Source organism: Perca fluviatilis, chromosome 21 (assembly GCF_010015445.1).
Source record: "Perca fluviatilis chromosome 21, GENO_Pfluv_1.0, whole genome shotgun sequence".
In the NCBI taxonomy this organism is placed as follows: Eukaryota; Metazoa; Chordata; class Actinopteri; order Perciformes; family Percidae; genus Perca; species Perca fluviatilis.
The window spans coordinates 20592622-20719861 of NC_053132.1; the positions used below are offsets into that span (position 1 = coordinate 20592622).

Sequence of the window (127240 nt, forward strand, 5' to 3'; positions counted from 1 at the left end):
TTTGTTATGCAGAAGACCAAATACATCACACACCGGCAGCCACACACACGCACACATTCTCACACAACATCCATAGTTTCACACATGGTCAAAATAATGTAGTCATATATGTAGTGACTTTCAACAAAATGAATATATCCAGGCCTAAATAAGCAACTAAGGGGCGAAATAGTGAGCTTGTTTCTGACGCGTCCAGTGCGCTGTGTAACTTTGAATTCGGCGATCCATTTGCAGTATTCGCAGATCTGTAGCCTAGCCTATGTGCTTCAATGTAAGGTTCCATTCACGAGTCGGAGACAAAAGTAAAGTGCTCGCATTAATCGGTTTATTAAACAACTCAAAACAGTGCTGAGAAACCTTACAGATGTGTCACAATGTCTCACAGAAAACGGCAACAGAGATAAATAAACAAAAAATTACGCACGGTGCGTACAATATTACGGCTGGCGGCGCCACTGTGTATTCCGGGGCTTTTATATTTCCCAATAAAATGAATGTGTGTCTCTTTCTCTCTCTCTGTCTTTCTCTCTCTCTCTCTCTCTCTCTCTCTCTCCCCTCTCCCTCTCTCTCTCTCTCTCTCTCTCTCTCTCTCTTTCTCTCCAGCCCTCACAGTCTCACTCCCTACCCATGTTTTCCTCCTCCTCTCCTTTTGCGCACCAGACTCTCCCACCCTCGGCTCTTCTCTTCGCTCACAGCGCTCTCATACACTCGGTGCGGCTTGTGTCTCTGCCTACTCCTGTGCGTAAGAGCGCACCGATGGATATGTAAAGTGATGCGCTCCTGAAAAACGCCAAATCTGAGCCTGCATTAATGCCTTTCTGGGAAGACGTGGGTCTATAGATGCGCTGCAGAGCGCGCGCGTTGGAGAGCAGTTTGTTAGATTAAGTCAAGTTCATTTCACGGAGATTGTTTTTATTCTGCGCGCTCGTGTTGTTGCTTACGGACGATGATATGTTAGTAAAGATGTTCATCAGCACGGATGACGGTGCGTTGCTATTTGGATGTGTGTTTCTGGACTTTTCAGCATACCATGACCGCGCGCCCTTTTTCCTCTCTCCAAGTCTTTTCGTTTCTGCGTGAAGTTGAACGGAGGAGAAAGCACGATGAGAGGGAAATACTTTCTCCTCGGCTTCTTGTTGCTCAAACTTATGGCTCTTGTGTGCAAGGCTGACGGGGAGCCGGGACTGCTCGGAGGATTCGTAATGATCGCCACCTCCAACGGCTCCAGGGAGGAGGAGAGCGTGTCCGAGGAGACCCCGCACACGGAGGACAATTGTCGGGGTTACTACGACGTGATGGGCCAGTGGGACCCGCCGTTCATCTGCAAAACGGGCAATTATCTGTACTGCTGCGGCACCTGTGGCTTCCGCTTCTGCTGCTCCTACAAGCACTCGCGGCTGGACCAGAGCACCTGTAAAAATTATGACACCCCGGTGTGGCTGAAGACCGGACAGACTCCCAAAAAAATGAACAAGATCCACGACAGCACCAAAGACAAGACGAATTTAATTGTTTACATCATATGTGGAGTAGTGGCCATTATGGCTCTTGTGGGGATTTTCACCAAATTGGGGCTCGAAAAGGCGCACCGGCCTCAAAGAGAGAACATGTCCAGGTGAGTCTCTCTTTCTTTCTCTCTTCCCCTCTCCCTTTCTGCCTGACTGCTTCTCTCAGTGCGCTTGTTTACAAAGACAGTTGCAATAGTAGCCTACGCACGCAGCGATCTGGCGCGCGACGTACTGTCGTTCATTTCTCCATCTGTCTCTGTGCACATCACAAGGATATTATAATGCGAATCAATCACAGAAACGCAGCAACATAACAGCACTGCTTATGTTTCACACACAGGCTGTGGTTCCTTGGCAACCAGAGCAACTCATGTACTGAGACTCTTCACGGGAGAAAAAAAAAAAAGTGGATACTGCATGCTCACTCCACTCCAGTCTATCCATCCTTTATTATATTATAGCATCACCATACGTGAGCTACTCTTCTCCTATCAGGCGGGTAGTTGCTTTCACTCCATTGGGTGTGATTGTAGATAATTGAGAATGCCTCTAATAGGCAGGAGTGAATGTTCAGCAAAAAAAAAAAAAAAAAAACCCCAAATGAAACCAAATATTTTTCCAATTCATTAGGGATTTTTTTCCTCTTACCAGTTGGCTGCCCCTCACAGGTTCATGAAAAGATTCTGTGCAGCAGTAAAGCCCAAATGAATAATTAAATTAGCCATGTTATGCACAGTTCCTCATGTCTGCAGCCCTCATCCATCACTGCCTCTCTTGTCTCTCTCCTCTCCTCCCTCTGTCTGTGTGTGTGTGGCAGGGCCGTGGCCAGTGTGCTGCAGGGCGGCTGTCCAGGTGAGCAGTATCGTGGGGAGGAGGCCCTAGGGATGCATTCGCAGCACTTTGTTTCCAGGGCCACAAACCTCCGTGAGTGGTTTTTTTTTTTTTCTTCTAAATATATTTTGGACACCTCATTGCTGGGTTTTGTAGAGCAGCATAAAGAGGTGTGGGTGGGGTGTGTGTCAGCAAAAAAAAAGTTGGTGTCAGAGGCCCTTATGAAGTCATCTGGAGCGTTTTAAGAATGCAGGAGTTACTCATCCCAGCTGGGCTCTACTGTTTTAAAAACCACCGCTCATATCTGGCTGATGGTGCGTAGTCAGAACATCCAAAAATACAGTACAGTATACACACACGGGCAGAACGCACACATCCCTGCAGGCATGTTCCCATTTTGTTTCAAATGACAGCATTGGGTTTTGTTTCATCTGGGCTATCCATCCATTTCATAACGCGTTGGAAAGAGAATACCTGCCTGCCTTTTCTGCTGCTTTCCAAATGCAACCGTTATTCACCGTTTTATTTTTGTCCATGCCTACATGATATAATGAGGGAGAGAAAAAGGGAAGTGGGAGTGTGTGTGAGTCGGTGAGGAAGTAAGTGGTTGTGGTGATGGTAGTGTGTTTGTGTGTTTGTGTGTGTGTGTATGTGTGTGTGTAAGGGTGGTGGGGGGTAGAATACAGAGCTTATGAATGCCATCTATTTCTGTTGTGTCCCGTGGGATGCTACAGTACCAAGATTCTTTGTGTTTTAACACCGAAGATCAAACAGATGAATCCATTCCAAACAAAAAACACACACACACACACACACGCACACACACAAACAATATGTGCAGACCCAAGCGTACAGTACATACACATCATGAACACTGTCAGCACACAGCATTCAGATCCCCTCAAAGTTGCATCATATTTCTAGTGCCAAAACAAAAAGCAGATCTAAGATTGAGCATGTGTTTTAAGACCGTACTCACACTGGTCCTATTAGAGCACTGGCTTTCAGAAATCAGAACTCAGAAAAGGGTTTATTGCCAAGTAACACAAGTAATTTGCCTTGGAGGTTGGTGCGTACATAAACAAATACATAAAATCCCCCTATTTCTTGTGTTACTATCAATCTATACATGATTGGCACCCTGTATACAATTCCATCTGACGGCAGTTCAAATCTCAATTGAAATTGCATGTGAAGAAAAAGACTGCATATTGTCTTTTTGAATGCATTTCACCCCTTTGGTGCACAGCAAGGCAAAATAAATCCATTTCACACAGTAATTGCATCTTGTGTTGAGTTTGAAAGTTCTAGTTTCCCGGAAAAGTGAACAGATTTCCCAGTTGGATGAGATTATTTTGCAATTTTCCAATGCAAATAAAGCAGTGTCAAGAGTTCTGTTCACATTGCCGGCTTGCTTTCGCTTCGGTTGAGAAAAGAACGATTTCTTGCTCTAAACACAAGTTTAAAAAGCCCTTTCTTTTATGGCAATCTTGCCTCTTACAGGTACCCTTCCTAATTTTGTTAAAGCACCAATAGCATTCGCAAACTTTTCCGTGCAGGTTACAGTTCATGTTGGAAAGTTTACACACAGTAGAGTTTAAACCATCGACAGCAAGCTGGCAAAAAAAAAACAATTATGTGGTTTTGGGGCGCTGTTGATTGCTATAAATGACAGAAAGAGTTCATGTATGGAAGGGGTGGTGATATGGGGGTTTTGAGTAACTACTTATATCTGCGAGAATGAGAATAATCTGCAATCCTACAACAGCTCCTGCCAAGGTGACATAACCCTACTCAGCATGAAGCAGGACGCCCACAGGAACCATCAACATCATGGCGAGAGCACTATCTCATAGCAAAGGGGAAGGAAAGGTTGCATTCATTAAAATGGCTTGGTTTCAGAGGCGTGGGGGAGGAGGGGTCTTGTTTTTTTTATTAAAGTGCTACCAATAAAAGAGATGAATACCACTTCTAGTAGGTGTTGGGGTCCGCTCGAGTCTTTTTCTTCTCTGCCTCACTGTGGGAGAGATGAGATAGCGTGGTGGCCTTTCACCTGAGCGGCCAGGAGGACGCTGCTGTGAAATAGAGATTATTATTTGCAGGGTGGAATCTGCTCCCGTGGACCTTCCAATCCTCGGGGGTTGTAAGTAATCATGTGGAATGTTATTAACCTCTGCGATCTGGTGGGATCCTCCCCGATGACAGCCACCCGATTGGTTTACGGGTCCCTCCGCCAGACGAAGAAGACGATTCATCACTGGGGGCATGATGGTTGCAGGGGGAAGAGGAATTAGATATGGATTTGCTGGATATGGACATGTTATTCTTGTTTTAAGTGATAAGAAGAAGATAAATAGACCGAACAGGGCAAGATGATTTTTTTTTTTTATTTAACCCTTGTGTTGTCCTTCGGGTCCCAGTGACCCGAAGGACAACACAAGGATTATGTACTTCCGTTTACTTTGTTGAGAATTGCTCTCTAAACAAGGGTTAATACAGCACCTTAGTTCTTGTTTGTACAGCATTTTGGTCAGCTTAAACTGTGTTTAAATGTGTTCTAGAAATAAACTTTACTTACTTACTTTACAAGAAACAGGGTTTAGAGAGCAATTCTCAACAAAGTAAAGGGAAGTACATCATCCTTGTGTGGTCCTTCGGGTCACTGGGACCCGAAGGACCACACAAGGGTTAAAAAAAATGCAAAGGACAGACAGGGAAGGGAGAGAAGAGTCAAGAGAGAGGTGAATGTAAAGGTGAGTGCTTGGGTTGAAATGGGCCACTGGTGTGCGTGAGTGCGTGCTTGCGTGCGTACATATGTACAAGGGGAGTTTGTTCAAATACAGCGCATGATTGTACTGAAAAATCTATTTTAAGTACCAACTACATATTGATTATAAATTTATATTATGGCTGGATTGCCCTATTACTGACATTAAGGAATCTGGTCTGGCAGGTTCGAGCCGCTTACGTAGGAGGAGAAAATTCCTTTGTGTGCGATTCACAGTCAAGGAATCACTTTGAAATGAAATTGAATTGACCACTGATGACCACAGCTGCTTTATCATTTATACGCTTTCCCCCTCCAGCACTTTATTTATTGTCAACAGAGGTATGAAAAAACAAGCAAAGCCATATTCCCAGAATACGTGTCCTGATCGTTGGTAATGCTTATCACATGTACTGGACCACACAAGTGAGAAAGTTTCAATTTGTAATACAAAAGGCTGAGGCTTGTGTTTGTTAGGTTGTGGGCAGTGCCTGTTTGAATTGGACCATAAAAAGGTGTCATTACCCTAATTCAGCAGTTGCATGACATGATCAATGCATGTGTATTGGATATATTTATTTTTATATATCTCGTAGGGGTGACCCCAAATAGTCTACTATTCGATCTAATGGGCCTGATTCGACTACCATTCTCTTATTTGAAATGTCGCCTGCAAATGTGGTTGTAAAACAACGGATCATTCCATAAGTGCTATATGGAGGTGCTGCATGTCTGTTGTTACATATAATTGCTTGATTTCTCCCAATAAATCATGATTTAAAGCCTATTTTGGAATAGATATCAGCCATAGACTGCATATCAGCCTATTAGTACTGTTAATAACAATTAGAAGTAAGGGTCATCATGTGGACAAAAATCAGGAGTGCCGGTTTTCAGTACTGGCCCATTTCAGGCACTGGTTGTGGGCCCCTGTGCATATCCAAGAGGGAGCCCCCCGCAACATACTGCATATTAAGAATAGACACTTTGGTCTGCTTTGTGAACCAGAACCAGCCAGAACAACCAGTCCCTGGCCAGCCGGCAGATTTTCATGTCATCTTCGAACCCGGAGACTTTGTTTGAATCCTTAAAAAGGCTGAAAATCCCACGTCTCTTCACTTACAGCATCAAAGAGCGGAAAAGACAAAAAAAGGGAGGGAGGGATAAAGAGGGGAGAGCGCTGGAAGGAGAAGGAACGCTCAAGAGATCGTAGTGGCAACACCCAGATTGTTGGCAGCAACCATTTCTGAAGCTCTAGAAGGACGGGGCTTTGTCTCTGTCACGTGCTCCATATTACAGTTTTTCTTGATTGCTTTGACGCAGCAGCCAACTCAAACTCTACATTTTTCAAAACCGTTAACACACAGGCCGAAACAGTGGCACTCATGGTCAAAATGACAAAAGGCTCTAACCATGCCAAAACATTTAAAATATGCAACAAAAGCAAATTTTGCCATCAAACAACACAACTTGCAAACAAGTGTATGAGCTCTTCCAATCAACCATTACACCGTGGACAACAAAATACAAAATACAGCACTCAGTGCGAATCAGTGCACCATTGCTTGTCATGTTTTGCTAGCTTGCATGCATGGTCAATACACCATGCTGTCCTTTTGTCTGTATGGACAGTTTTCAACTTTACGTAACTTAAACTTTTCTTTAAAGTCTTTTACTAGTGTACGTAATGATTATTCTATTTTTGAAATATTGTGTTGCCTGTTGTACTTGAATAGATATAGAATTTGCACTGACGCTATCTTGCACTGTGATACCATTGCACCTTTCTGCATTTTTTCCACACCGCTCCTTTAAACATTTTACTGTAAGGGCACACTATTGATATCTTTCTTTGTATTTATGTAGTATGTGTGCTTGGATGTCATATGTCAGTGTGGATGTATGTTGTGTATAAGCTATTGGACACCTTAATTTCCTTCGGGATAAATAAAGTATCTATCTATCTATCTATCTATCTATCTATCTATCTATCTATCTATCTATCTATCTCTATTGTAGCCTATTACTGTATGTAGCTTTCATGCCAGTGCCATTTGTTTGCCTTCTTGCAAAGAATTGGATCCAGAATCAGAAATGCTTTGATGCAAATTTTATTGATTCCATTGATTCTTATTTTTTTTGACTTACAAACTGTGGTAAAGTACTAGTACAAATATATATCAAAAAATGTTCAAAATATCAAATCTATTAGTAGTATAAAAAAAAAAAATAAAATAAAAAAAATACTATTACAGTATAAAGCGTCATTATATTACTGTAGCTTAGTAAATAAATTATAAGCCACTATTGATATACTCAGTCTCTCCTGCCTTGACGATGGGGCCACATGGCCTAACCCTGCAGACTGAGTGCTAATTGAAGATTTGTGTGAAGGAGTGTCAAACAGGTGCTTCAGTGATTTCATACTGACGTAGGTAGTTTCTAATAGACCTTTTTCACAGCAGACATGTTGACATGTCATAGTAGGAAAAGCACAGGTGTGTTCAAAACCATCAATGATGGCTGCATTCCACTTAGGAGAGGTCCTGGTATTGGGCATGCTGAATCACTGAAATAGCTTACTGGGACACTTGATGGAATTGAGTCATCGATAAGGTTATCAATTTCAGCTGTGCTTTTTCTACTATGACAAGTCAACATGTCTGCTGTGAAAAAGGTTCATAGTTAGGAACAGATGCTTTCTGTTTGGTTACCATAGCTGAAACAACGGAGTTTGGACTGCTTGAATGACATCCGTGTTTACTGTTCTGCAAAAGGGTGGGGAACATGTGTCAATCCAATGAGAAAGGGTTAACACATTTGCAGGAGGTGTCTTCTGCTCTGCTGAGACAGTGATGATGAAAACCGAGTGGATCCCGAGTTTCTTTAAGCAGGTCAAAGCAATCAAGAAAAACTGTAAAGCCGCACTAAAGCTGGTGCTCTTGTTTGGGTTGCCATGAAAAAGTCAGACACCGTCTTGAGCCATTGCCACTGGATTCAGGGTGACTTTCACTGCAGTTTTTTGGCACCAGAAGTCTTGAGTGTCTCTGAAGTGTAATTGACAAGCAGCAGCAGCAGCAGCAGCAGCAGCAGCTAATCTCTTTGTCACGACGCTCACGGTATAATCTAATGAAGAAGTTAGTGGTGAAATTGAATTGGAAAACAGTATTTATCCCTGTGAATTATTGCACTTAATAATTCCTCCGGACCAATATTGTACTTCTTTAGTCCTGCTTTAGGTGGGCAACACTATTAGTTTTATTAAGACAAAACACACACACAGCCACACACACACACACACACACACACACACACACAGCCACACACACACACACACACACACACAGCACTCTGTATTCACGACTCAATTCAGCATTTGCAGGCTTAATTACCTCCCCAGCAGTTATAATCTTTCCCTAAACATTCTGAGATGGGAAGGATGAAATTTTAATAGGTAATTGCTTCTGAGATTGCACAGGCACGAGGAAAGGCCCTGTCTGCGAAATACTGACTGTGTGTACAAGTGTGTGTGTGTGTGTGTGTGTGGGGAAGTGAAGGTATCTGTGTGCGCACACAGAGCCAGCCTGTCAAAAGGAGCTGTGCATATCCTTCGTTAAAAGTAGGTGACTGTGTGACCTTGTCTTCTCGGCTGTCTTGTGAGCCTTCAGGGTGTCACATCTGATTGCAGAGTGTCAGAGCGGAAAGAGGAGCTTTCCGGCTAGTGAACCCACACACCGCTTCACAGGCCGTAGAAAACAAGCAAAGAGAGGCTGCGGGAGAGAAAATGACAGAGCTGGAGGTAGTTATCTAAGAGGCGTCACTCCGGCAATGGCTCCTTTTGAAGCTCAGCTTCTGTCCTCATGTTCAAACAGGCAAAAACAACACACAAAAAAGCTGGTGAAGTTAAGGTTCCAAGTTTCTTTCGGGCTCATAGTTCGTTGGAGCGACAATAAAGCGTCTGCCATTGAGGATAATGTTTGTTTTGTTCCATTTTTGGGGGATTTACTTTCGATCACACCATTTCTTTACGGAAAAAATGGCTTATCGCACACACAAAATTCACACAGACACTCTCGTAACATATTTACTGGCCATTTTCATACACTAAGGGAATAGTTTGACATTTATGGGATATTACACTTATTCCCGGTTTTGCCGAGAGTTACCTTGGAAGATTGATACGCCTTTCATATTTGGAGAGTAGTATTGATCTTCTCATCTAGTCTTGGCAAGAAAGCAAATAAACCAATTTTCAAAAACGTCAAACTTTTCCTTTACGTTTATTCAGGAGGCGACTTTTGTTCATTTTCAACAGGGATGAACAGGCGACTTGCGAACTGCCCCAAGTGTGACTCAAATAATACGACGAGATCCAAGAAGGAACTGACAGAAGGGCAAGACTCAGAGAAAAATTCACTATTACGAATCTGTCTGCTACTTCAGCACCACGGACAGCGTCATGGATACACAGCACAGTTAAGGCCGATTAATGCTTCTGCGTTAAATCTACGCCGGGGTTACATATGTAGGTACATGGAGGCACGGACCCTACGCCGACGCACGTCACACGTCGCTCAGCCGTGGCTTGGTAGCGTTGCATTTACCCTCCAGACTCATTTCCTGGTTCTCCTTCTCCATAAACAACATGCAATCAAGGAGAGGGTTCACTTTTCCTGCTACAGATTTCCCGAGTCGGTAATCACTACGAAGCTAATCACCGTCGCTCTCTCACTCGCTCTACCACATACTCCCCACGCAAACACACATGCCGGCCCTGCTATTCTCTTAAAGAGATCGGCGCAGTATCTCAGGACACTTATGTAGGCTACGGCGAAAGCTCTGCGTAGAGCCTCCGCTGCACCATAAATCAAGCTTTAGGTTACTGATATTTCATGCTCAGGGCCAAAGATTCTAACTTGAACAAACCAGGGCATTTTAAAGCCTGAATTTGGCTTTAGCAGTTTCCACCATCTTGACAAGTAGCCAGAAATGTCATATTTGGGCTACAAAGTGGAGAGTACAGGTAAAGCAAGCAAGCCACAACCACCCTGATTGAAAGTTATCATATCTGAGACACTTCAAGACAAACATGCCCCAAAAGATGCTTTGCTGTGAGTCTTAGAATATTTTTTGATATGGACTATAACTTTCAAAATTGCCACCAAACACATTAAAACAAGTTAAATTAGCTGTTGTAACCCTAATGCCCGGTACAATAGCCATTAGAGAAACGCTGATTAGTTTAAGAGACTAAACTAATCAGAATCCAGTACACATATTTTAACTTTAGCTACATACATTTGCCTGCACTCATTCACCTTTCCTGCTAGCTGTCAACATCTGTCGCCTCATAACACCTTGCATTAAAGGTGATTTAGTTTGTCTGAATAGCTTGTCGCTGCTGACAAATCACATTGCTTTTCCACATTTTCAGACATATTGGTGCAGTTATTTGGTGCCACGCCAAATGTTGTTCCTACCATAAAGATAGGCTAAAACCGCCAATCAGGTTACAGGGAGCAACAAGGCAAAAAGACAGAAAGTCACAGGGTCAGATTCTCAGAAAGTGCAGAAGTGTCTCCGCCTCCTCTCCAGGGCCTCATTCCTGCACCCTGTCTGCCTAATTATCTAAATGTGAAGTCCCTGAACAGCCAGGGACGCCATTAGATTCCTGTTTATTGTGACTCTGGGGCCGCACAGCCGACAGGCATCAACCAGCGGCAGACATCCCAGGAGTCTGGGATTGGAAGGAGAAAAGAACCAAAAAACGATTAAAAAAAGAAAAATAATTTTAAAAAAAACAGAAAAACTCAGAATTCACAGAAATTGGAACAAGCTATCATTTGGTAGACATTTAAAGAAATCAAAGAGTATTTTGACGGAAAGAGAAAGTGGCCGAATGCATGCTGTCCGTCCTTTTCTGTCCTTAGTGTTTTGCATCACCCAGTGTGTAATTTCCCATCTTGTCATTGTGGTGCTGTAATAAAAGAAGCAATAGGGACAGTGAATATCTTAACATCTAATCAGCAAAAAAAAAAAAACTCCTCACGAATATTAATCACTTCATTTACTCCCAGGAAGTCCCATCTTGCATTTGACAGGTAATTACGTCTGTATGTGTGTGTGTGTGTGTGTGTGTGTGTGTGTGTGTGTGTTACTGTGTACGTCTATGTGTCCAAGTCTATGTCCACTCACGTGCGCATGATACATGCCTGTGCACATAACCCGTGTTGAGCGTCCGTAATATCCTGTGTGTGGTGAGCGACATTACATCCATCTATCTTCATCTATTTTAAGACTCATTTACATTTGACTATCTGTAATAATACAGCATTCGCAGGCAGTCATGGGATAAGCAGACAGACTTCCCATCTGTATGTTTGAACAGGTGGTTATCACCACTGGTTTCTAATTAACTGCTACACTGACTCTCCTTAATCGACCATTCAAATTAATGAGTCAAGCCTTTTGCAAATATTAGGAATATTAATTCGCACGAAAATGCTATTATTAATGAAGATGACGCTTAGCACAGTTTCCAAGTCAAGGGTTTTGTTCTTAATTCTGGCTGTTAAATTTCGAGAGGCACTTGGCTTGATGCAAGCATCCTTATATTTGCTATTAAGCTGTTGAGAAAATCTATGTTCCTTTCAACAATAACAAGCTCAATGTCTGTCAGACATACATTGAAGCAAGCTAAATCTCAGCATTCTAAGTCTATTTAGGCCCCCTAACATGTGGCTGTTACACTGTGGGAAATCCTCTGTAATCTGCAACTATTGTCCAGAGTTTTCTTTTCATACCGTTTCTAATAGAAGAATAGAGCTCCAATCTTCTGTATGGCTGGCAGTAATAGAATATACATTCCTGCCACTTCCCAACAGTGTTCCAGCAGGGTTCTGATAGTATTCACAGTGGAAGCTCTTCTCCCATGGGGTATGTCACTGGTTCCCAAATACTGTAGCCCACGGGGTAATTCTGCATGTGCCAGGGAGTACGTGGAAAGATTGTGAAATAGCTCAACAAATTTGAAAAAAAAAATGATATATAGTTATGATTTGATTTAAATTCATACATAGGCTACAGTATGTCTGCATACTCATACAGTATTCTGTAACACCTAAGCATCACAGGTTGCGATTGACAGTGGAGTGCGCGAAAACTAGTTAGTAAAGCAAGCAGAAAAGTCTAAACAGTTGGTTGAAAGTAGGCTAATGGATACATGGTTTAAATAGTTAGCTAAAAGTAACATATACACAGTTGAAATAGTTAGCTATTGGATAAATGGTGTAAATAAATAAAAGCAAAACTTTAATTGAGAGTTAAAAGTAACACACAAGCGGTTGTAAAACTGTACGCTAAAAGTAATGGATATAGTTAGCAAAAAGTAACAGGTCAACAGTTGAAACAGATAAATGGTTTAAATAGTTAGAAGAGAGTAATAGACAAACAGTTAAAATAGTTACAAGCTACAAGTAACGAATAAATGGTTGGAAAAGTTAGCTTAAAGGGATGGATAAATAGCTAGCTTAAAGATAAACAGTTGATTAGTTAGCTAAAACGGTTTAAACGTCTGGCTTATGTCACCGGTAGTTGAAAGGCAACCTTGACCAAACCTAAAGGAAAACTAATGAAAAAATATGTAACATGTAGACCTATGTGTACATTTAGTTAGTCATTTTAATTATTTAGTTAGTAATAGTGGTAAAAAAAACAACCAAAAAACATAAAACAAGGTTGGGGAACACTGGAGGAAAGAACATCTTATTACAGCTACAGTATCAAATGAGCTAAGCTGTGTGTTGGCTGGTCATGTCTCCATGTGTGTTTATTTTGGAAGTTGTGGTTTTAAAAGAGAACAGTCTGTTTTGGACGAACAGGCCAAAGCAACAGATCACTTCCCATGTCCCTGAGGTGCTGAGGGCTCTTTTTTCTTGTCTCCTCCTTATGCACACACATGCATATGGACACCAAAAGTCACCCACACGTGTACAACCTCGACACACACACACACACACACACACACACAAGGCCTGGGTTTCACACGGCCCGGGGGCAGGCAGCAGATTTGCTTGGCAAGCTGACTGATGCCACCAGCGATGAAGTCAGAGGCAGGGAAAGCTCATGATGGGAGCACATTTATGAACCCCCCTCCCCCATCCATCGCTGTCCATGTCACCCCTCCACACACACACACACACACACACACACACACACACACACACACACACACACACACACACACACACACACACACACACACACACACACACACACACACACACACACACACACACACACACACACACACACACACACACACACACACACCACTAACTCCACCTCTTTCTCTCTCTTTGGCCTGCGGGCTTCAGTATGGCCTGGCTTGCTCACCACCCTGCCCCAAGGAGGTAGGGACACATTGGCAGCCTTTCCAGCGCTCACCCTCCCATCCTTAAATATATATGGACACACACAAACACTGAAAGACACAAAGCCGTGGACAGGCTTACATCCCCGGCCCCCCACCACCCCCCATCCTGCTGGGCACTGGCCCATGGATAGGGGACATGTGGCTGGGCGAAATGCGTCACGATGCTGGGCTCCGCTTTGACAGATCTTGTGCCTGTCCACAAATTACCAGCCTGGAACGACTCACAAAAACAGAGAAGGAGTTTTGTTTTCCACCTTTCTGGTTGCAGCAATCACCCTGCTCTCAGCTCCCCTCGGCTGCTGGCCACCGTTGCCTTTTCTCTTGGCATTTCTTGTCTCTTATGGCAGGAGTTGGTTGTTGAGTATTTTCTTCTTTCTTCTTGTTGTGTTGTTTTTGTTTCGGTTTCTATATAGATGACATTCCCACCATTTCCCCCAGAGAGAGGCAGAAGTGTGTTTCTGTCCAAAGCAATTTGCCGTATTTGTATGAAACAGGTTTAGAAGGCACCGATAAACAAGTTCAGATTGCTACATTGCATATACGGTATTTTGTGCCTTGAGAATGGGAGTGAGTCTAAAATTGAACAACAAATCTCCTTCCTTGGAGGATAAACCAGGAGATCAACTGTTGTTTTTTTTTGTTTCAGGAGCTTTTCCTTCAGGAAAAGGTCATGGTTCTTTTATTTATTTTGCCCACATATAACCGGACACTGTTAGTGGAAGCTTCACACAGCCAGAACCACCTCAGTGTCAAAGAAGAGAGTCAAGGAGAACACACAACTTGCAACTATTATTGAAAAAGTTAAAAGGATTTTTTTAGGGGGATACACAAAAAAAGGTTTTTTTTTGGGTGGGAAGGGGCCCGCTAGGGAGAAAGGAGGGCAGCTTGCTCTTTCTAAAAAAGGCAGAAAGGCAGCTGTAGTCAACTTGTAATTGGTCAATGGTCACCCACTTTCATACAGTAGCATTTAAGGACCAGTTTGACATGTTAAAAAAAACACGCTTATTTGCTTTGTGAGACAATCCACTCTGATGTCTGGTGTTAAACGTTGTCACCGTCGGGCAAAAACTTGTATGTCCAAAACTGTTACTTTTCAGGAAATGGAAAAATTCCCAAAATGATTTCAAAACATTATATTGAGCTATTTACCTTCGACAAAATCAGGTGAAATTGCCTCGTTTTAAATATTGGTAAAATCCACAGACAGACAAAAGGGTGTAAAGGGTGACCAATAGCATTGCTTTATGAAAAATGAAGTTTCTGCCAACCGAAAGAAGCTGGATAGCTTAGCTCAACATAGATACTGGAATCAGGGGTAAACAGCTACTGGTTGCCTGGTAACCTCACAATTTATGAAACAAGGTTTGAGAGAGCCAGTGCTCCCGGCCAAGAAATAGTCCCGCACAAAATCACAAATTGTTGTTTTTATACTTTGGTTTTGGTAAGAATTAAAACAATATAAAACATGTTAATTAGTGAAATTTAGTTTAGAGAAGTGCCGGTAGCTGGCTTCCCCTTGTTTCTAATCTTTATGCTAAGCTAACCGGCTCCAGCTTCATATTTAGCGTACAGATATGAGAGTGGCATAAATCTTTTCAGCTAACTCTTAGCAAATATTTCCCAAAATGTCAAATTATTCCTTTCATCAAAACATCCAAATAAACTAGTGCTGCGGTATAATCTACCGGTCATCTGTATGCCTAGTATGCTCCAAACATGTGGAACATACTTACTGTACATTTAATACGCCTAAATATAGCTAAATACACAGATTCCATTTGATGCTAACATTATCTGTTTGTTTCTCGCTGGCAACTATCGTTACATACGTTGGTCATGAGAGAAAGTAAAGCGATGGCCCAGAAGAAGTAAATGAGCTTATAACAAGTGTATGTGCTATCCAAAATCATTTGATTATTCACTTCATTAAAAGAAAAAAAAAGGTCTGGGAGGGGACAGTGATCAATCATTCCTGTTCGAATTGAAATTGAGCATGATACTAAATCACATTCAGCAGTTACAGGTGTGCCGGATTGGTCTCTGTCAAGATACAACCACGATGCGTTCCATCAATCCTGAAGAAATAAGTCTGACTTATTTACAATTCATGCACTTTCCAAGCCACGAAACTGCCAAAAGCACACTCTTGGTGCTTTGGTGAACCTGCTGACTCAATATGGAAATTTGAATTGCTTTCCTGCCCTTTCATTGGCCATCGTGTTTAGTCTCATGCATATATGCAAATGCACCATTTCAGTATCTCCTCATCAGATCACAGGCAGCAGCATGCCTCTGTCTGTGCACAAAGCAACTTAATGAGCTCCACAATCCCAACGGGCCTTACCTTATTGGAAAATCAGAGAGCACATTAATTGAGGTGGCTGCCCAGTAATATATGACATACAGTACTCTGCCTGTGATGATGCATTCAACTTTAATTCACATCTATCACGATGTAGAGCTCCCGTATGCAGATTTATTATTTCCCTTGAGTGTCTACACGCAGCCAATAATCATACAACTCTGTACGTCTTTGCACATATGATAAACATCTTCAATCCCACAAGAAAGGTACTTATTTTTACTATCGAGAGATAGCAATTACATCGAGTGCTGCAGCGAGTAGAGGAATAAGAATTCTAGAGAAGCACAAGAGACAGGCATCCAAAGGGAGGAGTACCTTTAGATGTCACTGTCAACCTCAGCAGCAGGCAGCGATTGAATCAGTCCCCCTCAGGAATCTTGGGAAATGGAAGCAGAGGGGATCTGAAAATGCCTTTCTCCCCCCCCCTCCTATTCTGATATACGGAGCCTGACGGAGAGTAGTCGTACATGCCAAGTCTGAAAGATAGAGGCTGAGTCAGGGAACAAAAATAAGACTGGTAGAGTGCAAGTGGAGAGCCAGAGATGAGAAAAGAAAAAAAGTGGAGCCCACAGAGAGGGGTGGGGGCTGAGAGTGTTTGGCGAAAGATGGAGTGAGGAGATCTATACTGAAACCATCGATATTTCAGGCCTCTCCTGATATGAAAGGGAGATTCAGGATTCAGACAAAGCTCCCTGTTGCGTCTCGCCTTTGAGCACATAAAGGCAACGTTCCACTGTTGTGGCGATGTGCTTTGACATTCATTTAGTCCTATATTGCTTAAAAGCTCCTCAGTGTACAAAGTCCCCGCTTTCTGTAGCATCGGCGAGCGTGTTAACATGTCAAGTGTGAACAAACAGTATTGCTGTGAATGTGGCAGGTACATCAGTCTTGCATAGTTTACGGGTAGAAAATGTGACACATTGATTTGTTTTTTTTTTGCTGGTAGACAATGAGAGGGAAGTAGCTAGGTAGATGGAGAACTGGAGGCGGCAGAGACAATGGGGTTTGGAGTGTGTATATTGTATGTTTTATGAATGTGAATCTACAGTATGAATGTGTGTATGCAGAGGTATTTGGTACTGTATTTTTCCTTCACATATCCAATTGGGGTTTCTGCAAGTATGTTTATAAGGTAATTCTGGTCTATTACTACCTCTGTATTGTTCGCATAGCTTTGGCCATCATTTTGTATGGTAATAATAACCAAGCGAACTGCTGAGATCTGGGAATATGGCAACGTAAGTCCGATGAGGCGAGAGTCCCGAGCAGGACACCCAGGTTGACTTAACTTATCCAGATAGTCAGTGTGCATCCTTCGGAAAAGTGTGCTTTTAAAAAGGTCCTATGACATGCTCCTTTTTGGATGCTTTTATATAGGCCTTAGTGGTCCCATAATACTGTATCTGAAGTCTCTTTGCCGAAATTCAGCCTTGGTGCAGAATTACAGCCACTAGAGACAGTCCCACAATGAGCTTTGCTTAGGACGTGCCATTTCTGTGTCTGTAGCTTTAAATGCTATTGAGGAGGAGAGAGGGGGGGCAAGATGGAGGGTGGGTGTGGCCTTGACCAGCTTGCGGCCACGGTTGTAGCTCTATTTCCTCATGGGCGGTCCAAATTCTCTGGGCAGCGGGCAAATCAGAGAAAGGGGAGGTAACCTTTCCCCTTATGACGACATAAAGGGAAGATTCCAGATCGGCCCATCTGAGCTTTCATTTTCTCAGAGGCAGAGCAGGATACCCAGGGCTCGGTTTAAACCTATCACCATTTCTAGCCACTGGGGGACTATAGGCAGGCTAAAAAAAAAAAAAAAAAAAAAACTCATAAAAGTGAAATTTTCATGCAATGGGACCTTTAATATAGGCTACACTTTTCTCCCACAATGCGCAAAGGAAATAAACTTACAGAACTCTACAGAATGCAATCCCCTATCTAGGAGTTAACATAACGTCCTTCCGACCTTATTTTGCACGTAGGAATAAATAACTTTTCTCGGATATCTGTATCTGCAACCGGAAGGGAGAGTCTGAGAAGAAAAAAAAAAAAAATGGATGAGCTGTATCCAGGCAGACCTTGTTTGGTCTGAACAATATTTCCTAGTTTGTCCCTGTGACCGATTTGTTGGCCCTTTCAGGAAGAGCTGCTAACAGCTGCAAAAAAACAAAAACAAAAACTCATTAATTTCGGATTGTGATGAAACCCACCACTTTACGAAAACAATAATTACACAACAAAATATTTTTGTTGTCTTTTTGTGACGTTTAACCTGCAGTGGCTTTCTAAGTCCCAATTATCGACTGCTACTGTGGTGAAACAATCCGATCAAGATCAAGTTTTGCGGCTCGTCTCCTGTCATCTACTGGCTTGTGAGCGGTGTCGCGCTCGGAGAACAAAGCGACACGGAGCAGGGTTCAGTTCACAATGTTCTAAAGGTTTAATGAGACACACAAGGATATTCCTTTTTTTTTTTTTTTTTTTTTTTTTAACAATCGCTCCATTCACTTGGATGACGTGAGAGTAGAGGGAATAAGAAAGAGGCCCTAGGAGAGGAGGAGTGGTTCAAGGTTGGTTCACACAGATGCATCTTCCAGAAGAAAAACAGTGTTACAATGTATGATCGGTTACACTTTACTTGAAGGTATCTACATAAGAGTGACATGACACTGTCATGAACGTGTCATAAAACAAGTCATAGACGTTTATGACATAACGCTTCTTTTAGTAAGCGTCATTTGGTTTTTGTCATGACAAGTTATGGTTAGGGTTCATGTGTCATGACAGTGTCATGTCACTCTTACGTAGATACCTTCAAGTGTTACCGTATGATCTCATAGAACAAATGAGAGAGGCTTTGTTCAGCGTTCTCACAGAATGGAATGTAACAGATTTACAACAACTATCATGTCGACTTCTTGTATACTGTCCAATCTGCAAAAACAGTAAACTAGAAAGATTACTATGTTCTGTAGTACATATACTGTGTACAGTTAGAATGTCTAAACTGGTGGTATATAACACGCCAGGGGTCCGTTTCAGAAAGCAGGTTTAGTGAAAACTCTGAGTTTATTAACCCTGAGATGAGGGAAACAGAAAGGGAGGTTATTTAAACCTGAGAGAGAGGGGGTAACTCCGGCCCATTTCAGAAAGAGAGGTAACTTAACCTCAGAGTCAGTTACTATGGTAACTGAGCCTGTGAACCTAACAACTCAGTAATCTTCAATAAACCTCAAATTTCTCTGTCTCCTCCCTCTGACACAGCGCTCTTTCATTTCCTCATTCAGTCAGACGCATTTTAGCGCAGTTTATCTGCATGAATAAAAATAACAGGGTTGGTTTATTAACAGTTTATTTTTTTCTCAAAATATGGCATTTCTTTTTGTCGACGATCCCGTTGATGAAGAAGCTGTATTACTTCGCAGGGAGTTAAACATACATCGGGAGATGATATTGAGGCCCCGACTATAGATGTATTTTCATTTTCCCCCCGGGTCTTCCTCCCTCCCCTTTTTTTTTTTTTTTTTTTTTTTTTTTTTTTTTTTTTTAATTTTTTTTTCCACCTTTTTACCTTTATTCAACACCCCGTCATTTTTTTTTTTTTTTTTTTTTTTTTTTTTTTTTTTTTTTTTTTTTTTTTTTTTTTTTTAAGGGACGCGAAGAATGTGACTCGCTCTGCAACATTTTTTTTTTTTTATGTTTTTGTAGCGTTCCCTGGACACAAACCAGTAAGAGCCATTCAAAAGGAGTCCCACAGTATTGCAGGTGAATGATGTAAGCCCTTTGAAATAAAAGATTATGAATTATAATTCTGTTTATGATGGTGCTGCAGCTTCAGAATGGGACTAGTAGATCTAGGACTTTTTCGCCTGCAGGATTGCACCTAAATGAAATAGATTGTAGGTTCAATACTATTTCACCAGTGATATTATACTTATGATTAAATATGAAATCAATACTCTATATTGGAACTTACGCATTTACTCTTCCAGCAATTTTTTTCTCCCACGGCAATTCTCTCTCTTTTGCAGCAGCCGCTGTGTTGCTTTTTTAACGAAATATATGTTCAAACTCGCTGTACGTGCGCTTGAGTATTTCCGTTTGTGGTCGTTACCATGGTGAATCGTAGTATCATGGCTCCATTCATGCTGCCTTTTTATAGTGGTGGTGCACGCGCTTAACTCTGAGTGAACCTACTCTGAGTTGATTGAACCAACTCAAATCAGCTGTTCTGGAACCGAAAACTCAAGAGTTTCCCATCTCAGGGTAAATCAACTCAGAGTTCAGGGTTAGACTCAGAGTTTGTTAAACCTCCTTCCTGAAACGGGCCCCTGGTCAAGTTAAATCTTTAGGCAGTCAAGTTTCAAATCCTCATTTTGTACCTGCATGTTCATGCTTGTATGCAAGGGTTTGATAATACTTACGTGTGTGCTTAAACGCGTCATTTTGCATGCATGGCCTTTAGTGCAAACTAGATGTACCGATAGACCGGCCGGTGACCGGAATTGGCCGGTTTTCACGTGGTCGGCCATGACCGGCGACCGGCAGGTCAGTCTGACATATGCCGATTTCATGCCGGTCAACGCTACAATTAACTGACAACATAAGTTATACGAGTTACAGTTCTCAAGGACGCACGCACACACGCGACAGCACAGTCTCTTTTTCCTTTCACTCAACTTTTCCACCGTGTGTCGCGCGTACCCGCTCGCGGTGTGAAGCGCGTGTCCGCGCTATTCTCGCACATGTAGGGAACCTCGTGAATTAACCTGCAACATGTCAGCTGTTTGGAAATTCGTCAGCGTGTGTGCAGAAGATAACAAGTTTGCAATATGCAGCACGTGCAAAAGAAAAAGTAGGGCGTGGAGGGACGACACCAAAAACCAAAATCACATTTTTTTTGTTGGATATAGGATGTGAAAAGAAGGAAGTGGTTCTAACATTGCACTTTAGATGTGTGTGAATTTCCCACACCAGGAGTAATTTATATAGTTCTATTTTATAGTGATCTATTCAAAAAATGTTCTATGTTGACAACCCCCAGGACCGAGGGACCAAAGAACTGTGTTGTGTTTTTGAGAGCTATGGACTGACTCAGCATGTGACACAGCCCACGCACAATAAAGGGGCACACTCTGGACTTGATTATCTCCAAGGGTCTGAACATTTCCAAGGTTGTGGTGACTGATGTTGCTCTCTCTGATCATTCCTATGTTTTCTTTAACGGCACTATTTCTGTACAAAAAAAGTGTTCAAACAAAGTTAATCAGAAAACGGTATATCACTGAAAACACCAGTGAATCATTCATTCAGCTTTTTTCCTCTATACCCACCCTCACTGGGGCCTCAGTCACTGAGCTTGTAGATAATTTCAACTGTAAAATTACGAATTTTATTGATGCTATTGCTCCCACTAAGGTCAAAGCTGTCTCTGTTAAGAAAAGATCTCCATGGAGAAATGTTATAGTTGTGAGAACAGAAAAAAGAGAGTGTCGAAAAGCTGAACGCAGTTGGCGAAAATCTAATCTCCAGGTCCATTATAACACTTATAAAGAGAGACTTTGCATTTATAATCTGGAACTAAGAAATGCAAGGCGGTCCTTCTTCTTTGACATTATTGCCAGAAACAATAATAATTTACATGCTTTGTTTGCTACTGTCGATAGATTAACTAACCCTCCAGTACCAGTAGCATCTGAACTGTTGTCTACCAAGGCTTGCAATGACTTTGCCTCCTTCTTCACAGACAAAATTCAGAAAATTAGACAAACAGTCAGTGCTTCCATATCAAGTACAGGATATGTGTTGTCACAGTGTGCACGCAAAACAAATTCCAACATAACACAATTTCATACTATCAACCTTAAAAACCTGGAGGACATTATACAACATCCGAAAACCTCCTGTTGCCTTGATATTCTACCGACGGGTGTTTTCAAAAATGTTTTGAATTGTTTGGCTTCTGATCTTCTACAGATTGTAAACACATCTCTGCTCTCAGGTATCTTCCCACAGTTTTTCAACAACTCAACCTTTTCTTATCGCTAAACAACAGTTTTGATGCCTTCCAGTCAGGTTTTCGACCACACCACAGCACTGAGACGGCTCTTGTTAAAGTCTTTAATGACATCCACTTAAACACAGATAGTGGCAAAATTTCAGTCTTAGTATTACTTGATCTCAGTGCAGCATTTGATACGGTAGACCATGACATATTGCTTGACCGATTGGAAAACTGGGTTGGTCTTTTTGGCTCAGTACTATAGTGGTTTGAAAATCCTATTTAAAGTATGGGGACTACTTTGTGTCTAGGTAATTATACATCTGAGCATACAAATATGACGTGCGGAGTTCCCCAAGGCTCAGTTCTGGGGCCTCTTCTGTTCAACATCTACATGCTTCCACTGGCTAAGATTATGGAAAACAACAAAATAAGTTACCATAGTTATGCGGATGACACCCAAATTTACATAACCTTATCGCCAGGGAACTATAGCCCAATACAACAATTAAATATGTGCATTGAACAGATTAATGATTGGATGTGCCAGAACTTTCTTAAATTAAATGAAGAAAAAACGTAGGTGGTTGTTTTTGGAGCAAAAGAGGAACGATTGAAAGTCAGCGCTCAGCTTCAAACGACAATGTTAAAAACAACAGACAAAGCCAGAAATCTTGGTGTAGTCATGGACTCAGACCTGAATTTTAAAAGCCACATTAACATAATTAAAAAATCAGCCTATTATCACCTTAAAAATATATCAAGGGTTAAAGGACTTATGTCTCAGCAGGATCTGGAAAAACTTGTCCATGCTTTTATCTTCAGTAGACTTGACTACTGTAACGGTGTCTTTACAGGTCTCCCCAAAAAATCAATCAGAATGCTGCAGCTGATTCAGAACGCTGCTGCTCGAGTCCTCACTAAAACCAAGAAAGTGGATCACATCACTCCAGTACTGAAGTCTCTACACTGGCTTCCAGTGCCTCAAAGAATTGATTTCAAAATACTTTTACTGATTTATAAATCACTAAACGGTTTAGGGCCAAAATACATTTCTGATCTGCTACTACATTATGACCCACCCAGACCTCTCAGGTCGTCTGGGACAGGTCTACTTGTTGTCCCCAGAGTCAGAACTAAACAGGGGGAAGCAGCGTTCAGTTTTTATGCTCCACATATTTGGAACAAACTCCCAGAAAACTGTAGGTCCGCTGCAACTCTGTTCTTTTAAATCTAAGCTAAAGACCTATCTTTTTGATGTTGCTTTTCTTTAAATAATCTATTAACTTAAATTTCTTAAACTGCACTGTAACCTTTATTCTTATACTGCACTATCAATTTTATTCTTGTCTTTTAGTGTTTTTAATTTGTTTATTAATGTTTTTAAATTGTTTTTAACTGCTCTTTAATGTTTTATGTAAAGCACTTTGAATTGCCCTGTTGCTGAAATGTGCTATACAAATAAAGCTGTCTTGCCTTGCCTATGTTCTGTGCAAAATGTTCTGTTAAAGAAAAGATAGAAAATAAATATTTGCGTGTGCTGTAAAGTGGTTAGAAAAAAAGAAATCGATATCAGCTAAAATCGGTATCGGCTGTCCTAACTCAATGAAAATCGGAATCGGCCTAGAAAGTTGTATCGGTGCATCTCTAGTGCAAACATTTCCCTTGTCCGCTCCCTTATGTTATTCCAGCATCATATTGAATTACATCTTGCTGTACCGAGACATTTAGTCCAGCCGTCTGTTTGAATTGATTTTAATCTGTACCCTCAATACATCCCAACCGTCAGCCAAGGCCACTTTGCCCATCCCATACTTCTTTCTCATTGCCTCCTCCTCTCCGTTTGTGTACATTGTTCCACCAGGCTCTGCCCTTAGATCAACAGTTACAAGCCATACATGATATATAATTCATTCCACGCAGCAATGCCTGCGCAACAGATTAGATTTGTGTGTGACTGTCTCCCCTAACCCCCAGTATCTATCACCAGGTACCTTGATAAATTCTAATGCATCCCACACCGTTCCGGATTATTTTGTGAATGTAAGATCAAGCTTCTTTACTCTCTTGTTGGTAAAACGTCTCTGTGCAGCCCTGTCTAGCTAAAGAATTCAAAGTGTGTGCTTTAATCAGTCGAATGGTTTGATTATCTATATATAGCACTTATCATTTTACAACATTTACAACAATATATCTGTTAAGTCAAATGTGATACCTTTATATTACTATTGTAAAACACTGACCGTTGACTAATCACTCTCCCAAACACAGATTGTCCAAACACAGCTTAATAACCGTCAACTATGAAGAAGTGGCCTAGGTCCAGACCTTTGAATTTGCCCACTCTATCGAGTTGACGTATGTGTCCGGCGTCATGTAATTTTAGAGCGGTTTCTCTGCTGAAAAAGCAATTGATCCAATGAGCGCCTTGGGGGGGGAGGGGACCAACGATTAGCCAAGTAACACCACGAGTGACACTTAGGCCATTGTCAAGCAGTCTTAATATTGCCCGACACGGTTTGTTTTTACTTCGCTCCAGTCTTAAAACCCTGGAAAACACAGTAGGCTACGTTGGCATGGCTATGCATCCGTGTCAACTCAGATTAGATTAGATTCAGGCGGATACGTTTGGTTAACAAATTTCACTTAAATACATAAATCTTAGTAATTGTGGCTCCTTTCAATTTCGCATTTAAAAGTACTATAGTAATAACTAAAAATACACCCTTGGAACAGAGCCTCTCTTAACAGTATGTCGTGGGGCCCGCTTCAAATGTCTACATAAAGACCGTATTTAGAGTTTTTTATTTTTTTATTTACGTTATTAGCAGCCTTTAACACTTTGGGAACTTCACACTTCACCAACCCTAACGCCTTACCAAGACAGGGCTACGTTCACCAGACGCATCAATAAGTCCTCATCATATAAAAGTAATGCATTTTTAAACAACTTATAGAGCTAACAGATAGCTCAAATAGCTAGCCAGCAACAGCTGATCAAATCTGCCAGCGACAGCGGTCATTTCAGCCTGCAAAATCGACGGTTGCGAAACATGAAATGAGAAGCTGCTTTTTGTCTACCTCTATCGGAAATCAAGGACCCATTGTTACAGAAATTACTCAAAGTCCTGAGTGGTAAATCTGCCTCGGTAAATCTGCCACATGTCACGTGATTGGCACTGTTAGCATTTTACAAAATTACTTTCCAGTCAACTCCGCTGCTTTCTAAAATCTTTGTATTTTCTGTTGGACTTTAACTCATTCTACATTTTAGCAATGCTATAAAAGCTTTTGTGTGGTAAAGCAATCACTCCCTGTCATAGATTAACACAGCACAATCTATAGTGTGTTAACTGATGATGAAGTGCAGCACCTTTAATAGCCTATTTGCCAGCAATAGCACATTTTGCAGCTTTGTTATAAGTCAGCGTGTTGGTAAGGAAGATCATCATCATCATCATCATCATCATCATCATCATCAGAGACAAATGTTTACAGTGCACATCCGCAACCTGCCAGACGTGTATCAATATCAATTCCGAAAGGAAAATCAAACGCATGCTAAAGTACCCTTCATCGGCTCCTACGCTACAGCTGCAGCAATCCTGGAGTGACGGTTTTAATATCAAGTGGTTGACTTCTGATTAAATTTGCAACACTTCTTAACGTTTTATAGAAAACTATTTGTTTGAATATCAGATGTTCAGTCATGAAGCTGCGGCACGAGCTTTGCTTCGCCAACCACCGCTCTGGCCAGAACCACCATTACCATCCCAGCATTAGCGCAGTCCCTAAGTTATTTATGGTTTTCTGATTGCTAACTGACATCTTAGATTTCCCCATCTCCCATGTCCACACTCCTACACTATCTGCCCAGTCTGTGGCTGATGGAATTCCAAGACTGCTTTATCTACGAGCATGCCTGCAACATTTGTTTATAGCGGCGCTTATTTATTTTCTGCCATGATTTGCTAACAGCAGGCACAGGGCACACAGGTTGTTGGAGGTAATAAGCAGGGGAGAGAGAGAGAGAGAGAAAGGAAGGAGAGAACAAGAGAGGAGAGGGAGAGGCAAAAGGGTGATGCTAGCTAAACCGTGTTTTTATGGAGAATCATTTTCCTCCCCCAGAAGGCAGTGATTGGCATTAATTACCTAACAGGTGCTAACAGGGATGAATCTCATAATTAACCAGTTTAGATTTAGTTCATTTAGGAAGACACGAGCATGAGGCGGCGGGCGCAGAAGTGTGTGTGAGGATGTGTTTGGTGTGTGCGTATGCAAAAAAAGAAAAACAGAAGTGAGAGACACAGATAATATGCATGCAAATGAGTGTGTTTCTCTGTATCTGTGCTGTACTTGTATCCTTGTGAGAACTACGATCAGGTGTAAATCTCCTGACTCCGGATCGTTTCCCGTCACAATGAGCTCTCTTATGGTCTCTGTCTCACAACTTGGACAACGTTATCAGCTATCAGAGTTCAGACTTTGGCAGTTTGTACTTGACTAAAATATGTGTTGAAGGTCCCATGGCATGGAAATTTCACTTTGAGGTTTTTAAACATTAATATGCGTTCCCCCAGCCTCCCTATGGTCCCCCAGTGGCTAGAAATGATTGGTGTAAACCGAGCCCTGGGTATCCTGCTCTGCCTTTGAGAAAATGAACGCTCAGATGGGCCGATCTGGAATCTTCTCCTTATGAGGTCATAAGGAGCAAGGTTACCTCCCGTTTCTCTGCTTTGCCCGCCCAGAGAATTTGGCCCACCCATGAGAGAGAGACCTCATGGCTTTCAAACGAGCAAAGTGGCAGTTGGTCAAGGCCACACCCCCACCCTCCATCTTGCCCCCCCCCCTTCTCTCCTCCTCAATAGCTACAGACAGAAATGGTGCATCCTAAGGAAAAGCTCATTGTGGGACTGGCTCTAGTGGCTGTAATTCTGCACCAAGGCTGAATTTCGGGAAAGAGACTTCAGATACAGTATTAGGGGACCACTAAGGTCTATGTAAAAGCATCCAAAGAGCACAATGTCATGGGACATTTAAGTAGGGTTAGACCAGTAACGTGGGTTTGCGGTGTGTGGAGATTTAGAGACTCATTTCTGAGGGGAAAAAGCTTCGCCCGTCAGTTGAAACCTAATGTGACGGCAGGAGCATTGGATCTGGACTGTTGCACCGCATTCGGCCTTTGAGAATGAAATCATCATGAGTCATTTAAGACGTTGGTTATAGCATGTAGAAATGGACCTTTCCACATCCCAGAGATGCAGAGAATGGGTTGATATCTGTGAGACTGTGCAGGCCAGCAGGAGATCCCTCCCGGAGCCAGTCGGTGACACGACAAGTGTTGTTCCATGGTGTGCTATCATGCCCGAGGGGTCCATCCAAGTGTGAATAAACTGTAGCGAAGAGGGAATAAACTTGGTCGGCAACGATAGCCAGATACGTCACACTGTTCAAAACTGCATCATGATGTTTGAGCCTGGATCCACTGAATTCTGAACCTGGATCCACATATTCAGGTCACTTTGTCCATCAGCATGAGAAACCATATGCTTTGGTTGTCGTTTGGCCAAGATACTTTGTTTGCACTGCTCAGTGGCCCACATTTGATGCGCCTTTCCCCGCTGGAGACATTTTGTTGTTGTTCTCTGCAGACAACATCGGCACCCAGCATGGTTTTTAGTCTTGATTGAGCTGCAACAGCCTAATTGCGTTAATTAGTGCACTCTGAGATGATCTTCTTAACACACATGGAGTTTGGATGGGATTCGTCTAGTTGTGGCCTGTCTGTTTTGCAGGATTCTTGCCATTCTCCTTCCACCCCTCAGATCCACACGCAAGCTGATCTGTGATCTCTAGTTTTTGCTCACACCATTCTCTGTAGATTATTGAAGCATCCCAAAAATAAATTTGGGTGATGGTACAGTAGAATCGGCAGGCGTATCAGCAAACAATCTTGCCTCATTTAAAACTATTACAAAATGCAGTGACAAGAACTGATTCAGGTACACTGGCTAACACTAGGTGATGCAAATAATGCTGTCTTTCTACGCGCATGTAGTTACGTGACGAGGCAGAGATGGTTTCTTATAAACTGGCAGCTCACTGTTTATGTAGCCAGGCGTATGTCTGCTCTGTGCACCTCGCTCTGGCCTAGATTTTGGAGGGCCACTGGCAGTGCCCAGCGGGGTAGGCTGTGGGGTTGTAGGGGGTCGTCCATATGGGGATTTCCCTTTGACCCACTTCTTACCCCCCATGCTGCCGCACAGAAGCCATCTCTCGCCTGCCTGCCTCCCCGCTCTGCAGCAGTCGTCAAGCAGAAGGAGGTGTCCTTGTCTGCTCGCGCTGGTTCCCTCACACTCCCTGTTGCCAAGACACGGAGCGGTGCAGAAGCTCTGACAGTAACACTGGCACTCTTGCAGAAACTATTGCCTTTGCATAAAGCTTCACATGAACGCTACCACATAGCTTTCCGTGCATGGAAACAATGGCACACAGAGAAACAAAAAAGGCATTCACACAGAAATCAGCTGTAAACTGCGCAAATGCTGGACACTGGGTGCAAACACCCAGAGAGAATGTGCACCCACATACAGTTCCATCTACTCCCATGCTACAGTTTCTGTTGTTCTTTGTACGATTTGTCCAGCCACAGTCTTACTCGCAAAGTGACAGCAACACACAGGCACATTCACACAAATAAAAACACAATGGCGCACAAACTGTATACTTTGCACCCTGCCAGTGCTTGTGTTCTTCCGCTTACAAATGGAGCGAGGCAGCCGGTCTTTCTTCAGTAACCTACTTTTTTCCTCTCCTTCGAGAGAGGAGCGCGGGCCATCAATAAGCGGAGGGTTTAGTTTACATCGCTAATAATAGAACGTCACCGAGGCATCTTTTTGTGGATGAATAGACAGGTCGTGCGGTAGAGTGTGGGATTCACTCACAGGGCTAATCTGTCCCTCTTAGAGCGGAGATCCCTCTGGGCCACTGGCGAGGGTTCCTGAAAGAATATTCCTCTCCCCCACCCAAATTTGACATCTTTCATAAGCTGGAGGGAAAGCAAGGGAAAGATATCAGATGCCGTTCTGTATGTGTGTTTGAGTGTACAATGCAGTGCAAGTACGCTGACCTGCTCCCTCTGCAGCTCGACAAGAAAGCAGAGAAACAGGCAGATAAATGCTCGGCTTTTTTGCCAACAGATGGACTGAGGGAGCACTGGATTTAGAGAGAGGAGGCGGCAAAGACAGAGAGAGAAGACGGATAAACAGGTACACAAATAACACACGGATAGGAGCGTGTTGCCTACCATGTGCTGATATCAGACGGGCATATGGCAACAACGCAGAGGCAGAGACAGAGGAGAGATCACTCTAAACACCAAGCCTCTCAATCTGGCCCCGCGGAAGCCTCTCTCTCCATTAGTAAACCCATGTCGCATCTACAATAAAGCACCTAATCATTTTCAATTAAAGCAAATTATACTTTCACAGCTCAGTCAGGAGCACTCGCACAAACGCACACTCCAGAACATAGCAAAGCAACACAGGCTGATACTGAGGATTACTACCAGCGAGCAAACAGTAGGCAAAATCTGTGTTTTCAGTTAGTTTCTAGAGGAGCGTGAGACGGATTATGTACCTCACAGATGGATACAAGGCTATTTTGCAGTCTCACTGGGGGGAGACATGAGAAAGACAAAAATAGAAAAACAGATTGTGGTTAGAATGTTGCTCTTGAGGAATCTTTTAAATGTCACGAAGTTGAGTCTGCGAACATTATGTCTGTAGATGATGATCAAGCATCATGTTATCGAGCTGTGGTGCTTGGAGCCAATTCTAGAAAGTATGTAACAAGGGCTTATTTGTACTGTGGCTCTCTAGACATCCACCTAGAAGCCCTTTCTTTGTTCCCCAAACAAAAATAAAGCTGGTTAATTGCAGTCTGGGATCGATTAGATTGTTCTGATGCCGTGTGAACTGCACGCAGCTTAAGCTGTTACCGCTCGCATTTAACTCGCCGATTCGCCTGAATTCAGCAATTATTGTCATGCATTTCTCATCCTGCTGCTGCTGGCTGGCTGGCAGCTGAGGGATGAGCGAGGGGAAATCTGCCTACTGCCGTGCCTTGTCTTCGCCGGCCAAGAAAAGCCCCTCACAGCTGTGCTCCAACACTTAAAACCTGCCCGGGATTCAGCCCAAGGGCCAGGTGCAGCAGACTAAAGCTTTTAAACATAAAAGGAGCCAAAGGAACAGACTGTGGGTCAAAGATGGCAGGGGAATAAATTCTAAGGTTAGGTTTGATTAAACACTATGAGAATCCTGCCTTCAGCACATCTACTCGGTTATAAAAGAGGCTGCTGGATCAAGGTGAGACTGATGTATCGGTTTAACCAATATCTGATAATGCCATTGTTGGTGCTATGAAAATGTTTTAAAACACAGAAAAAAAATTATTAAGAAAATATGCAACATTTGAATTAGTTATTGTTACAGGTGAGGTTAGGACCCAAATGCAGCACACCGGAAAAATGGCACAGTTGGTATTTTTTTGTCTGCAGAAAACAGACAACTTCTATGGGCATTCTCATGGGTTAAAAAGGGATCTGGCAGAGGGAGAACCCTAAGATCCAGGGGGACATTACAGTTTAAAAAGGTCCCATGGCATGAAAATTTCACTTTATGAGGTTTTTTAACATTAATATGCGTTCCCCCAGCCTGCCTATGGTCCCCCAGTGGCTAGAAATGGCGATTGGTGTAAACCGAGCCCTGGGTATCCTGCTCTGCCTTTGAGAAAATGAAAGCTCAGATGGGCCGATCTGGAATCTTCTCCTTATGAGGTCATAAGGAGAAAGGTTACCTCCCCTTTCTCTGCTTTGCCCGCCCAGAGAATTTGGCCCACCCCTGAGAGAGAGACATCATGGTTTCAAACGAGCAAAGTGGCAGTTGGTCAAGGCCACACCCCCACCCTCCATCTTGCCCCCCCCCCCTTCTCTCCTCCTCAATAGCTACAGACAGAAATGGTGCATCCTAAGGAAAAGCTCATTGTGGGACTGGCTCTAGTGGCTGTAATTCTGCGCCAAGGCTGAATTTTGGGAAAGAGACTTCAGATACAGTATTAGGGGACCACTAAGGTCTATATAAAAGCATCCAAAGAGCACCATGTCATGGGACCTTTAACCAAAACAGTGGTTAAGAACACAGAGCAATTGCCATGAGTTGAGTTTTTATTAAATCAAAAAATTGCCATATCAATCAGAGCACACAAGGCCAAATTGCAAGCTAGCGTTTTGCTAACAAACATTTAAAAGGCCTTTTTTTTTTTGTCCAATGCAGTCACTCGACCTAAAACACATCAGGGCTACATTCACTTCCAGCATCACCAATCTGTTTTAACAAAATATTCTCTGTCTATGCTAAAAACACCAGATCTGCAGTACATCTGCTGTTAGTAACCGGTAGACTACTGACAACGAGATCTTCACCTGTTCCAATGGACTTTACCAGATTGTACATCACAGACATGTGAACTAACCACAGCACTTACCTCGTTCATGGACTCACGGTGGTGCACTGCTGAGAATAAACAGGGGAAAACACCGGAATGGATATTTGGTGTTATTTTAAACAAATGGGAAACACTGATGAGTGGAACAGCCATTTAGATTAATTTACTTGTTAATCAATGGTATCGGAACACCGTTCCGGATTGTTCGGGCCCACTTCAACCCCTGGGCACTCTTGACTTGGATGCTGGGAATCAGAGTCTTTGATTGCAACAGTGAGGCACAGGGGCTCGAAGGCGTGCTCACGCTCACAGGCTGCGGTCGAATAGTCAAATTAGCTTAGGAAGGTTCCTAACGGAGTGAAATGACCCGGAAGCAGTTAAAGTGATGGTTCGGAGTAGTTTCACCCAAGGGTCCTTTGCACCATGACCTCGAGCCAAACACCCCCCCCAGAAGCTTTTTTCACCTGGGTCGAACATTGGGAGAGTTAGCGTAGAGTAGCGTTATCAGCTGAATAGCTTAGCGCAGGGGCTAATGGACCCGTTTGTATCTCGTAAGTTACCCCACTAATAATGCCCGAAATGATACCAAACGTCTACAAGTAGTACAAATAGGTTATGCTCTCATAAAACGATTGATTGGAAAGTTTGTAAGTACACCAGAAGTTTATGTAAATAACACTTGCCTGCTGGCTTCTGCTCTCTGCTGTTGTTGCTGCTGTAAGATGAGTGCTTAGGGACATCTACAAATTACAACACCGAAAAGAGATGCAACAAAAATATTTTTTAATTTAACTTTTTTTTTAAGTAAGTGCTGTAATATAACTAGCAGGAGACAAGTAATAATTGAGGTAAGTTTGGAGACATTACCTTATTTAATCATTAAATTAATAAATATTTTTGTTGTATCTCTTTTCGGTGTAGTAATTTGTAGACGGCCCTAAGCACTCGTCTAACTGCAGGTAGCAGCAGCAGCAGAGAGCAGAAGAGAGCAGGCAAGTTCTGTGTACTTACAAACTTTCCAATCCATCGTTTTATGAGTACATAACCTATTTGTACTACTTGTAGACGTTTGGTATCATTTCGGGTATTATTAGTGGGGTAACTTACGAGATACAAACGTGGGTCCATTAGCCCCTGCGCTACTCAACGCTAACTCTCCCAATGTTCGATCCAGGTGAAAAAAGCTTCTGGGGGGGTGTTTGGCTCGAGGTCATGGTGCAAAGGACCCTAGGGTGAAATTACTCCGAACAATCACTTTAAGTGGCTGCCACGATAAGAGCCGTGCGAAATGTCTAATGCTACGTTTACACGTGGCTGGCTATTTTCATAAACGGACATTTCAACCTCTCAGTTTTAAAAAATAACATTGGGCCTCATTCACCAATATCTTCCTAAGTTTTCTCTTAAATATGTTCTTAAGAAGGTTCCTAAGAAAAGTCTACGTCAGATTCATGACGTGTTCTTAAACAGCAGATTTGTTCGCACCTGTGTTCTTAGGATTAATGAATCCCACGTCTTCGTAACTGAAAGCGCGTGCCAGTTGTTCCTAATTAGCATAAGAAAACGCCCCGCAAATTCCCATATAAGGACATGACACTTCCTGTGCACCTCCTGGGAGACAGGTTTTCGGAGATTGTCGGAGCCGCGGTGGAGGAAGTACTGAATCTCAGTACTTAAATAAAAGTACAAATAACCAGAGACATATTTACTTTAGTAAAAGTAGAAGGTGTCCACTACCACAAACAAGGCCTGGCTTTTAAAAAAAAAGTTCCTATCCTAACCAGCATAAAACGGAAATGTGTTGTTAGAATCGGAATGCGGTTGGTTTTATTATATGTCAATGGTTTTATTCATGGATGTATTTTAAGACAGTTTTATTTTCTTTAACCATGCAAGTAAGCAAATAAAGTGTGTGAAGCAGCGCAGATGGGGAGATGTGAAGAGATCCAGCCAAATAAATAAATAAATAAGATATGAATGCGTCTTACGCAGCCTGGCGGAGGAGTAAACGACGCTGTGGAGAGAAATAGACGGCAACTATGATTTAAAAAGCCGGCTTGGATCGGCGGTGCCCCATATTTACAGTATCTACGGCAACAAAACTTCACTGGTGAGACAAACGCGTGACGGTCAGGAAGACGTTTTGGCAGGGGGAAACTGATCAGAAAATGTAACGGAACATAGTAGAAATGTAGTGGAGTAGAAAGTATAGATAATTGCTCCAAAATTTAACAAAGTAAAAGTCAAAAGTAGGCTATGCACTATTGAGTTCAATTAAAGTACAGATACGTGAAAAATGTACTTAAGTACAGTTACGAAGAATTTGTACTTTGTTACATTCTATCACTGCATTTTGGCCATATAAATAGCGACCAATCACCAAATAACGCAGGATTTAATCAGTTTAACTGCTAATGTAAATTGCAGTGTTTGTGTTTTTTTGCATAATATGATTTCTTTTTCAACAAATGATCAGAAATACATTACAGTACAATACTATCATTGTAAACGACTGTAGAATTAAATAAAATGCAGTAACCAATCATTTGGAGCAAATTGTCATCACTCAAATGTGCGTAAGAGTGCTTTTCAGTGTTCGTAGATTTTGTTCTTAGCTAAGAACAAATCCAAGTTAAGAAAACATTAGTGAATGCCAGAATCTTCGTAAAAAGTTCGTAAGAAGGGTTTAAGAACACATTTCTTCGTAAGAACGGTTGGTGAATGAGGCCCATTGTGCACAGCTGTCTGTTTTCAGAAAAGTGTTCGTTTACATAATACCCGTGTATATATGCCGTTAATGCCATCAAGAGCAGGCCAAACCTGTAGGTGGCAGTGTAACAAGAAGCTCAAGCCCACGTTAGCCAATCAGAATCCCGAAAATAGCAACAACAGCAACGAATCACTTCCTCTTTCTCTCTCTCGGCTGCCTAAACCTCCGTTTGTCTCAGTTTACATGCAAACGTGCAAACGAAGATCTCAAAAATATCCACCCTGGCTGGAGTTTTTAGAAAGACTCGTTTTCAGAGGTGAATTCTCCGTTTGCGTGTAAACGAAGGGCACAAACGAAGGGAAAGGTCTCCGGTTTTCAAAATAACCATGTACGTGTGTAAACAGGGCCTAAGTGATAAAGAAAGGTGCTTCATTGCTTCCTTTGTTACCTCCTTTAGCATAGGATACACTGGAACATCCTTTACGAAAGGAAAGGAGGTCGTAGGTCTAACGCGTTCTGCTTGTCTTGCATACGTGTAACAATTATTTCCATACAATCATCCTAATCCGGATTCATGTGGATAAAAATGAGTGGGAAGAGGGGTGAGCTGAGGAATCAATAATGAACATAAACGTTATTTGCTGAACACCTTTCATACAAGAAAAAGCCTACAGCTCAGTGCTTTATAATAACGAAATGACACGCAGGGGGTGCTTCACATGAAACGACATAATAATTGCAGAAAAAGATGGGAAATAAAATGGTGATGAAGTTATTTTTTCCACCGGGTTGTCCACGTTTATTAAGCCTGCATGAAACATCACGTTTAGAAGGCACAGGGCGAAGTCTCCGGATGCTCTGGCAGACCCACATCAACATCTGCCTTTGCACGATTACACCGAGTGTAAGGGCTGTCCAATTCCCCTCGCACCGCTGTTGTATTTACCTAATTCCTTTTGAATTCTCCTTCACACTTTTCCTTGACCTCATGCCGTTTACCATCGGGGTTAAGGAAAAGGACTTAGGAGGTAATTTTTTTGACTTTTCGACCGCAACCACACAGTTCACAGAATCCAGGTCTGACAGACAGGCGAAACTCACACGTAGCAAAAAAGCAGGAATCGCAGTCTGGGACGGAAGGCAGGACTGGTTTCCAGGCACACGGCAAGGCATGAGAATCAAGAACAGGCAGGGTCGTAACAGAGACACAAACTAGAGAGGCTGGCATGTGAATACGGTGAGCAATCTAGGAATGAGTGAGTGAACTGGGGAGGCCTAAGTAGCGACTTGATTGCAGATGAGGGGCAGCTGTGTGTCCAGGTGAGCAGAGCGGCTGATGAGGTGGGAGTGGCCAGGTGGCAGAGTGGAAAATGACCAGGTAGCAGGTAAATGACAGAGCAGGATGTGACAGTTCTTGTTGTAAATGTAGTATTTAACTAAAGCCCTATTCGCACAGGATTAGTATTACCTGGTGACCTCTAGTCATTTGTAATAATTACGTAGGTTGTCTGTGATCTTAATCCCGTGCGAGTCAGCCATGTCATGCAATTTGTCAAGGAAAAATTCCCCCGCAAATTACCTACCTATACTTGTCGAACACCGAGGTCCTGTGATAATATTAGTCCCGTGTGAATCAAGGTGGGGGTATGGCCTTGACCAGCTGCCACTTTGCTCGTTTGAAAGCCATGATGTCTCCCTCTCAAATTCTCTGGGTGGGCAAAGCAGAGAAAGGGGAGGTAACCTCGCTCCTTATGACCTCATAAGGAGAAGATTCCAGATCGGCCCATCTGAGCTTTCATTTTCTGAAAGGCAGAGCAGGATACCCAGGGCTCGGTTTACACCTATCGCCATTTCTAGCCACTGGGGGACCATAGGCAGGCTGGGGGAACGCATATTAATGTTAAAAAACCTCATAAAGTGAATTATTCATGCCATGGGACCTTTAACACAAAGTACATCTGAGCCAATGTCATTAGTTCTGCAGGAATATTCTAAAAAATATAAACTTTGCTTTTTTTTTTAATGGAAAAATACAATATAGTATATAATGTTTTTTTTATTTATACATCTTAATTATTTAAACATGTAACCAACCATTTCTTTAAAATAAACACTTTCTCGAGGGGAAAACTAAAGAATTAGTTGACATGGTTTTAAACATGCTTTTTAAATGACACAGGCTTAGAAACATTGTAAAAAAAAAAGGAAATGAAGTTGCCTGAGTTTGACCAATACACATTTTGAATATTTAAATAAGTGTGTTATTAGACTCAGTGTTGAAAAAAAGATTTAATTTTAAATGAAGTTCAGTGGAAGAGTTACAACAAACAAATGGCACCCTTTCGGCATAATGGTTCAAACTGAAGTATTGGATAAAGAGACATTTTGACCTGATGATGTCATTGGATAAAAAATCTAAATTAGTAACAGTGTACCAAATTCCATCCAACATTTGGTTAAAAGTCATAGGGTTCAATCGTCTGTCTGTACAAAATGTCAAGGCAATCCATCCGATATTTTATGAGATATTTTCAGTATGGATCAACTGACTGATCACGCGCCTAGCGTGGCTAAAAAGCGATTATCTATTCAATGAAGGCATTGAATATGTAAGATGGATCATAGTAGCTTAAAGAGATGCTAACTCTAAAATAATATAAGAGTTTTAAAGCTTTTCGTCCCTGATGCACAATACTGTATAATGGCCTTTTACAAAAAACAAAGTTAGCTGCGGCTTAATATCGCATTTCTTCTGTTGAAATCACATATGTTTTGTTTAACTTTTGTCATCATACAGTACATACCATAGTTACCTGACAGGCGCTCACAAGCAGCCACTGGAAAGCGCTGTCCTGCCTGTCTCTCTGCGGTGGTATCTGGGTCAGCCCTGCTGACATGTTGTCAGAGGTGTCAGCCCCCTAGGAGACACACATCATTATCATCACCATCTCCCACTGCCTCCTTCCTTATATGTCTGTCTTGCTTTGTCTGTAATAGCATGTTGCCCTCAGTTGATGGAGCGGCAGTCCCACTGCTGACTTATAACACTGGATTAAGGAGGGGAGACATAGTACTGTATATAGCCTAGTAAGTCAAGGTGGCACTGTAGTGGTAGCATCCTGTCAATCAGGAAGCCCAGAAACACTCTGACGAGCTTTTGAAAACTAGAGACTCGGGGCCTTTTCCCACCTGAAAGCCCACACCAAGGCTCATGCTTTTGTTACATTGTGTACATGTGATTCAGTTAGTTTTGGTTTCACACTGCAGTTATGTAAGCATACTAAAGAACTATACATGACATAACTACGTCCTGTCGTCATCACATACGTCCGCCGTGTCTCACGATACTTGTAATTGATTTTTTTTTTTTTTTTTTTTTTTTTTAGACTGGCTTCCCCGTCCTCTCGTGTCGGACTTTTTTTTGTTGAGTTTTTTCAACCGACTCCTGCTCTCCCCGTGCTACAGCACGTTCGTTGCGGCGTTGAGAAGCGAGACACGGGAACTCTCCTTGGGTTTTAAGCAGCTACAGCATTTATTTAAAACAAACTGAAACCTACACTGTACATTTACTACCATTTAACAAGTAAACTTCTAATTGATTCTCTGCTCTGAGAGCATTCACTCTCTCTCACGTACACACATACAAGGACACTTTTGGTACTTCTTCGGTAAAACATTCACAAAAAAACAGATCTTTGAAAAATGGTCTGTGAGAGAGACAGGAGATCGTTGAGAAAAACAATATGCCCAGATGGTATTGCGAATGCTGTGTTTCCTTGAGTGGTGCTTCATCATCATGATGAATAAGGGCTCCTCTTTGTAAGTCATGTGCTTTAGTGGAGCAGGTATTTATTTCTCTGTTTTCGCTGTCTGCCTGTCTTTCTTTCTGTGGCCCGGTGACTGATGAGCCCTGTCACAGGGAGGAACACCCAGTCTGTAGCCACCGGAGATGACTGCCTGAGGCACTTACCAGATAACGTCAGAAATGTGGCAGAAATCGGAGTTCGGATATTTTGAAATACCAAGAAAATGAAAATGATTTGACACCTTATTGGGGTCAGGGGTCTCTTACTTTGGCCGAAATGAAAATAATTTAGTGAGGAGAGATTGAATGTTTGTTTTAAGGGTTGAATCTGCTCTCTTTGTACACTTTGTAGACAGACATTCCCCATTGAAATGAACATAGCAGGATGGTCGGAGCGGCAGACATTTTTATGTGTACTGCTGCCATTGCAAAGAACTGTTACAGCAGGCAGGCTAACTCAATCTATTTCTATGATTAATGCACAGTGCTGAGCACCATTTTTCTTTTAAACTTGTCAAACGACCGTGGCAAACATTTCAGTGTCTGTTCTACTCTCATTCTATTTCTATGGTAGAGATGCACCAGTCCAACTTTTTCTCAGAGTATCTGCCGATACCAAGTAATGATCTGGTAGCGGGGCTGTCCTTTTCCCAACTTCTGGAACTTATTGGGATCATCTTTATGTGAGTTAACATGAGGGCAGGGATTGCTGTGGCACTAAAAACTAACCTGTACCCACTCACAGCTCGTCAAATATGGCAGCTTGGTCAGTGACCCTCAGCATCTGATACTGATACACCCTTCAGCATCTGTATGAAACACACCAGGCTTTCAACTGCTGGACCGTGGGGCAGTGAGATGACATAAAGAGAGATAAAGCGTAGGTCTGAGGTCGGAGTGTATGGATGGGTCAAACAAACACAGGACTTTCACCCAGGAGAACACCGTTTGTGTCCCGTGTGAAACCAAAAGTCAACGTATACTTATTTTGACTTACATACATAAGTTAAGTGGCATACGTAACTTACTGAAGTAACGTCACATATGTAAGTTATGTAACAAAGATACTTATTTTAACCCAAACCATGATATTTTCCTAAACCTAGCAAAGTAGTTGTGTTGCCTAAACCTAACTATGCCCTGCATGATGAAATATGACACAAAAGGGTTATCCAGAGCATTGAAAATGATGACAAAGAGGTATCCAGAGCATAAAAAAACATGCCGCCAAGGGGTCCTGACCAGGCGGCCGTATGTGTTGGGAGGGAGAATGCGTTGTCACATTGTACCTTGACTAAATACATGTAACTGATAGTGAACACACTTAATTTTATAATGACATAGACACAGAAACTGTATTTTAATGTGGATCGGTCACATCAGCCGGCCGATTCCCAAATCCTCTCAGGAAGGTTAAGGTTGGGGCAGATACCGATCCGTAAAATTAAATCAGCGCATTTCTAATTGTTTGTACTCTCCCAGTTTTTGTTGTTATACAAACTGTACATTAGATTGTAATAAAGACCTGATGTGCAAGATCGGTATTGGGGCCGATTCCTACCTTGTTAAGTGGATCGGGCTTTGGCCAGGTTCAACTAATCTACATTAAATGTGAGTTCTTTGTCAGTGTCATTCAATCGGTTACATACATTGCAGTTATTCAACAGCTGCACTCTACACAATGAGAGACATACAGTTCAGTGTGATTTATTGTTGATATGAAGCTGCAGTTATTACAAAGAATTCAGCAGCTTTCCAAACAACTTTTTGCACATTCTGTTTTCAACCTGGTGTTCTCCCACACATCTGTCAGCACTCAGCAGTGCAGAGGACATATGGTTTTAAGCGTTTGATAAACAGGTCTTGTTATCCGAAGGTGTTATTTGGCATTTCGTTTTGCTCGAACGCGCTTCACGTGTGAGTTGTTCCCATCCACTCGTGCAGTGTAGATGCCACAAGGTAGATTCTTTTTCCGTTTAAGTACGAGTGTGAAGTCAGCTGCAATGACACATTATGATGCCGTCACAAATGGATGCCCCCATCTGCTACGGTTTAGGAGTTGGACACAGATGAAAATCTAAGGCAACTGTCCTAGTATACAGTATGTGTCTGAAGCAGTGGGAAAGGAAAATAATGGAATATGTTCAAAGGACGCATCTCAAGGGACAGTGATGGTCATTGCCAGAATGGTTTTGACACTGATTCTGTATTTCTACACAGCTAAAACACGATTCCCTTGAAACGAGATATTCCTAGTTTTAACAGCTACCAGGTCTTTAGATATCAGAGAGATATCTCACTATTGACTCAGTCACTAGCTTTAACAATATGTCCTGTGAGACTCGAGTCACTGCATTGTCTTGTGACAAGACAACGCAAGAGGAAAATGGTTGTTCAATCCTGTTGCAAAGGTTCCTCTGTGAAATGGGAGAGGCAAAAAAAGAGGAACAATAGAAATGGATAGCACTTCAAAATGAGGAAGGTATGACGAAAGACTCTAATCATAAAAGGGTGCAACGGAAGTCATTGTGCTTTCAAAGGCTCAGGGAGGAACAATTAAAAGGAGATAAGCTATTCTCTCTGCTATCATTTCCCGCCGCCATTTTCCTGTGACAGACTTTTCAATAATACGGTTTCTCTGCATCAAACTCCTATCTGTTTAATGGTCAGCCCTCATGAGAATTACTCAGAGATATGAGATCGCTTTTGGAGTAAAGTTGGCTGCACATGTTTCTCTGTAGCCCATATTTCTGTATCTCTCAAGCATTTTCACGACACACTCTCCGTCGTGCCCCCCCTCTGAGCTCTCTCTCTCTCACTAGCTCTTACTAAATGGGAGTGCGCTGATGCGCTAATGAGCGAAGACAAAGCTAGCGGCATATGGTGATGATAATGAGATTAACAATGTTTGAGGATCAAGGCCATATATAAGGCTGAGGATCTGACACATTACTATGGAAAAGACAGGCAGTGTTGTGCACTGAATGCCATACAGCTGCCTTAAGGCTAATCTACATAAACATTATTCATGGCCATGCACGTCCAAGTCCTCAAGGCAATGTTTTTGGGCAAGTAAATGAATGCTGGTCCCAGTGACATGCCTTTAATAAAGTGAGATATTTTTTCATCATATCACAGATGCTTAGCTTTTGCCCCCAAGTTCTCATTTTGTGGCTCTGAAACTTACTGTGTTGCTAAAGGTCTTGTGAACTAAATCAGTGGTTCTGAACTTTCTTTTCAGACGTAGGCTACCCCCCAGAGCTGTCCCTTCAATTACACCATCCGATATGTTCCAAATGTGTTTAAAACTGGATGGTATTTAACATTAGCTACATAAAAGATGGATATTATTACAGTATTTTTTTTTACAATATGCAATTTAACTGTCTATGTGTTTGGCTTAACAATTGTCATAATTCTAGTGGCAGAAGCTCGATGTTATAACCATTTATCCATTACTTTTAGCTACCTATTTTAACCATTCAATTATCAATTTTACGCTAACTATTTTGACTGCTTATGCGTTACTTTTAGCTAACTATTTGAACCATTTATCCATTACTTTTAGCTTACTATTTAAACTGCTTATCTATTACTTTTAGATAACAATTTCAACCTTTTACTTTTAGCTATTTCAGCTGTTTACCCATTACTTTTAGCTAACTGTTTAGAACTTCTCTGCTTGCTTGCTAACTAGTTCCAGTGGCATCGGACTTGGGGGGGAAAGGGGACTGAGTACCCAGGGCCCTCATGTGAGGAGGGCCCAAAAAGATGCAAGAATGATTAGCTGTGGATGCGGGGAGGTGCCCATAGAAAATGCCTTTCTACAGGGCCCCGAATGTTGTGCTACGCCCCTGACTAGTTCACGTGCATTTGTCTAAATATTTTTTTTCTTTTTTATCAAAATGCATTTTTTTTTAAAAACAATCTTTAAAACCTACCCACTGGCAACTGCAGAATTACCCCCCGGGATACAACTACAACTGATCGGGAATCACTATTCTAAAGTAGGCTACTCAGTGACTTTTGAAGCACCTCTACAAGCTGTAGGCAGTATGCTCGGATTTCCTTCAGGCGGTAAGCATCGGTGTCAAATAGTTTCTATCTGTGAGCTTTTTGGCCCTTACACTTTAAACTTGCCCCCCGCTGCTGACAGTGCCAGCAGGCAGCAAGACCCATGGAGCCTGGGGCATCTGTTCTGTTACCGCTGTCTGTCTCTCTTTCATTCTAGCAAACTTTCTTGTTTAAAGCCTCGATGAATTTTCACCGCTGTGCCCACCAATCACAAAGGTGTGACACTCAGAGTCCAACCATGCCTTCTTTGCTCAAGCCTCCACATGAACTCCCTCACCTTACCACACACCATACAAAGGGGTTTTTACACCCGGCCTCTGGCTAAATTCCCATGAGCTCAGCGGTCACATAGCGGGGGCCTCTGCTCGCTCTGTGATCCTCGCTGTCCCCCGTGCTGCCGGAGAGAGATATGGGCCGAAGGGATGAGGTCATGACAGATGCGGTGCTTCTTATGTACTGTAAACAGACAGGAGGGCAAATAAAGAGGAAGCTCTCGACTCCAGCCTCGCACAGGCTCACACATAACCTGCTTACCATTTTCAGTGTGACTAAATATGCATATGCAGAAAAACGGAGAAGACCCCACACACTCCTACACATGGGATGTGTGCACACTGTCACATAAGGGTGAGTGATTTGGACGAGTCAAGAGCTCTCAAAGCTACATAATAAATAGAGCAAGTTTCACACATTAGAGAATGTCCGTTTGTGGTCTCAGGATGCATTTCCGGAGCGCGAATTTTCCTACAACCGTTCTGAGCTAATATCAGAAAGATGTTTACCGTCGCTCCCAGTTTCACAAAATAGTAGGCTACAGGCAGCAGCTTTCGACAACTGCGCACGTCTCATCTTTCATTTCGAGGCTCTATTTACACAGGTTTTTCATTGTCGGAGCAGACTTTTGTGTCAACATCTTTTCAACTTCGAAATGCTTTGCTCGGTTGTACCCAAATATGACTGTGACTATGATAAAACTGCCTTTTTTTACCAAACTAGAGCAAGTCTTTCAATAAAACATGTGTGCTTTTTTGACAATGCCTGACAAAGCCGTTAGGATGTGACCTAGAACAAGCTCAGAGGAGGCAAGCAGACACGTTGAAGAGAGATGGACAGACCAACAGAGCAGCAGGCAGCATAACATAGGTTGCATAACAATGACTTTTTCAGTACAGTACAGTACAGCCGGCCTGCCTGCCTGTTGATATGTGGGCGAGGGTGACTGCGGGACAATGAGAACTCGCCGTGTGCTGCAGAGCAAATACTACACGAGAGAATACTGTTGCCATGACAAGACAGAGGAAGAGGGAGATGGAGAGGGTTGAGTAATGACAGAGAGGCAGTTTTGCAGCTGAAGAAAAGAAGAGGGTTTATCCATTTGCAGAGTGAGGAGAAAGAGGGGAATAATAGATGAGTCAGCTGCTTACAATTTTCAGCGGCGAATCAAACAAGCAGTTAAATTACACTGTACAGCCTGTAGCGATGGAGTCAGGCCAAGCATGAGATAGAAGCACTCCTACATACATGTGCCCTGGCTCTCTCTTGATGTCTCTCTTGTGTTTTTGTTTTTTTTCTTCTTCATTTCCTTTTGCACACACACACACACACAACTTATATATTACACATCAAGGGACACAGTTAAACGGAATGGGACGTGAGAAAAGCACAGATACCATGTCCGCCCCGGGAGGATTGCCTCACTGCTTCACGCTGGATGTCTGGCTTCCCACGAGGGAGACAGCGCGGCTTTGAAATCCTTGCGCGTTGGTGCTGTGCGACTCGGCCTTTGCGGTGTTATGTACTGCAGTGCACGCTCATGTGGCGCGTTGCTGACTGCACTGTCTGTTACCTGGCGGTCATAAGCTCATCCTCCACACGCTGTCTCATCAGTGCAGTCACACGTACTGTAATCCTGAAATTCCCGCGCCTTCGCCCTGCAGGGTGAGCTCATGTAAATGTCTCTTTCTTCAATGGGTTCAATGATGGCATACATTTAAAACCACATGATGATCAAATCCACCTCTTTTACCCTGAATTCCTGAAGCAGTTCCCTATGACGACTTTATATAAATAAATTCCCAGCTCCCTCCTGTCAGTGATTGATGTAACATGGCAACGATTCAGCCCCTTTTACAAAATACTTTTACAAGCAGCCTGTTGTGAGAAAAAAAATTATATACAGGAAATGATAAATCTTTCATACTGGGAAGCACTAATCTTACAAAGCCAGACGTCCATCTTGTCAAGTACACAGAGGTTTGAGAAAAATCATAATAGCTGACCTTTTTAGAAGTCTTCTGACAGCCATTCAATGAGCTGGGAGATGAAAAAACACCCACCTGTCTATGGAAACCTGGTGTACCTGAACGGTTTCGATTAGAAGGTAGAACTGTGGATTTCCTTCTTCGGTGGGAAAATACAATAAAACAGTTATTTCATGAGCGTTTCTGCATGTTTTCTCAAAACTGACAGCTATTGCAGAAAATATAACTTTTTTTGTAGTTTGTGCGCTAGCCTAAACCCTATTTTCCACCGGGCATGTATGCTTCCAGATGCGCCGCAGGCTCCACGTGTAATCGCTGCCATTCAGGTCAATGCTTGATATTGCACCAGCCGCGCCACATACAGCGCATCCCAGAAGCGTGCATAAAGCAGATAAAGATACGCAACAGGTCTATTTTCACACGATCCGGAGGGAGTTTGGACAGCCAGAGAGTATCCAGGCAATTCACCAAAAGACACCCCCCCCAGTATCGCTTATGTCTTCTCTACAACACCATGGATAATGAGAGATTCATCTTGGAGCTGGAAAAACATAATAGACATCACAAATCCCTTTCATCAGGACAACGCAGTGCAGCTGCTGTTTAGTGGCCAGCAGATCAGACTGTGGTTATACTGGGCAGCAGTATGAATGTGTAACTGTGTAAATGTGATCAGGGTGTTCCTGCAAAAGAGAAGCTTCCTCTCAGTGAACCTTCCCTGAATAAATAAAGGTAAAAAAAGGCATTAAAGTGTTAAATTAGTTACATTTTTGTAGTTAAAAATCTGTTAAATTGCAGGAGTGCTTGGAGTGGAAGGTAGATACTAGCTTAAAAGGTGCCCTGCCACACCTATTTCATTACTTTGTGGCAATGTCTGAAGTTCTACCATGGACTCTGTAAATTTTTTTGTGGAAAAGATGCCTTCGTTACCTTGTTTAAAGCCATTCTAGCGTGGTATAGAAAGCCTGCAGGAAGACTCAGCTCGATTTCTGCCAGTTCTCATTAATATTCAACAAGCTAAGCTATTTGAATCTGATTGGCTAACAGCTAGCCAATGAGAGCCTGGCTATCAGCATCTTTTACCCATCGCAACTGGGCGAGCTCATGAATAGTAATGAGCTCAGGCAACACCACGTCAGACTGACCAGCTTTTGTAATTGGCCGGATTTCTCCGCTTATTTCTTTTCAGTGGCTAGAGCTGACAGAGGAGGTAGCAGTTCATTTTCACATTAACCACATAAAACAAACACATATGGACCTAACATATTTCAAAAAATACAAGTAAAAACGTTTTTGTGTGGCAGGGCACCTTTAACACTAGAAGTGCCGGAATTCCGTAACTACTAGAACTGCCGTGAGCGGTCATTTTGACCGCCAGATTCCAAACTCTATAATCTCTCATAATAAATACCTAATTGCAATATTGTATTATGTATTGTGTTAGGATATCTTTAGAAAAACTTAATAACACCGAAATGTACATTTTAACGAGTTTAATTATACATTTGAGTAGTAATACGTGTTTCAGTCATTCATATCATGGCATAGTAAACCATAATTATATTATATCCCGAAAAATATGGTGTGAAAATTCATTCAACTTAACTCATAACAGCCAAATAACAATTAAAAGTATCTTATTTGAACATTTAGCTATACCCTAACCTAGCACTCCGTTTTGGCGTCTGCTGCGGTGCGCAGAGCTGCCCTTTTTTCCTCCATAAACTCCACTCTCAGCTACTTTGCCAGTTGCTGCATGAACTTCCTCCGGACAATTTTACTGCTGGTGCACTCCTTGGAGAGGATGTGTGCAATGATTCCAGCCAGCTCGAGGATGTATAAAGTTATATAAACACGTAGACAGCCACCGGCCATCTACGTGTACCGCACCTTTCACAGAGCGAGCGCCCGGTGTTTGCATTCCGATTCAGAACAGAGTCCTTCCATGCCGTAGTAGCCTACGTTACCGACTCTATCTTTGCCTTCACCCCATCGGTGATGCCCACACACCCGTTACTCGAGACCGCTAGTTACGTTTCTCTGATAGAGACTATGGTAGTTACTAAGCAACCAAGATGCATCTTCAACCGCGCGAAAGATTAAAAACAATACCGCGAAAATCCGAGCGGTCAATATGACAGTCTATGGCTGAAATACAAAGTAAAAGTGATTGTATTTTCTTTGCCTTTTGTTTAATGTACGTAAAAACAATTTTAAATTCAAATACAGACTCTTTTAGGAAAAGTCAGGCAGCAGCAGGATTGTATTTTTTTATTCAGCACAGTTATTACACATATAAATTTCAAAACGGTCAAAATGACCGTCATGGCCATTCTAGTGTTAATAAACACGTGATTGTTCTTTAAAGTACTTGTAGAGACAATATAATCTGCGAGTCGAGCAGCAAGATGCTCCGCTTTTGAGATGCTCCGCTTCTGAGATGCTCCTGGTGTAGTATGGCGCGTGGCGGAGGACAGAACAAAACCGTGGCGCAGCCGCAACGCAGCACAGACGTGCCCAGTGGAGAATCGGTGTACACCTTTCACACCAGACACGCAAGCAAGGCGTGAGACAGCCATTGTTTGCGATGGCTACACATGGCTAAACAACTGCGTGAGCAAAAAAAAGGGCCTTGATATCCCATCTGGTGTGGCTCCAAAAGTTTAAATTAAACTCTGACCTTTACATATACTGAAAAAAGGTTTACACATATTACACAACAAGATACCTACTAAAGTGTTTAACGCCGGAGCAGTCTGCAACAAGACCCCCTGCTGCACCAATGCAGGATTATTGAAATGAATGGGGAAGCCTGCGTTGTTTGCCACTTTGTTATTGTTAAGGCTCATTTATGCTCAAAGTAAGATACGGATATGGACGAAGCCTTCTGTCCATCCATATGTGCAAGTTTTCTGAGAGCTTACGGATACGGTCGAAACGGAGCAGTACGAACAGAGAGCATGGGGGCAGTGTAGACAATAGTTCAAGTGAGACATGATGACCATAGGGCACGATGAAGAAATAGTAAAAATAGCGAACCCTTTGAGAAGAGGCTAGGTGAAACTTTAAATATCTAGCCTTTATGATGTTTCTTTGCCCGGGCACAGGTTCAAACAGTTACTACAAAAAGAGGGGATTGGTCAGGTACCAAAGGATAAGCCCTCTAATGGATGTATTGCTTAACATCCTTGCCAACGTAAAGGATGCAAAAAAGTATATGGGCAGTGATGGTTACATCATTTAAAAGGGACATAGGCCTATCTGTTTTTCTACATTTTCTACATTAAGGGGAGCATACATTAGTCTTTAGTATAACAGCCCTCTTACAGAAATACATCAGCAGTCAACTATAAATATTTTCAATAGCACCCAGAATGGCTACTTCGGAGAGCACGGACCAGTGTTTTCCAAATCCCCTCAGTTCGAGGATTGGACTGCCACTTCTAAGAATCCCAAGCATCCATCGTCAGTCTTCTACTTTGTAGGAACCGAGAGAGACCCAAGAGCATATTATAAAGATTGTATTAGGATTTTTAAAGGGCCTTTTCAAATTGAAAAGTCTTTATAATAATCGGACAAATGAATGAAGGAATTCAATATATATATGAAATTTGGTGAGTGCATTCAGGCTCTGCACCACCCCCTCTGTCCAATCTTTCAGTTTTCAGTTGAACACATCTTCTGGCCTTTGTCATGAACACACTATTTGCTGTACAATCAGGACTAAACCTATTGATTTTGTTGACCTGATGATCTCAAACTCAGTAACTGTATACAGCTGTCATCGATCCAGTACAGCTTGGCTGACAAAGTACCAAATAACTTGGGTGATTAGACTTTGGTGGAGGTTTCTATTGAGCTCTAATGAGCAATTTTCTCTTAAAATTAATTCCGTTTCTGGGATTTCTTAATTCAATACGTTGGCTTTTTTAATGAGCTCTGAACTGGCCATTTTGACTGCTACACATTTATTGTATTCAGTTGCCAGGACTGTTTGTATGTGCCAGTTACAGTGTTAAAGCTTTGTTGAAATGTTCAGTAAAACCATAGTAAGAGCCAGTGTCTTAGGAAGGCGTTTTGTGGATGAAAACGTCTTAAATGTGTATTATGATGTAGAGAATAGGGAGGGAATCACCAGAGGCCCCACAATACGATATTATCACAATACTTATGTCGCAATACGATATTATTGCAATTTCAGATATTCTGCGATATATTGCAATTTATTACCTTTTTTCCAACTTCAAAGGATGTCCCCAACAGTGTTGTTACTGTGTTGTTGTTACAGTAACGTAACTCCTTTTTATCGAAAAAAAGTAGTTACGTTACAGTAACAACAACTTACAGTAACGTAACAACTTTTTTTCAGGTAAAAAGTAGTGTAACGCAATACTACTGAAAATTTGGTAACGAAGCGTAGTTCCTTTTTCAATTCGGTGCAACGTTACTTTCCCCAGGGACAGATTTGACAGCGACACTGCCTTCTCACGCAAGGATTTCCAGAAAAGAGGCTGCATGTGTCTGTGACAATGCAAGGACCATCGTAGCTGCGCGACCGGTACAGACATTACCAGTGTTGTGCCTGAACGCGATTGAACGATACTTCATGAACTCGTTCATATTTTGGGCGAACGTGAACTGAACGTACTGTATTTCTGCCTGATGAACGTTACTGTAAGATTTCTATAGAGCCTTCCAGGCGAAAACCCGGCTAAAACACACCGTAAACAGGCCTTAATATGTAGCGGAAAAAACACCCAATCTGGCAACACCAGCCACCAGTGTCGCACCGCCGCATGAGTCATCAAAACAAAAAGCAGCAAGGAGGCGAAAATCTGCACTTCAGTCACATCCACAGTAAACCTGAAACGGCACGTTGAACTGATTGGATATGAAGATGAAATCTGACGCATAGTTTCAGTGTTAAAACGTGTTAAAAAGTGGTTCTATATGGGCTGTGGCAATAATTTTGAAAAATAATAGCTCGCAGCAATATATGGAAAAAAAGAACTATGAACTAGTTAGAGCTGGGCAATATATCGATATTATATCGATATCGTGATATGAGACTAGATATCGTCTCAGATTTTGGATATCGTAATATTGCATGTGTTGTCTTTTCCTGGTTTTAAAGGCTGCATTACCGTAAAGTGATGTCATTTTCTTACCAGACTGTTGTAACTGTTATATTTATTGCCTTTACCCATTTAGTTATTATATCCGCATTACTGATGATTATTTATCAAAAATCTCATTGGGTAAATATTTTGTGAAAGCACTAATAGTCGACACTACAATATCATTGCGGTATCGATATAGAGGTATTTGGTCAAAAATATCGTGATATTTGATTTTCTCCATATCGCCCAGCCCTAGAACTAGTTCATTATTGGAACTGTGAACTTAGTTCAAAATTTTGAAGTATGAACTATGAACTGAACTAGTTCATTTTAAAATTTGTGAACTGAACTTTGAACTAGTTCATGTAGAAAGTGAACTTTCCCAACACTGGACATTACATACACTAACACCGTGTAACGCTGATGTACTGCTGATGTGCATTCAACCCGCGCTGGACTAGTTCATAATGAATCAGCCGTCACTCTGTGAGTAGAGAATCCAGTCTTCAGTGTAGTTAAGACCCTTCACTGATAAACCAGAGATTGGCTTTATGGTCAAAGATAGCTTCTGTATAATTAACTTCAGTCTCTCCCAGAGACGCCTGCTTTTAAAAGTAACGTAAAAGTAACGAGTAAAGTAAAAAGTTACTTTCCATAGGGGGTAACTAAGTAAAGTAACAGATTCTTTTTTTTAAGAAGTAACGAGTAACGAGCAAACACTACTTTTTAAAAGTAACTTCCCCAACACTGGTCCCCAAAGGAAAACTTTGTCAACATCGGTTTTATCTAAAAAGATAAACCATCTAGTGGACTGAAAAAGCAATTGAGTTTGAGTAGCAAAAAGTTTAATTCTCATGTGCAGTTTCTATAATAAAAGACGGATTGGCATCCATGTATCGATACAGTATTGCCACGTAAAATACCACGATAGTGCTGAATCGATTTGTTTTCCCCCCAAGCCTAGAGAAGCATTGTTGTGGCATCTAAGTTTTGTCTTTAGTTTCCATTTTGTTTGGCCCACACACAATGGGCTTGTAATTGCTGCTGCTTGTCAACTGTATCCAATTTATTTTTCTTTCTTTGTAGTTTGCTGCAGCCCTAATCTTGGGAGAAATCTTCAAAAAGAAGGAATTAAATCTGTCTCTGAAGATAGTTAAAAGGCTGCGGTGACCTTAGAGAAGGAGTGTGTTTTGTTTTGTTTCTGTGTGGTCACAGTGTGCCTGGTGACACACTGTGACCACACCAGCAGACTCCCACTGCATCCTTTTCATCATCCAGATGGGCATCCTGGTGACACGTGTCAGTCATCCTGGCAAATGGGTTCATAATGTGATGATGTCATCAGGTTGCTGTGTTTCTGTGCGACCCTTTCACTCAGATCAAAACGCATTGGATGAGAGGTTTTTACAACGAGATCCTGGAGCAATAGCAGCAGAACATTTTTAAGATTGCATGAGGCGAGGTCGGCAATTATATGTATTTCGGCTCAAATCTCCATCCACTTTGTCATCCTTGTCAACTGAGAGTTAACACAGTGTTTCTATAAACATGAAATAATGATAGCACTTTATAAGCAAAGAGAACTGCAGGAGAAAAGACTGTGGACAGGGAGCAGCAGTGCACTGCATTAATCTATGTCGTGGCTCTAATGCATGAGGAATAGAGATACATTGGCAAATAATTCCTCTTATGGGACAATTAGCTTCTATTTATATTTATTTATGTGATCAGTTTCAGAAACTGTGTCCAATACATCCAAAACCACATTTGTTGTAACTCTAACAGCACTGCTACACTTTCTTGAATGTGTTGCTGCAAGCAGCAGATGATTATAATACATTAACAATTTACAGTGTAGAAGTGCAGTTTTGTATTTGAATGTGGTTCACTTTGCTTTTGTTTTGTTTGTCTTTTTTCGGGGTTTTAAAGCAAATCAAGGTGCTATATAAATACTTTGAAAGTATCAAAACGCTCAATCCACAGAGAAATGCACACAGCCCGTTTTCCAAAGCGCTGCCTTTAAATGAGCCATCAGAACTTCCGTACGGTTGTGATGTGAGAAATGGGGCGACGCCTGCGTGCTAGTTCAGGCAGTCAACACGAGCTGCACTGTGTACACACACATGACATGCCTCACTCTCCGTATCATTTACCAAACACACCCCCTCAATTTGGCAGTCTATTTAAGCTGCACAATTTCCCCATCTCTGCCTTGCCAATGCTGCTGCTGCCCTGCACCTGTATCGCTGCCTGCTGTTAGCCCCACCACCACCACCACCCCAGCATCCACCTGCAGGCTCCGGCCAGGGGAAAAGCTACTTTATCATCACTCCCAAATATCTCGTGTAAACCCATACTGCGGAGAGTGATGAGGTCGGAGTCCAGCCGCCAAACACAGTGTTCTGCTGTTATGTTAAACATTTCAAACGGGAGTCGTCTGACTGAACTACAGCCTACTGTATATAGGTAGAAAGTGCCGCTACAGTGCTGTCACAGTCATTCCCTGGCTGCAATGACAGTGCAGAGACTCAGAGAGCGCAGATCCGGAAGACCCGAAAAAGCCAAGGGTTGTTTTCATACTTTGTGCTAACCTAAGCTAGTGTGCAGCTGGCTCCAGCTACATATTTAATGCACTTGCGAGTGCCATCAATCCTCTCATCTAACTCTGCACCAAAGAAGTGAAAAGTGCGGGCGCCCAGATACCTCAGTTGGTAGAGCGGGCGCCCATATATATATAGAGGTTTACTCCTCGATGCAGCGGGCCCGGGTTCGACTTCGACCTGCGGCCCTTTGCTGCATGTCATTCCCCCCCTCCCTCTCTCTCCCCTTTCATGTCTACAGCTGTCCTGTCAAAATAAAGGCTGAAAATGCCCCCAAAAAAATAATCTTAAAAAAAAAAAAAAAAAAAGAAGTGAAAAGTATATTTCCCAAAATGTCCAGTTATTGCTTTAAGCCAAAATGCACCACAGTTACCAGATGTTTATCTGTGGCTCACTGAGGCCGTAATTTGAATCACCAGCTTGTCACATCCATAACAGCCAACTTGGCAGAGCAGACATGAGTCCAGTACATTGTGTTCATTGTCTCTCTAATGACATTTTTTTTTTTTAAATATTATCAGATTATCAATTATTAACAGATTTTGATTTATTATCAACATAAATCATTTGCAGACAATCACAATTTAGTATAAATACATGACTGTTCATGATTCACTGTGAGCCAGTCCATGGCAGAGTGCCTGCAAACAAGGAGGTGGACCAGTGCTTTGATATGATATTGCATTTTACAATTGTGCGCTACAACCAGGCAAAATCCATTACGAAATGAGAAAATTGGTGACCTCGTGCCAGCCATTTTGCCCACCTATGAACAATAAAGCAGAGAGACTGGCTTTCATCGCAACTGAAGCAAATGGTTTTTGGAGAGACTCTATTAGATGCATGAAAGGTGAAAGGTGAATCAGTGCCTTTTGTTTCCATTTACCTAAATCCACGTAGGCCTTTAGCAAGCCAGATGTCTATATGAACTCACACCACACCTTTCTTTTCCTTTTCATGAAGCACCATAGGACGTTTCATCACATTGGGGAATACTGTCTCTTATTCTTTCTTCTACACCTCATGCGTCACGCTGTCTCGCACTCTGATGCTCTTTATAATTGTCTCTACTTTCTCGCTACCTTGTCAGTCAGTGTATGTGTGTAGGTGTGTGTATGTGGGGTTTGTGAGTCAGTGCCAGGGCTAAGTAATTAATTAGTAACACAACACAACTTGCTTTGCTTGACAGTTGGACTGTGCAGGTTTAAGGCCTTTGAGCGCACCTCGTGGCTCAACAGTGCCCCTTCTGTTTGCCATGGAGCAACAAAAGGCCATCTGTATGAGCACCTATAAGAGGGCTGAAAGGAGAAGGAGGGGAGGAAGAGTCTGTATCACTGTTGAGATTGTCTACCTTTTACTGTCCGTCTATATTCTTGTGCTTTCTGCGCTCAATGGTGTTTTAAGCCCCCACCGTCGACTTCAAGGCAGCGCTGCGACCGTCGACTTTAAGGCACCTGACCCTATCCTTAACCCTAAACCTAGTGCCTTCCATGCAGTGCTGCTTGGAAGACGACGTTGTGGGCTTAAAACACCAAACACCGCTTTCTGCCTGACGGATTATGTTCAGCTCCCTCTGTGCTCCCCACACCTCCTATATTTCTCTAGCAGCCATTTTTCAAACTTTCTTTTCACTATCTTCATTTCTTTATGCATCCCCTCTCCCTTTCTCTCCATTTCACTTTTCTCCCTGTCGTTCCTTCCTCTTACTCTCCGTCTTTTAAGCTGTTCTTATGTCTCAAATTATCAAGTGGAAGTTTGGGGCTTTTAACAGAATGTATTCACTTAGCAAGGCTATACCTTTGCCTTCAGGAACAGGAATTTGCAATTATCTGTCAGACTCAGTGCAGCGAGAGAACAATGCTGAAGAGAGTGTCCTCTGAGTTCCCACACATATTTTGACATTAAGCTGTGCTTTAAAGTCAGACTGCTACACTTCCCCAACCGCTCTCGTACAACTCTGTCGAGCTGCCTGGCGCCGCCCTTCATATCCATCTGTACTGATGCCATCTGGTTCCCTGAAACTTCCAGAGGAGGTGCAGCTTTAGGTGCAGCGCTAGAAGAAAGCTGATCCATTCACTAATCAAATATGGCCATGGTTGAGAGGGCTACTTTGAGAATGTGCTCAGGCTTTGGAGGTCTGATTGGCTGCTAATCACAATCAGAACATACTGTAAAGCTTACTGAATTTCTTGTAAATCTTCAACATATGTTTTACTGATGATTTGATGTGATTTAGAGGCACCGGCTTATTTCTAGCTTTAAGTGCTGCAAAGATGTTGGATAGTACGCTCATACATTCAACACACGTTTTAAAATGTAATAATTGCTTTTTAAATAAGGGGAATGCATTAGCCAATTTTGCAACCAGGAGATTGTATTTAATATAAGACATCTGTTACTTCCTATAACATTTAGCAGGTGGCAAAAAAGAGTTAATTCCTTTTAAAGCCGAAACTCCTTTACATATTAATAGATAGTTATAGTAAAAGGAAACATGGAAAAAGATTGTGGAGTAGATCAACTAAATGCAAAAAAGGAACAAAATATATATATCCTCATATTGTGTCAGCTGGAAAACCTGAACACCACAGTTGCAATTAAGAGTGCATCAAAACTAGACAGCAAGGAAGCAAAGACATCTTTTAAAGTCAAACTTCTTTCATGGTGAGATATCTTGAGCATCTGTGGAAAACACAGTACCTCACACCAGGAATTAGGACGTGTCTATAAAGCACTTCAAATGAAGAGAGCTAAAGCTCTTCATTTATTGCAGTTCAATTCCACATTGAGGCTGTTGAGTCAAATGTTCATTAAAAAATGTCAGCTCAGCAATATATTGAAATCTCTCTGTCCTCTCCCTCTCTTGCTTTATACAATCTCACACACACACACACACACACACACACACACACACACACACACACACACACACACACACACACACACACACACACACACACACACACACACACACACACACACACACACACACACACACACACACACACACACACACACACACACTCTGTTGGACAGGAGCGTTCCAGCTCTAATACTGACATACATGTCAGTATTGGTAAAACGTCATGTAATAAACACCAGATGCAGCTTTTCAGTGTACATATATATATACTCTCTGGATTCTGTCCAAATGTGTTTAGGCAGCCTGACATATATGGTAAAAAGGCTGCAGCTGTAGAATGATGGCAAGAGTCCATCAGCTAATGATACTGGCATGAAGAGGTGTTAATGTGTCCTGAGAATTGTAGAGCATGGACATCATTTCTAAAGCGGCATATCAAGGCAGTATAAAAAAGGGGTGGGGGGTGTTATATAAGTGGATGCTTGTAACCATGGTGGAAGAAGTATTCAGATCTTTTACTTAAGTAAAAGTACTAATACGGCACTGTAAAATGACTCTGTTACAAGTAAATGTCCTGCATTGAAAATGTTACTTAAGTAAAAGTATGTATATACAATCAGGAAAATGCACTTCAAGTATTAAAAGTAAAAGTACTCAATGCAGAAAAATCCTCAAACTGGAACTAGAAACAATCAACAAAGTGTTTAATTGGCTAATCATTTCAGCTGTACTTGTAGGTCTATATATTGTTGGGTAGTTTAATTTATAATAAGACATCATATTTTATAAACTACATGCGTTTTGTCTGCAAACATTTTAATTTGTGAAGTAACTAGTAATTAAAGCTGCCAGATTAATTCAGTGGAGTAAAAAGTACAATATTTCTCTCTGGAATGTAGCGGAGTAGAAGTAGAAAGTGGCATGAAAAGAAAAGACTCAAGTCAAGTACAAGTACCTCAACTGTGTACTTAAGTACAGTACTTGAGTGAATGTACTTAGTTACATTCCACCACTCCTTGTAAGTGGAGCTTCAAATTGTCAACGCTCCCACATACCGTCCTAAACCTGAGTCTAACCTGGTCCTGTCATGTGTCTTTGAACCACAGAGGGCGGTCAGATGAACAACAGCGTGGGGCCGGGCTCCAACATGGGCCAGCAGCACCCTTACCCCGCCCTCAGCCAGCTGGCTCATGTCTACGAACAGCAGCAACAGCATCAGCATCATCAGCAGCAGCAGCATCAGCAGCAGCAGCAGCAACAGCAGCAACAGCAGCAGCAACAACAGCAACAGCAAAACAAGGATCTCAACAAGTACGCCTCCCTGAAGGCTGTGGGTAAGTGTCTGTAAAGTGATTTTATTATCTTTAAATTTGAAGACAAACTGAAGAACAGTTGTACTCTGTGAGGTAGGCAGTGTCCTTGATGTTGTGCTATTGGTTATGCATCTGGCTCTTGTTTGGGGAAGGTGCATCAGGCCTCCAGGAAGTGTGCCGGGCTTTGAAGCCAGTTTGACATGGCGGCCATAACATTGGAATTACAACTTCTGTGTCTCTCACGTGATGCCATGGGCCCCAAAAAGACTTATTTTTTTCAAGTTAGCGGAGCACTAAACTGGAAGTAGCCGGCTCGGCCGGCAGAGGTCTCTAGTGCTCATGGGCCCTGTAATGCGGAAGCACCGCGTTAATCTGGGTAATTTTACACAAGGAAGTAGAACTTCTTTTGGCTTCATGCGCCACCGGGCAACTCTCCTAGGAATGAATGGGGGCTCCGCCTCAAAAGCTGCATCCAGGTTTTCTTATACATCAATGAGGTGCATCGTCGTCGCAATCAATCTTGGGGCTTCTCTTATTCTTGTCAGCCGAGTCACCACCATCTGACGCATCCTGACTTGGCAGTGAGTCCTGAGTCTTTTATTAATTACTTGTTTGTTTTTTTTCATTATAGTTCACTGAACGTTTTGTGATCCAAACACAAAGAATATTTGTTTTCATCCCAGGGCTCTCCAGGAGCGATGTCCTGCAGGCAGATCTGACAGGTGTTATCGATTGCACTACCAAACTGGACGCGCTGTAAAAACAGAAACAGCCTGCTCGTCAAGCTGTTTGACAGCTTAATGCACGCCACCGAATTCAGTGAGCTCATTTGCCAGTGCAGCTGTTTTGAAGTCGCCTCGCCATGCCCGTATGCCATTGGCAGTGGCATCACTATTTCATAACCTAAATCCAATTGAGTTTAATTTTTCACTGCGTTTATGCTAGACAGGTACCCTGCCCTCACTTGAATTCAGCCCACTCACGCCAGATATCATCCACAATATCTGTATAAACAGCTGCAGACACTATTTGTCTGCGTTCATTAGAAAAAGAATTGTCTTTGAAAAGCCTTCCTCTGCATGCCAAGCAGCAGAAAGGAAAATATTTGATTCAGATGACAAATGTAGGTGTGAACTTTCTCTCTGTGTTGTAAATCTCAATGTTATTCCCTCCACCACGCTGCATGTGGAGGGCAATGACTCATCCCCAGACATGTTACGGTAATAGATTATCATGCCTGTTTATTATGATGAGCACTGCTTTGTGCCCTGGAAGCAAGAAGACGTTGGGTTATTATAGTAGCAGTTTAAATAACTGCCAGTGAAATTGAAAACAAAGAAGCAGATGAATAGTAAAGTGATAGGTGGACACATCATGTCTGAGCTTTAAGGAAAGCCACCCTGCAAGAACGTTAATCAAAATGGTGTTTAACACTGTCATCCTGAGTCCTGGACCCTGGCATCTGTTGTCATATTGTTTGGTTGTGTATTTTTGTCCCATTTCCAGATAACAGGCCAAATATAGACATCACACAACCGATATTTTCAGCTACAGCTGTGTTTGATTGCAGAAAATTGTTCCATTATATGAAATGCCAACGGAAGACGTCTTGGTGTTGGACCCCGAGGATCAGAGAACAAAGGGATTCTTTCTTTAGTCGATATTTTGCGCCAATATTCAACCAAGAGAGAATGAATCCATCATAGGAGAGAATGCCAATTTCTCCACTGACAGGAGCTTCAATAGACCAGAATGCAGTGCAGCTGCAATTCGAGGAAGGAACGCAGCCCCGCTGTTTCCCCAACTAAAAAACCTTTGGTTACAGATTTCCTTTCATCTCAACCACGCATAGAAACCAACAGATGGATGCAGAACACGGTCTGGGGATTGGGAAATCTGAACTGTAGGGAGAAAAAAAATGAGGCAGGTTGATGAAAAAAAGGTACAAGGAAAGGGCTAATTCTAGCAATCTTGCTGGAATTTGTTAAGTATTACAACTTAAAAATGTACTCTATGGGCCCTATTTAATCGATCTAAGCACACGGCGTGAAGCGCCTGGCGCAGGTGCGTTTAGGGCAACCACTTTTGCTAGTTTGATGGTGGAAAAAATGGTCCGTGCACCGGGCGCATGGTTCAAAAGGGTTGTACTTAGTGTCTTCATTAATTCATAGGTGTGTTTTGGGCGTAGCACGCAATAAACCAATCAGAGAAGCATAAGTGCACAAGCATAGTGTGCGCGCTGTGCACAAGCCTAATGCGCTGTTAAATTAACAATGAAATGCTGCATTATCGTCTTCAGAACAGGTTTTTGTTGGTCAATGACGCGATCACTTTCCGCTGCCTCAAGATAGCAATACTCCAAGAATTCACCTGAACACGCCTCCCTGTAAGACCAGCACGCCCATGGGCGCGCAGATGGGCGCAGGGGCATTTGCTGTTTAAACGACGCGGGCGCTGGACGGGAAATTGACAACAGCGTCGGTCTTAAACTAGCAAAGCGACCGGCTTTGCGCTGCGCCGGGTGCAAGATAGGACCCAATACAGTAACAGTATTTAAATGTACTTGTCCTTTGAAACACTGGATTCTGCTGCTTAAAAGAGCTAAAAACACAAGATACAGCTAGAAATAACAAGATCAAATCTGAAGAGACATGCATATTGTGAAAAATCTAATGTTATTTTTGCGTTCAAAATGTTCAAGATCTCTTTCAGAAATTCTTTTAAGCTATGTAAAAAAAAAAAAAAAATCAATTACCTGGTTAAAAACATTTTAAAATAACATCTACTCCTTCTCCCTTATTAAAAAAATCCAGAATCTATGAAAATGCAAATATATACGTAAATATTCCATTTAAAAAGTTGAACTACTGGACACAAGACGTCTACTACTCCACTGATAAAGCCATTTATGTAGTACTTCCTTAAGTGTAGTTTCCACATCACACTTAAGGAAGGTTGCTTTCACACTTTGGCAGTTTGGTCCGTTTTAACCAAACCCTGGGGCATTTTGTCGGATAGTCCGGTTAGTTTGGGATGGTGTGAAAGCTCATTCGAACTCTGGTGCGGACCAAACAACCAAATTCTGGTCGGATTCAGACATTTGGGTTCTCACATACAGCTCCTGCGGGTAATGTCAAGATAATTTCACATTTACAGTGGATGTGTGAAATGGACTTGAGGCTCGGCGGCCAGCTCGCTGGTCGGTTTTTCAGTATGTTTCACTCCAAAGACCTGAACCAGAAACTGCGTTCCCCAGTGCACCACTTTTCTTTACTTCATTACTCCAGAACACATTGAACAACTTCTGTTATGCAAAGGACATTAAAATTTGATTTCATTATTTTCATATAGACGGAAGACTGTGACATTCTTCCCAATTAATGCTAATTAGCTCTTTCAAATAAAGAAGCTGCGTACTCCCACACACTTTTCGCTACTTCTTTCCGCTGGGCACTGACCTTCATCAAGACCATTTTACTTAATAACTGCCAGCTAAGTCTCATATTGCATTTCAGCGGACTAAAAACACAAATAAATGGTTTGGCACACAGTGCACTGAAGTAGGAGCCTGAAACTACTACCCCCTTTTCTATTTATTGAATTAAGAATCGGATTTGAATGAAGAATTGATTGTAAATCAAATCGTGACACCAAGAATCGGAATCGAATCCTGACATTTCCAAATGTTCCCATCCCTTGTAACATTCACTATGTTTACATGCACATAGTATTACATTTTTTGCCCTTATATCGAAAAAGACGATATTCCGACTGAGCTGTTTACATGGCCAATGAATTTAAATATTCCTCTAATATTCCCGCTTACATGTACGTGCAAAATAAAAAAATTTCAAAGTTAACCAGCGGTGGTGGACTTGTTGGACCGTGCGAACACAGTGTCCTTCTTTCATTCCTTCAACCAGCTTCTTGAAAAGGTCGGCGTAGCGATGTGTATCCAAAAACCTGTTGATGTCCAAGTCTTTGATAATGTTTAAAAGTAGCTGTGTTTCTCCTTTTTATCGGGTCTGCAGCCTCGCAAACTGTTGGCTGGTTGGACTGTGTACAGCAACCATAGTGACGCACACAGCTGACCATAAGCCGTAAACAGGCAAGAGGCTGTAAACTGCGGTGACAACCCAGATTGAAACACATATTCCAAATGCGCTGTATAGATGTCCAAAGAATGCCTCTAAAACCTGAATAATACCGGAATATCCCACGTCTTAATCAGAAAATGCTATAATCGGAAAAAGGCCTTATTCTGAATATCCAAATGGAATATGCTGTTCACATGACCTGATTATTACTCTAAGGCAGTGTTAACTCCCTGCAAGTTGATCTTTATAATGTACTGATGTTCTTTAAGAGAGAGCAGCCTGGAGGGCATGAAATCAATCTAAAAAGCTGTGGTAGGCTCTCAATTGTTGGAAGGAATATAAAGTGTACAGGATTACAAATTAATGGGATCAAATGTGCAAAACTACTGTACCAGTGTGGTTAAAATTGGTACATGTAGGTTTACACAGGAGGACCCTCTTTGCGAAGACTGAATTGGGTGCAGGCAGCAATGTAGACATTCAAACCTTTAAGCACGTCTGACAATTTTCTTCCGTTCCTCCTCTTCACCTCCTTTCAAACCCACTTCTTCCTTTCTGCTTCTCTATATATCTAAAATGGCCCTCATCTTCCCTTCACCGCTTCTCCTGGAACATTTTCCTCCCGTTTGCTCTTCTAACCTTTAAATGTCCCGGCTCGTTTTTCTCTCTCCCTCACTATCCCCTTCATTCCCTCTCAACTTTTCTCCTGCTCCTTCCCTCCCACCTCTCTCTATTTCCCATCTTCTCTTCTTTCATATCGACACCTTTACCATCCGCCTCCTGCCCTCAACTCTGCATTCTCCCTCACCTTTTCTTTTTGCTTCTTTTGTCTCCCCCTCACACGCAATCCCTCCCCCTTCCCCTCCAACCCATCAAGCTCTGTATAGCTCCTTAAAGAATCATTGGGCCGCTGATCTCCATCCTCCCTTAAAGCGCTCATATCTGATTCTATTTCTGTAATTGAAGCCCCCCCCCCTCCCTTTCCTCAGGCTCACATTTGAATGACAGATTTCCATTCCACAAGTGGTATTCAAAAAGGCTTCTATGAAATGATTGGAAACCTGTCCAGAGATATACACCACATATACACCACAGGAGGCAAGCTGCCAGTCCAATGATGGGAACCGTGTGTGTGTGTGTGTGTGTGTGTGTGTGTGTGTGTGTGTGTGTGTGTGTGTGTGTGTGTGTGTGTGTGTGTGTGTGTGTGTGTGTGTGTGTGTGTGTGTGTAAAGTAAGAGAGGGAGAAAGACTAAATTACAGCAAACACAACAAAAATGCCAGCAGTGGCTCTTTCAGAAGCCACCTTTGTGTGAGCTTCGCTAATCTTAAGCAACATAAATGGACTTTTCTTTTCTTCTCCTTTGCTATACAGTCTGGTGTTCTCGCTGCCGGTTGACCCCTTGAGAAATAGAACTGATCTACTAAGATCAACACCATTTCCCCAACACTTCTTTTTTTGTTGCTTTTCTTTAATTGCCTCTGCCACTTTTCCCAATGGTCTACTGCCCAAGTGATAAGCCACACTTCTGTCAATCAATAGCCATCCCCACTGTCCCCCTGTGCATCTATATAAGGTCACTTTATCGAATTCTGACTGCAGCCAAGGCAAAAACCAACTACTAAAAGGTCCTTGGATGTAGACCTTCCAGAGGAGGATGTAGTCTTAAAAAGTACAAATGACCAATTATGGCCCACGTTTAGTACACACGCTAAATCTAACAACTGCCATCAACCCTGAAGATGACATGTTCCTCTTAATAAATTAGTCTTTCAGTAAAGTTTTATCTGTAAAGTGAATTCTCAGTATATGATGGGAGGGTTTAAGTACTGAAGGGAATTAAACTATTTACTAACAAGCCGCAAGCCACTTTAATAGACTTTAGGCTTCCACATACGTCACCTGCTGCGGTAGTATATATTGCACTGTTTTGTATGCAGGACTCAAATAGCAAAAGATCCTTATCAGTGTGAAATTATTAAAAAATTTAAAGTTTTTGGAGAAGATGTAGATTATAAACATATATCCTCACACTACAGCTGTCGTTTAATCTCCTATAATCCTCTTTACATGCAAATGAGTTTAAAAAATATTAACGAGGGACAAAGTTTCAACCTTTTTTGTTTAATGATTTGGTGCAACACGGGGGAAGTAATATCTTGAAAACATATTCATGTTTAGAAGCTGTAACGTTTTCCGTGTTCACCATCTTAGTTTGGTTTGTTAGGGTGCCACATTTGCTAATAAGCACCAGGCATAAAATCAGAGGATTGCCAAAGTCATCACATCGATTGGACACCATGGTACAAAAGTTCATGGCAATCCATCCAGTAGTTCCCCAGACTAAAAAACAAAAATGTCAACCTCCTGGGGGGGCCACTAAAAGAAAAGTTAAGGGTTCACGAAAGTCAGTAGGATTAATCATTTGTGCACTATTAATGTCTGTACAAAGCTCCTTGGCAATTGTTGAGATATTTCATGGTAGACCAAGACAGATTGATCCTAGACATTGATACTGTGTCATTGCCAAAATTGGCCATAATTTTCCTGACATTACTGTTTTTCCACAGCTCCTACAGAGAGCCGGTTCAGATAACATCCCACATCCTGTGTCCATTTTCAATATCTTTATATTGAGAGCATTTTCCTGCAAAATAATACAACCATTCAGATGTAAAGAGTTTTACCTTTCAGAGTGAAAAAGCCTCATAGACTAGCTTTTACTTTATCATAAGACAATAAAAGTCCCAGACTAATGGATGTTTCTGGGTAGGGTGGCAGCACTATGACAGGGGGATCCACCCACATACAGTTTATACTAAAACATCTCAGGAATATATTAGGTTTTGAATTTGGAAAAACAAATTTGTAAAATGTAAAAAGGGGTTCTGAAGACTAGACACTAGACCCGATTGGCTAATAAAACTCCTAATAAGGTCCTTGTGTTCTTGACACTCAGGGACTTCAGAGAAGTGGTGCTTGATTTTCTGATGTATAATGTGTGTTGGTCTCTGTTGGATGCTGGCCTTTCTCAGGCAGAGGCATGCAGAGCCCACACTGTGTAACAGCTGTGTTTTCCGTTTCCACTCACGTACGCCGCTGGATATGTGCACCGTTGAGCCGACTGCCACGGGATTGATTCACCTGTCCCCTAAGCAGGTTTGATCCCCAGGGGCGGTCTAGCGGCGTGGCGGCGGGTGAGACGCCGCTTTCCCTCCTTCTCCCCTCCCCCCCCTTCTCACAACACCTCTGCTATTCCTTCACTCGTTTCTCTCCCCGTTCACAGAGCGATAAAGTAGATTTATAGTTAGACGGCAAAGCAAACTCGCTGAGTGTGTTAACTTTATCTTCAAGGACGTGGAGGCAACAAGGGCTAAAGAGTAATGACTTGGCTGTGAACGGGAATTCGACAGGAAAAAAGGGTCACATTTCACACTGATAAGACAGACTGTTGCTTGGTGACAGTGACTGACAGAGGGAGGAATACATTTGAGGCATTAAACCTGACTGCTCCAAGGCTTAAGAGACCCCCCCCACACACACATACACACACACACACACACACACACACACACAAACACACAGAAGATATGGGAAGATGCTTACACCAACACATCGAGCACAGTGAGGCCTGGTAGATAGAAATGTGTCTATTGGGTGTGACTTTGGATGTGCGTGCATGTTTTTCCCATCATACTCTTTACCCCTTGGAAATAATTTGTCACAATAACTTTGGATTTTTTCTGCAACTTTCTGTGCTGTGTATGCAGCTTGATGTAGTTTAGGCAATCCCTTAACTCTGTGTTGTGTTGAGAAATGATGAAAAAGAGGCTTGTGTCTATTTCTGTGCTGCCATTTATTGTCTGCACAGGAACAGATTATATGTACTGGTCAGTCACACATTTGGCTTGGCACGCTCAGACCAGTACAAACAATCAAGAAGTTATTTTAGCTACTGTAGCTAATGGCAGCTAGCTGGAATACACTACTCATGTTATATGATCAATTTAGCACTGTAAATGCATTATAGCTACTTGTTATATCAGACAGACATTTGTCCTGCCATGCTTAGACCAAGCGTACTACAAATAATCAAGAAGTTATTTAAGCTACTGTAGCTAGTGACAGCTAGCTTGAAGGCACTACTTCACGTTATATGAACAATTTAGCACTGTGAATGCATTATATCCACTTGTTAATCACACATTTGGACCGCCATGCTCAGACCAAGCCTACTACAACTAATCAAGAAGCTATTTTAGCTACAGTAGCTAGTGGCTAGCTAGCTTGTTTACTGAATGCAGTTCTTCATGTTATATGATTGATTTAGCACTGTAAATACACTATATAAACTTGTTACACTTTTATTGTAAATTAAATAAGCTAGATTTTTATATGAAGTCTAACTGGCAAAATTAGCTGCTACTCGCAACATTTACCCACTGCCAGAGGGCACCTGTGAGCCAATAAGCCTACACTACTGGATATATGGCAAGTTAAGTCATACACCATACAAACCCTATTACACATTCACACAAAAATAGCACTACCCTTAATTTAAGCGGTCCACGTCTTCCTGAAATTTTCACTTGATTATATGTGGAAAGGGACGTCCTTTCACTCAATGTTTGGAGCTACAGACAGCTGCCATGTTGTAATAATCACCACTATAGCGCATGTTGTAATGTTTTGTTTTTTTATTGCAACTAGTCAGAAGCAAAAAATTTAAAATGCTGTGTACACAAAATCAGATATATAACTTTGTATGAGAAAGCATTCTAGCTCTGGAACTGCACTACCCTTCATTTCCTCCCTATAAAGGGCACTCAGCAAGATCTTTTTGAAATATTTTCTTTGTATGTCAAAAAGGGAAAAAAAACATGCACGCTTTGCTCTTTTTATCATAGTGAACTTCTTCCGACCACACAAAAATAAAATGTTTTCTTGGCTTCATAAGGGGGGAAGAGGCGAGGTGAAGACGACATTCTGAGCTTGCCTTTTCATTTCCCTCCCCCGGTGGCACAACGGGCCTCTTTATGCAGGCGTAGTAGCCCTGACACCCTGCTTGGTCAGTTACAGTAGATAAGGGTAGGCTGACTAACAAAGTTAAAATATATGGGGATTGTTATACGACCTTTTGAGATAGTGGGAGTGAAAAGGTATGGGATGTTTTCTATCCAAACTTCTGTGCCAGTGTGTTGTTGGCTCACATGTGCATGTCTTAGTTTGCAGCTGATCTGCAAACTGCTGAAAGTCTTATTTTATGAGTCACTCTATAGAACAGTTTTATTTTTCTTTCTGTTCCACAGTAGCAATTCAGACAAGCTGATTTTTTTTCCCACTTGACAGTCAAATTGAAGGAATTAAATTTTCAACATTTATCCCAAGATTTTAGCTGCTCTTTCATGTCCACTTAACATTTTCATTAACTTTCCATCCCTCTCTTTCCCTCTTCTGTTAGCTGCCAAGTACAACGGTGAAGTCTACAACAAGCGTCGGCTGATGGTGGAGCTGCCAACAAAGGGCGGGCTGCCTCTCCAGCCCATGGGCAACTCCAGACCCTCAATGGGCAACATGTCGTCGATGACTCCTCCGATGACTACCAACCCCATGGCTTCCAACCAAATGGTGTCCAATTCCATGAATCCTAACATGAGCCAGATGAGTTCCATGAACCCAATGACGTCTATGATGCCCATGACTTCTATGACACCCATGACTTCCCACAACCAGATGACCAACATGACTCCTATGACCAACATGACTCCTATGACCAACATGACTCCTATGACCAACATGACTCCTATGACCAACATGACTCCTATGACCTCCCTGGGTCCACTGACTCCTGAGCCGGTGGCCACCTATATCACCGAGATGCCCAGCATCTCTTCCGTCTCAACCCTCCCGACAGAACGGCACATAGCAGGTGTCGGAGGAGGGGGGGGACTCAAGCTGAATGGCCAGAAACCCAAAGGCAGCCATGGTCACATTGGCCACAGCTCTCACAGCTCTCACACTCACAGTCATGGTTACAGCCACAGTAGCAAGCCGCCAGGCCTTGGGGCTACCTCTCTGGCACACATGGCAGGGACCATGCCAGGTCGCACGTCCCTGGGTATCTCCAGGGCCGCCGAGACCCCCATTGGCTCCAGCTCAGCTACAATGGGCCGCCCAATGGCCTACAGCTCCAACACAATCGCGGCTGGGCATACGATGGGGCTGGGGCTGAAGGCCTGGGATGGGACTGAGACGGTGGGCCGGAGGAAGACCTACGGGCACAAGAAGCCTCAGTGTACTGTGCTGGAGCCCAACCAGCTTCACAGCACCAGAGTCCACAGCCACAGCCAACACTTCCTCCCCACACAGCCCTACTTTGTGACCAACAGCAAGACAGAGGTGACTGTGTGAGAGAGGAAGAAAGGGAGAAAAAGAGGGGCAAAGGATGCATGTGGTGTGGTGGCACAAGTAATCTCTGAGTGGAGACACCAACTCCTGCGTTGGTCAAAAGTGCAAATCTATGTGTGTGTTTGTGTGGCTCGTTGTGGTGGGACAGTGACACTGTGTCTGAGTTGCCCTCGTTTCACAAACAGAGTTTACCAATCAAATCACGGATGGCGTCCAAGTTGGTGGCATCTGTAACCTTGACTTCAAAGAGCCTACAGAGCAGGGATGTGTATATGTACACTTGGTGGTGATATTAGAGTGTTGTCTCACAGCTAATATCTACTCGGTAATGACAATATCTGAGCGTTACAGTGCAACAACACACAGATAATAAAGTGGGAAACTGTTGATAACAAAATGGATTGGCTTTATGAACCAAACCTGAGAAGCAATATAAGGGATTAAGTGTAAGGCACCGAAGCATCGTGGGAAAGAAGAAACACAGCAAGTTCACCCACAAACCTCGCAACAAGAATTCTGCTCAATCTGCCCAACAAAGCGTTGAAAGGTTTGGAAGAAATAACATTCCCTATTGATTCGTACCCCCCAAAATCTCCTGAGGGCTTTGAAACAGACACACGTGATGCAGGCGCTGGGCTTTGGACTGCAGACATGCAGAGCTTTGTACTGTGGCTATTCAGAAGCGCCTTCATAAGATCTGCAGCTGAAGGTGGCCCCTTTTCCGCAAGGCTCCAGCACAGAGAATGGAGGCTGTCACACTGGCATTGTTCTGTTCTGATCTCGTCTGTGTGGTGACAGCTGGCCCAAAGGAGGGATAAAGAGGCAGGGAGGCAGCATCTGGATGATGCTGGAGCTAGCAGAGGCTCCACACATATTCTCATACACACACACACACACACATATTCATGCAGACACATATTTTCACACAAAAGTATCCTGTAGAAATTCCCGCACACCAGGGTTTGACCAATATGTTTTTTTAAAAGGTACCAATCATTTTAGAATTCAGTTACAGAAGGCTGATATTAAGTTTAATTTGTACATATTTGTTTGTTTTTTTAATTAGTCGATTTGCATTTTTAAAAAAAACTCAGTTTAGTGCTTCCCCAAAAATACATTTTTATCAGTGAATTTACATTGGTGCAAAACTCTGGGATTGAACTTTTTCTGAGATAACTTTTTAGAAGTGACAGCTACAGTACGTCAGAATGACCCACCCCATCCATTCAATGACAGGGTACAGTTTTGGGAAATATTAAAGGAATTAAAGGAATAGTTTTGGGCAATATGTGCATTTTCTTTCTTTCTAAGAGTTAGATGAGAAGATTGCTACCACTTATGTCTGCATTTTAAATATGAAGCTAAAGCCAGTAGTCGGTTAGCTTAGCTTAGCACAAAGACTGGAAACGGGGGGAAACAGCTAGACTGGTTCTGTCCAATAGTACAATAACAAAATCTGCATACAAGCATCTCAAGAACTCCCTAATTTATGATATACCTAGCCTTTTTTTAAACCGAACAAAAGACAAACTGTAAAAAAGAGACTTTGTGGTATATGTGCCAGACTATTTCTTTTCTGGACACAGTAACTTATTCTTATTATCAGTGTAACGCAACAACATGTTGAACAATTTCTCTAAAAGAACAAATAAAATGTGCATAAAACAAAGCCGTTTTAGTGTAGCTGTGGTCAGGCTTGGCCTTCATCATACTAGAAGTGGACAAAATGACCTATTAAATGAAAAATATGTTCTATGTATGTATAAGTTAAAGCAATCACAGACATCACAGCAGGTCAACTGAGCAACTATATGCCTAACCTATTTTGTGGACCAAATGTAAGCTTTGGCTTCTCAACATTGTATTTCTGCCCAGAGTTTTGCATAGGATGTTATATTTTTCTAGTTTTAGACAAAAGCAAGCAACTACTGTTAAAAGTGGATGTAACAGGAGTAAAAATACCACATTTATTTTAGCTGGTAAAAGAAGACACTGCCACAAGAAACTAGGCTTGATTAGATCACTCACTGTACTCCAGCTCTAGCTGGAAAAAAAAACATCACAACCAGCAGGGGGAAAAAAAAAATCTGGGTTACATTTCTCATAAAAATAAATCCGTAAAATAAGTCTGACAAATAGGCCAAATCTTCTATGGGCTTCTCCGAGCCTATTTGCTTGTGTTGTAATGATGTGAGATTTATTAGCAGCTGCAGCCACAGATATCATTTTGACCTTGTTATCTAAAGTGCTACTTCCACCTCTAAGACCCTCTTTTCATTTGCGATAAAGATGCATTTTTGAGCGATCAGACTGTAATGAGACAATGCTTAACCACATTAAAATAGAAAGATCTGACCAAAGCACAAGCAAAAAAAATATATGAATTGTCCATTTTAAAGGTCCAATGTGTGGGAATTTCTCCCATCTAGCGTTGAGATCATATATCGCAATCAACTCTTTCGCAACACGCAGTTCAAAGTACGTATTACAGCTACGGTAGCCTTCATGCATCAAAAAAAAGGTCTCTTGCTCTTTTCAATATCCTTCTCTTTCTAAGACTCCTGTTCCTGAAATTTGGTTTTGAATACGTGTTGTCCTCCACGTTTCCTTCTTCAAACTTGCCGGGGCCGGGAAGCTACGATACCCATTAGCAGCATTAGCAGCACCTGTGAGTTTATCATGTGACAGCGAAAACACAAAAAGCGGAGCAGTATGTCCTGTATGTCCCTTACCGGCTAACGTATTTCAAGATGTTCGCATGAACCCCAGTTCATGCGAATGCAAATGTAAAATTTCAAGCCAAAAGGAATACTAGGAATTGATGGAGGTGGTAAATATTCATGAAAAATGACAAGTTTGTGAACGGGCAACACAGATTTTGATAATGAACAACTAAACACGTTACACACTGGACCTTTAAACCATGTACGTATAAGAGACAATCTGTTGAGGAAAAAAAAGAAACTATATTTCAGTGTGACACATTTTTATTGGAAGCTCTAGCAGCGGTATACTCCGTTTGGGCACACTGTGTATCCAGACTGTATGTAAATCTGAGGGGGGGGGTCTAATACTACAGCTCCTAAATCAAAAGATGAAACAGCTAAGCCAGTTGAGCGTTTAGATAAGGGGGTATGCAGGAGGGGGTGTTTTTTGCCTTCACACTGCGGAACCCCCTGCTGTTTCGAGGGTCATAAGACTGGAAACCTAAGACCAAATTGAAAGCAGGGAACAGGATTTAAGAAGTCATCAGAGCATTAAAAATATGTCACCTATACACCCACACCCACACCTAACACACGCACACACACACACACACACACACACACAGAATACATTACAGGGTGGACTCTGCTTTCCCTCTGTTCCCACAGTGCAGAGCGGCAGGCATCATCACAGTAGGGAGGAAAACGTGTCTGTACTGTTACTGCGCCTGTTGTACATGAAAGACTGTGAAACTCCAGACCTTGGCCCTTTGTAGCGATAACTGATATTATGCTTTATATATATATATATATATATATATATATACAAAGCCTTTTCTCTCTTAATCTATTTTCTTCTTCACTTCTTTTCATCCCCCTTTTTTTCTTCTTTGCTCCCTCCACGGTCTCAATCAGCGAGAAACAAAAAACGGGGGAATCTTTTCTGTGATAGTGGAGTACAGTCATGATGAGACAGTGAATAATAATAATTCACCCTCCCCCCCTCACCCCCCACCCCCTACCTTGAAAGGCATGATTGGTGGGCATTGTTCCAGCAGGAAATATAAGTGATTGATTATGTGTGCCAAAAAGTGTAATTCAGTTTGCAATTTTGTACCATTGTGTATCCTCTTGAACACTGCGCACATTTCATTCTTTATAACCTTTTTCTATGTCTGGCTTTGGGTGTGCGTGTGTGCGTGTGTGTGTGTGTGTGTGTGTGTGTGTGTGTGTGTATCCAACTTCGGCATATGAATATTGTCTCTTAAGGAGTCCAAACTCAAACAAACAAGTCAAACAAATGGATCGTATATAAATGGAGTTAACAATCCCATAAACCGGTTTACTTCTGATGAGAATCCTTTGCAATTCTTTTTTTTTGACTCCACCTTGTATTTATTTCTTCCTTTTCTTGACAGCTGGTGGTTTTGTTTGTGACCGAGTTGAGAGGAAGGTCAATGTTTGCTCAGGATGTGCATCTTCAGACCCAATTGTGTTAATCCAGCAAGGTGGAAATGTGGAAATATGAACCCTGCTCACCATCGCGTACTGCTCCAACCCTTAAAGCCCATTCAGCTCTGCAAAAGCAGCCACTGGAACAATTGGTAAGCAGGCAGGGCAGTGGAAACAGTTAGTAAACAAACCACCAACAAAAAAATCCCTCATCCCTCATGGTAACAGCCAAAATAAACCCGATAGAAAGCGGGGAAGTGGTTACGCTGGCTAGGTCGCTGTTGATAGGGTCAGGCCCTACAGATGACTGGGTTCAGGAGGCAGTCATGCCTGACACTTTTCATCAGACCAGTCAATCAGACAAAAAAAAATGCCATAGCAGAGACTAAAGGACAGCAGTAGTCTGCAGGCTCAAAACAGCCAGCTCAGTAACAGAGCCAGTAGGAGTTCTGGAACAGCGAGTGTTCATCATTAATCGTGACATTCTTGTTTTTCTACATTTTGACAACAGAATTTGGTGATACGATGTAGTATTTGTACTGGCTCAACATACTGTGATAATAAGTACATTCAGTGGCTAATAGACAACCGAAAACCTACCAGCACCACAGAAAAAAAAAAGAGTTAAATATTGATATTTCCTCATTATTCCTTCTCATTTTGGTGTGTTTTTCTGTTTTTCTGTCGATACAACTTAAGGTTCTGTTGCTTCTGTCTTTTTTTAAGATTCCCACTTCCCACTTTTTCCACTAATGTTTATGAGACACACAGAACCCAGAGCAGCATAAACTTATGAATTGGGTATAGAATGAATCACTTTTATATAGTATCATATATAAAGTATATGATACTATATGGAAGGGATTTTTGACAGATTTTTGAGCCGGTCACACCAGCATTTTAAACTGCAAAATCAATTATTTTTAATGGCAACAGTGGATTCGCTCATGAAGGCAAAGTAAATGCACGCACATTTATCGTGTTGAGTTCAAGTTTGGTGAACTTTGGAATGTGAATTTGCGCTGTTGACCAAGAGCAAGCCCTCTAACCGGAGAGAGTCCAAAATGGCAGCCTGGTATCACCAAATTTTCTTTCTTAAGTCATTTCACGTGCTATCACAACACATTATTGTCTCTCCGCGTGTCATTTCACGTCTAACGCCGCCTTCACACTGGCACTTGAAATCAGCTCCGTAATACGCAATGCGCCCTCAGTGGACGTCGTACTACACCGTTGAAAGCGTCGGAAGCGAGTAGAAAAAAAAAATGGCGGGGAGACTAGAACGACTCATTCTGTCAGTGTCCAAATGTCCAATTCTCTATGACCTCTCATCTGAGGGCTATAGAGATATAAACAGAAAGGCTGAGGCGTGGAGAAAAGTTGCCAAGGATGTTTATATGTCAGGTCGGTTAAATGTGATATAGCCGTGTAATGTCAATAGTTCGATGTCTGCTGCTAACCAACTTAGCAATAGAAGGTTTCCTATGCATTGTTTCTGCACGGAAGAACTTTTCTCATACTCCAAAATGAATTGATCTTATACCCCTTTCTATAATTACACACTAATGTTTTTTAGTAAAAGTTAAGAATTCAGATTTGTTTATCAGTACCATAGCGCTCGGATGGTCGGATAGGAACCGTGCTGCCTGTCGTACAAGTTCAACTTTTTTAACGCATCCGGATGACCAACGGACCTGTTTTTTTTTGCTCCGCACTCATTCACATGTGGTCTGCGAATCTCCATAGGAAATGATGCTGTTCATGTCCCGTGTGAAACTAAAAATCAATGTTGACTGTTTTTACTTTGACTACTGACGTATGTAACTTAACTTTACTTACGTAAGTAATTTACAGAACAAACTTATTTTTATCCTAAACCTAACAAAGTATTTTTGTTTTCGCACTCACAATGTTAACCACGTGTTTTAAACTGGCGAGTTTGAGAATGAGATTGGGGCGTTACATTGCATTACATGACACAGCTTAACATGCATTGACGTGACACTGGTACAAATCAAGTTAATTAAGTGACAAAGCTAGCAAGCTTGCTAGCTTCTTTTATTTTATTTTTTTTAAATAACTTTAAATCATGAGAACAAAACACTGGGGGGGGGGGGGCAGAGAAGCTTGGATAGCTATTGTGACCGCCTAGCGCTAGCATTCTCCTGGCTGGCTAGCTATGATAGTTTACCAACTAGCCCTGCGAAGAGTCATTACCAAACATCTAGAACCAAATATTTTGGGAAGACACGTCAATGATTTCCGCTGTGCCACTTTCTGGTGTGACCAGGCCTTTAGTCAAACTAGTCAATCAAAACTTTCCCTACCCAGCTGGCCACTCTGTAGTAACTGACATCTTGCATTATAAGCGTCAGTGATCACCTTTCACCTCTTAGTGTCTTACTACCTACCGTGACACTGCCAAATGGGTTCCAAAATTAGGGATGACCACTCAGTGTGAAATCATTTCTCCGAACCATTCAGGTTCCTGAAAGTTCTGTGGGTACACTGCCTGCCACAGCTTAAAGGTTTCGCTGTATTATTATTTTTCTTCCTGCTTGAATGGAAGTCAAATGAACAGTGGATGTGCAATTGGCCTAATTATAGGAATCAGACCCAAGTTAGAGGGTGCAGCGGTTCACCGGCACATTGATCAGCAACAGAGGCAGGAGCAAGAATCAGGCCAGTGAAGCATGCAGCCTGATGGTGTGTGGTGTTAACATTTCTGCTGGATGTGCTTTTATATGAATGTAGTATTTTGACTGAATTTACACCAATCTTTTTAATATCATTCAGGCAAGTAAAACCTATCTATTTAGTGGCTTTATTAAAATCAAAGTCTGATGTCTGGCGAGGACACTTTGCATTGGAAAGTAAATGACACATTGCAGTGTGTGTGCAGTGTTCAGCCTTGGATCTTTTGTGCCCTTGATTTACACTGAAGCATCGCACACCAGCTACCTTGGTAACACAACATGATTTCTTTTGACTACGTATTTTTCTGCATTTTCTACCTTTTCTTTGGCATGGTCCACACTGCTATCACTGTTACCACGCTGACCCCCACTGTTATACTGTGGACAGTCATATGTGTCCTTTGAAACACTTCTTTTTACCCACTCCCACTAGCCCACATAAGCTTCATTGAGAGGCAGAAAGTGGCAGGTGAGATATGAATGGGATATGAAAATTGAGATTGCGGTCCAAATTCTTCTCTCTTGCTTCAGCAGAGAGAGCAAGGCTTATTAATAAAAAAAAAAAAAAGCAACCCCATTAGACACGTTGTGCTGAAATCAAGCCTCTCTTGTTCAGCAGAGCAGCCAGCCGCTGGGAGAAAACCACACAGTGGAATATCTACAAGGAATATTCAATAAGACACAGAAAAAGGAGCTGCACTGGGACCAGTGGCCAGGGGGGCTTTACGAGTTCTCACTTTGGTCTTTAATCACTGAAACCCAGAGAAACGTGGAGAGCTTTGGTGCTGCGACAGAGGCTCAGTCCACAGTGGCACACAAAGACAGAAAAGGGACTTAATGTCAACACTTGATAGGGAGGAAGCTTTGAATTATTGATATCGCAAAATGATGGCGGTGCACAGCACGTGAGAGCTAACAGCTCCATTTGGAAAGCTGTGAATCAGAGATGACAGTTGGCGTGCGCGCACACGCACGCACACCCACACCCACACACACACACACACACACACACACACAGTATTGTTACAGACTCTCAGACTTGTTTTGATCATTAATGCAGATTCCCAAATCAATTACTGGTTCCTCAAGACAGATTGGCCATTACTAACATGCACTGGAACATGTCATTTTTCAGCTCCTGTTGGGTTCTTTACACTGTGCATCACATTTAAGCTACGTAAATATGTGAAGCATGGATTGTTCTTGATGTCAGTCTGAATCAGGACAATGCATTTGTCTGTAAATATTTATTTCTAGGTGGGGAGGTACTAAAGAAAGTATTTTTTTCCCCCTTAATCACAGCAGATAAAAAGCAGAATACTTTCTTCATTAAAGAAAAGAAAGAGCTGCTTTCTCATGATCAGAAAGGGGGTATGTACAGTACATTTGGGATGACACTAAAGGGCTTAAACACAAGTTTTTACCAGGTTTTCCTTCACTCTTTTCTATCCTTTGCCGTCGCCGTTTGCTGGACTTGATAGCGTTGTAAACATTACAGCCTATGAGGAGCAGTATCTGTATGATCAACAAAAAAAAAATCAATATATCAGTATTATCAAAAGGGGTTCTCATCAGCTATGTTTACGACTTTGTATAGCATCAGTCTTTATGCGCAATGTTTTCACCAGTCTGGGGCTTCTGCACATGGAGACAGAGGAGATAAAGTGTTTGTTGTCCAGTTATGCTCAACGTCTGTTTTAAAAGGGTTTTGCTCCTATGGTGTGCTTTATATGTATGATTTTTTTTTTTAATCATGAACCTATATGAAATATACTTGCTGTTAGAATTAACGTCAGGATATCAATCACAGCGGATGTGAATAAATACTTTGGTTATTGACCTCTGCTACCATGGTCCAGAGCCAAGGTATTTACCTTTGAAGAATCAATAAGCTATTTGCGATATAACTACTATCCATTAGTGAGCATATCCTTTTATAGAATAACTCATTGATTAACTCATTTTGGTGTTGATCATGCATAACATGCAAACTTATATGAGATCCAATTTTCTATTTTTGATGTCCAGACCAGTTTGTGGTATTTAGGCATATGTGTATATGGATACATATGGCCCCAACACTGCATTTATGCGTGACTAGTAAAGCATATTTTCTATCGTAGAGCCCATCTCCCACTATTTTTGTTTGCACAGTAGCTTATAATATGCACCGTGATGCCCCATTGTCCTTTTACTGTTTAGTGACTTTATAATTTGTGACATTAAGTTATGAAAAAGCTGTATTTTGGTACTATTCAAATATTGTTAGAAAAAGAGATATAGCAGACGTTTTGTCCCAGAAATATATTACCATAGTGTTTTTATGAATTTGTCTGTTTTCCTTATTTTGGAGAGGGATGACAGGGACATTTTTGTTCTTCTTTTGTTGATGATTTGCCATCGGACAGTATATCACCATTGTTCTATATACGACTTTCTTACGTGGCAATAAAGGATGACTTCTGTAAAAAAAACAAAAAGAAAACGCTCCTCTCTTTGCAGTCCTTTCTTGTCTCCTTTTATTCTCTGTTGTTTGTTTGTCCTAATGTCCTCAGAAAGAGTCCTTCAACTCCTCCTTTTTCTCTTCATATCTCCTCTCCCATTTCCCTCCTCTTCGTTTCCCTTGGCTCTCTACTTCCTAACAAACATTTGATGTTAAATTGATGATTCGACAGCAGATTGGACTAACTTTGGAAACACATTTATATATAGCAGCAAAACAAAAGTTGAAGCGACGTTCATAGTCAGCTGCTTTCTGCTTTGTTTTTTTGAAATTGACACCTAAGTGTCTCACAGATGTCATACAAATCAAAAGTTTTTCCTATTCCTGTCTGTTAAATGCTGCTACTGTATATTAGCGCCTCTTTCTACATTTTCTTCACAGTGCACAATTGACAGCTGGCAACGTGCATATTCCATCATTATGATTTCAGATTAATTTAAGATTTTAATGAAATAAAAACCCTGTTGTTGATACTATATATGGTCTGCATGTTTGCAGCATCAGCCATTTAATGTATTTACATTCAGTAATACCCCTCTATACAGTAGTCCCAATTGTTAGTGGCGGGGTCCGCCATTCCCACCAGGGATTTAAACTGCCTAACCTTGATGGCACATTCCAATTTACTGAAATTACCTCGTACAATTTTTATGTGACAATCAAAATTGATTGTATTAAGTTACTGCTAATGCTAACCCAACATTTCCGACTGCTGCTGCTTCACACTAAAAGCTTTGAACTGGCGAAACATGGGTTGGCTTTTATTGTGAAGCAGTCAGAGGAAATGCAATGTATTTGTGATCGTTCATCAAAAATGAGTCCACAAATTATGACATGGTTATTTCCTACATTTTCTGACTTCATCAGATGACATTTAAATATTGCATGAAGTTATAAAACAGGAATGGGCAGCCACAGTGATCTAGTGGGTGATGATGGAAACATGCCACTAATTGGCTTTCTTCTTTATTAAAACAATGCAAGTTTGTTTGCCTACGCTGTAAACAGATACACAATTTGCTCTTTTGTTGTATTTCTGACAAGGTACCTGCTCCAGGAGTGCAGAATTCTGGGACCTGTAGTAGCCTATAAAAACTTGATTTGCATATATACATAAACATTATTTTAGGGCTTAATTTACACTTCATATTTTTTTGCATGTAGTTGTATCAACATCACCTCTTGAAGTTTTAGAGATCATTTTTGGCGATATGCCTTTCATTAAAAATAACTTCAGAGATCCCAGGGAAGATGAAATGGGCCGCATTCTACAAAGTCCCTATATTGAAATCGACATCTATTCAACATAAAATATTTTCTGGGTACTCTTCTCTCATACCTCTCTCCTCAGCTGCTTCTCCTCATGCATGCAGAGTTGAAGCCAGAGAGTTAATGTGTCCTTGGGCTTCAAATGTAAAATCACTGCCAGACAAAATCAAACCTACTGTTTTGGTTGTAATTTGTTTGTTTTTTCACCTTCAAATGGACCGTGCATGCAAGGTAAAAAAAAGAAAAAAATAACTAACTAACTGCACACAAATGTTGCCTTCACACCCATCCGAATACAAACACACACCACAACAGACACACACACTCACACAACGTGAGTTTACACAAATTACTCAGGCTGCCAGTGCTATTGGCAGTGAGGAAACAGTCCAGGGAATTTAACTCAAAACAAAGCAAACCTGCATTTTCCTCCCGCTCCACTGCCAATCCCTCTCTACCTTCCCGAATCCTGTTCAGCAGAGCTGCACAACAAGAGCTTTCTGTGTGTTTTAAGCCATCTGGCACTGATCTCTACGTCTATCGTCAGGGGCATCATCACAATCACATCATCACCATCATCTTTTGGTAGTTGTTTTGGTTGTCACTTGTCTTTTTAATCTATTTTGCCAACAACATTGTCACCATCAACATATTATGATCACCACTGTCATTGTCATCTGTCAATCACTCTCATCTCGTCTTTATTTGTTAATCCAAAGTTATGCAAAACCAATGTTAAAATGTGTAGTGATTCCAATATATTCTCTATTTCTGGTTTTAGTTCAAAGTTTAGCAGCTGAATTTTGCACTAGTTGGAGCTAGTGGAGTGTTTTCTCATTTAATATCTTTTGATAGACCATTGCAGTGGTCCAGTTGCATGAAAACAAATGTAGGACAACTTGAAAACACAAAACTGATTGAATCTTGGTATTTTTAGATGTTAAAAACAAGACTGGACAAGCTTGCTTATATAATTGTCAATTTAGTCCGGAATAAAAAATATATCCAAGTATTTGTTCGATGGTGGGATTAGGTCTCAATTGCTGATTTCAAGTCTTCTTCAATACGTTGTCATCACTATGGTGTTGTACATGTTTTGTCTTTGAACTTTGACCCTTTCATAGAGGGTTTTCAGTTCATTAAAGTTAATTGTAACATTTTGGTTACCTAAAAATTTCTTGTTCAGCGTTCGGTTGTACTAAAAGACATCCTAAGGAGTTCATTTTTGCACCATGCTAGCCAAGCTAGCTAGCTAGCTAGCTAGTGCTAGCCACTATATCGGATAATTTAGCTCCACCCTCTTGTCCAAATATGGTCACTTCTGGCTCAAAAAAAACAAGATGGTGATGGCCAAAAACCAAGATGGCGACAGCCAAAATTCCAAATTCGATGCTTCAAAACGGTAGTCCACAAACCAATGTGTGACACCATGGTGGTTACATCCACTTCTTATATACAGTCTACCTCATTTTAGGTTTGGGGGGGAGCTAGTCTCGCATTGCCAGACCTTCCTCTACAGCGCTGTAGAGGAGGGTCTGGCTAGTCCACACAACATTCCAGGATAGGAGAAAAATGTGCTCTGGTTTATTGGCATTTCTTTAAACCAATCACAATCCTCTTGGGCGGCGCTACGCGCCGGACGGAGCAACAGTGCACCAGCTCTGTACCAGCTTGGGGGGTTAACGCCTTGGTATCTTATGGTGCGTGTGGAGGGAGGGATGGAATAGTTAATGTAATAGTTTAAGATTTTAGAGAATCTTGTGCATAGGTTTATGTTTTATATAAAGACACGTGTGGGTTCTGTAAGTAAAGTAAGATGTCATCTGCGTATACATTTAATGATTTATTCTGGTGGATTGCCGTTTTATGCTTGCTGTTCCTTATCAATCTGTTGCTGGGTTGAGAACTGTTGTTAAAATCCCCCCTGATGATAATTTTATAATTTAAATGTGAAATTATACAGGGATGTGAAGAATCTATGAAAGAAGGGAGGGTGGGGGTTGACTGAATTCTGGTGATTTTATTCGATGGTTGTTTGATATGGAGTTTGAAATGTGGGTTTCTTGAAGTAGGCATATGCCTAGATTTAATTTATTTACATAATGACATATTTAATTGCTTTTAGCTTGTGAGCCAGTCCCACATATATTCCATTTTAGGAAATTGAAACAGAACAATGATTTGAGGTCTGTAGACGAAGGTAAAGAATAAATCTTATATTTTACCATTTTAGTATTTTTGATAAGTCTGCTGAAAAATTCCATTTCACTGCACAGCACATCAATTATGTAGGGAAAACAGCACTCAGCTTTTCAGAAATTGCATATGTTATTCTCATTGCCCAAGGCAGCAAAAATCAGCGTCTGTGAAAATGAACCATTCCCTTCCTAAGCTTCAGACCAGGAGGAATCAGACTCTAATCTGTAAAGAGAAAGCAATGTACAGCCTGGAGGGATACCACTGACAGTGACGCTGGGACTCACTTTGTCTTACACTGTTTGTTTGAACCATAGTCTGTAGGTTTGAACATTGAGATCCAACCAAGCTTTGTTTTATAACATACTTTTTTCCCTTTTCCCTTTTTGCAGATTAGGACGCCTCTAAGAAAATTGTGAATGGAAGAAAGAGAAAATATTACGACCAAAAATAGGGTTTAAAGATTTTAGAGGTTCTGCAAATTTTTAGACGGTGACAAAAACTGGATAAAAAAAAAAAGACGAGAGATAAAGAATGATCTTAGCTCCATAAAAATGTAATTCTGTCTATCATGCATTGCAGATCCCTCTTAGCACAATCTGAATAAAAAGGAAAAAGAAATATTAAGAAAGAAAATGCATAAATAAGAAAAAAAGAAAGATTGGAAAAAAGAAAGAAAATAAATTGAGTAATAAATGCAGAAAACTTTAAATAAATACAAGAATACATAAAAATACACACATAAAATCTACAGTTCATCCTTTGGACATCTGACGCATACTTTTAACCTCATCACATATTATGGCAGTTCTAAATTACCCCAAGTCACTGCATCTCTGAACTTTAACCTTTGACTGTTCATGGCCAATATGAAGACATCTTATAGAAAGATATCAATGTCAGACATGTCAGCGTCATTGTAAAGCTGAACTTGAGCAGCGTAACTAAAGTCAGAGCCAGGCCTGTCATGGTGTGCATGCTGCACATCAAAGTGTTTTTGTCATGACCGCACTACAGCAAATTAACTTATGCACAATGCATTGTATTATGGGACTACCATCCACACAAAGTTCAATGAGTCATCGTGTCAAAAGGATTGAATGGCCGATCACCATGGAGACTGTTTCCTCTGTGTCTCTCTCTATGCCAAGATAATACAGAATTCAAACACACACAGAGAAACAGAGTGGGCTCTGGGCTCTCAGGGATAAACGTCACTTTGCTAAGCTGGACTCTTCTCCATGCTCTCTTGAAGGTATGGGGTACGTGAATAAATAGGTTCTTTTTATACCATTCTTTGTAAGTTCTCACACTTACAACAGTCATACGTCTTACTAGTGTAAATGAGAGGCAGTGTGCTGTTCTTGTGGAGTACATCTATCTTTGTGAGCAAAAACCTCAGATTTCCCAATGTTCTGAACGCTCCACTATCAACGCGTCTTTCTACTCTCGGCTCAGTGTCACCTAACACCGAGCCTGGTTTCTATGACCAGTCCAGGCAGGCTATTGCAGTTTTTTTAGGCTACTCCTGTGTTTACATAGGACTAGCTACATGCAAAATCAGGGAAAGCTGTAATCTTGGCTGCCATTGTTGTTAATTTCTCCCCAATTTCGGATCAAATTAGTGCTGAAACATATCCGGTTATATTTCATAAATTTCCAGTTGGGTAGTAATTGGTTCAGAAGCTTTTATCTGGGATTTTTTACGGTAGAAAGTGTAGCTTTTTCCATTACAATCCACTACTAACTACAAGTAGCTGCATGCTAACGCCAGGGAAACCTGTAATCTTGGCTGCTAATGTTAATTTATTTCCAATATCGGGTCAAATTACTGCTGAAACAAATCCAGTTTGGTAGTATTTGGTTTAGAAGACTTTATTGGTGATTTTTCATGGTACAAAGTCCTGCTCCGTTGCAGTCAGTCTCAGGTTCGCAGTGCAACATCAGTGGAGATTCCAGAGACTAGCGGGCATGCGGAAGCGCGCTGACCAATCAGAGCGGACTGGGCTTTTTCAGGAGGGGAGGGGGCCTTAAAGAGACAGGTGCTCTAACAGAGCATCTCAGACTGAGAGTGAATACAGGTGCAGCAGCCATGGGCAGTATGAGTAAAAAAAAGTGTTTTTTGAACATTAAAACATGTAAACATGTTCTAGTAGAATCACACAATACAAGTATGAACCTGAGAACAGTATATAATAGGTCTCCCTTAAATAAACATTAGCTTAGCATGCTAGTTAAAGCTGCAGCAGTTGATGTTTTTATGCCATAAATAATAAATACATATTACAGTATGTAACCATGAAATACACATGCTTTTAAAATCTCATGGTGAAATCATTGCATTGCAACAGGAAACGACTCTGTTCATGGTATACCATGGACTAACCGTGTAGAATTAATTTCCTGTGGAAGTGTTGCTGCTGTGCACAACATCACTCAGAGGAACTACAGTGCTACAAAGTGCAACCACATATTCCCCCCGGGTGTAGCATTGAGATCCACAGGTGAACACAGGAATGTCCTTGTCACACTATTCAGAAGCCTTTGATAGGAAGCCTACAAAATGACCGACATACGTAGCTACCACATCTGCATATTCTGCTTATTTCCAGTAGATGAAGCACTCTGTCTGTGGGTACAAAGAGGAATGATGCTGTCCAGAACAAAATGGACGGCAACAACAACCACACTTTAATCATCCCTCCTTGATTTTACGAAGGAGACGAGAGTGAGCGGCCACCAGAGGTCAAGCAGCTTCCCGGGGGTAAGATTGAGCGGGACGGAGGGAGAGAGAGAGAGAGAGAGAGAAAGAAAGAGAGAGAGATGCACCTGGACACCAGATGGTTCATCAGCAGGTCTCTCTCTGCCCTCACTGACAGGAAATGGATCGCTGAGGGCCAGACTGTTACCTAATTACTACAGAACCCACATAGTCGCATGCACGCACACGCACACGCACGCACACACACACACACACACACACACACACACACACACACACACACACACACACACACACACACACACACACCTGAGTCTACACACAGCAAAAACACATGCATGCTTCTCCCCCCCCACCACCACACACACACACACACCAGTGCGCCAGCTGTCAAATAGGCCACTCTCTTGCTTCCCTCTTTGCTTTTCCCAGAGTGCATTTCAGCACGGAGCTGTCAGATGGCTCTTTATTTCAACTGTCCCAGGATGCCCTGCCAGGTCTCCCCACAAACACACCATGACAGCGCCGTTTACTTACACACACACACACACACACACCTGCAAGATGAATTTTTGAAATTTCATACACAAACAAATGCACACATACCCAGATGCTCACAAACGTACCAATGTGCTTTTTCTGAACATCTGCAAACACACACTCACGTACAGTATACACTCACACACTACCATTTCTCCTCGCTTTCAGCATTGTATTGCTTTCATCCTTTTATTCCAGCTCTCTCTCTCTCTCTCTCTCTCTCACACACCACACACACCAAACAGCATCAGTAACATACCGCACCAGTTCATGTACCTCATGCATTTCACCTGTCAGCTGCTCACTGTGAAGAAAAGAGAGGAAGAGCTGCAAATGTAGCAACTTTTTCTATAGACAGAGAAAAACAGCTTTGGAATTTATTTTTGAATCGATTGAATTGACATCGGTGAAACATTTAGGTCTCAACCTCATAAGACAGCGCAGGAAGCAGCTGATGTACAGTATGAACTTTACCTTTGCTGCTATATATACAGTATATACATAAACGGGTTTCCAAAGTTAGTGCAAGACGTTCTATCAATACCTGACATCAAAAGTGTGCTGGAAGGCAAAGAGCCGAGGGAAACTGAGAGGTGGGAGGGGAGAGGAAGACACCGTACTATACTGTGCTTTTCAAGTCTGAGATGATTAAAGTGATGGTTCGGAGTAATTCACCTTACGGTCCTTTGCACCATGACCTCAAGCCAAACACCCCCCCAGAAGCTTTTTTCACCTGGGTCGAACATTGGGAGAGTCAGCTGAATAGCTTAGCGCAGGGGCTAATGGACCCACGTTTGTATAGTTACCCCACTAATAATGCCCGAAATGATACCAAACGTCTACAAGTAGTACAAATAGGTTATGCTCTCATAAAACGATGGATTGGAAAGTTTGTAATTACACCAGAATTTTATGTAAATAACACTTGCCTGCTTGCTTCTGCTCTCTGCTGTTGTTGTTGCTGCTGTAAGACGAGTGCTTAGGGCCGTCTACAAATTACAACACCGAAAAGAGATGCAACAAAAATATTTTTTTATTTAACTTTTTTTTTAAAGTAAGTGCTGTAGTATAACTAGCAGGAGACAAGTAATAATTGAGGTAAGTTTGGAGACATTACCTTATTTAATCATTAAATTAATAAATATTTTTGTTGTATGTCTTTTCGGTGTAGTAATTTGTAGACAACCCTAAGCACTCGTCTAACTGCAGGTAGCAGCAGCAGCAGCAGAGAGCAGAAGAGAGCAGGCAAGTGTTCATAAACTTCTGGTGTACTTACAAACTTTCCAATCCATCGTTTTATGAGTGCATAACCTATATATAGACGTTTGGTATCATTTCGGGCATTATTAGTGGGGTAACTTACAAGATACAAACGTGGGTCCATTAGCCCCTGCGCTAAGCTATTCAGCTGATAACGCTACTCTAGCTAACTCTCCCAATGTTAGACCCAGGTGAAAAAAGCTTCTGGGTGCGTGTTTGGCTCGAGGTCATGGTGCAAAGGACCCTAGGGTGAATTACTCCGAACCATCACTTTAACTGCACAAGAAGAGATAGTTCAACACGCTATAAAGGCATCCAGCTTTTTCATTACTTAACAAAGAGCATAGCAAAAGAAAGCAGAAAATGCAATAACACTGATTCCATTATCTTTAGTTTAGAAATTAAATGAGATTTTAGTAAAGAAATTGTCTCTGTTATTCCGCTATACTGGACTTGCCCTTTTTATGTTTACCAATACCAAAATTTGAAGGTAGATTTTTTTTGTATCACCTCGGTCGGTACATTACATCATACAATTTATGAAGTTTGGGCGTTCCTCTGTTTGGGTGCGGTTGACAGGATTCAGCAAGTGTCGCGTTGAGGATGATGTCACGGCAGTTTCATGTGGCGATCAGCTGAGAATCACACCTACACTGAGGCGATACTATCTGCAGTGGAAACGGAAAGACAAGAGAAAAGGTACTGGTACCAAAAAAGTGAGTCAAGTCGAGCAGAGCCATACCGTACATACAGTACAATGTTCGGATGGTGAATGAATGAACAACACACAGCACAGCAACACCATCCCTTTTTTTCCTTTTGACTCTGACCATCTCAGCGCCACCTTTCCTTTTTCTTTTTTGGCTTTCCATCATTAGACTCACACACTGTCTGTTAACGTAGACTTCTAAACATGGCAAAGAAAAAAAAGAGGTGTTCGATGGCTTTACGTCATAGCCGACCAGGGCTATGCCATTTGGGGAGGGGCCTGCTCACTGATCCCCCTATATTTCTGAAAATCCTAGACATGGTTATGACCATTGTTTGTATTGAAATAAGAGGCTGCTGCGTAATAACTATTATCGGACCGGCCCTCGAGGCCTCAAAACACTACCGGCCCACCGGGAAAAGTCCTGACTCTCCCGATTGCCACTCCACCACTGTGGAAACACAGCAATAGAACAGAAGGAGACACAACAAAGCAGAACAGGATACAAAAGAAAAGCAAACAATTGATGTCCCAAGTTCAACAGTTGGAGGCACATGGGAGAAGTTAGCCTTCAGGGCTTTCTGCCAGAAATGGTCTATTTTAACCCAAACCATGGGCTCTTCCTAAACCTAACCAAGTAGTTTTGTTGCCTAAACCTAAGCAGATTTCTGCCAGGGACAGCATACAGGAAAAAATAGCCCTGAAGGCTAAGTTCAGTGCCAGTTAGAATGGTGACTATACTGATTTCTGCCTTAAACAGGGTGACTTCAAACCAAAACCAGCATTTATATAAAAACAAAAAGAAATGTATCTTTGTTGGAGCCCCAGTGACACTGCCGCCTCCAGCTGAGTGTTCCGCTGTGTCACCGTTTCCTTAGCCAGCAGTCCCTGAACTGTGACAGGAGCGTCTCTTCTTAAAGCCTGGATTACATGGTGACGCAGCTACATTCTACTGTACATACAGTGCCTTGCGAAAGTATTCGGCCCCCTTGAACGTTTCGACCTTTTGCCACATTTCAGGCCTCAAACATAAAGATATAAAACTGTAATTTTTTGTGAAGAATCAACAACAAGTGGGTCCCAATTATGAAGTGGAACGAAATTCATTGGCTATTTCAAACTTTTTTAACAAATAAAAAACTGAAAAAGTGGGCAAAATTATTCAGCCCCTTTACTTTCAGTGCAGCAAACTCTCTCCAGAAGTTCAGTGAGGATCTCTGAATGATCCAATGTTGACCTAAATGACTAATGATGATAAATAGAATCCAGCTGTGTGTAATCAAGTCTCCGTATAAATGCACCTGCTCTGTGATAGTCTCAGAGGTCCGTGTAAAGCGCAGAGAGCATCATGAAGAACAAGGAACACACCAGGCAGGTCCGAGATACTGTTGTGGAGAAGTTTAAAGCCGGATTTGGATACAAAAAGATTTCCCAAGCTTTAAACATCCCAAGGAGCACTGTGCAAGCAATAATATTGAAATGGAAGGAGTATCAGACCACTACAAATCTACGAAGACCCGGCCGTCCCTCTAAACTTTCAGCTCATACAATGAGAAGACTGATCAGAGATGCAGCCAAGAGGCCCATGATCACTCTGGATGAACTGCAGAGATCTACAGCTGAGGTGGGAGACTCTGTCCATAGGACAACAATCAGTCGTATACTGCACAAATCTGGCCTTTATGGAAGAGTGGCAAGAAGAAAGCCATTTCTTAAAGATATCCATAAAAGTGTCGTTTAAAGTTTGCCAAAAGGCACCTGGGAGACACACCAAACATGTGGAAGAAGGTGCTGTGGTCAGATGAAACCAAAATCAAACTTTTTGGCAACAATGCAAAACGTTATGTTTGGCGTAAAAGCAACACAGCTCATCACCCTGAACACACCATCCCCACTGTCAAACATGGTGGTGGCAGCATCATGGTTTGGGCCTGCTTTTCTTCAGCAGGGACAGGGAAGATGGTTAAAATTGATGGGAAGATGGATGGAGCCAAATACAGGACCATTCTGGAAGAAAACCTGATGGAGTCTGCAAAAGACCTGAGACTGGGACGGAGATTTGTCTTCCAACAAGACAATGATCCAAAACATAAAGCAAAATCTACAATGGAATGGTTCACAAATAAACATATCCAGGTGTTAGAATGGCCAAGTCAAAGTCCAGACCTGAATCCAATCGAGAATCTGTGGAAAGAACTGAAAACTGCTGTTCACAAACGCGCTCTCCATCCAACCTCACTGAGCTCGAGCTGTTTTGCAAGGAGGAATGGGCAAAAATGTCAGTCTCCGATGTGCAAAACTGATAGAGACATACCCCAAGCGAATTTACAGCTGTAATCGCAGCAAAAGGTGGCGCTTACAAAGTATTAACTTAAGGGGGCTGAATAATTTTGCCGCTTCAATATTTCAGTTTTTATTTGTTTAAAAGGTTTGAAATAGCCAATGAATTTCGTTCCACTTCATGATTGTGTCCCACTTGTTGTTGATTCTTCACAAAAAATTACAGTTTTATATCTTTATGTTTGAGGCCTGAAATGTGGCAAAAGGTCGAAACGTTCAAGGGGGCCGAATACTTTCGCAAGGCACTGTATATATGTGTGTGTGTGTGTGTGTGTGTGTGTGTGTGGTGTAGGGGTGGGAGCTTGGAGGTTTGTCTCAATGTCTCTGTGGTAGAAATAGTCAACAAGCTGAGGTTAAAATCTTAGCAGCTTAACACCATCCTTGACAGATTCTCTCAAGTCTAAAAAATACAGCTGTCTGTTCTCATTAACCATTCGTACATATACTGTACATACATATCAGTCCTTCCAGAAAAATGCAGAGTTTTTTTGTGATTGTTGCCGGCAAAAGTCCTTGATTATGTGGCACGTTTTCTTAAAAAATGCGATGGAATATGCAGGATATTTATGCAATTTTATGCGATGAAATTGCGGGAACTTGCAAAAAAAAAAGTGATCCCCCCCCCCCCAACACCCTGCTTTTCAATGTTCAAGTCGCGTAATTACGTCACTTCATAATGTTCCCATGGCAACAGGGGAAAATGGCTGCTCTTGTGTGAAGTAAACGCAAACATTTTCAACGTTCTGCTAAGATATACGTGACTTTTTTGCAACGAAAATGCGGGGATTATGAAATCATGCAAGCCCCGCATATTTTGCGCGGAAATCTGCAATTTATGCTGCGAAAAATGCGGGCCCCGCTTAAATATGCGGACTTTGGCTGATTATGCATTGAATTATGCATATTGATCGCATAATCGCGTTTTTCTGGAGGGACTGACATATACATACTGTATGTACTGTACTGCTGCTGTAAAAGACCGCGAAGATCTGGGTAGGGAGGAGGAGGAGTAGGGATGGGTCCTAAAACACAGGGCTTTCAAGCGGGAGAGTGGAGTTAGGGGGAAAACACAAGACTCTCACCCAGGAAATAGATGTCCGTGTCCTGGGAGTACTAAGTCGTTTTGGTGCCTAAACTTAACTGCTGTTGCTGCACGACAGTCACCTTTTCTCAGCTAAACGTAACTGTAACGACTGCTAAACTTGTCACTGTCACGTGACTGGTCGGCAGTCGGCGTAATTTCGTAAGATATCATACGAATTGTTGGGGATACGTTTTTGTACGATATGACACGAACCCGTACGTGAGAATGCGTTGCAGACTGACATGTGGATGTCCAAGGGGATGTTACATGGTCAGTGCTGTAAGAGGTTTTAACTGTACTTACTGCTTTTTTTTTTTTTTTAAACCAATTGTATAGCTTAAATGTATAATTTTAGATCCAAAGCTCCCGATGTGAAAATGGACGTAAAATTGCTTCAGATTAATTATGTCAACTAATGATGACAGAGGCACCGAATGACAAGAAGTCCTTTACTGGAGACAAAATCAAGCAGTATTGACGCCTCTTAAATAAACCCATTGGTGGACCACCAATGGGTTTATTTAAGAGGCGTCAATACTTTATATGAATTAGCACTACCAGCACAAGGAACAAGGAAGAAGTTGGAAATGATGACATCATCAGGGTTTTTCTTCCTAACTTGGGAAGATTCCCTGCAGAGCCACAGAAAACATCATACAACTGTTCTCACAGGCTAGGAGTAATACTCCTTGTGATGAGTGTCCCTTTATTCTTGTCTAACAGTTTGGATATAGAACTTATTTTTTATTTTTTTTTATTCCATGCCTGAATTCAAGTGGTTTTGTTGTGACTGTGTGCTGCCAGTCACCATGACAATGAGGGTAGGGAGGAGAGTAATCTGTCGGTACCCAGAGAAATCTTTCTTTTCAATAGGCCTTGATGCAGAGACAAAGTTCCGCTGTATTTGAAAGAAAGGAAAGAAAGGGGGAAAAAAATGACACTCCGACAAAAGACGCCACAACAACAAAACACTGACACTCTTACCCAAGTGTAATCACTTGCCGGAGTGTTGATGCCAGGTTTTGGCCTGCTAAACGCAGAATTTCCCAAACCCTGTTAGAACCAGCCTGCCAAAACACAATCCCATTAGCGTGACATCTCTAAAGTGCATTTTACTCATTGGAACAATACATCCAAAATGTCATGTCTCCTGGTGCTGTTGTAATAAGCCCATTAGTTGCCAACTGGCTGCTGCACCTAGCGAGTGGCGCACAGTTTCAGCACCAGCTGTGCAGCATTAGCATTTGCAGCAATATCTGTGCTCCACCAGCAGGGGTGTGGCAAGCAATTATGGGCCTGTGCGGAGGAAAAGTGACTCTCAGCCACTTCTCTCTCCTCGACACTATCATAGTGGATCTTTCACAAGCTCAGTTATCAGACCTTACATTTTGGGCCAAACTATGTACTAATTTCTGTCCCAACTGCTGGTCTCCATAATGAACAAGGAAATGTCATTCTGAGCCATAGAAATGTCACAATATATATTAATAGTGAAAAATGAAAAAATTTGAAAATAGTTATTAATAGGTTTTGCCAGTCCTATTGTTTTTTCTGTTTCTTAGGCTAATTCTATTCTGGGGAAATCATGTTCTGGGTGTCTGGGTAGCTCACCTGGTAGAGCAGGTGCCCATATATATAGATTTACTCTTTGGCGCAGCGGTCGCGGGTTCAACTCCGGCCTGCGGCCCTTTGCTGCATGTGATTCCCCCCTCTCTCTCCCCTTTCACGTCTTCATCTGTCCCATAAAAATAAAGGCCTAAAATGCCCAAAAAGAAATCATGTTCTAAGCTAAGAACTACTAAACCAAGAACAGTTCTACAGTTCCCATAAAGCTGACTACACATGATCCGCGGTGAAACTGCTCTGCGCTGGCTGTACCATTGTTTTCCTATGAGGAGAGCGGTAGCGCAGCGCTCAAAGTACTAATTATTTTATCTTTGACCTATGCTGCCGCTGACCTTTCAAGGCACAACCAATTCCAGATTGTATACCTGCGCTGGGCTTTGTCTCTCTGCTCAGCGCCCTACCTCGCGGTTTTACCGCGGATCATGTGTCGGCGGTTTAATGCTTTTCTGTATGTAAGATAGAAGTATAGAGTTGTGAAGTGGGAAGGTCTGCTGCTTCCAGAAATGTTTTTCCACCCTCTGTATTTTCATTCTCACGTTGCCAGACCTCCACAGCGCTGGGTCAGCTCTGGAGAATGGTCCGGCACAGTTAGGATTCTGGGAGAAGGGGAAAAAAACGCTCTGGCTTATTTTTATGATTGTAAATTGTAAACCAATTACAATCATCCTGGGTGGCGCTAGGACCCGGATGCAAAGACAGTGCCCTTGCAAAATAAATAGCGGAGATAGCATAAGGGGAGGAGAATGCCTGCCTGCCTGCGCCGAATGGCAGGCATTATACCCACACTGTACATCCGGTAAACCAGACTAATCTAAAATTGACCAAGAATCAGCAAGTGAATTTATTGAAACAATGTACAACATAATCTTTAGCTTCCACCCTCCGTTAGTGGCATATCTAACAGAATTTGAAGCTTAGTTGCTGAAAGTCGTAGTTAACTTCCTGTTCCACAGTCCTTGTGGTACATTTTTTATCAAGGAAGGGATTTTCTAGTCTCGCTTTACAAGACCTTCCTCCACAGCGCAGTGAAGGAGGGTCTGGCTAGTCCACACAGCATTCCTGGATGGGAGAAAAACTATGGGCTGAAATATGTGCCACCAGAAACTGAATTTGAATCATTTATATTTGAATATGAATTGCTAAACTTGAATAATTGCATTGAAAAACTGAATTTGAATCACATAATTTGAAATTGTATTGTTTAATTTGAATCATTGCATTGAAAAATTGAATCTGAATAATATAATTTGAAATTGAATTTATTCGTTTGTAACTGAAGTCCAATAAATTTTGATCTTCACTGAAAATTCAACTCTCTATATATCCTCACATTCAGTTCTCACTATTCAGATTCAGATCAGCAAATTCAATTTCAAGTTACTGAGACAGACATCCGGGTACTTGGAGGATGAAGGAAGAGCAATCGAGCGCAGATCGATAGGTAGAGTTCAGTGGCGCAGATACACAGGACTCCTCTTCGGCCAGCACATACGTTTTGGAGCACAGCCTCGCCTTGACCCAGAGACTCATAGATAATATAATCTACCTGTTAACAATGTTCACAATGTAATGCCTGGTGTTAGTAGGCCTAGGTTTATTAGTCACATTCTTCCACTTAAGTAAACTTAAAATGAACTATCGCTACTTACCTTAGCCTAGCCTGCTGCATGCAAAATAGTGTGACTATCCATATTTGACAATACAAGTTAATTAATTTAAACATTTGAATTGCATTGGTTTACTTTGTACATCAGCAAGGCTGCAATACAATGTGATGTAAGAGCCAGTCCCCTGAGTTTATACAAGATGTTTCCACATTAAAACGCAAAATAGTAAATTATTTGAGTCTATTTTTAATCAACTCTAATATCTGATCGTGCGTCTCCTTCCTTAGAGCGTTTATATACATATTAAAGTTAGTTTTGTTTGTGATTTAAAAGTGTAGCTTTATCATCATGTGCAGTAACAAACAAAACAAAGAGACTAATTCATGTGTTTATAAAAAGAATATTTATTATAATCAGTTCACAGATCTGAGTCCAAACAGAAACTTCACCCTTCTGAACTAAGAGGTTCTGCTTCAAAGTGAAGTTTAAACAGACTGAAATGTCCAGGCTCACTCATCCACTATTCATTCATTTATTTCTGCATGTAGTTATTTATTTAACGAGACTTAAAATCAGGTTTCGTCGTCCACAGTCCGAGTCCCGCCAGACTCCCTTTAGGAAACCTCTGATTTAAACTTCAGGCTGTGACAGTCCGCTCCGCTGAGTCCTGGTTCTAGTTCTCCCGGGCTTCCCTTCCCTCCAGCCGTCCCAGCAGTACGGCCCGGGCCTCCAGCAGCGTGGTGTCGGTTTTGGCTTCCAGGAAGCGGGCAGTGAGCTCCAGATCCTGCAGCCGCAAACGGACTCTGCTGCCCCGTTTTAGCTTCTCTCCGTCCGCCGGCCGCCGGCAAACGCAGTGGAACTTCCAGCCGAAATCTACATACAGGTCGTCCTGGACTACGTGATAGATCCTGCCGATCACCACTCTGTCTTTGGCCGGTCCGATCTGGATCAGCGGGGACCGGCGCAGCAGCGAGACGAAGCGGTGTTCCTGCCCGGGGAAAGAGACGCTGCCGCCGGCCATGGAACTCTCCACCTCCCGCTGCCGCCGGAGCTCAGATTGCAGGTCCAAGGCGGCATATATATCATAAAACACATTCTCACCTGTGAACTGTTATCCCTTGCAGTTTGGTTTTTGTCATTTCTTTCGTTCCAACATCCAAAAACAGTTTGGCATCTTTAGTGCTAATCCTGCGCCACTGAACTCTACCTATCGATCTGCGCTCGATTGCTCTTCCTTCATCCTCCAAGTACCCGGATGTCTGTCTCAGTAACTTGAAATTGAATTTGCTGATCTGAATCTGAATAGTGAGAACTAAATGTGAAGATATAGAGAGTTTAATTTTCAGTGAAGATCAAATTTTATTGGATTTCAGTTACAAATGAATAAATTCAATTTCAAATTATACTATTAAGATTAAATTTTTCAATGCAATGATTCAAATTAAACAATACAATTTCAAATTATGTGATTCAAATTCAGTTTTTCAATGCAATTATTCAAGTTTAGCAATTCAAATTCAAATATAAATGATTCAAATTCAGTTTCTGGTGGCACATATTTCAGCCCATAAAAAACGTGCTCTGGTTTATTGGCATTTTTTTAAAACAATCACAAACACCTTGGAGGGGGCTAAGCGCCGGTCAGAGCCACGGTGCTGCTGCGAAATAGCCTCGGGAAGGAACTTGTTTTGGTGGAACGTGTGTAAGTTCAAAGGTTGTTTTTAGTTGTGCAACAAAAGCTGACATTGAACAGACATGCTGGATTTACCCTGCAGAGATCTGAGGAGCAGTTATTTCTGATTTCTGAGCAGTCCTCAGAAATCCACCGGAGTTTAAAATACCAACACAAAGAAAGTGGAAGGTTACGTTAGGTGTCCGTTACGGACATCCGGCCAAAAAGAGTGACATCTGGCAAAATTTCTGGCAGCACCGGAGCAATACCCGGAGGTGGAAGGTCGTGCATATAGACTAACTATTTTCTAATGCAGTCAAACTCATGATTCAAGCAGGAGAGTTCCATGTCCATCCAAGCCGTAGAAGTGCACATAAAGTTGTCTATGGGAAAAATGAATAGGACTTTTATTTCTGAAACCAGGGTAGGGAACAGCTCCCCATGCAACTCTATATTGTTGTTGTGGAGTCAATGAGTTATCCGTGGGCTACGCCTTGAGCTAATCTTTCATTTATTTTTAGCATATTTCTTTACATGTTGGCAGGTTTGCATCAGTAAAAGTATGCCGGATTACCTTTTAGCAGTTGCTGTTTTCACTTGAACCATGAATGCACAGGCAACAATCACCCAAATATAATTTGAAAATGTCAAAACATGATCATAATGAGGCAAGATCTAAAGTTAGGAGGAGGCTCTATGATGGTGTCTAAACACATTAACGTGTATCCACTGACGCTGAGAAGGAGTGTGATTTTGATGCAATCAAACCAAAACCAGAGCGAAACAACACCAGGAAATAACTCTAAAAGATAGTAAATCCATTCCAAGCCAAACACTTTACATCATTACCACAGCCACAATCAAAACACAAATCTCCAGCAGGTTCACCTCCATAGACCCTCCATCTTGGAGTATTTACATCTCGTCCAGAGCACACAGAGGCATCAGCGCTCGAGCGGTTTCCAGCCAACGGATGGCCTCGATCCGACGGTGGTCAGTACAAGCCGGCTGGAGCGGGCCGGAGGGCGGCGCGCTTCCAACAACGGCCTGGAGGAAAGCCAAGCGTTGCCACGGTGACAGAGCTGCAAAGAAAAATCTCTTTGTATTGTTACCAAGGCAACAACTGTGGATAGGTGGGGAGGGAGATGGACTGATGGAGAGAGAGAGAGAGGGGAGAGTTGGGGAGAGGGGGAAGAGAAAAAGATGGAAGGGGAGAGATTGGGAAGAAGAGGGTGTGAGTGAAAACGAGGAAGGCGAAGGGACGAGGAGTCGTTTGCGGCAAAAAGGATATGAGCTCAAGCTTTTATTATTCCCTCCATCCCTGCCTTGTTTATGCTGGATGATTCTCGACTGCGTGGGAGAATTTACAGTTTGCTGTAACCTCATCCCAAACAAAGTTACTCAGCAGATTCTTTTGAGTCAGATAGATACAGAAGCGCTTCTGTGTGAAGGCAGCTCAAACAGGACACAATAAGTCAGTGTCTCCTTTACCAGGCTGTACGTCTCCAGGGTGGCCAGCGTAGTGAGCTCTGCTATAGCAAACCCACTCTCTATTTTTTTCCTTTGTGCCTCTATTTCTCATGTATTACACCCTTTTCCCCTCCGTTGTCTGTCTCCCCCCCCTCTTTTTCCTCTGGAAACAACATTACAACATTGTTTCGAGTTTGAAATTGCGACTTCAGAACGTTTATTGGAGTCATTTTGATAACTTTTGTACTGCTCTGCTCGGGGGCTTCACTAATTAAAGTGTTTGAATTGATTGCATACATCTTGCTGGGAAGATTAACACCGCAGAAGTGTTTCTTCTCAGCATTTCTGGATTTAGCATATGCAAGTGTGAATCTGTGCGAGACGAAGAGAGAGAAAAAAAAAATAAAATCACTCTTCTAAAATGGCTCCGCCGCAGCTCTATCTACATGATAATAAATATAATGAATAATGTAGTCGTTTGACTTTCTTTGGAGGCCAGAGACGTGTAAGTTGACAGAAGGACTTGACAAAGGGAGGATGAATGACTTCATTTCAATATGCTCTTGGTCACATTTGGGTTATGTATGCAGATTTATGCAACCCTCCAATTTTTTAGGGCTGCTCGTTACTCAAAGCAACTGGAAATTTCTCATCAGTCCCACGTCCCCCCCCCCCCCACAAATTCTGCACTTCACACGCAGCTCCACACATTCTAATGTGGACGAGGCGAGCGAGATTAGAGGGAAATTGAATCAAATCAAATCCCCTGAAATTGCACGGAGCTCGGCGGAAAGAGGACAGATCAAAAGGAAAGGTATCTGTTATCTAACGCCAGCATCGCATCTCATCTCTCCTGATTGCCTGGAGACAATCAGCCACTCGGTGAAGGGAGAGACAAGTTTTGAGCTCAGCACAAAGTCTCCGAAACCTCCCGTGGTGTTGCAAATCTGTTAGTGTCCACGTGAAGTGTTTTGTGTATTGTTTTTTTTTTTCTCTCAACACGATCAGGCCGCTGGAGTGACAGGAGAAACAAGCACAGCAGGATAGAAGAGAAAAAGAAACCTAAGACCTAGGCAACCGCTGTGGTCTTTATTGATATTCCAGCAGAGTAGTCGGAATATTCAAATGTCAGTAAGCTCTTATCTCATTTAGGAGTCGGCAGAGATTAGGGGATAGGTGAACGAAGGGCGCCGGGAGGTGTCACACTGCTTAAACTCCTCGCATGCAAACAACACACACTTATTTGCACACGTGCACTCATGCGTACTCCATCCCAAAAATACACACACACACACACACACACACACACACACACACACATACACTCCACCTCACTCCCACAGAGACCTCCCTCTCACAAACACCTTTCTGCACTCAAAAACAGATGCACACACACACACACACTTTGTCTCTCACACACTTCACCTCTGTGCTCTCATTGCATGTTCTTTGCTTGCAGGGATGTCGGTGAGTGAAGGCTATTAGCTCAGTGGAGTCTCTCCTGCTGTCTGCTTAGGTTCAACTACAAAGACGGATCACTGTTTCAAATCAATATTGCTTCGGCCAGATCCTGGCTGTTACACAGAGAATAGTGTGTATTAACCCTCAGCTAATATCAAATCCTATTAGCTTCTTCCTGCTCCCTCCTATACGCACTTGTTCTATCTGACCCTCTATCTACAGTGTCGGCCTCACACGGTGTACATTTGTCATATTACACGTAATTCCTATAACTCTAGAAGAAAGGTTTTGGTTTTTGTTCTACTCTCCTCATTTCTTTTGCCAAAATGACCTTGCTCTGGAGACCTAAAACTGAAAGCGGCTCTCATCAACACACTCTCTCAAACGCACGCACGCATACTGGTCTACCACTGCCTCAATCGGTTAGTTAGTTTGTGTTATTGTGTGACTTTGGTCAATCCGAACTAACCCTTGAAAACCCCACAGTCTCAAAAAAAGGTCCGTCTGAAGGTTAGGAGCAGCCAAAATGTCCTCACCTTATGAAAATGTCCTCACTCTCATGCTCTGAAACTCCAATTGGTTCTCACAAAAATAGTTGTACAAGTACTCATACACGCACACGGGCAGAGGCCATTGGAGGCCCACCTTCTTCTGCAGGCCATGGAACTGATCCAAAAGGGCAACTTCGCTCCATTCGCATGGTTTTCAACTTATTGGGAAAACAATTAAGGCAAAAATACATACACACACACACACACACACAATTAGATACCGTATATATATATATATAGATAAATGCAAGGAGAGACAAGAAATGTATAGAGGGCTAATTTTATGAAAGCATGCAAATTTCCATTCTGCTTCTAGTTATTAAATGCACACCAGGAGCTACAATAGTATGGGGAAAATCCATGTATGTGTAGTAGTATTGGTGGTTTCTGCATATCTAAAAATAAAATTTTAAATAAAAAACATAATAAATGAAATACGTTGTCAGTCAACATTAAGCAAATACATTCTCAGTGAACTTTTTACAACTGCAGAGACCTTCTTTTAAAACATTTTCTCAAACCTATCTGCATGACATGTATATAAACCACGAGGGTGAGAGGAAAAATACATGTTTTTTTTACATTTGGGTAAACTGCCTATATATTTCATTTTTGTAATGAGTGTTCAATTTATGGCAGAAGTCAAATAAAAGTGCTGACACTGTACATATCGCACTGTGTAGTTTTTCAACAAGATATTTCTGGTGCATGGATTCAAAACAGTCACAGTTAGTCCTAAGGCTAAATAATAATAAATAATAATAAAAATAATAATAACTAGAAAATTCCACAGCAAATTTTGACAGTTTGCCTACTACTTGGTGCACATCTGAATAACACTGGCTAACCGTAAATCTGCTGTTTGACATGTCCTGAAAAGAGAGGACAACACGGCCTACAGTAAAGAGTCTCCATGATAGGAGGAGGAGTTTGTGTTTGGTTATTCAAACTTCAAAATGTTAGGGTAGTATTCAACTTTCAAATCACATTAATACTTTTTGAAATATTCAACCTTCTTTGAGACTTTTTAAAAAAGCCCTTAAGACATTTTTACATTAGTGTGTTTTGGATAGAATGCACAGAATCAGAGTGGGGATCCAACTGACTAAATTTGCAGCAGATGCAAATTTATTTTTACCTTGCTATACTATCCACAGTTTTAACGCTCATACATTTATTTGAAATCAAAATGTAGGGAATGTTGTGTCCTTTCTAACGATACGAACAGAGCCAAAAGTTTAAGTCCGGTGAACTCCATGGTTACATGTCTGCGACCGGCACAAATATTCCTACATTTTGGTCAAACAAAATGTAGGGAGAAAAATGTACAGTGTTGTGCCTTTCTAACAATGTACTTAGGGAGGCAAACAGACTTTCACATGAGGCACAGTTAGCTTCCAAGTGAAGCGGTGTCCACCATGCTGTGGTCTCACAGCATCTGATATTCCAGCCGAGGAGCATCTGTAATCAACTATTTGACTGAATTTCATAGGGAATGCAAAATGGTCCTGAAAAAGACCAAGCAAAAGGGGATGATCAGTGGGGAGTTGTGTTTCTTGTTAAAAAGGTGTGAGGACTGGATCACCAAGTGGCAGTTCCAAATTACCTCCTCCCATGACAGCTCCAACTACTTATACATGAATCTAAAAAATAAAATAATATATATATATATATATATATATATATATATAAAAACATGGCTGTGAAGTTCCACACCGAGTCTGACAGAGAAAATTCAGAGTTCAAAATGTGACTCCATTGTTGGCCTGTTTTAATGAGCTTTGCCAGTAGCCCGTGGTAAAAGTGCACTTGGATCCAGTGATAATGAGAAGCATAATGCTGCTCCCACTGCCTCTTCATGCCCTCCGTTAAAATAGGACCTGAGAGTTCTCTTCACTTGAAATTAGAGTTAAAAGAAAGTCCTGGGCTCGCAACAGTTTGGTGAGGGGGAAGGAATTAAAAAATGCCACAACAACAGGGTAAGATGGTATGTCCTGGTTTTTATATGCCACAGCTCGTTTTGATAACTTTGCTTCCAAGTGTCAGTCTCACCTGCCTGCCTCGTGGAAAGCCATTCGACACAATCTTCATCTTTTTCATCAACGTCATCATCATGGCCGATTTTATTTTTTGAACAAAGAATTCAAACGTCTAGAAATCTAGACGCACCCTAGCGGCAGCAAATTTAATTTGCAGCCAGGGGGGGTCTAGGCACTCTCCATTGGCTTGCGAGCTGGAAAAACCAAACTCTGGTCAGGCCAATCACATCGTGTATAGAGTCGGTGGGCGGGCTAATGGCTGCTGCTGCTGCTGCTGGGAACAGCGGTCTTCTGGAAGACTTGGAGTTAAGCTTTTCTTTGAGAAAAGAACAAAGAACGCCACTGAAGTCATTCTTAAAAAAGAAAGATGTGTTCGGAGTCTTGCCGACCGGATACGGCAAAAGTTTAAAGTTTAATCTATCAACTAGCTTCGCTACCTTCTTCGTTGCTCTGCCTTGTTGTAGCGCTATCCTATTACGTGCAGAGGGAATTTGACCCAACATCTTGATGTGAGTCTGGCTTGTGAGGCTATTCAAACGTATCACTAATTCAATAATTAACCGACTGTTTGAAGAGATTTTTCTCTGTGTCGTGAGTCTACTGTCCTACCTATAGGCCTTTACACGAAATGTACGTTTCAGTGACACGGGGGACACGAACGGGACACGAATCCTGGTCTCCTGGGTGAAAGGCCTGTGTTTTTGACCCATCCACCACCCCAACCAACCTTGGCATTCTATACAGTCTAGGTTTCGGACGGCAGCCTCCTGTTGTTGTTTTATGATCCTTATAAGTGAACAACACAGCGTGATAGGTTGATGTCTTTGTTTGCGTTGCAAAAGCTCAGAAAAATCGACCTTCTTCCAAAACAAAAATGAGGTTGATTTATCGCTGCGTAATGTGCGTATATGTGTACTGTGTGAAAGCACCTGTGACAAAAACAACAATTTGAAAAAAATATATCGACGTGCAAATTAATCGCACGAACAAAACATCTTTGTCAAAGACACTGGACAAAAACACAGTAAAGTTGCGCCGTAAAACCAAGACAATTAACTGAAAGACGCTAAAACGCTCCATAGAGCTGCAGAGTCTGGCGATAATTATCTGTGGGTTAATCACTACGAGTGCTTTGATGCCTTGTTAATATTAAAACAAATTTGGTGCAGCTTTAAAAAGGCACAAAATGCGACACAGTTTAGAGACGCAGAAAGGAGGAAACTTGGGCAAAAATAAGATGCAAATCACATTAACCAGTAAGTAGATTCTTTGGTTTGATAGGTGGAGGAGTTGCTTTTTTTTGCTTTTGGTTGTTTTATGTTCACACTGTCAAACTAAGTGAATCAGGGCTCGTAAACAAAAGTCAAAAGTACAGGCACATATAGGTCTTCTGGACAGAAATTTAATGACTTGACATCCCACTAAAATCAGAGATGATTGACTGACTGCAGTCTTTGCTGCGATTTACGTTTTTTAATGAGCATCTTAACTTAACAGGTGTCTCCACGCTCAAGAGTGGAGCGTCATAAATCGGGTATGAATCTTCAGAACAAAAGCTGGCTGCAATGTAAAAAAACCTGGACTACGTGCTGTAGATGGCCCGGAGGTCAGCGAGTGGCAACAGTTCATTATATGAACTGAGACTAATAAGTAATGGAGAGCAGCTGGGTAGGCAGGTAATGAGGTCAGATGAGAGGCAGGTGTGATGCTCAGTGGTGACTAGTGGACAGGTAAGGAATGACAGGATGGTAATGAAAGACACTAAATATAGGAAATGGATGCATATGAAGGAGAAGGGAAGGATGGAGCTGATTCAACCATGATAGGTGACCATGGTGGAAGAAATATTCAGGCCCCGTTTACACGAAGGGAAGACGCAGATATTTTCCTGCGGTCTGGCCTCTCATTTACACGAAAACCCCGTTTTTATCACAGAAAACGATTATTTCTTAAAACTCCGGCCAAAGTAGAGATTTTGGAAATCTTCGTTTGCACGTTTGCATGTAAACTGAGACAAACGGAGGTTTAGGCAGCCGAGAGACAGAAAGAGGACGTGATTGGTTGTTGTTTTTGCTATTGTCGGGATTCTGATTGGCTAACGTGGGCTTGAGCTTCTCGTTACACTGCCACCTACAGGTCTGGCGTGCTCTTGACGGCATTGACGGCATATATACACGGGTACATGTAAACGAACACTTTTCTGAAAACGGAGAGGTTGAAATGTCCGTTTATGAAAATAGCCGGCCACGTGTAAACGTAGCATCAGATCCTTTACTTAAGTAAAAGTACTAATACCATACTGTGAAAAATACTCCGTTACAAGTAAGATTCCTGCATAGAAAACGTTACTTAAGTAACAGTATGTATGTATCATTAGAAAAATGTACTTAAAGTGTTAAAATTAAAAGTACTCAATGCAGAAAAATCCTCACATTTTAGAAACTAGAAACGTCAATCAAATAAGTGTTTAATCGCCTAATCATTTCACCTGTACTTGTAGGCCTTTATACATTGTTAGGTTGTTGAATTTATAATAAAACATCGTATCTTATAACCTACATTGGTTTTGCGTGCAAATATCCAAATTTGTAAAGTAACTAAAGCTGTCAGATCAATGTAGTGGAGTAAAAAGTACAATATTTCTCTCTCAAAATGTATTGGAGTAGAAGTAGAAAGTGGAATGAAAAGAAAAGACTCATGTTAAGTAAGTACCTCAAACTTGTACTTAAGTACAGTACTTGAGTAAATGTACTTCGTTACATTCCACCACTGTAGGTGACCATGCATGAGGTCCAGACTGCATTTTTTCTCCTCCGTTTATTTTGTTCTACTCAGCTTTCCAATTATGAGGAAGCTGCCGGCCAAGAAATGTCAACATCTCTCCCTGGCTCACAGCAGTAAACTCATGCATTTTGCAGTTATTTCCCGTGGATGGTTTGGAATACATTCTCTGCTCCCAACAAACTGCACAACAGTTTGCATGGAAGAGCAAAATGGCTGTTATTTGGTGCCACCTGAGCTAAAAACACAAAAATGCAAATGCTGTAATATATGAACATGGACTGGATTAGCTCAACTCACTTACCTGCTTACTAATTTTATCAGCCATGCACTCATTCTCACTCTTCATCACACACACACACACACACACACAAACACAGGACCCCTTAACGCTCGTCCATCCTGCTCTGGGCAAGGTGCCAGTGCTTGCAGATGGCATTAGTGGAAGATGAAGTGCAGCCAGTGAAATATGAATGCCAGTGAGTACCCTAACAGCTATCTGATCGGCCTCACTGAGCATCAAAGACTTGTTGACTTGAAGCAAAAAGAGCTACAGGTGCCCTGTGGTGCTCGGGCTTAAAGCTTTAGTATTAACTTTTTAATATTAAGGAACGTCCGTTACATTCATTGCCAAATGAGTTGATACAAAGCTAATTAAGACTATCAGCTCCAAACAACTCTCTCTGTATTTCTCAGTATGGCTATTTTCAGAAAATTGTGTCGTCCGGCGACTTTCGCACGTAAAAGCTTGAGTGAAGATAATTACCTCTTCTGAAGAGTCCATGATGTTTTTTTTTTATCCTCCGTGTCCTCCTTGGCTACGAGCTTCTGCGTGGAGGAGGGGTGGGGGTGTTGCGCGATCACTGAAGGCTTGTATCATGTGTACGTGCCCACAGTTTTGTTGTCATTACTTAGAATTCCTCATAGGGGAGACAAGAACTACGCACTATAGCTTTACGTAATAACAGAATACATGGAAAGGTGATAAATGATTTAGGATACATGGGGCCGCCTCTAGCTCACCCAGTAAGAGCATTCGCCCCATGTTGGCTGAGTCCTTCAGCGGTGCGGGTTCGAATCCGACCTGCTGCCCTTTGCTGCGTGTTAACTCCCATCTCCCTCCCCCTTTCACTGTCACTACTTAATAAAAGGGAAAAGCCCCCAAAAAAAATGTCTTTAAAAAAAAAAAAAAGTTAGTCAAAATAGGGATTATTAGCAGGATATTATAACAATATACTACCATGCACATGCACATATTACAACACAACATCTCACACAACACCACTCCAGTGTCGAGTAAAACCATAGCTAACAATTGCCAGTATTTTATCATGGACTTTAATGTTAATGGGGAAAAAGCTTTCACTGGGTAGAAATTTTGCCATTTCTTAAGGGGAACAACATCACAGTACGGTGCAAGTTATGCACCATATTTGGTATTGCGGTAATCCAAAAATAATTAATATTGGGATACTTGGATTAGGTCACTGACTACATTTTTAAACAGGTAATTAGTAATTATCGGACTACATTTTGAAAGTCGCCAATCCCAAACCCTGGTGTTACTTGTGCAAAAGAGTATTTCTTGTTTGTATTTTCCCAATATTTTACTGTATTGTTTTACCCAAATCCCTGAAAAACAACTGTATGGACAACTCATATTAGCACAATCTTCTAAATGCTTATAACTAGACAAAATATACAGATCACTAAATCAATTTTGTGTTTGTTTACACTTCAACATAACTGTAATCTTAGGCCTGCTTAAGTACAGTTGCTTTGTCGACCGTGAGATGGGCTCATCAGAAACACTTGTGGTCCTCACTGTAATGTACAATATCGTAGCGCTCGCGGCTCTGCCGCACGGCTTGCTAGCTGGCTGAAAGATAATGACCCGGGGGCTGAAGTTTAACACGAGAACCGGGTTTTATTACCCTAGCATAAAGGCTAATAACAGGGTTGAAAGAGTGCCCCGAAACAACAAAGAGGCTGGTAGCCGAAACTAGCGAGTTAGCTTATAGCTGGGGGTAACACTGGGGGTGTCTCTCCCAGGCTTTTCTTTCTCACTCTCTATTCCCTTCAACTTTTCACCCCCTTCTTCTCCCCCCTCCCCCTGAACCTGACCTATCAGCTGAACTAGGGGCAACATCTTGCCCCCCATGAACTCCCCAAGAGTCTCTCCCATGTTAGTCCTGCAGGGTCGCTACAGTATACAGCATTTGATATATCGTACACCACACTGCCACTGTTTATTTTCATTTTTATATATTTATTGACCTGATGCTATGATAAACATGCATGATTCACTACTTCATTTTGTGTGCTTTATGAGTTTTGAGCATTTTTCTGATTTTGCACAGTTGCACACTGCTGTGAAAAGTGAGTCAAGGCAATTGGAGATGACAGTAACTGCCAGGCAAAACCGCTAATCAGCGCTAGGCGGTCCTTGCAGATGAGAAGTGGGCTGTTTGTGGCTGCAGTGATTGGCTACTTCTCCTTTATTCCTTCCATCTTTGCCTTGTTTATGCCCAATTATGCGTGACTGCGTGGGTGAATTTACAGTTTGCTGTAACCTCATCCAAAACAAAGTTACTCAGCAGAATACTGAATCAGAAAGATGCAGAAGCAGTGCGTCATTGAGGCAGAAGCTTGAACAGAAAAAAATATGAGTCTGTGCCTTTTTTTTTCTTTGATCTTATTCAGCGTTATGTTTCCAGGCAGAAGATAATATGACATGTTTGTTGACGTGGGTTATTAGTTGTGGCGGAATTAGTTTACTTTGAGGACGATGTGTGTTTTTACAGTGCGAGAGACATTCAGATTAAGAAATTCATTGCAGACACCCAGGATTGCCAAATAACAGAGGCCTGATTCAACAACTCAAATTCAGCAGAATACAGCAGAGGATGGATCCTATCGCTCTACATTACATGTCGCATGGCAAACGCACAACCCCCACACCAACAAACACTGATAATTTTAGGGGCTTGGAAAGGCCCCCCCGATATCGTTAGAAATGAGTAGGTAAGTGTGCGGGCCACAGAGCCAATCAAGATGGCCATATGCACATCTCCAGTGCATGCACCGGAACAGTGAGCTACCCATTAGGATTACTTATTCCTAATCATGGCCTATTTCCTATTCCAACCTCTTGACGTGATTAGCTTTTAAGAGAAAAATCTGACATTATCCTTGTTGAAAAAGTACTAAAAAGAATATCTCTTTTATTCCTGGATTCGTTATTGATCCCTCACAGCACTGTTAGGGTTGGGAGGTGATTGGTCATCTAACAGCCAGAGAGATGAGTTGGCTTTTTTTTGTTGTTGGAGGAAATGGAGCGGAAATTAGTCTTTTGAACTTTGGTCCGACTGCAGTTCTTCTGCTGCTCGGCTTTCCTGCTGGCTCTGCACAGCCTCAAATTCGGCACTGATTGAAAACAGAGGTCGTCTAGTGGCACACCATTGAATCCATCGGTCTGTCTAAAAATGGTCTCTGGTATGCTACAGAGGCATCAGTCATAATACCTTTTTTTTTTTTTTATTTAACATGCAATTTAAATCAGCTGCCAGTAAAAACATCGCAAGTCATGGACGAGAACGTCAGACTTCTGGTAACTTCTGATTGGCCAACATCTTCTTCTACTTTGCATGGTTATATCAACGGCTTTTGGCTTGGCATGCTTTAAAAAAATATATATGTTTTTAATAGGAGCACAAAACGACAGTCAGCGGCATTTAAGAACGGTTTGTTTATCGCTAAGGCCATATAGCAAAAATTAAATGATTTATTAAAAATGTAATAATAACTTACAACAATAACTTTTTCACCAGTAAATTGCTGGTAAACGACCAAAACAACCACTAGATGGGAAAAGTGTGTTTTACAATAACTTTGAATGCCCCACGAGGCTGGCGAGGCGAGTTTCAAGTAAACGCACCATCTGTGTTGTTTTTCCGACAGCAGCTGCAGACTGTTACGTCTCGGTGCTGGAATCCTCTACACTGAAATACAGTCACACTTTACACCGTTTAGCTGTCAGCATTTTGTTGGTTTAATCCAGCTGCTAGCTAACGGTAGGCTAACGTTACCTGCTGCCAGGTGTTATGTTAACTAGCGTCACATGCAGCGATGTTTCTGTTGCCTCTAACGTCAGTTTCGGAGGACGAGAGCAGCGCAGGCATTTAAGTGGCATTGAAATGAGGTACCGAAATCCACATTGCTATTCGGTCCGGTAGATACCGGTCGTTAAAGTGCTCATATTATGCTTTTTGGCTTTTCCTCTTTCCTTTATTGTGTTATATATCTTTTTGTGCATGTTATAAGTTTACAAAGTGAAAAAGCTCAAAGTCCACCCCAAAGGGACTTACGATCTCCAACAGAAACAGAAGAAAATGAGCATAATATGAGCACTTTAAGGCACCGGTGCCGTATTAGCACCGGGTTACTATCGGATACCCAACCCTAGGCATGCTCTTGACAGTGTTTTAATTGTGTTTTTGCGTTTCCTGTGGATTACGTTTTTTTTGAGACAGTGCATGTGTGAACAGGATTTTTTCCGAGAACGAACGAAGGAAAAATCCAGTTTTTAACATTCCCTTTGTACGTGTGGACTAGGCCTAAGCAGGTTAAAGAGCCCCTATTATACTCCTTTTCAGCATCATATTTGTGCTTTTGGGGTCTCCTAGAATAGGTTTACATGCTTTGATGTTCAAAAAAACATTGCTGCAGTGGCACCATCTGAAACACAAGGCTCGTTCAAGATGAAGTGCGCCTCGCCTGTAAAGTAGACGAGAGCAGGCGGCAGCAGCAGGGGGCGGTGACAAAAGTCCGCTCTCAAATCGGACAGTTTTCCAGCTGATTCCAGCAGCTGACAGCAGCCTTCAGGCTCAACAGGAAGTGACACAAACACTGTGGTCCGAATTCCGATTTAATAAAATGTTATCAGACCCATATATCAGCTCCTACACAGTCTCCAGTTGATTTTATTATGACAGAGTAGCTGTCAGAATGCTCTACATGCGATCTGTTGCTGATTTTAATTAACAACAGACTGTAGATGATCCGTAACCTGAACAGATTTAGTCTCTGTGACTTCACGCGTACCACACGTTACAGCACCCGCACAACAGGTGTTTTTTTTATAACCATTTAAATAAAACGTTGTCAGTTAGAGTCGTTCTGATACCAATCGGCTGTTCTGTTATCAGCTGAGAGTCCGGCCGTTGCTGCCGCTGCGTCCGCCCGGGCTCTTGCAGTTGGTGAAAAGCAACTGCGCTACCTCCGTGCAAAACTGCGTCGCCTTTGGTCTTGTGGGAATTATCGTTGCCGTCTGTCCGACCAAGTTCATAGGATCAAACTAACCGCATGCAACGGCGAGCGGATGACGCGGTTCGATTCTGCCGCGATCTTGGCGCAGTCCTGGCTCTTTAGCGTCCGTTCGCCATGTCTGGCCCACCGTTGAAAGAGCGCCATCTTGTGCTGTCCATCTGTTCACGACGTCTACAAAGCCCTATGGTCGGCACATTTGTCTGTGGCTGGCTTTCTCAGTGACATCACTAATTGCGGAATTTCAAACAGCATGTGGGCAAGATGTTTTCAGGCAGTTGAGAAAAATTGCTGTCTGTGGGAGAGAAAGCTCCATTTGGAGTGAAATGTGTTTTTTGTAGTTTATATGTCTATTACATACACAAAAAACTACATAACACACTAAAAGATGGGAAAAATCCAAAAAGCGTAATAGGGGCTCTTTAAGTGTTTTGTTCTGGCAAAGCACTCACTACCTTACTTGGTTACAGCTTGTTTTCTTCACATAATTGTTTCAGTGTAATGAGCAAACAATTCAACAAGTAAACTCCACCATATCATAATTCTTGAAAGAATTCAAACCTGTTATCCTTTTGCTCTTTTTTGCTATTCATGTTATTCAGAATACTGGGAATGTATTTAGCTGAATGGGTGCTATGCAAAGCACTTTGTTCTATCAAAGACAAAAGGTGTTGCTCTTTTCGAACACCAACCCACGCTGCTTATGAGTCTGTTGCTCCATACACATTGACAAGTGTGTGTCCCCATAGTAGCTCTATTACTGATGTAATTCGTAGCATTACTGTTAATGCTTTGTTTTGAGCTGTCAAAATGCTTACCATTGCAGTATTTGTTCCTTATTTCTGCAATGCCCAAAAGAGGATTTTACACATTTACTCAAGGGGAATATTACCTGCAGAAACAGAGCACCAGCCTGGGAAAACGGATGAATAATGTCCTCTATGGCTTTGGAGGAGCTTTGTAAATAACATAAACATGTCTGTACCACATTTCATGGCAATCTATCCTATAGGTAGTTATTTCACCAAAAAAAAAAAAAGTCAACCTCATGATAGTGCTAAAAAAAGGGCGATCAACAAAGTCAACAGACCATCATTGCCATCACTAGAGCAGCACCACTAGCACCACTAAAGGTAAAGGCTAAATGTATAAAAGCATCTTTAGCTAGCAATTCTGCAAAACATTTAAATCAGTCTAAACTGGTCAGTTGTTGGTACCATGTAGTATAACAAGATTATTCTCAATTTACACAACTTTGTGAATTGAAACAAAACTACTTTGTTAGGTTTAGAAAAACATGATGGGTTAGGATTAAAATAAGTGTGTTTGTTACGCAAGTTACATATGTAATTTACGTATGTTACGTACATAGGTTAAGTATGTTACGTAAAGAAGTCAACGTCGACTTTTGGACACGAACAGCGGCCTCCTGGGTGAAAGTCCAGACCCACCCATCCACCCTGACGTCCTTCGCGCAACCTTTCGCGGACCACTCTCGCACACTTTGACTAGAAATGTAATTGTGTTACGTCAAAGTTTCCCGCGAAACGTTGTGGATTCTGTAGTTTAGTTGTATGGGAACATCCTTTTTTTTTTATGAGACAGGGCTGCCAATATTCAAACAATACATTCACACTTACCAGCATTTAATGTCTGAAATTCACCTGAGTGGACGTGTCCACTGTGGGAGCAGTGTGGGTTGTCTCACATTTACACATTGATTTATACAGTAACATCATCAATGTCCCACAAAGCTTCTGTTTAGGCCTGATGTTTTTTTACGATGTTTTATTCATCACATGCACCTTTTTTTGCCACTTACTGAATTATAGCCTTAAAAAGCTGTCTGTGTGCATTTACATTTGCGTCACAAGTCCATATAACACTGAATGGCATCAGTATTAACTAAGTAGCTGCAGGAGATTACTATGCATCTTGTCACACTTTTTCAGTCAAATGCTTTAATAAGGACTGGATTTATTCTGAGAAATTAGTGGCAATATTCCAGTGACACGCACACACACATGCACTGCCCTAGAAATGGGTGTAAGTCTTCAAAAGCATAACATCTGTTTCAGCAGTGACAGATTATCCCTCCTTTTTCAGAATTTATGAATTACAGCCAATAATGCTTTGATCGATTAAAAGAGGGGGAAAAAAAAAACATTTTCCAGGCTGTGAAAAACAGCAGCATATGTCAGTGTCATGGTGCATTTTGGAATTCTGTGGCTGTGAAAACAGGGAGGAGAAAACATTTGTTTGGTGTTGTCTTATGAGCCGGTTAAATCACATATACATAAAAGGGTTGTGGAGGAGGTTTTGAATTCATCAAACTGAAATGGGGAGAAACTTGTGTCAGGCCAAGTATGCAGATATGCAGATTGGCCAAGGTACACATGTTTTTTAAAAATTATTTTTATGGCATTTTTGCCTTTTTTGACAGTGGACAGTGTAGAAATGGGGGAGAGAGTGGTCTGACATGCAAGGAAGGTCCCCAGACCAGAATCAAATGTGAGAAATTGCAGATATTAGTCATGCACTGTACCACTCAGCTACCAAGGTACTCCGGCACATACATTACTTTATATATATACACACACACACACACACAACCACACACACACACACACCCCATGATTATTTACCAATTCTTAGATCTAGCTATGGCACTTAAGGCACTGGAAACTATGCTAACACGCCATAACTGCTAACGTTACCGGAGGATCAGGCAAGCGGGCCAAAGCTGTTTACAACATGTAGCCTGTTCAGTGCCCATAGCTGACAAACGGTGAGTAATTTTAAGCCAAGGAAGGGTGGCTGTAAATTGGGTAGAGAGGACGGCAAGTAGCATTTTTTGCCATAATTTTAAGCCAAGAAAATGTGGCTGTCAGTCGGGTGGAGAGGACGGCAAGGTAGTGGTGTTTTTAGCGGTTGTTGCCGTATTTTTAAGTCGAGAAAGTGTGTCTCAGTCGGGTAGAGAGGATGGTGAGGTGATGATGTTTAAGTAGTTGTTGCAGTCATTTTAAGCAGAGATAGGGTGGTTGTCAGTCGGGTACAGAGCTCCCCGTGAGCACGGGCTTTTATGACTGTCACCATAGCCAGCATCTAACGTTAGCTGCTTCGCTGCGCTGCGGAGTAATGTCTGGCTATGTGAGACTAGCATCTAGCAACATTGATGTGGATGCTGCGGCCAGGACAGACAAGGTTACTAAAATTTTGCTGAACAGGATCCTGAGTGCTTAGCAGTTGATAGTGAATTGACTAAATCTCCTGTTACCATCAGATGTTTTTATAGGCATAAGTAAAGTTATTAAGAAGTAATCAAGAAATAATAGCACGGTGCCTCCACTGTGGAACTACATAACTCACACGCTATGAGCTCAACCCGGTCTCACGGCAGGTTGTGAAATAGTCACATTATTTTGATTTATTAATTTGTGTACAGGTCACGATTTTGACGTTTATTTCGTATACACGCCACGAATTTTGAACGTGTACAGGTCACGATTTTCGAACCTGCTCTGGGGGACGCAACAACGGGGAAATGAGGCGCCATACGCCGGCCACAACAACGGGACGGGCCACCACTCGCGGGACGCAATCCCCGGGCGCAGGGGCACACAACAACGGGGAAATGAAACACCACAACAACGGGACGGTTGTGGTTAGGAAAAGAAGAAAGGGGAAAGGAACCGTCACACGCGGGACACAATCCCTGGTCTCCGGGGTGAAAGTCCTGGTTTTTTTTTTTACCCATCCACAACCCCGACCAACCTTCCTGCACAGACTTTCCCCTTATCAATACTACTCGCTACCGTCATCGTTCTATGATCACGAAATATGCTTCCCATTGAAATACATTGCTTTAAAATTCGTAATCGCCACACGAAAAAAACAACATTTACGTGTCCTGTCCACGACTTAATAGATTCAATAACGTGACCATATTACAAACTGCCATGAGACTGGGCAGATGAGCTATATTGGTATTTCCCCAGAAACAAATGTAAAGTATCTTAAATGTCTACAAACCTTAGTCAAATTAAATATTCAGGACAGCCTACATGTATAGTATAGTACATGTATACAAAAATAAATGTATTTTACTACTCTGGTTTCTCTTAATGTGTTTCTCTTCAAGGTATCACTTATGTTAAACATACAGTACAGGCCAAAAGTTTGGACACACCTTCTCATTCAATGTGTTTCTTTATTTTCATGACAATTTACATTGTAGATTCTCACTGAAGGCATCAAAACTATGAATGAACACATATGGAATTAGGTACTTAACAAAAAAGTGTGAAATAACTGAAAACATGTCTTATATTTTAGATCCTTCAAAAGTAGCCACCCTTTGCTTTTTTCGATAACTCTGCAAACCCTTGGTGTTCTCTCAATGAGCTTCATGAGGTAGTCACCTGAAATGGTTTTCACTTCACAGGTGTGCTTTGTCAGGGTTAATTAGTGGAATTTTTTCCCTTATTAATAAAAAAGCAAAGGGTGGCTACTTTGAGGAATCTAAAATATAAGACATGTTTTCAGTTATTTCACACTTTTTTGTTAAGTACATAATTCCATATGTGTTCATTCATAGTTTTGATGCCTTCAGTGAGAATCTACAATGTAAATAGTCATGAAAATAAAAAGGAAACGGATTGAATGAGAAGGTGTGTCCAAACTTTTGGCCTGTACTGTATGTGGTTCACTCAAACCAGTCAGCGTGCAGCTCATCTAAATATTCATGAGCATACCATATTTGGAAGAAAAGCTCTTGTTACAAATAGGGCCATATTCACAGGGTAGTTAAGGGCCCATAAAATAGCATTCAGGCAATTTTCAGCCCAACCAATGTTACATACCATATTAGGAGACCTTAAGGAACAGTGTGAAATACCCTATATAAGCAGGCCCGTATTAAGACAATGTGGTGCCCCTGGGCACTATACCTCAAAGTGCCCCCATCCAAATATTTGGGGGGTTAAACTGCCCTCCCCTCTCCCCCTTCCCCTAGCGATACATTTGCACGTACTTGTGGACCAACTCAACTCTGACAGATTGGTGATAGTGGTCATGTAATATTGATTTATTTATAATTTATTATTATTATTATTGTGAAATTAGTGTTCATAAATGAGTAATGTATGGTCTATCAACAATTTCAAGTGAATAATATAACAATTTACGGAAAATATCGTTAATGCTTGTGTCATGTGGTGCCCCCCCACTGGTTGTGAATGGTTGGTGCCCCTGGGCACTGGCCAAAGTGCCCTTATGGATAATTTGGGCATGTATATAAGCATTATATCACCCCTTTAATGGTCAAAATATTACCAAGCGCTTGTGTTTTTGTTTTTTTAACCATTAACACTCTGGGCCCTATTTTAACGATCTAAGCGCTCAGCGTGAAGCACCTGGCGCAGGTGCATTTAGGGTGTGTACAAATCCACTTTGGCTGGTTTAACAGTGGATGCCGCACAGACCCTTTTTTCCAGGTTCCTTGAATGTTATGGGCTTGAAAGACATGGTTAAAAGGAAAGCACATTGTTAAAAGGAAAGCACTTTTTTTGTTTTATAAATGGCAAAAATATCATTGTTTTTACGAGAGACTCATTCTTCTGAAGCTGATGCAGCTTTTTGGACTCATCAGTGGGGAGACAAAATTCTATTTAGTCATTGTTCTAAATGATCTGGAGGTGTGGCGATATGCTTCAACAAGTTCCCTGGAGAAATAATGACTAATGGAGCCGATGGAGACGGACATTATTTGACTGTGGTAATGAAGGTGGAAAGTTTATTCTTGAGTGTGAGGTTAAAGAGATTCATAGTGAAGGTTAAATGGGGATTTATTTTTCACCAACCTCATGGTTATTCCAACTAGTGGATACCCTTCACTGTCACAGACTATCAAAAGTGCTCCTGATCAGTCTTCCACACGTAACTCTTTGATACGAAAGACGCGCTGCGGGTCAAACACACAGCTGAATGATGATGACGATGACATGAGCCACTTCAAAAGACACCAGCGGAAATCACATTAACTTTTTGACAGTCTTTTTACACATGGCTGGGATGTGCCTCATGCAGGCATTGGGTGAACATGAACAAACACACACAGGCAGACACGCATACCCAAAGAAAGCAAACAACAGACAGGCATTCATCAATCTCTTTCCTTTCAGCGCTATATTCTCTCTCTCCGCCTTGTCTTTCCCTCTCTTGCTTTCACATACAAACACAGCCACTCAGGTGGGGTAATTGAATGTGACAGCAAATCCCGAGAGGGTTGTTGGCAGGTTATCAGGTTAACCTGTGAAATGTAACCCACCTGACACCAGCAGGTTGGCTCTGACACCTACAGCAGACACGGTTGAATCACTCCAGAAAAGACTGGAGGCTAAATACAGTAGCTTCCTCTTCCTCAGCAGAGGTATTTTCACTTTTTCATGAGTAGTGTACGGTAACGGCAGAGTAACAAAATAATTGCATTGCAAATCGCACTTTATCAGATCTGACATAAGACTGTACAAAACTCCATCTTTGTCAGAAAAGTGCTAACAAAAAGGAATCCTCCATATTTTAAAGGCTCTTTGGTCGTAGAAACATGGGGCCTCATTTATAAAGACTTAGCAGAGAATCCACACTACGTTTGCGTAATGTTTTGTAAAGATAAGAACAGTATTGTCTGAAATTTGCACCACTTTTAAAGAACTTCTGAACGTTCCAAAGATACGGATGGATGGAGAAGACTCAAATGCAACACACATATTTTTATTTTTTTTAAGAATATTTTGTCAGATGGAGTGACATGGCAGAGGTGGGGGGATCCCCCCCTAGCGACGGGCCCGCCTGAATATGCTACACTCCAGTCTCATACATATAAAAAAATTTTTATGATGATCAGTGCACTTCAATAAAAAAGCACATGCAGAGAGAAGACGATAAACTTCCACACTGTAAAAAAAAAAAAAAAAAAAAAAAAAGAGATCGTCAGGATATTAAGTTACAGCCAATATCGTACATGCCTCAGCTGTGTAACGTCCTAAAATCCCTCTCATATTTACAGCACATCTCCTCCTTAGAGATAGAACTAAGTACAGAAAGGAATGAGGGTTTTTAGACCTGGATTTACATTGTCAAAAACATAAATGAAATGCTTTGTGAGAAAAAGCACCCAGCAATTAGACTGCACTCCTCTGGCAGCAAAATATTGAAGCAGTGAAAATGGGATTGCAGTCAATAAACAGAGTGTGATGATCTCCAGCTCGAGTCACCCGTTCTGAGTCGGAGACGACCGCCAGGCTTCGTTTATTGACAGCTCAAAAATCTCCAACGTACCCATAACCAATCAGTCAACGGCTCTCATTTCAAATGTTAAAATCCATCTGCAAGTCTTCGGCAGTTTGGCTGACACCAACAAAGCACAAGCATGATGAAATGGAGCGCAATCACTGGGGCGCTATGTGTCGTTGCTGTCAACCCCTTCTTCCACACAATGAGGGAGTTTTAACTCCGCGAGGGCCACAAACATCAGTCGCTGGTCTCCAGTTACTGATGGCAGCTTTGATCTGCAGGATAAAGGTGACTTTGAGGCAGAATCTGCATGCAACCATCGCTTGATAACCCGATGATGACATGAAAATGTAATGATGGAGACAGATATGAAGAGATAGAGGGGAAAGAGATGGAGGATCAGAAGGAGATAAGTTTGCTGTTGATAATATCAATACTGATGGCGATAATGAGGAGGATAAAGCAAAATGGAGGGTATGTGAGCTTTTGATGATGGTGGTTCTGATTGAAATGGCAATGAATACTTTAGATTCCAAATGTGGAGAAAGGCCTCTAAACAGTTTCAGTTGCCCAGGTTAGTTTTGCAGATGATGTCGTCTATTGCTTAGTTTATCTACCTTATCTTTAGTTTATCAACTATTGGATGGACATTCATGGTCCCTGGAGGATGAATCCTACTGACGTTGCCCGATCCCCTGACTTTTCCTCAAGCACCACTAGCAAGTTGACAGGTTAAGTGAAATGTCTAGAACAAATGGATGTGTGGGCATGAGATCTGGTACATATATTCATGGTGCCCAGAGAATAAACAACATTGGTGATCCTTTGACTTTTCATCTGGTGGATGGCTGTTGTTCTAGCGCCACCATGACTTTGACATTTGTAGATTTGAGTGAAATGTCACAACTATTGGATAGATTGAATGAAATTTGGTAGAGACATTCATGTTCCATTCATGTAGAGAAGAATGCCTAACACCGAACCAGCTGGAGAAAGTTCATGAATGACCTATGCTTCCCAAAGAGCAAAATAGGTTAAATGATGATGAATTCATGTTCCGCTCAGCATGAATCGTATTCATGTTGGTGATCCCTTGACTTTACATCTAGAACCACAAGATTGTCCAATACTTTACCAAATATCTGTAAAACTAGTGACTTTTCAATCAGCCTCAGTACTTTGAGTGCATGGCATGCCAACATGCTAAACTAAAATGGAGAACATTATAAACGTTATACAGCAAAACATCCGCCTCAGAAGACCGCTAGCATGGCTGTAGACGCATGTTCTGTTCTCTGCTTTTTATTCATTGCATTCAGTTGAACTCATAAGCTGCTGGTGTGCTTCAACCCAAAGTGAAACAATTTGCTTTTAAGGAAATTGAAATCTAGGGGGGAAACGAATATTGTTGCATTCTAATATTTATTGGGTAAGTTAAAGTCTGATGGAGAAATTGGATCCCCAAAATGTAAGGGGAACTTGAGACTTGTCCTCTGATCTGTGGGAAACTCATTACTCACTAATCAACGTCACGTTAGTTCTTCAAGTGTGCTGTTGGAAACCCTTGTACTCCTGCAGTTAGTATTCTGGCTCCATAACCTTGCTGTGAAACCCTTCCCTAATCACGTCTTTCTGTATGGAAGGTGAATAATGGCTGGTCATGACCCCTGAATTATATTCTAGAGTTTACCTGGCTTTGATCTCATTAATCGAGCTGTACATATTGTCCTTAATCCATCTTCACAAATCAATATGTGCATTGTGACGCTGTGGAATTATTCCTGCGGTGCATCAAACATGCTCGTGTGCGATTGTCGACTGAGCTGCAAAACTCAAAGAGAAGATCGCAAACTTTGAGGGGAGGAGGTAAGAGAATGGATCACAGGTGTGTGAGAAATAGATATGGCTTTTTTATGCACTTCACATACTTGCACATGCACACACATTAATCTGTAGCCAAAGGCAACAGCTGGATCCATTCCCATTCCAGGAAAGCGGTGGCTTTGGAGAGCCATGTGGCGATTGCATATGCATATGTAAACATGCACTCACAGTGCAATGATGGTAAATTGTATCCGCTATCGGCCTCAACAGTCGCTTGGAAAAATGTAGCCGCCTTGCATGGAGCACTGTGTAAATATGCTCAAATCCCATCCCTCGCTCTATTTGAAATTGCAGGTCAACTGTTTTTGATATTGCAATTTGCCGCAACAATGATATCTGAACCAGGGTGACTGTTATCAGTTATTGTGTCTTTTGTGCATTTGTGGCCATTTGGTGTGCATTTGTAGCTATTTACGTGTAACCGGACACTGAAGAGGTGGTGGCTAAATTATATTACAGGTCAAATGTCGACAAGACCACCTGTGGACTTTCCCCAAAAAGTACCATACCCTGGGGTTCAAACCCAATTTATTACTTTTAATTACTTACTTATTCTCTAAACCAGGGGTTCCCTCAACTGCAGGCAAGTCCACAATTTAAACTCTGAGACGTAAGCAAAGAAGCCGTGGCAGTCTATGGGCGGTATGCAACGCTCCTGATCATAAGAAAACTCTCGGCACCAAGCAGACCTTCACCGGACTATGGCGTGGGAGCAGCTCACGGCCACATCAACCTCAACCAGGAAGTCCATGCAGAGCGCAAGAGGAAGAACGGGGTTTACTACTGGTATTTATTTCCGAGGGACTGATGTGGGAACTCACTGCATTGGATTATTGTGTGGGTACGCTAACTGGAGTGGGCGTGATAAAGGTAGACTTAACCTGCCAGTTACCTATGTTTTGTGCTCTTTGTCTTTTGAAGTTAAATGTCACGACTGATCATGCCTAAAACTATGAATTCTAAATTACATCAGTTGAATTTTGTGCAAAATAATATTTTCCTGTCTCTTTTCCTGTGTGCATTGTTTTCATCACTTTCTTACTCCCAACTTGTCACATATGGTTGGTCAGGACCCTTGGCATCACGTTTTTAATGCCCTAGGTATCCCTTTGGAGTCATTTTTCAACATGCAGGGTATGGTTAGGTTTAAGCAACAAAACTACTGTGTTAGTTTTAGGAAAAGATTGTTGTTTGGGTTAAAGTAAGTACATTTGAACTGCTTGGTTAGGTTTAGGCAACAAAAATGCTAGACTAATAGTCTCGCATTGCCAGATCTATCTCCACAGTGCCGAGTTGGAGCATGGTGTGGCTACACCGCTTTTCTAGGATAGGTGAAAAAATGCTCTGGCTTTTTTGTACTTCTTTAAACCAATCATAACCGCCCTGGGCAGCGGCAATCCCCAGATACAGTGACAGTACCCTTGCAAAATTGATAGCGTAAGGAGATGGCCATCCGGCAAGAGACAAGGCAAGTTCAAATAAGTCAATGTTGAATTTTGGTTTCAAACGGGACACGGCAGACACAACACTCTTCTTGGTGAAAGTCCTGGGTTTGTTTGACCCAACCCTGACTTTGTCGCTCTTTGTACTACGTAATTTCACTGAGCCGCGGTCAACCAGTTGAACACCTGATGCATCTCATACAGAAGCTAAAGGGTGCCTTGTGTATTAGTATCAGATGCTGAGGGACACTGACCAAGCTGCCGTATTTGACCGGTTGGTGAAAAGGGGTTGGACGAGTGAGAACGGGGTTGCATTTTCACAGGCAAATACCATTTTCAGCTAAAAGAGACATTCGTGTTGGCCTTGTGCACTATAGGCACCTGATCCTGATCAAAGTACAACATGTATCTTGTTCCTTGATCCTGCAGAAAAACAAGCAATAATGCAGGATTCACCTGATTATTGCAGTTAGCTCTGTGGGATGCTCACATGGGAACATCTGGTTCCATATTACCGCATGTAATAGACACATATTGACAAACAGCAGCCTGCCTGGATGCCAATCTATTTATTAAGGCTTTGATGTGCGTGCGAGGCAGCACTCCCGCAGGATGCCCTGCGCTCGCTCCGGTGTGGATTGGCATTACTGGCATTATAACACACAGAATTTTGATTTAGATTTCCTCAGAGTCAAAGGGAAATGCTGGTGGGTGTGTGTATATGGGTGGATGGGTTTTGTGATTGTTTGTGCATGTGTAAAGTGTGTTTGAGTGTGCATGCACAGTTTGCATGTGTTCAGACATATGGAAAGACAGAGAAGCGCAAGACTCCGAAGAGATCCTCTGCAGGCCACAGCATGACGAGACACGCCCCCACACGCATAATGCAAACGAGTGCAGGGAACGTGCATATGGAGTATTGCACGTTTCCTTTGGGATCGATGCATGACGCTGAGTAGATGTGAAAGGCAAAACATAAAAACGTACTGTACGGAGTCCAACATGCAACATCGTGGAAAGGCTCTAATGCAATGTGCAGCACGAGGAGTAAGAAGATTCATAAGACAGTTCTTCAGAGCCTTGTGAAAGACAACTTGAAGAGCAACACTTTGTCAGCCAAAGACAATTTCAGAGAGTTCATGCATTGATCACACATTACAGTAGCTCGTGTTCTGGGTCGAAATTAGATGGGTACAAGATTTCATGATTTCTCTTATGACTAAATGACATACAGTACATACATGAAAATAGAAGCTTTTGGAGGTCCAAATACAGTAAAGGGGTACTCCAGCAATTCAGTATCACACTTCCTTACAAATGGCGAATTTTTACCCGTTTCTTTTATTTGTTATTAGTTGTTATTTGTTCTTTTCTTGTATGGGAATTTTCTTTCTACTCATTTAAAGTGACTATATGTAACTTTTAAATGTTTCTGAAACTGTGTAATTTCCCATCTGATGATCATAAATGACCTGTAACAGCAAACGAGACTAACATTGAAAAGATCACTATTTCTAAATAGTTTTTATTGGTGCCTTTTCCCGGGTCTGATTTTTTTCCGCGAAGTCCCAAAATGATTTACGGCAGGTAGACGGCGCTATCAGGCACACATTCTGACGGGTTACAGGTTACTTTGTAACACCGGAAAAGCCTGTGTTAGTGAGTAGAAGGGGGAGATTTCTTTATATAGGCCTAATTGTATTTGAATGTTATTTTAGAAGTTATCTGTTGTAGTTATGGCTGATACTGGGGCAGGACCATCACAGAAAAAAAGAAAATAAACTAACAACAACTAAAAGCTAAATGGGAAAGTGAAAGACAACAGGCAAAACCTGAGTCATACTCGGCCGGCAATTACTGGATTGTAAAGAATTCAAAACTGACCGTAAATTTGCCTTGTATGTAATATGTCTATTTCATTCATAAAATAACGTTACAATGCGCGATGTGGTTGTACGTCAGTAGCAGACATTAAATTACGTCCTTCCATTTAGCGTGGACGTGTTATTCCTTGTGTTATTCCTTTTAGTCTGTGTTGACCTACTATTTTAATTTCTCTTGTCCCCCTGTAGTTGAGTAAAGCATCCGTGGGTTTCATGAAATGCGTTATATTAATCTAAGTTATTATTACGTTGGTTGCTACAACAAACTCTTAATGCTTTGGCTCTTGACACAGTGACCGTGACATTACCCGGTTTAGCTCATACATCTAGGCTAAGTTACCGTATGCAGCACTTGAAATGCAACCATGCATTTGCAACGTATTCTCTTATTGTAAATTAATGATTTTCTGTCTGAGCAAAACATTCATCGCAACTATATGACCTCCTGGTAACGCTAACTCAGTATTACAGTGGGCAATACAGCACCGTAAAGAAAAGACCTTTAGGACAGCACAAGCAGGTGTGGTAAAAACAATAGCGCTTTTGTCCAAAGGGGCCGCTGGAATCAACACAAACTGAAAGTTACATAAAGCCACTTTAAGTGACACTCCCACCGTCGTATAACCCTGTGGCGAATTGCCAGATCATTTTTTAATAGTCTGAATGGGCCATTTTTGTTCCTATGGGCTCAAGCCCCAACAATGCTGGATCGAACATTTTCCGTAATGCAACTAAAAGCAGCTTTTTGTTGGAACTTCCCTGCCTGGTCCAGACCTCCAGTTTATAGGGTTTGTTTTTTAAAGAAAATTGTAGTCTCTTGTAGATGACCCCCTGATGACATCATCAGGGTTATTTTGTCAGACTTAAAGATTCCTCCAGAGCCACCTATGACAGTACAGTTACCATTACCGTTTTCACAGCTCAGTGTTGCCCATACCTACAAACACAACATATTTATGTGTGAAATTGGTGGAATGTCTCTTTAACTTTAAGTCCATTCTACATATGGAATAGATCCTCCAGCTTTGTGCAAACCCAGCAACTTACTCGTGTTTCTGTGTGTATTGGAGTACTACAGTGTAATACAGTACATTTATCTAGTGTTCAAACATGCAACAGGAGTATAAGGACTGGGCTCCAAAATGCCAAAGTGCAGCAGTTCACACACAGTTTGTAGAAACAAAAGGAAGCACTTGCCCTGCCCCTGTTCAGAGATGAGATCTGTCACAGTGATGTATTGCTCTATAAAGAGTGAACTTGTGATGCTGGAAAAGGATATGCCTCGTGATGGTGCAGATGGGTTCTGGTTGGGAACTTACAACTCCTTAAATGGTTAAAGCAGACCAAAGGTTTTCTGGAGTTACATTTGAGTTGGTCTTAAATGAATATTATTCTTATATAAGTGCCTACTAGTGGGTGGTTGTTGATGTTGTTTATTTAGACATCCAAATGAGTAAAAATAGCATCCATTTGGAGACCATTCAACTCACAGTACATCATTGGCAATCTAAGTCCATTAAATATAATGTCAACACTGAATATTCCTGTTAGTTTCAGTTAATGTTCAGTTCAGCATCTCAGTTCAATTAGCTCAACACCGACACTGAGGAAAAGTCAAACTGTATGCAGGTGATCATTTTAATGCTTACAGATAGATACAAATTCCCCTGGCGTCTGTGTCCTGTGCAATGTTGGCTGTCTCCCACTGCTTCTGGAAAACTCTCCAGTCGTGGACAGGGTGCAATTTGTGAAAAAAGCAGAGGGGGTAGGTTTGTATATTTTGTGCCCACCAGGGAAGAAATTATTCAGCAAAGGCAGGGATATATAGACCAAAAATGGGGGGGAAATCCTGGCAAATCGCACCCTTGCTACAAAGAACCTGATGAAGAAATAGTCTTTTTTTATCAACGGTCCTTGTAAAACTTAATAAATAAGAGAAAAACTGTTTTACTCCACAAAAGTTAACTAAAATGTAGCTTAAATATTCAAAAATGCCATCTGTGAAGTCAAAACAATGAGCTGAAAAAAGCTAAATGCTCCATTTATACCCTGTTTACACGTACATGGTTATTTTGAAAAACTGAGACGTTTCTCTTCGTTTGTGCCCTTCATTTACATGCAACGGAGAATTCGCTTCTGTATATAATAGAGTGTCTATTTGCACCCCCGGTACGAATAGCCTCGGCCACACAGCTGAGCTATTCACACCCTGTAACGTAACAACAAAAACACGTTCATCGCGTGCACCGAAATCATGGCGGACGTTCATCTTCCATGGCCGCAAAAACTGGCAAAGTTTTGTCTCTAAAGTTTATAACAATTGAATTTCTAGCGGAAAATGGATACTACAGTTGCGCTTTCTGTCTTCAGTGAAAGCATACAACCGTTAGTTTGTTAGGTAGTACCTATTTTTTGTATACAGTACCGTTACCTAGCTACCGAGGCTTGAAGAAACCAAGTGGTAAACAGTTATACCACATTCCGTAAGAACTGCTAGGTGAGTGGTTAGTATGCTTACCTTTGGTATGGGAGTTTGATTCCCCTGTGAGGCGATCTTATTTTTTTCATTTTGGATTGGATAATTTGCATGCAATTGCGCAAGTCAGGGCCCGCGAACGCAATTTTTTTTTTTGCAGGGTGGTAGGGGAAGACTCATGAATATGCCTGCTCTGGTTGTGTTGGTTAGGTTTAGGCAAGAGGAGTGGGATTGGTTATGGTTAGGGTAAGAATGTCAGGGCGATAATATTCCAAAAAGGTGTAATACATGAGTAGTATGGATAACTGTGTGTAACTATATGCCAAGGTACTGTAAATGCACAGGGGTGCAAATAGCATACATTGATATTTGTACCAGACGGGGTATTAATAGAACACATTGCTGTGTGCACCGGCGGGGTACAAATAGCATACACTGCTAATTGTACCAGGGGTGCAAATAGCCTCACCCTAAAATAAAATAAAGGATTACCATACCTTTGATGATTGTGACCGCACAAAAAAAATGTCAGTCTGTCAGTATGATGTCTGTCTATTTGAGTCGAGACTCAGCATTTCATATTAACATTCAAAGATCGTACAGGGAAAATCCATTGCTGAAGAGGCGAGGTTGCCAATTTTGTACACAAGCTGTCGCTTCAATAGACCAGAATGCAATGCAATCACAAGACAGACAAGTTCCTTTTGAATAAGGGGTTGGACAGGTAATCTTCATGCAAACATTGGCTGCGTGGTTGTTAAAGCAATTATGGAAAATGCAGTTCACTAACCAATCCCTAATCAAAGTTAAAAATGAAGCAGCCTGAGTCAAAGCGGGTTAAACAAAAGAGTTAATTATAACACCACATCAGAAAAATACCTTTAAAGAAATTGAACATCACCGATAATCTACTGTATGTATAAGTGTAGAAGCTGCAGAGTGTATGCATACTATACACTACAAACATACACCGAGCTAATGCGTTTTAGAAGCGCAGTATCAGCAAATTAAATAAGCTTGGACAGAAGCTCAACAGTTAACTAACCTGTGGTTAATTACATACACAGATGTTAAAGCACAGATGTAATTATTTCCTTTGGCCCGACCAGCTTATAAACAATAAAAGCTACCACATGATAAAGCTCTTAATCCAAGATACTGAGAGCAGCTTTAGAAATGACTTTAATGAATCTGTAATATTAAAATTGCGGTGGATATAGTGTAGATAGATATAGATGGAAAATTACTGCTGGCTGGTTTTGTTGGAGGGACAGAGCGTCTTGTCTCCACTTGACCCCGATTTCATACATCTGAATGAATTTCTTTCACTTGCTGCTCACTGGGCAGAGAGAAGAGAAAAACTTAGCATTATGTATTGCATTATGCGTAATTCAGTTTGCATTAGGAGTTAACATTTTGTGCGTGTTTGCAAAGATTTGTGTGTGTGTGTGTGTGCGCAGAGTGGATTGAAACAGTGAATTTCTTGCAATCCTCTGCCATCAGTGATTATGTCTGAACGGACAGAAACCTCTAACTAGCTATCACGAGCTCATCTCCAAACAAGATATCGACGCCCTCTGGATCCAAATTCTTATTCTGGTCGGGTGTTCCCCAGAGCTGTGGTCTGAAAAGGTTATTTCCATATTTATTGCACGGCTTCAGTCCCCGCTGAATAAATCAAAGGCGTAGCTAATGGCCTTCTACAGATTCCATAATAAATCTCTGCTTTAATCCGCATCATTAAGTACTCGCTTGTGTGTGAGGTGGCTCAAAATGCCACTTTGTTTTCATTTACTTAACAGTCATTTTAAACTCTGTCAGTGTGGGGAGTCCCTCGCTTTCTCTCGTCGTCTTTCTCTCCCTCGGCTTTCTAGTCGTGTCTAAGCTTTGTGGAGGCAGTCTTGGGGTCTTAATCGTGGTACTCTCCCTAATTAAAACCAGTGTACTAAGCCAATTAGGATGCCCACAGGTGGGCAATTAGGAGAGTGAATGTGCAGCGCAGAGCTGAAGTGGGTCAGACAAGGCTACAGGTCGGGGACACATTCGGCTTTGATTGGGAGACACTGCTCCGACATCAGCTCCAACTTCGCTGTAACAGTCATTAACAGAGCTCCAGTAGTTTGTTTCCCCTTCTTAGTGAAAAACAACTAAATGAGAAGTTTTCAACTTTTTGTCATGATACCCTTGAGTACTCTTTGGTCATCTACAGTGGTAATCGCTTATTTTCTTCAGACATCCTCTATTGGTCCCATCAGTTGAAATCTAATTTATTATTTCACCTCTTTTGACAAGGCAGCGTCTTATCACTGTGATCAAATCAATGCAAACATTTCAAATATAATAAGTATGATTATGAGAGGAACCAATTACATAAAGCAAGCTGATCTCCCTCGAAAAACATGACACCCTTCCCGAGTATTCATGGAAACATAAGGTCTACCTTTCAATAAAAGTTACATTCCAATTTCTGTACTACAGTTCTATTACCGAAGAATCTGTGTGAGTCCAGCAAAAGACCTCCGCCAGCTCAGTTCAGAATTTCGAGCAGAAGAAAATCATTTTAAATAATCACTCTCTAATGAAATGTATCAATGTTTAGCCTTGCTAGCAGCATGACTCAGGGGCTGCCAATGTCATGAGCAAATAATAATTTATGAGCAAATACCTGCAAAACTAATGGCATTCCCATCATCTTCAGCAGTGTCATGACCTAGTGCTAATTTGCAACCGTTACCATGGTAACACACTTACTGTAAGTAAGGGGAAGATGGTTAAAGTGATGGTTCGGAGTAATTTCACCCTAGGGTCCTTTGCACCATGACCTCGAGCCAAACACCCCCCCAGAAGCTTTTTTCACCTGGGTCGAACATTGGGAGAGTTAGCGTAGCGTTATCAGCTGAATAGCTTAGCGCAGGGGCTAATGGAGCCGAAGTGTCTCTTAACATTACCCCACTAATAATGCTCGAAATGATACCAAACGTCTACACTAGTACAAATAGGTTATGCTCTCATAAAACGATGGATTGTAAAGTTTGTAAGTACACCAGAAGTTTATGTAAATAACACTTGCCTGCTGGCTTCTGCTCTCTGCTGTTGTTGTTGCTGCTGTAAGACGAGTGCTTAGGGCCGTCTACAAATTACAACACCGAAAAGAGATGCAACAAAAATATTTTTTAATTTAACTTATTTTTTAAAGTAAGTGCTGTAGAATAACTAGCAGGAGTCAAGTTATAATTGAGGTAAGTTTGGAGACATTACCTTATTTAATCATTAAATTAATAAATATTTGTGTTGCATCTCTTTTCGGTGTTGTAATTTGTAGACTGCCCTAAGCCCTCTTACTGCCCGGTAGTAACAGCAGCAGCAGCAGCAGCGAGCAGAAGCCAGCAGGCAAGTGTTCATAAACTTCTGGTGTACTTACAAACTTTCCAATCCATCGTTTTATGACTGCATAACCTATATATACTACTGTAGACGTTTGGTATCATTTCGGGCATTATTAGTGGGGTAATGTTAAGAGACACTTCGGATCCATTAGCCCCTGCGCTAAGCTATTCAGCTGATAACGCTACTCTAAGCTAACTCTCCCAATGTTCGACCCAGCTGAAAAAAGCTTCTGGGGGGGTGTTTGGCTCGAGGTCATGGTGCAAAGGACCCTAGGGTGAAATTACTCCGAACCATCACTTTAATATTGCACCAGTTAAACATCAGCACTGGGTTGCGCCAGCTATGCGTAAGTTCTAAGTTAGAGTGTGAAGTCGACAGAGGCTTAGTAAGTACTAGTTAGTTTGTAACTAAATCGGCTACTAAAATTGGTTGCACCACGACTACTTGGGGCATAACCTGACTAGTTTGGACATAAAGACATAACTAAGGGAAGTGGCCAATCAACAATCAAAGAGTTCCATCATAAACATTAGCTTTTCGGCTGGCACAAGCATGGGTGTATAAATAAAACTGAATACAGCGTTGGAGGCGGGGGTTCGTTCATTCCTATTAACGTTGTGTGGTGGCAAATTTTATTTTAACCATTTTTTTTTAATAACATTGACCATTTGTTTAAAGATTGTTTTAAACCTCCACATAATCCTGTTCCTTCCTGTAGACTTAAAGGCACCAGTGAGAGAGCTGGCCTTGTAGACTGTGAGCAATAGCATAAGTTATTTTCGCTAAAGAAATTGCAGCTCCTCATTTGGTTATTTATCGCAGATAAAGTGAAGAAGGCTATAACACTGTCTGAACCGTATCTCTTTCTGTCTCCTGAGATAAGCAGGTGTTTAGTCTAATGTAGGAGACACAGGAGCAGAATGGAAGGTTGTAAAATCATCTGACCGTCTATGGTATTTTTTAGAAAAGTGGCAGCATGCTAAAGATATTTGAAGAGGGGTGGCTTAACGGGGTTTCTTCACTATAAGATGTTTTGACTTTTAGGTTTCTAGTTAGGAAAAACATTTTCAGTTGTGCTGCATTTACCTTTGAAACTGTGTTTTCTCCATTTGCAAATGTAAATAAATACTCAAAGACCAAACTTTGGTTTAAACTTTTGGTCGTTATTCGTTTTGATTTTATCATGAATATCACTAACTCTGCTGCTTCAAGGAAAACTTCCACGACAGTTGCTCAGTGGCACATGAAGCCCAAAAAGTTAGACTTCCACGTATAAAATTATGGTATAAATTCAGCACTGCTTTTTCACTATGGGGCTCATAGAGAAAGCGCACTAGATACTTCTGCTGACTGAACCAGCTAGCTTCGGGTTTAGCCTTTCGCTAACTTGGATGTGGATGAAATAATTTAATACGGAGTCTCTTCTAAACTTTTCCTAATCAGACCGAATGAGAGAAACAAGTTATTTTGCTGGGGTTGTGACGCTCAAAAACATTTCTCCACTGATTTGCAGACGTCTCTTTCCCAATGTAGTCTTTTGGGAAAAGTATTTTTGGGCCCCATAGCATCACGTGCCAGAAGTTGTAATTCCACGGTTTGGCTACTACAGTGCAGGCCAAAAGTTTGGACACACCTTCTCATTCAGTGTGTTTCCTTTATTTTCATGATTACATTGTAGATTCTCACTGAAGGCATCAAAACTATGAATGAACACATATGGAATTATGTACTTAAGAAACTAGTGTGAAATAACTGAAAACATGTCTTATATTTTAGATTCCTCAAAGTAGCCACCCTTTGCTTTTTTGGATAGGGCTGCAAACCCTTGGTGTTCTCTCAATGAGCTTCATGAGGTAGTCACCTGAAATGGTTTTACCTTCACAGGTGTGTTTTGTCAGAGTTAATTAGTGGAAGTTTTTCCCTTATTAATAAAAAAAGCAAAGGGTGGCTACTTTGAAGAATCTAAAATATAAGACATGTTTTCAGTTATTTCACACTTTTTTGTTAAGTACATAATTCCATAGGTGTTCATTCATAGTTTTGATGCCTTCAGTGAGAATCTACAATGTAAATGGTCATGAAAATAAAAAGGAAACGCATTGAATGAGAAGGTGTGTCCAAACTTTTGGCCTGTACTGTATGTCAAATTGGCTTCAAAGCCTTGGCATTGTAGCACATCGTAGTAAGCTGGATAGATTCTGAAAATTCATATAAATT

General features: G+C 41.7%; 1 protein-coding gene and 1 pseudogene across 2 annotated transcripts; one reads left to right on the forward strand and one right to left on the reverse strand.

The window, feature by feature from the left end:
- The first annotated feature begins 648 nt into the window (after positions 1-648).
- shisa9a (shisa family member 9a) lies at positions 649-69363 on the forward strand. Of its 2 annotated transcripts, none has more exons than XM_039787549.1 (4): positions 649-1615; positions 2326-2432; positions 55941-56168; positions 65704-69363. In XM_039787549.1, exons 1-4 carry the CDS (start codon positions 1104-1106, stop codon positions 66651-66653), a joined length of 1797 nt encoding a protein of 598 aa, XP_039643483.1. In that variant the 5' UTR covers positions 649-1103; the 3' UTR covers positions 66654-69363. The 2 variants fall into 2 exon arrangements, with proteins under 2 accessions (XP_039643483.1, XP_039643484.1); XM_039787550.1 differs by having other exon boundaries at positions 2338-2432.
- Positions 69364-92029: 22666 nt separating this feature from the next.
- LOC120551652 lies at positions 92030-98628 on the reverse strand (annotated as a pseudogene).
- Positions 98629-127240: the final 28612 nt, after the last annotated feature.

Excerpts from the sequence above, each read along its gene's own strand:
- shisa9a (XM_039787549.1), top strand. The coding sequence starts at position 1,104 with ATGAGAGGGAAATACTTTCTCCTCGGCTTCTTGTTGCTCAAACTTATG. Across the intron at positions 1,616-2,325 it reads CAAAGAGAGAACATGTCCAG|GGCCGTGGCCAGTGTGCTGC; the intron begins GTGAGTCTCTCT and ends TGTGTGTGGCAG. Across the intron at positions 2,433-55,940 it reads TTCCAGGGCCACAAACCTCC|AGGGCGGTCAGATGAACAAC; the intron begins GTGAGTGGTTTT and ends TTTGAACCACAG.